At 40.0% G+C, this 132,865-nt stretch overlaps 3 protein-coding genes across 3 annotated transcripts; 2 read left to right on the top strand and 1 right to left on the bottom strand.

Annotated features, from left to right (window-relative positions):
- Window positions 1-34,883: 34,883 nt before the first annotated feature.
- Window positions 34,884-46,576, top strand: LOC109070041 (gamma-aminobutyric acid receptor subunit rho-1-like). Its single transcript, XM_019086642.2, has 10 exons — window positions 34,884-35,373; window positions 36,607-36,657; window positions 36,928-37,034; window positions 37,737-37,804; window positions 38,292-38,515; window positions 39,526-39,608; window positions 39,798-39,938; window positions 45,329-45,481; window positions 45,788-45,984; window positions 46,095-46,576. The coding sequence occupies exons 1-10, from the start codon at window positions 35,258-35,260 to the stop codon at window positions 46,389-46,391; spliced, it is 1,437 nt and encodes a 478-aa protein (XP_018942187.2). The 5' UTR covers window positions 34,884-35,257; the 3' UTR covers window positions 46,392-46,576.
- A 19,416-nt stretch (window positions 46,577-65,992) lies between these two features.
- LOC109109680 (sprouty-related, EVH1 domain-containing protein 1-like) lies at window positions 65,993-104,823 on the bottom strand. Its single transcript, XM_042742997.1, has 6 exons — window positions 104,685-104,823; window positions 92,393-92,573; window positions 90,680-90,848; window positions 88,496-88,545; window positions 79,563-79,706; window positions 65,993-68,235 (listed from the first exon to the last, which is right to left on the bottom strand). Exons 1-6 carry the CDS (start codon window positions 104,711-104,713, stop codon window positions 67,654-67,656), a joined length of 1,155 nt encoding a protein of 384 aa, XP_042598931.1. The 5' UTR covers window positions 104,714-104,823; the 3' UTR covers window positions 65,993-67,653.
- A 4,787-nt stretch (window positions 104,824-109,610) lies between these two features.
- LOC122140142 (E3 SUMO-protein ligase ZBED1-like) lies at window positions 109,611-110,771 on the top strand. Its single transcript, XM_042742068.1, has 2 exons — window positions 109,611-109,743; window positions 109,878-110,771. Exon 2 carries the CDS (start codon window positions 109,911-109,913, stop codon window positions 110,769-110,771), a length of 861 nt encoding a protein of 286 aa, XP_042598002.1. The 5' UTR covers window positions 109,611-109,743; window positions 109,878-109,910.
- Window positions 110,772-132,865: the final 22,094 nt, after the last annotated feature.

Below are 132,865 nucleotides of genomic sequence, written 5' to 3'. Positions count from 1 at the left end.
GTCAGGTGACAAATGAACAAAATTGAGTACATTTGTATTTAAATTGTAATTACGACATCAGGTGCATTCAAATTTTTTTTTTTTATTGGAACAATATGGCGACCTTTACTGCATAAAACCTAACTTAAAAAAAAAAAATCTACAAAATGATGAATAAAGTCAAGTCAGGTCAAGTCTGCTTTATTGTCAATTCTTCCACTTGTACAGTACATACATACAGTGAATTGAAATTGCGTTACTCTCAGACCCCCGGTGCATACAGATAACACGAACACTAGAACATTAAATACAGATAAAATATAAAATACAACTATACAAATAAGGTAATGTAAAAAAAGATAAGTAAAGCAGCACAAGACACATGGCAGATAGAGTGCAAACCAGTGAAGTAAACAAACAGTGCCGATATAATGATTGTAGTGCAAAAGAGCTTATTCAGTCTGATTAAAGTGAAAAAAATCTCAGAGAGCAGTTCTTTATTCAAATTGACAGAAGAGGTAGTTGAATGAGGTCAGTTAACTGCTGAATGAGGTAGTGAGCAGACCAATGCTGCACAAAGTGTCTGGTGCAGATCACAGTGTGTTAGTGGGAGGGGGGGACTGAGGTCCAGAGTTCAGTGTTGCATGGGGAAAAGTGGGGGAGGGGGGGAATAAGGTCGGGTGGGAGTTCAGCTTCCTGACAGCCAGATGAATTAAAACTGTCCTTCAGTATGTTGGTCCTGGCCTGGAGACTTCGCAGTCTCCTCCCTGATGGCAGCAGACGGAAACGGAAACGGAAACGGAAGCGGAAGGGGCGTGGCCTGCTGTCGACCCTGTGCTAACCGCTTGTTTGTTTGTGATTAGCTTTTATTTACTAAAATAGTATCTTGAATGGCATCTTAAGTAGAATTTTAAAATAGCATTTTGCCATGGATATTACCGTCATGAAAATCGTTTTACTATGGATACTACTCTGCTTATCGGCATTTGGAATTGGGGATTGTTTATCAGGCCGCCAAGACTATCTCACCTACACCCGTGAGCACCTGTTCTCTCTGCGGGCATTCGGTGTAGTTCCACCAACTCTTCCTGTCGACTGTATGGAAATCCGTCGGCCTGCCGAATGGCCAGAGAGGAGGAAGAAAGCAAAGAAAAAGCGAGGCTCAAGAGGAGGTGTGAGGCACCGACTTTGGAGACGCGGTAATAGATTCCCATTGCCTGTCATTACTTTGACTAACGTTCGATCGGTAAGCAACAAACTTGATGAACTGGCATTGAGAGCGGAACATGATTGTGAAGTTTAGACAGAGCAACCTTGTGTGTTTGACGGAATCATGGCTTAAAGACTATCATGATACTCCAACCCTGCCTGGGTACACCACCATAAGAGAAGACAGAAATGAGCGTAGCTCACGCAAGCCAATCGGAGGAGGGCTGTGTTTATTTGTTGACAATTGCTGGGCTACACAATATTGCGTTCGGGAGCAAGTGTGCACAACAGACTGTATTGACTGTAACTTTCCGACCATTCTACCTCCCGCGAGAGTTCGGTCAAATTACTATTATTCTTGTGTATGTGCCCGGACCGAATGACGCAGCAGCGGGTGAAAAAATAACAGAGAGCTATAATGATGCACTCGCCCGCTCCGCAGATCAGCCTGTCTTGGTCCTCGAGGATTTCAACTTATGTAACTTGTCTACACATCTGCCCACTGTTCATCAATATGTTGACTGTACCACATGGTTAAACCAGACCCTTGACCGCTGCTATGGAAATATCCCTGAGGCATATAAAGCAGTGTGTAGACCACCCCTAGGCAAATCCGATCATAATGTAATTCATTTATTGCCTAAATATAAAGCTATGCTCAAAAGGACAAAACCAGTTATCAAGCAGATACAGACGTGGTCTGGAACAAATAAAGATCAACTCAGGGACTGTTTTGACAACACAAACTGGGACACCTTCTTCGAATCCTGCCAGGATGGGAATGAACTTACGGACACTTTAACAACATATATTAAGTTTTGTGAGGACTGTGTGTCTGAAACAAAGACTATTAGAATATTCCCAAATAACAAACCCTGGGTTTCCAAACAATTAAAAACCTGCCTTAATGAAAGAAAGATTGCCTTCTGTTCAGGCAACATGGAATTAGTTCAGGAAAAAAGGAAACAATTAAGGGGGGATATCCTAAAGGCAAAAACTGAATATAAAAACACAATAGAGAGAAATTTTTTTAGTGGGAATATAAAACAGGCTTGGGAGGACTTAAATATTTTAATGGGAAAAAGTTGCAATAAAAGCAACAGTTCTGTAGCTTGCAGTCAAAGTCTTGTAGATGAAATGAACACGTTCTTCTGCAGGTTTGATACTGTGGATGATAAGGATGAGTGTGATGACATCTGTAAAAATCTTCCCATAAGTTCACCTATATTTATCACAGAAGACGCTGTTGCTAAAAGCCTCACTAAATTAAAGCCGAATAAGGCCACCGGCCCAGATGGCCTAAAAGCCCGCCTACTTAAAGACTGTGCCTCACAATTAAAAGGTGTTTTCACAAGGCTTTTTAACTTTCTTCTAGTTGCAGGGGTACCCACATCTTGGAAATTTTCTTTCATAAGGCCGATACCTAAAAAGCCTAGTGCAAGTAAGCCTGAAGATTTTCGACCCATAGCTATCACCTCCATATTATGTAAAACAATGGAGAGAGTCCTGGTAGATCTCTTGACCTCCCAAGTAACCAGTGTGATAGATCCGCTGCAGTTAGCTTATAGAAGTAACAGAGGGACAGATGATGCAGTGCTGGTCCTTTTAGACTTTATTTCAAAACAGCTTGCACTCCCTAAAGTGTATCCTAGAATTTTATTTATAGATTTTAGTGCAGCATTTAATTCTATGAAGTTACATATTCTCCTGCAAAGACTAGCTAATATTAATATAGATAACAGCTTGATTCTCTGGATCAGAGATTTTCTCTCCTGTCATACTCAGAGGGTAAGTATAAATGGCCTTTTGTCTGGAGTGCATACCATTACTACAGGTTGCCCACAAGGCAGCGTTCTTTCACCTATGCTTTTTTCCTTATTTACAAATTATTTTAATATAAACAATAGAACTTTTAAACTGATAAAATACGCAGATGATATGGCCTTAGTAGGACTCTTACAAAAATGAACCCCTTGGATGAAGCCTCTTATCTTGCACAGGTAAAGGCCCTTGAAGCATGGTGCAAAGGTAGCGAGCTAGAAATTAATGGGGCAAAGACAAACAAGCTACTTTTTTGCAAAAAACAAGACATAATAACAGAGCCAGTTTTACTTAATGGTCAAGTAGCTGAAACTGTGGAAACTTTTAAATATCTAGGTACGGTTCTTGATAACCACCTGAGTTTTACTGATAATACAGAATTTATCTTTAAGAAATGCTCACAACGACTCAGTCTTCTTAGACGACTGAATAGCCTGGGGGTCAGTGCTCAGATTATCGAGCTTGTGTATATCACACATATTGAAAGTGTTTTAACTTTCCATCTCTCTGCTTGGTTTGACCATTTAAACTGCAAGCTTAAGAAAAAGCTCAACAGGATAGTGTCAATGGCTAGTAAAATAGTAGGAAAACCACAAAAAACCACTGTCCCAAATATACATTGACAGAACGAGGAAGAAAGCTATGAAAATCACTGTAGATAGTACTCACCCCCTCTCTAGCGAGTTTGAGCTTCTGAAGTCTGGGAGGCGCCTCAGAGTGCCTCTGGCTAAAAGTACTTATAAAAAATATTTTATTCCAAATGCCATTAGTATTCTTAACCAAACAAAGTAACAACAAACAAATGAGCTGCTGTTTTAATGTATTTAAGTATATTATTCTTAATATGATATTTTGCACTGTATCTTTCTTTATTTTTATTGTTATTTTTATTTTGAGTTATCTAGGAATATTTCTTCATTATGCTTGAGATATTGTCTGTATGTTTATTTGTTCTGTATGTTGCGGTGAGCCAAAGAAAAATTTCCACCCCGGTGGACAATAAAGATTTATTCTATTCTATTCTATTCTATTAGACTGAAGAAGCTGTGTGACGGGTGGGTGGGATCATATGCGATGCAAAGGGCTTTACGGGTGAGGCGGGTTCCGTAAATGTCCTGGGAGGAGGGGAAGGAGACACCAAAGATCTTCTCAGCTGCTCTCACTATGCGTTGAAGTGACTTCCGGCAGGACGTGTTGCAGGCGCCATACCACACAGTGATGCAGCTTGTCAGAATGCTCTCGATGATGCCCATGATGGGGGCCGAGGCTCTGACTCTTCTCAGTTTGCGGAGGAAGTAGAGACGCTGTTGTGATTTCTTGGCCAGTGCTGCAGTGTTGTCGGTCCAGGAGAGGTCCTCTGTGATGTGCACACCCAGGAACTTGGTGCTGCTCACTCTCTCCTGAAGTCAACAACAATCTCCTTCGTCTTCTCCATGTTCAGAGAGAGATTGTTGTCACTGCACCACCCGGCCAGGCGGCTCACTTCGCTACTGTAGTTTGTCTCATCTCTGTTGCTAATGAGACCCACCACAGTCGTGTCATCCGCAAACTTAATGAAGAGGTTGGAGTTGTGTGACGGTGTGCAGACGTGGGTCAGCAGAGTGAAGAGGAGGGGGCTCAGCACACACCCTTGGGGGGCCCCCAGTGTTTAGTGTGATGGTGCTGGATGTGTTGCTGCCGACACGTACTGCCTGAGGTCTTCCAGTCAGAAAGTCCAACAGCCAGTTGCACAGCGAAGTGTTGAGCCCCAGCTCGACCAGTTTGTGAATGAGCTGTTGAGGGATGATTGTGTTGAATGTTGAACTGAAATCTATGAACAGCATTCTGACATATGAGTGTTTTTTTTCCTCTAGATGTGTGAGTGCTGAGTGGAGGGTAGTGGCGATGGTGTCATCGGTCAATCGGTTGGACCAATATGCAAACTGGAAGGGGTCCAAGGAGGGGGGGGGGCAGACTTGATGTGGTGCATGACTAGCTGTTCAAAGCACTTCATGAGATTAAGGGTAAGTGCAACTGGACGGTAGTCATTGAAGCAGGATGGAGACGGCTTCTTCGGGACTGGAATGATGGTGGTAGCTTTGAAGCATGTGGGGACAACAGCCTGACTAAGTGAGATGTTGAAAATGTCTGTGAAGACATCAGTGAGTTCTGCTGCACAGTCCCTCAGTACACGCCCAGGAATGTTGTCAGGACCCGGAGCTTTGCGTGCATTTATCCTGCTGAGGGATCTCCTCACGCTGTCTGGGGACAGCGTCTTCACCTGGTCGCCGGGAGGAGGTGGGGTCTTTTGTGCAGTGGAGCTGTTTTGTGCCTCAAAGCGAGCGAAGAAGGCGTTCAGCTCGTTCAGCAGAGAGATGTTGCTGTCACAGGTCCGCTGTGGGGGCTTGTAGTCCATAATAGTCTGTATCCCCTGCCACAGGCTCCAAGTGTCTCAACCCCCTCTCAAACTATTGTCTATCCTCCTGGAGTACTGTCTTTTAGCCTGTCTAAAGCCAATGTATAGGTTGGCCATAGCTGTCCTCAGGCCCACCTCATCTCCAGCTCTGAATACAGCATTCCGCATCTTCAGGAGTCTGTAGACCTCCCCTGTCATCCACGGCTTCTGGTTGGCCCAAACAGTGATGGTCTTTGTGATTGTTACATCATCAATACACTTGGTAATGTAGGCAGTGACAGCCTCTGAGTACTCCTGGAGGTCTGTGGTGTTATTGTATGTGGCAGCCTGCTTAAACAAATTCCAGTCAGTGGTGTCAAAACAGTCTTGAAGAGTTTTGTCTCAGGTTTGACAGTCTTGTGAACAAATGTTTTGTATGTGTTTTATGACCTTATTTCAGTGACTTCAAAATTGTAGTTTTTTACCAACCACGCATAAATGTTGTTCCTCTTCAGGAACTCGAGCTGCGTCGAAACGCTTTGGGGAACGCGCTTAGCGTGAGCGACTCTGAATATCGTGTGTAATCTGTCTCATGGAAGAGTGTGACGTCACGGGCGGGGTGACGTAAGCGACCAGGAAGCTATAAAGGCACATGCCGCACAGCTGGCATCAGCTTCGCGTCTTTCAGCAAGCGCTCTGTGTGTGCATGTCATTCTGTCTTGTCAGTCTTATTTATTGTTGTTTGTCACTATTAGCTCCTCAAAGAGTAAGCAATAGTCAAAGAGCAAAGTTAAGATGAGACATCTGAAAGGCGAATCCAGATCAGCGTTTCAGATTGTGTGTTCCTCCCTGCCCTCGCTACAATCACGAGTGGGGATACACACAGTCTGTGCGCGATCTGCCTGGGATCGAAGCACGCTGACTCAGCTCTTGAGGGAGCCGTCTGCCTGCACTGTGTACGGCCAGTGCGGACGCTTCGATCCCGGAGGGCTTTCCTCGAGAGGGGGTCTTCGCCAGCGTTCCTCGCGGTGTTGGTCCCGCTTTCGCCGAGGCGGAGCGGCGCCTGCATTCGCTGGGTTCGCAGATAGATCTGCTGGAGGGAATGGAGACGGGCGCTTCCCTATCTCCTACCTCACCCGCCAGATCTGCCTGATCTCTGGGTTCGGAAGCCCGCGCTGCGGTCCTTCCACCTGAGTAACGGCCGCGACGCACCGCCTTTCTTTCTCCGAGGAGATTGACACGGAGGGCGTTGATGAGCTCGCAGTTACACAAACATCAGCTGCATAAACCTCAGTTGCACAAACATCCATTTCACAAGCATCAGTTTCACAAGCATATTATGCCAAAACATTATAACGAGCAGCATTAATGAGGAGCGCAGCTCGCGCAGTCAGCTCGCGGGAAAAATAAGGGGGCTGACTGTGCTTCTCGCATATCTGGGGACGGGCTGGAAACGGCTTTTCCTATCTCCACCCGTGTTCCCTAGATCTAGAGTTCGTTCTCGAGGCTCGGAAGCCCGCGCTGCGGTTCCTTCACCTCTGACCATGAACTCGCAGCTGCAGCTATTTATCTCCGAGGAGATTAATATTGTTTGTGTGACTAAGCGGCTCGCGCGCTGCCGAGGCAACGCGTGTATGACATCACTTTCAGTTTTGATGTGAATCTTACCAGACCGTATTTACTAGTCTGATTGTTTGGCTCCATTTAATATTGAGGAATTAAATGAGGCATTTATCTGACTGAAAGAAGTTAGATATATAATTTTTTGATTCTTGATCTGAATCTTACCACGCCAGACCATGTATACTTGTCTGGTTGTTTAGCTGCATTTAATTCTGAGGAATTAAATTCAGTGTTTACCTGACTATGAAAAGTCCGATATATCACTTTCGATATGAATTGTATCACAATTCAGACCGTGTATACTTGTCTGATTGTGTGACTGCATTAAATTCTGAGGAATATAATGATATTTATCTCACTTTGAGAAGATATATATACTGGAGGGGCTGCTGGGCGGGAGCAGCCCTCTCGGTGTACCGTCTCCTCATTTAAGGAGGCGCAAAATCAGAGTGTTGCCGCCCGCGCTCCCCCGCGTCTGGACCGGTGGCTGAAGCAACGCTCTGGGCCAGGGTTTCCCCAACCTAAGCCGGATCTGAGGGCCGTGCTTCAGGCTGGGAGGCCCTCGGCTAAGAAGTCCTGACACATCGGTCACAACTGCAGAGGGCGGCCCCTACTGGGGTAGAGTGGTGTTTACACGCATTAGACGGTGCCCGTCTCTCCTCAGTGCCCTCGGGAAATCGATCTGCCAACCCTGCCAGAGCTCCAGGGCGCAGCGGTTTCCAGCGAGCGCTGCTCTCAGTTTCTTCCGTCCCTCGAGCGTAGCGGTGCTGAGAGGCTCGCAACCCCTTCGGGGGTCTCTAAAATAGTTAGATCGGCTGCTGGGAATGGTGTTTACTTCAGGCGCCGATTTAGCTGCCACAGTTACACCAGAGGTCCGTCTCGAGAGACTGATTCCCTTAGTAGATCATTTAGCAGCATTTGAATGACTGCCAAATGTATCTCAATGGGGCCTGCATATGGCAATAAGGCTATTGCATTCAGTTCGGCTCTTACCACAGAAATTCAACGGGGTTATTCCGATGTTGGTCGGACCCCGAGCAGGCTCTGGTTACGGAACAAAAAGTGAATACCCTATTAGGGAAGGAGGCCATCGAGGTGGTCTCTCCTCAAGACAGGGAATCCGGGGGTTTTACAGCCGGTATTTCACAAGTTCCAAGGAAGGATGAGGGGGTTGCGTCCGATCATAGATCTACGTCAGTTAAATCGCTCAGTTATGAGGCTGAAGTTCAAACTGCTTATTCTAGAGCATGTTGTACCACAAATCAGGTCTGAGGACTGGTTTGTTACGACAGATCTCATAGACGCATACTTCCATGTCTACATCCTTCCACAATACAGGAAGTTTCGGAGGTTCGCTTTCGGGGGGGGGCGAAGCGTACCAATATTGAGTACTTCCGTCCAGCCTTGCACTCTCACCCCAGCACATTTACGAAGTGCGTGGATGCTGCTCAAATGGCTCCACTGCGACTGCGGGGCATCCGCATACTAAATTATATCAACGATTGGTTGATTTTAGCTCAATCAGAGCAGATGGCGGTTCGACATCGAGATGTCGTTTTCGCCCACATGGGGGAGCTGGGTTTGAGACCGAACGCCAAGAAGAGTGTACTTTCTCCAGTTTAGAGAACCACCTATCTAGGCGTAGTATGGGATTCGACAGCGATGCAGGCACGATTGTCCCCTGCTCGTATCGAGTCGATCCTCATCTCAGTCGAGAGAGCCAAAGAAGGCCAGTCACTCACTGTCAAACAATTTCAGAGATTGTTGGGTCTGATGGCAAGTGCGTCCAACGTGATACCTCTTGGCCTGCTGTACATGAGCCCCCTACAGTGGTGGCTCAAGACCAAGGGAGTTTCCCCAAGGGGCAATCCACTTCGAACTATCAAGGTCACGCGGCGCTGCCTCCGTGCCTTAGACATGTGGAAGAAACCTTGTTTCTTGAATCAGGGAACCTGGTCGCCGTGTAACACTAGCGACGGATGCATCCCTCACTGGTTGGGGTGCGGTCATGAGTGGCCACCCTGCCCGCGGTCTGTGGAGCGGTCGCCATTCTACATGGCATATCAGTTGTCTAGAGATGCTAGCTGTGCATCAAGCATTAAAATATTCCTCCCAGACCTGAGAGGTCATCATGTGTTGGTGCGCACCGACAACACAGCAGTGGTCTCTTATATCAACCAGCAGGGAGGTCTGCGTTTGTGCCCCTTGTACAAGCTGGCACACCAGATCCTTCTGTGGTCCCAGGACAAAACTCCTCTAGCTCAGAGCAGTATATTTTCCTGGGAGGTTGAATGTTGGAGCAGACATACTGTCGAGACAGGGGCCGAGGCCCGGGGAATGGAGGCTTCACCCTGAGGTGGTGAAGCAGATATGGAGAGTTTTTGGGACCTCTTTGCGACTCGAGACATCGCAATGTCCCCTCTGGTTCTCTCTAGTTCATCCAGCTCCTCTTGGACTGGACCCTATGGTACAGACCTGGCCGAGGCTTCGTCTGTACACCTTTCCCCTATCGCTCTGCTCCCGGGAGTTCTGGCGAGAGTACGCTGGGATGGGGTTCGGCTGTTATTAGTAGCCCCATTCTGGCCGGGCCGAGTATGGTTCTCAGATCTGGTCTCGCTCCTCGACGGCTCTCCTTGGGAGATACCGATCAGGACAGACCTACACTCACAGGCGCAGGACACGATATTTCACCCCTCGCCTGGACTTGTGGAAACTGTGGGTGTGGCCCCTGAGGGGGCACAGCTCATAGCATCCGGTCTCTCAACCGAGGTTGTTGAGACCCTCCTCCAATCCAGAGCTCCCTCAACGAGGAAACTGTACGCCCTGAGGTGGAAACTCTTCACCTCATGGTGCAGAGCATACCAGCTTGACCCAGCTAACTGCCCAGTTGGTACAGTTCTGGAGTTTCTACAAGCCAGGTTCTCTGCAGGGTTGACCCACTCCACCGTAAAGGTTTACGTGGCGGTCATTGCGGCCTACCATGTCCCTCTCGGTGGACAATCAGTGGGAAGACACCCCCCCTACTGATACATTTCCTCCACGGTGCGCTGAGGCTGAGGCCTCCAGTACGGTCCCGTGTCCCCCCTGGGACTTGGTTGTGGTGTTGGAGGCTCTGTAAAGCTCCATGCGAACCGATACAAGATATATCAGATAGACATCTGACCTGTTGGCTATTACCTCTCTGAGGAGAGTTGGAGATCTTCAGGCCCTCTCAGTGGCCCCTACTCATTTCACTTTGCGCCCGGCATGGCCAAAGCACTTCTATACCCTCGAGCGGGTTGTGTTCCTAAGTTCCCTCTGTCACACCACAACCAATAGTACTGCAGGCCTTCTGCCCTCCTCCCTTCCGGGAGTCAGACCAGAAGAAGCTAATTGTATGTATCCAGCTCGAGCGCTGGACACATACGTCCACAGAGCTGCCCTGTGGAGAAAAAACAGACCAATTGCTCATATGCTATGGTCCCCCAAGAGGGGTTCTCCTGCATCTAAGCAGACTCTTAGTCGTTGGATAGTCGAGGCTATCAACGTATCCTATGAGTCCTCTGGTCCTCCCCCGTTGTTGGGAGCCAAGGCTCACTCCACACGGGGTATGGCGGCCTCCAAGGCCTTCTTAGCAGGTGTATCCATGCTGGACATCTGCGACGCTGCGGGGTGGTCCACGCCCTCTACAGTTGCAAGATTTATGGCTTAGACATGCTAGTTACTCCAGGCGCTTCTGTCCTCTCGTCCTAAGCTGTGCTCTTCGGATACACACTAGGCAGGGGTTTGGTAGTCTGGCAGCGTTGGTACTCGTTCCCCAAAGCGTTTCGACGCAGCTCGAGTTCCTGAAGAGGAACGTCTCTAGGTTACGTATGTAACCCTGGTTCCTCGAGGGAACGAGACGCTGCGTCTCGGAGCCATACCCCCGGCACCCCTGCCGGCGCTTGCTGGTACTCGAAGCTGATGCCAGCTGTGCGGCATTTGCCTTTATAGCTTCCTGGTCGCTTACGTCACCCCGCCCGTGACGTCACACTCTTCCATGAGACAGATTACACACACGATATTCAGAGTCGCTCACGCTAAGCGCGTTCCCCAAAGCGTTTCGACGCAGCGTCTCGTTCCCTCGAGGAACTAGGGTTACATACGTAACCTAGAGACGTTTTCTCAAAAACACAATCATCTACATACATGCTATTTACGTATTATTGTAGCCCAGTTTGTACTAATTACAGTGTTATTAGACTTTAGCCATGTATCTATTTATAAGCAACTGAAAACAGCACAAAAGTCAGGGGATGTCAAAACTTCTCCAGGCCCCCAAAACCCCCTAGACCTCAGAGGGTTAATAGGAAGGCCTTGATAGGTGACCTAAATGGAAACTGGATGGTGTAGGGAATAATACATTGCATGCAATGGTCTGTGTTTATTGAAGACTGGGCCTAAGAGGGACAGCAATAAACGTGAAACAGATGTGGTTTAGAAATCGCATGGAAAGTTCCACGGATACCGATTTGAGAGGGAACAAGGTGTGAGGGAACTCAAAGGTCAGAACAGGTGGGCGAAAGTCCTGCTTTGCACTGATTTTTTTGAGGGAGATTTTCAGTGAAAAAGCAAGAAGCACCGCAGGTCACTCAAGGAAGAGTGTAATGTTTTGTTGTGTGTGTGTGAAACTGTGTCCGTATGGATGTCTGTGTGAGTGATGATGAATGTTTGAATAAATAAATAAATTCCGTATTGGGTGGGCAAAAGCTGTGCACCGTTCCTGGACCATCACTTAAGTGTGACCTGGTAGAACTGGACGCAGCTAGTGCCGCACCCGAGAGGGATGAATGGATGATGAGCTAGAGCCCTGCACTGGCCTCAAATCTAGGCCCGAGCCCGGCCCTGGCCCGAGACGCTCAGGCCCTAGCCAGACCCGTGTCCGACAGCTCATCAGAATAATCAGCCCGAGTCCAACATTTTTTTTTTTTTATTACACAGCGGCAGCCTGCCCCATTTGTAGCCATTAAAATAGGTAAGTTTTGATAGTTATGTTTCTTTTCATTTCTTTATTAAGTTAATTTAGACAAATGTTTGGAGCATTTTTATTTAAATGATGATTAAGCAACTGAGCCGACAGCGAGTAAAACATGTTTGATCAATTTAGCCTCTCAAATCAATGCTAATACTTTACTTGGCTACAATAAAAATCCATAGATATAAAAACACTTCAAGCATATCACACAGACAGTTAGTTTAATAAATGTTTATTTATTAAACCACAGTGAGTAAAACAACATTTTTGTAATACTGAGGCAGGCTCAGGCTGCTCGCAACAGCACTCGCAAATGAAATGAGCAATAGCCTACAATCTAAACAAATTAAATTAAAAACAAACATGCAGGTTATCTCACCTCAAAAATGCACCACAGAACATGGCCATTATCTTTTCCATTAGTTTCCAACAGTTAAACGAAAATAAAGTCCAATCAAACGAAAAGTTAGAACAGTCTCTTACAGAGCATCATGGAGAAAAAGAATAGCATCCACAGTTGAAGGTTTTAACCCAGTCCTCCTCTCTTCTATCACTCTTCCCGCTGCGCTGAAGACACATTCGCTGCTGCTGCTGCTGGCGGGACACTAAACACAGAGCGAGCCAGTCTTGACAGTTGCGGTAGCAGGGTCTCGTGCTGTTTCCACCAGAGCAGCACATCTCGTCCATCACCTTCCATGTTGTGATTGAGGCGCATGTATTGCTGTACTTCATCGTCCTCCTCGTCCTGCTCCACAATATTTTCCCACTCTTCCTCAAACTCCGCCAGCGTGCTCTTCTTTGCTGCGTGGCCCGCAGCAACAGGTGCAGACACAGAAATGCTTGCCGCTGCATGAATCATCATTATTTACGTTTTAAGTTGGCCATCTGCGATTTTTCTCTTAATATTCTCCATTATTTGCACATGAGGTGAATCATGGGTCGAGCTGGCGGAAAACCTTCAGTGGCGTGCGTGCGTGAGACTGTCATGTCAGTCATATATCAGTGTAATTTTCAGATTATGAAAGTTATGAGGTTATGAGATGTCTTTCTATGTTTGTTTTTCTATCGTCAACGTCAACTTCTCATTTTTTTTTTTTTTATTAAATGTCTTACAAAAATATAAAAAGAAGGATAACCCAAAAAAGGCCCGAAGCCCGGCCCTAGGGGCGTAAATAAGTCGGGGCCCGTCGGGCTTGGGCTGAAATGCAGGGCTTTATGATGAGGCTTGAAAAAAAAAGGACAATTAATGAATGATTATACCTTAAATAAAAGGAAAATAGAATGAAAGAATAAACACCCTGTCTGTATAAAGGATGTAGAAAGAGTGAATGTGTTTAGGAGAATAGTATCAATAAAATTTGAATCAAGATCTTTTATAGGCTTTTGCATTTGGGATGTCTGCGTGAAAGAGAAGGAGAAAATTCTCAGAGACCAGTGCAGTAGAAGTGAGAGCAAGGCCTTATGTTGATACATTAAAAATAATTACATGTGCAAAATAATAAAGAGAATTAATAAATAAAAAAAAAAATATTTTTAGAAATGTTTATATACTGAGTCATAGTAAAATAGAGTTGAGACTATCAATTAATATAAAAAGTGTAAATGCATCAGACAGAATAAAAAAACTAAATTCAAAGAGTCTTGTCATGAAATAAAGAATAAAATTAGGAGAAATTGGTTAAAGTAGTAACTAATATATATATATATATATATATATATATATATATATATATATATATATATATATATATATATATATATATATATATATATACAGTTGATTGTTGATGGTAATATTATAGGAAAAAGTATGGCAGCCACTCCAGTGGAAATAATAGGATTAAAATATCCACTGTGTAAAGAGCTAATAAACAAGATCTCAAACAAATGGCAGAAAAGAACAAAAAAATATGATGACAAAATGGCCAAAGGAAGGGACATTTGATGTAGCATTGTGTGAGGAAATGGAAACTCTGATAAAAAAAAACTATAAAACTAAAAGCATCAGTAAGAAAAGAGAAAAAAGAGAAGCAAACAGGGAAAAAGAGGAAGGTGAGGACATGTTGAAGAGTTTAAAACAGACCAGGAAAATACTGAAGGGGCAGACAAAGACAACAAGAAAAAAGAAAAGTTATTTTCTGAGTCACCTCTATATTTGCTATTAGAGGGAGAGTTCCCAGTCCTCAAGGGAACAGTGGAAGTAACAGGAGAACTGGAGATGGAAGGGCATATAGAGATGGATGGTGGAAAGGAACCAGCTGTGAAAACACAGAGGTAATAGAGAAAGAAAGATGAACGATATTTACAGATGGATTGTTATAGACTGGCACGTACAGCATTAGAAAAAAATGAAAGCAAACCAGGAAGATAAAACCAGGAACAAGTAATTATTAAGTAAAAAAAAAAAAGAAAAGAAAAAAAAAATAAATCAAAACAAAAAAAACAAGCTATGGAAGAAGAAATAGAAGAGAAAATTAAAGAATCAGGAAAAAAGATACAAGAGGTAAATAAGTTGGAGGGAGGAAAGTGTAAGTTGTTCTACAGTAGTGAGGATGAGAATCAAGCAGATGAGTTATTTGATAACGGAAAATGGGAACAGGGCAGAGAAAAGGGGACACTCAGACCACTGGCTGCACAACTCCCAATTTTAATCAAGTGTGAGCAGGGCCCCTGGGCTTCACAGGACCTCGAGGGGCTGGTCAATCGCCTTCCAGATATTCATGAGGGGCCTGGAAAGTGGACCAGGGTGTTTGAGGAAGAAACTATGGGCAAACTTTTGGCTGTGGGAGACATTAAAGCTTTGCTGGCTAAAATTGTAGGAGGGGCAAAGGTGGATGAAATTCTTCAAACAACTACTCTAGACAGAGCAGTGAACTCTCATAATATGGATGGAACTGTTTTTGATGCATTCTGTCCAGCAGTGTGGCAGGCACTGCGTGCGGAGTACCCGATCAGACTGGACCCTAAATCATTGAAGGGACAAGAGTTGGGAGACACAGAAAATCCAATCACATATGTCCAGAGACAGCTAAAAAGGTGGAAGCAAGAAACTGAAGGGGATCCAGAAAGAGACCCATTAATGGCAACATTGTTTAGACATGCTGTGATTGATGCTATGCCGCCAGCTGTAAAGAGCAGGCTGGAGGATGTGGTCAGTTTAAATTCTAAAACACACAAAGAGTTTTGTGACCATGTGTCTCATGCAGTGGAACAATACAGAAAAAATGAACAAAAGCTAAAATCCCAAGAGAAAGAGCTACAGCGTAAACTAACTCAATTACATCTTGAAGAACTAACAAAGAAAAATAAGAAAAAGATTCAAGCTTCAATAAAGAAAGAAGAAGCAAAACAACTGACAATGATGTCTCCAGTAAGTGCTCCACAACCAACTATTCAGCCAAGCCCACTTACAGCAGTCCCTCCAAACGCACACCCGATCCCTGTGCCTATAATTAATGTTTATACTCAACAGCCAGGACCAATGGGATGGAGAAAAAACCCATACAGCAAGGCCAGAGAGGAAGAGGCAAGCCTTATACTGGTCCTCCAGGTGTGTGCTGGGCCCATGGACAGAATAAAAATGACTGTCCCACCTATCCATGGCAACAGTACCCTCAGGGTGGAATGGGGAGAGCTTGCAACAGCCTAACCGAGGTACAGTACAGGGCCCAGTAAACCCTTGGGGAGGTCCCAATCCAGGTTATTGGGGGTGCCCAGAGAATCCTACAGGGGAGAGTCAGCTTCCAATTTTAACAACTAAAGCTGATCAAGAGCCTATTATGCAAATTAAAATAGAAGGAAAAGCCACACCCATGATGATAGACACAAGCGCTATTTATACCTGTTTAAATTTAAAATATGCCTCACATCTCCCCTTGTCTGGAAAATTTGCAAAGACAATAGGATTCTCTGGAAAAATGCAATTAATTCCAATAACAGCTCCAGTGTGTCTACAAACAAAAAATCAAAGTATAACGATGCCCATTCTGGTATCAAATCAGACTCCTATCAATTTGTTAGGAAGAGATGCAATATGTAAATTAGGGCTACAAATTTGGTGTTCTCCAGAAGGAATATGTATTGATGCAATAGGAACAGAAACACAAATAAGAGTTGCAAATGAGAGAACACTATGCTGTAAAGACAGGGCAGTTGAGAGAGATCATGAAACAAGCATGATAACAACATTTGCGCAATCCATTAAAATGGAACACAGATGCATTACTAGCATTTGAAACAATAAAAAAAGAACTTCAACAGGCCCCTGCCCTCGGAACGGCAGAATATGATAAAATGTTTAGTCTATATGTGGCAAATAGAGCTGATGGTTATGCATCAGCTGTACTGATGCAAGATACTTGTAGTGGGAGGAAAAAAACAGCCTATAGCATATTACAGCACAAAGTTAGACAATGTAGCCCAGGTATACCCACCATGTTACCAACAAGGCTTAGCAGCAGTATATTATGCTTATGAAAAAGCATCCACAATAACTATGGGGTACCCAGTAACTATATATACTCATCACAAAATTGTGGAATTAATAAAACAAGGGAAATTTGTCCTGACACAAGCTCGAATTCTAGCCTATTCCTCACTACTCACATATCCAGATGTTACCATTAAGCTATGCCATACAGTTAATCCAGCTGAATTAATTCCTTTGGCTTTTCAAGGAAAACCTCATCATTGTGTGAATGAGTCATTGGCATTTACTAGATTACGACCAGATCTTGAATCAACACCTATCCCTAAAGCAGAAGTCACTTACTTCGTATATGTTTCTAGCTTTAGAGACCATGAAGGAAATCATACAGGATATTCAGTAGTGAAGAGAAACAAAAAATAATTTGAACCTGTGATATCACAACACTGTGTACAGCCTTGCTCTGCTCAATTAGCAGAATTAAAAGCTCTTACAACTGCATGTCAGTTAGCGAAAGGACAAACTTCTAACATTTTCACAGATTCAGCATATGCTCATGGTATATGTGGAAACAAAGAGGTTTCAAAAAAAGTAATGGGACTCCCATCCAACATAGTGAACAAATAGGGCAATTAATTTCGGCTATGATGCTACCAAAAAGATTAGCAATAATCAAATGTCAGGCACACAAGGAGGGAAATGATTATGTCATTAAGGGAAACAATGCAGTGGATTTAGAAGCTAAAAAAGCTTCAGGGTGTCAGATAGCAGTATTAGCAACTGTAGTACTAATAGAACCTCAACCTCAATTGGATGATATTATTTGAATTCAACAACAAGCAGGCCCCTATGAACAATCAATGTGGCACCAAAGGGGGGTTAAAAAAGACTCACAAGAGATCTGTTGTACACACGAAGGAAACATTGTTGCACCTGTTGCGCAAGGGGGTAAGTGGTAAGAAAAATTAAACAGCAAGGATATTGGTCTCCTTATTTATATGCAATGGTGGATGAATTTTTGTCCACATGTGAAGTTTGTGCCAAATACAATGTGAGGAAAGGGATAGTGACACCAATAGGCCATATTCCAGTACCTGAAGGGCCCTTTAAACATTTTGTAATGGATTATGTGGAAATGATAAAGCGAGTACAAGGCAAATAATACATGCTTGTTATCATAGACCAATTTAGCAGATGGGTGGAGGCAGTACCATCACCAGATCTGGGAGCAGGAACAGTAATTAAATTTCTAACAAGAGAAGTAATTCCTAGATTTGGAATACCATCAGAAATAAGGTCAGATAATGGGTCTACATCAACAAAAAAAAATAAAAAACAAACAATGAAACAACTAACAACAAAACACACAAAGGGGGTGTCGAAAAATGTAATGGAATTATCAAGGCCAAAATAAAAAAAATATGTGAGAGTACGTGACCAAATGTATCAGGCCTAAACAAAATATGTGAGAGTACTAAACTTAATTGGATTGATGCATTATCCAAACTAATAGAAACACACACTTAACACCACATGAAAAGGTTACGGGTCGACCAATGCCTGTGCAATATTGTAGAGGTCCCTACAAAGGACTACCTCTAGAGCAATTACAAATGGAACTTCGCTTGTATATGAAGAAATAGAGACTGCATGTCCAGTTGTTCCAGGGGACCACATATATCTGAGAGTATTCCGGAGAAAATGGAATGAGCCCAGGAGAGAAGGACCCTACAAAGTGGTGAGAGCTACTCCAACAGCAGTCCAAGTGGAGGGAAGCATGACCTGGTACCATCTAAACCATTGTACTAGAGTTCCCACGGGACAGACAGGAAGAAAAGAAAACAGACAACCAGACGATGAAGGAGAAAGTAACGAGGAAAAACCAGAGACACATGATGAAGTGCAAACTGACGAGAGCACAAAAAAGATCCACAAGGAGCTTCTTTCCTCCTTTCAGACGAACAGGAGGGGAAAGAGAATAAGTCTGACAACATATCTAAAACCATCCTATGACTAATGCATCTAATAATGCAAACCCAAGCTCAACCAATAGAAATCAACCTGACTTCCTTTCAATTTACTTTTCAACCTTTGAACAAAAGTGATAATTATATCAGCTCAACAGAACCAATGATAATCAAAAATCGTAGAAACACTGATTATGATATTCAAGGTGATGAAGATATTAGTCAAAATGATGCATTATGGGATACAGCCCAAAATAATGAGTGGTATAAATGGGCAGCCTTTACTGCTAGAGAAACAGGAAAAGAAAATTGCTTGCTGTGCTCCAAATCTCCATTAAACAAAGTAATATCCATACCAAATCCATATGACTACCAAAAATGTGCCAAATTTGGGAGAAACTTTTGTCATTTAACAGATTTTACCAGACCATATTGTTTTGCTGAATGTCTATGATTTTTGGGAAATCCTAAATTAACAGATTATTTTTTTAGACCACTCTGGGGATCTTGGTGTCAGTATTCAGATGTCAGCCAAAATATAAAAATTTAAAAACGGAAAGTAGAGATTCCAAAATGGTATAGCATAGATTATAAACAAGGATAAGAGTGTTTCCATAAACCAAAAGGAACACAAGATGTGGGCAAATCTAAAAGAAATTGTTCTATTATTTGGTATATAGATAAGAAAAATTCTTAAAATTTAATAAGTAAAATAGCACCTGAAGAATGTGAAAATCAAACTATTGCATCACCTTCAACAGAAATGTATGAAGACCAATCATTAATAATAGTAGATTTCTTTTGGATCTGTGGAGGTGAGATATTACTGCATTCTTTACTAGTAGGATGGAAAGGTATATGTGTAAGAGTACGATTACTTCAAGAAGTTAACATGGCACAATGGGGAACAGAACAAAGCACAAGGAAGACAACAAAATTAAAAGAGGTTACGAGCCAGACCCCAATGTATATTTAGACTCAGTTGGACAACCGAGAGGAATTCCTAATGAATTCAAGGCAAGAGATGAAATAAAAGCAGGTTTTGAGTCAATATTTGTTTAATTATACTGATGATGCGTTAACCTTGTTAGGAGACCAAGTGCATGCAACAAGTAGAATGACATGGCAAAACAGACAGGCTCTTAATTGGCTCTTGGCAGACAAGGGAGGAGTCTGTGTTATGTTTGGAGATCAATATTGTACTTTTATACCAAATAATACTGCCCCTGGGGGAGCTTTTAGTGAAGTTATGACTAAAATTAAAAAAATAAGAGCTGAAGTTACAGCAAATGCTGGAAGAGACAAACGAATTTGGGATTGGATTGATTTGAAATTTGGAGCATGGAGAGCATGGTTTGCTAAACTGGGAGTGTTTTTGGGAGTTGCCATATTAGTAGGAGGATTATTATTTTGCTGTGTATTACCTTTATTTAGAACATTAATCGTCAACGCTACTGCTAAGCAAATGGAAGTGATAAAAGTCCCAAATAATCAACAAAAGATCACAGAAAGGAGCCTGGAGGAATATTATGAAGGATGGCTAAACAAACTAAACTTAAATAAGCAAACTTTTGATGATAGTTCTAGTGAATCTAACGAGGACAATGAAGAGGTCTAAAGATGAACCATACCCTGGGTGTAAGTTCTAGCCTAACTTCTGCCCAAGGGTGGCCCTCTAGGATGCGTAAGGTATCTGGGCTGAAGATCAACTTTTATAATCTTGTGATATTCAATGTGTTATGTTTTATATGTATTTTTATAACTTTCATAGATAACTGTGACAACCACAGGCAAGTGCTGAACCAATTGCATGCTCGTGCTTATAACATTGTTTTCTATTAAAAAGGGGTTAAGGGAGGCTGGATCCTTTACTCCCTCCTAGTCAAGTGTGGAAGGAGATGTTTGGTCCTGTTGCTCCCTCCAGTGTGGAATTCCATTATCTAGTCAATGGTGATAATACAGTGTGACTTATTTAGCCACTAGGTAGTGTTAACTAATAAGCCTGAATTATGTAGTAGCACTCGGGATAAAAATAAGCAAATGTGAGTCTTACTAAGTCTCAAAGGGGGGGATGTAGAAGATTTTTATTAATAAGGTTTTTTATTAATCAAGTATAATCAAGGTGAATCTATATATATATATATATATATATATATATATATATATATATATATATATATATATATATATATATATATATATACACAGCTATTTTTCCATTAATAATAATCATATAATAATGCCTAGCAGACCTAGACAGACCCTCAGATGAGAAACATCTGAAAAGACCTACAAATGGGCCTTTTTTTACCATAATAAGTCTAGGGGGCCCCTTCTCTCTAGGGAGGAATCAAATTGTAAGCATAAGGAAAACTACATGAAATATTTGGAATGCCCTGTATACACTGTATACAGTAGGTGGCCAACCAAAATGAGCTTTTTGCCGCCGCAGCGTCTGCAAAGTGCATTTGCAGCTTTTGAGAGCTGAGTGGCGCTTTAACCACAAGTTATCAAACCATCGCATCAAAGCACATTTTAGCAAATAGCCGTCAGCTTTGCCTCACCGATGTGTTACATTTGATGGCTGCAGTCGGGGAAAATGAAAGAAAAACACTGTAGTTAAAATATTGAATATTCACAGATGAAAGTTTAGTACTTATGAAGTTATGTGCATTTCATCAGCCGTTAGATCATTTTAAAACGTCAAATAGCCTTCAATTTACAGGTTATAACTGCATCTGTCTCGGTTGTAGACTTGTGAATATTATTTTTTAATGTGGATCCCGCACTGTAACCGAAAAGAAAAATGCGCTCTATTATTATTCATATTCAAGTGTTTGTGCAAAAATTATTAATGCGCATGCATGACAGGGAGGCGCCCTCTCGATCACTTGAATTTTTTTCTGATTATGAAATAACTTAAAATTAGGGTGCCTCACATACACTAGAAATATATCTACAGAAAGCTTGAAATGTCTACTTTTAAATGAACCAATTCAAAACGAAAGCAAATACTCCCTGATTATGCGCACCCTGTGGAGATGAGAGTCAGCACCGTGAATTTCATCTTGCAGCCAACAAGAAAACATTTGTTTATTAATAAATAATAAAAATATCTACTTTTCCACAATTATTAGGCTACTTCTGCCTGTGCTTTGTGGCAAACTTAATGCATGTGCTTGAGCGCGGAATAGCTCATTATGGATTATAGATGTTAATTTAATATAAACATGCGATTAGTTGAATAATGACTTAAATGAACGACTAGGCTACTAGTAACTAGAAAAATGTTACGTGGGGGGCACACCTATTAAATGCCCTCTAAATCCCTGTTAAAGTTAAACAAATACATTAAGAACAAATGTTTTTGTCTCTTTGGCAGATACACGTCTCTTTTGGCAGTTTCTTTCAGTCTCTCTCGCCTCATCTGTCCTGAGAAAAATATTATATATTATATTGTAATGTATGTAATACTCTGTATGCAGTTGCAAAAATGACAAAAGCCAAACCAAACGAGGCATTTGTCCTACTTTGCCTAAACCTGCTCTGCAAGTTTGAAACCCTCATGAGACACTGTCCATTTAAAGAGCAAGAGATTAACACCTTTATTTCAACCCCCACAAGCTATACAATACTACCCCAAAAAACCGCAAACCCCTCCAGCTGAACTGCATACGTTCTGTTTTTTGGCTGCAAGGAACGGTGTGTTGTCATGTTACTGGGTTGAAATTGCTGCCTGCACTCACAGCAGCGGTACTCTTTTTATTCATTATTTTCTCGCAGCCCATATTATTATTTTCACCAGACCATAATAATAACAAATTCGCAATTGATAATTAATCATTCTTTTTGTGAAAAACATTGTTATTTGTGAACGTAGGCGTTTGAGGAAGGCTTTGACCCAAGCGGAATCCTCTGCCAGCTGCTCCTGCTTCACAGCGAACGCGACTCACACTAACTGCACCAAAGTCTGTGCATGTTCAAAGTCTGCAAGTTTTGATTTTACAAAATCAGTTTGGGCGAATGCAACTTATTGATCATGAGCCCAGCATTTAGCAAGGCAGGAAAACATTCAGTCTACGGCAGAAGGAAGACGTATTTCATTGTAAGTTAATGCTGTTAAATAGAGAGTAAAAAAATAAAAAAAATTAAAAAAAAACCAAGTGTAGCCTATTCTTAAACTTGGACCTCATTATATTGAAGTACAAATCCAAACACCAGAAGCAACCTACACTCTATAAGTGTTCTTTCATTGAAAATTATAAATTTTTATTCATTCACAGGATATATGGTTGAAATAATATTTTAGTTCAAAACTTTATGTGCCATTGTTTAAAAAAAATGCTTTATTGATTAACATTTCATAGACCTTCAGTTGTTATGCTTTAAAATTCCATGCCATTTGTAATTTCACAGTATTTTCACCTCCTAAATTACTACCCTTGTAAAGTCACAATTCTATAATGGTAAAATTTACTCAGGCCGATGGGATTTTTTTGTATGAATTTATTTATTTATTTATTTTTAATTGTAAATAAATGGGTGAAGCAAAACAAATATGATTATTTCTGATAACTTTTTAACTTCAGACAGATATAGGCATACATTATTCTACATTACAAATATTTGGATCGTTCCTTATTCTGTCCCTTATTTTCTATAAGAATAAACACTTGTTTTCTACAAGAATAAACACTATTTTCTTAAAGAATAAAAGAGAAGGAATCACAATTAGCCCTTATTTTCCATTTCTGAAGTTAATTGGCAACCATAATGATGATGTAATTATCTTTTGACTCCCCTGACAGTGGCACCTTCCTCAAAAAGGAGGAGATATGGAGCGATTTCTAGATTTAAAAAAGAAAAAAGTGGGTGCTTGGTTTCCGAAATGGAAGACGAATACAGCTCGTTATCACACTGTAAAAATTATATGATGAAAAGTCATGATAACATTTTTAAGTAAGGCTACTTTAATTCATAGAAATAATTTAAGCATTTTAGAGCTTTTTAAATACTAGATTCAACTTGAATCTCAATACTATTAAACTTTATTTTTTAATAGTATTTAATAGTACTGATTTTTTAATACTATTAAACTGACTTTAAAATCTCAAGGAGTATATAAGTTGAAACGGGTGAAATGTCACAGTGCATGTTAAATAGCCTTAATGAACTTGTATCTTGTATAGTATCCGAAGACCTTGTGTTACCATGAAACTAACAATATAATTTTTTTTTTTTTTTTTTTTTTTGTAAATGAACAATTCATGTATAAAATGGGACAGCAACCTTTATATCTAACATTTTTAAATCGTCCACAGATGAGCAACGCTGGAGGCAGGTTCTGCGGCAGAGCGCACATAGTGAATATGCATGCACAATTTTTAGGGGGGAGGAGGCTTTTTTGTTTCTTAAAGTAATTTTCAGATGCAATGGGAAAAAAAAAAGATTAAAACATACACGAAACTTGTAAATAGTAAACAACATAGCCTAGATTAGGCCAAGACTCTGTTGCTAAGTATACTATAATGTAAATTTGTTAACCCACAGTAACACATTTTAACTGATTAATTGCCTATTTTCGTTTGCTGCATGTTTTTTAAAAAAAGTTTTTGAGAGGAAAAAAATATATAAGTCATGTATAAGTCGCATTTTATTACATTCAGAAATAATAACAGCAGGCCTAATAATGTTATAATGTGCCAGCAGGATATTTTTAGTTCCCCACACTTTACAACAAATCCTTTAAATTTAACTATCAGAACAGAACAAGAATTACAAATATATAATTCTAATGGATAAATGTAATTGCAGTATATAATAATAATAATAATAATAATAATAATAATATAGGCTTAGCTATAAAAATAAAATAAAATAATAATAATTTAAAGCGAAATATAAGGTAAGGTTGGACTTACCTCTTTCATTCGGGACAAATCCAAACGTTTCCATATTTGGGATGTGGCCCATTTGAAGCTTAACTATTATTCATTAGGTAAAATAGGCTTTGTAGTTCACGCGTGTTTCAGTATAGATGGAAAAAAATCATAATTAGCAAAAATATGCCAAAGTGGACCGCTGCTCACGCCGAATGGCACGGTGAACAGCTGCTGTTTCCAATGAATATGAGGCACCAGTGCGATCAAACAGCTGAAACAGATATTACTCATCATTCAAGGCATAATTCAAAACTGCAAAGTGTTTGCCATTTGAAAAATCAAGAATAATAGCAGAGTTAATAAGAATTATTTCTAAATGGTGAAACATTTAGCTTTTAATTCACGTGTGTAACACATGCATGTCTTCAAATGAAGGATGCCAGATAAAAATCCAAAAGGAGTAGGTTTTAATGATCACAAGGACGAAGAACAAACACATACATACATACATACATACATAACTTAACTTAACTTAACTTAACTTAACTTAACTTAACACTATGATACTTTAAGAACCGACAAACTTGAACTAAACAGACCGGGTTTATAAGCACAAGGGAAGTAATCAGAAGAACAGAAACAGGTGGGGAGTAATCAATTAACTACACAAAAAAAGGAACATGACCAAACAAGGAAAACTCAAAAGGAACAGGAGAACAGAAGTCCATGACTGTGACAGCGTGTGTGTGTGAGTGTATATATATATATATGTATATATATACATATATATAATATATATATATATATATATATATATATATATATATATATATATATATATATATATATATATATACATATATATACTGTTAAATAACAAAATATAATGCATAAGAGCCTTTGTGTAAAGGTCTTTCTTTTAATTTTTAATGCATAGACTGTAGCCTAAGACTATCCCACATCTTGAAATTTACTCACTGTAAATTTTCTTATGATTTTTAAGGATGTTACAATGTTATTTTATAATGTTATTGGTGGTTTACTTTGTCCTTTCATCTCCATTTACAAACCAGTTTGCAATCTGTCCCTTTGCGCCACCTGGCGGCAGTTTCGCGAATGATTGCAACGTGGCTGACTTGCAGTTAATGCCACGGCCCTGCGGCAGCGGTACATGCGGCGGTAATACCCTTCTGGTTGTCCACCTACTGTATAAGGAGATACCACCTAACATTTGGGAGATCTCCTTGCAAGGAACTCTCGGCTTTATTCTCCTTGAAATAAAGTATTTTCTTCTGGAAACAAAACCCCAGACTGAGTGTGATTTTTCAGATCAGCGCCAGATGACACTACACCCTCCCTGGGCATACTTGAGGATCTGGAGCCCTCCCTGGGCTTAACAAGGAATCAGGAGCCCTCCCTGGGCTTAACTGGGGGTCAGGAGTCCTCCCTGGACTAAACGGGGAATCAGGAGCCCTCCCTGGGCTAAACGGGTAATCAGGAGCCCTCCATGGGCTAAATGGGGAATCAGGAGCCCACCCTGGGCTTAACGGGGGATCTGGAGCCCTCCATAGGCTATACTGGGGCACAGGAGCCCTCCCTGGGCTATACTCGGGAACAGGGGCCCACCCTGGGCTGAACTCGGAATCAGGAGCCCTCCCTAGGCTCAACTCGGGATCAGGAGCCCTACCTGGGCTTAACGGGGGATCTGGAGCCCTCCCTGGGCTATACTCGGGAACAGGGGCCCATCCTGGGTTTAACTCGGGAACAGGGGCCCATCCTGGGTTTAACTCGGGAACAGGAGCCCATCCTGGGCTTAACTCGGGAACTGGACCGACACTGAAGTGAACTCTGGGCCGACACCCTTCTCCTCATCCCTAGTTTCCTTTTCTGGATCGGGGGGAAAAGGTGTGAATTCACAAATTCTAAAAATTCAATTCTGGGTGTAGAAATAGGCTTGGTGCAGGGGAAAGAAACAGGCAGGAAACACTCACTCTCTCAATCTATCAGGGCTCCAAGTCATCCTCTAACACTCCAACAGCATTTCCTCAGGGATAGACGATGTAACCAGGTCACACACCTGGTAAGACACTCCGTTGAGCTTAGGCTCTGAGGCAATATATTGTTCAGGTGTCAACACTGGTTCTAGCATCACAGCAGACTCAAGGTCAGTGTCTGCGGTGAGCCCAGGCATTTATTCCCCTGGGGGATGATTTCCGCTGCGTGGACTGTGGTGTTGTGATCCTCTCCATCTCACCAAGGAGGATCTGCAATGAAACAGGATCCAGTCCAGGTACTCCGTGAATGTCCCGCCAGAGTTATCTCTGGGCAGACGTGCTTTTATTCGTGGAATCAAACCTGCCCAGAAAAACATGCAGAGGCTGGTGTCGTTGACAAGATGTTGAAGCTCCAAAAACCACCTACATATCTTAAGAGTCTGTTCTTCTGTCAGCAAAATTTTGAAACATGGATGAAAAATAAATAGGATAAAAGGGCAGCAGTCCATTTGTTATGAGGGAACAACTAAAGGCGAGCGTAGTGAATCCAAGGGTAGTTTATTGCAGAACGCCCTTGGCAACAAGAGAACAGACTTGGCATAACAGAACCATGAACTAACCGACAGAGGTTAAAGGAACAAAGCAAAAAAATGAACAAACTCAACAAGAATTTAATAACCAGACTTAAGGGCATAAGACAGAGGTTAAAGGAACAAAGCTAAACAATGGACAATGGCAACAAGAGAGCTGTATACCAAACGAAATGGTTCCCATGAGACAATCCAACAAAATTAAAAAAAAACATCCCATGAGACAATCCAACCAATGTGAAACAAGACACATGACTAAAACAACCAATTACAACATGACACATTGAACAAAGGAACCAATAATGCTTCTAAGGAGTTATTCACCATTAAACAAGAGGAAGAAGAAGGAACCAATGGCTGGATCACATGAGGGCAACGGAAACACATGACATGACAGAAACCAAGTCTATCCCTGCATTCCATTTGGAAGGGCTCATCCCTATGCCCTAATCCTTTAAAAGGGTTAACCCTCCGGAGTGAGAACTCCGAAGGTTTGAAGGGTGTAGGGGACCTAACAACTGTTTCTTGAAGCGCCCTTCTGCATCATCATTACGTGCCCACACGGAGGTGCCATCATCATGCAAAGATTCTGCGCAAAGGATCATGGGAGCCCGAAGTGTCCATCAGTTGTACCCTTCAAAATCCTTAATTACAAAGGGCCCTATGAAGTGGCCAGTTTTGAGCACTTCAGTTTGTAATCAACCCTACATGGATACTGTGATCTTAACACATGGAATGGAAATGTGAAAAACTTAAACAATCAAAAAACACAAAGAATGGAAAAGGGGAGAACATAAACAGAAACAAGGGAATTCAAAACCAAAACAGAACATATACAGTACGTGACATAAATGTGCAGGAGGGACAAGGTCAAAATGGGACAAAACAGAACCATGATACAGTACCTAGTAAGACATAAATGTGACATTACACCCCACTCCTCCAAGGCGGTACCAGATCCGGGTCCCATGGCGGAGCGGGCAGCATGGGGAGCCATGGCCAAGCTGGCAGTTCAGGATGGGGAGCCATGGCCAAGCTGGCAGTTCAGGAGGCCCATAGCCCCCCCCCCACCCAAAAGACATTATTTTTGGGGAAATTTTGCCCCCTGAGGCCCTCAATGGGCCTGATGGGGGACCAGCGAGCCTCCTTGGGCTGGACATGGGAACTGGAGAACATGCTGTAGCGGACTCATGGGCTCGAGCTGACACTGATCGGACTAATGTAATAGCTGGGTCCACAACCTTGGCTCCCAGGTCTGCACAGTTAGATGCCCACTTACGTACAGGGCTAGATGCCACTTCTACGAGCTCGATTTCCCCAGAATAGAGCAGCGGAGGTCAACACATCCATTAAGCGGTTTTGTGGAGGTTACTCTGAAGGTGCGAGGTGAACACTGGTTCTAGCCACAGATTATGACTTATCTATAACTTCTTCCACTTCAAACTTATAAATAACTTCTTCCAACTCAAAATTTTTAAACCGTTTAAATAGGGGAAGTCGTGGCCTAGTGGTTAGAGAGTTTGACTCCTAACCCTAGGATTGTTGCTTTAGGATTGAGCCTCGGGCCGGCAATACCAAGACTGAGGTGCCCTTGAGCAAGGGCATGTAACCATGCAGCCATCAGCTACAGTATCCCATCAGACAGTGCACTATAGATCCCCTGAGGAACAGTTCCACTCATTCTCTACTATAGGAGAGGAAGTGAAGAAGTGTATAAACTTGTTAAATCATCTAAACCAACAACATGTATGTTAGACCCTATTCCATCTAAGCTCCTAAAAGAGGTTGCTTCCAGAAGTCATAGATCCTCTTACTGACTATTGAATTAAGGATTCCTCATTGTTTCTTAGGGTATGTCCCCAAAACCTTCAAACTGGCTGTTATTAAGAATCTCATCAAAAAACCACAACTTGACACCAAAGAACTAGTTAATTATAGACCGATCTCGAATCTCCCTTTTCTTTCCAAGATACTAAAAAAAAGTTAGTATCCTCAGAATTATATTCCTTCTTAGAGAAAAAATGGCATCTGTGAGGATTTCCAGTCAGGATTTTTTAGACCGGAATTGAAAATATCTTACATTTGCATCATAGTACTGAGACCTGCTCTCCTTAGAGTTCTACAAATGACCTGGTCTTATCATCTGATCGTGGTTTGTATCTCTCTATAAGTGCTATTGGATCTTAGTGCTGCGTTCGACACTATTGACCCCACTATTATTTTGCATAGACTAGAACACTTTGTTGGCATTAATGGACAGTGCATTAGCATGGTTTAAATCGTACTTTATATGACCGCCATCAATTCGTAGCAGTGAATGAAGAGGTATCATATCGATCAAAAGTGCAGTATGGGGAGTACCGCAAGGCTCAGTTCACTAGGACCGGTACTCTTCACGCTTTACATGTTACCCTTGGGGCAAATGCATATCATGAGGAAACACGGTGTTAGCTTTCACTGTTATGCTGATGATACTCAGCTCTATATTTTCTTCGTGGCCCCGGCGAAACATACCAATTTGAAAAACTAACGGAATGCATAGTCGATATAAAAAACTGGATGACAAGTAATTTTCTTACTGCTAAATTCTGAAAAAAAAACAGAGGTGTTTCCTTAAATCATTATAGGGTCTAAAATGACCTAGAACGCTGTCTAAGCCTTGATGGCTTGCTCTGTCAATTCTTCGTCATCAGTTAGGAACCTAGGTGTGCTATTTGATAGCAACCTTTCCTTAGAAAGCCACGTTTCTAGCATTTTGTAAAACTGCAAAAAATTTTGTCCATCTCAAAAATATATCTACTTACTGCCTATGCTCTCAATGTCAAATGCCTGAAATGTGGTACAATACTCCATGCGTTTTATGACCTCAAGGTTAGACACTATTGTAATGCCCTATTGGGTGGTTGTTCTGCACGCTTAGTAAACAAACTCCAGTTAGTCCAAAATGCAGCAGCTAGAGTTCTTACTAGAACCAGGAAGTACGATCATATTAGCCCTTTCCTGTCAACACTGCACTGGCTCCCTATCAAACATCGTATAGATTTTAAAATCTTGCTTATTACTTATAAAGCCCTGAATGGTTTTTAGCACCTCAGTATTTGAAAACTAACGAACTCTTGTTACATTATAGTCCTCCACGTCCGCTCCTGTTCTCAAAACTCTGGTAATTTGATAATACCTAGAATATCAAAGGTCAAACTGCGAGCGGCAGATCCTTCTCCTATTTAGCGCCCAAACTCTGGAATAATCTACCTAACATTGGTCGCACCTTTCCTTAGAAAGCAACACTCTTGCATTTTTAAATCTATTTTTCCATCTAAAGACCCATCTCTTTAACCTAGCTCTACACAAATAGACATACTAATACACTTCTAATATCCAAATCCATTAAATTGGATTTTGTTCTGCACGGCTTAGCATTAATTAGGTAAACCGAACCAGGCACACTTCCCATAACACCCGATGTACTTGGCTACCTATCAAACATAGATAGAATGGTCATCTACTTATTACTTATATTAGTCCTGTTTCGCTCTCTCCAGACTTATTCCTTTGAACCAATCTTGTCACCGTATTGTCCACCACGTCCGCTCCTGTATCCCCTAGAAAGGACCTCTACAGCCCTGAAAGACAGCGGAGACATCCATGGCAGAGATGGTGGATCAGCACCTAGAAAGGACCTCTACAGCCCTGAAAGACAGCGGAGACCAGGACTAGAGCCCCAGATACAGATCCCCTTTAAAGACCTTGTCTCCGCGACCACCGGGACAAGACCACAGGAAACAGATGATTCTTCTGCACAATCTGACTTTGCTGCAGCCTGGAATTGAACTGCTGGTTTCGTCTGGTCAGAGGAGAACTGGCCCCCCAACTGAGCCTGGTTTCTCCCAAGATTTTTTTCTCCATTCTCTCACTGATGGAGTTTTGGTTCCTTGCCGCTGTCGCCTCTGGCTTGCTTAGTTGGGGACACTTCATTTACAGCAATATCGTTGACTTGATTGCAAATTATTGCACAGATACTATTTAAACTGAACTGAGCTGCATGATGACATCACTGAATTCAATGATGACCTGCCTTTAACTGTCATTTTGCATTATTGACACTGTTTTCCTAATTAATGTTTTTCAGTTGCTTTGACGCAATCTTTTTTGTTTAAAGCGCTATATAAATAAAGATGACTTGACCGAACCCCAAACTGCTCCCCAGGCGCCGCAGCATAAATGGCTGCCAACTGCTCCGGGCGTGTGTTCACGGTGTGTGTGTGTTCACTTTTGATGGGTTTAAATGCAGAGCACGAATTCTGAGTATGGGTTAATATTGCTGTATGTCACTTCACTTCAAATAGAGGATGAGATTAATCATCTCAACCAGGGTGAATTCACATGCTGGATAACTGTAACAAATGGTATTCTCATCCAGCCCCAACTGAAACACGGCACCGAGAGTGGCATCGGGTGAGCTCCCCCGATGCGAGAGCTTTATAAACTCCTCGACATACCTCTCCAAAGGACGGTTGCCCTGTCAAAGGTCCCATAGGCACTCCTCAGCCCAGTTAGTGTTGCTCGGTTCAGTCATCTCATTTATGGTCTTGCTTTTTGGCACAATGTGGGTTAGATGAGGCACACAGCAAAGGGTTAATCCAAAGGTGAGACTTTAAATAACAATCCAAGAGTTTAACACTGATAAACATAGGAATAAAACACCACAAAATAACTTTAAAGCAAGACAGGGGAACTGAGGAAAACACTGGGTATAAAAACACCGGGGGCAGCTGTGGCCTAATGGTTAGAGAATTGGACTTGTAACCAGAAGGTCGCAGGTTCGAGTCTCGGTGCTGACAGGAGTTGTAGGTAGGTGGGTGGGGGGTTAATATCTCTTCCACCCTCAATACTCATGGCTGAAGTGCCCTTGAGCAAGGCACTAAACCCCCAGTTGCTCCCCGGGCACTGAATATAGCTGCCCACTGCTCCGGGTGTGTGTTCACGGTGTGTTCACTTCTCACTGCTGTGTGTGTGCACTTGGATGGGTTAAATGCAGAGCACCAATTCCGAGTATGGGTTACCATACTTAACAAATGTCACAACATTTTTCACATGGAACCTGATTAAGGAGAACTGAAACAGGTGGAGAACTAAATCAAAACAAGTGAACAGAAAAGACTAACTAGGGACCAATGGAAAACTGGGTCAAGGCAGGATCAACAGAAATGCAGGGAATTCAAAACCAAAACAGAACATGTACGTGACATAAATGTGACATTATGAAACAAGCATGCATCACTGAAAAGCAACCTTGCTTTGATATGAGATATTATTAAGTGTTCCCTTGGACAAAACCAGCTCCTTTTCTTCAACAAAACATTTTTATCCATTTTATAGCATATGAATTATTGAACTCTTCTCTGAGGACACATTTTAGCTGTAGTGAGAAGACAATAAGTGTCATATATTTTATATAATAATGATCAAATTAAATTGGAGGGGATAATTGTGTTAAATACATTATATTATTAATCCCTTATCATATTTACAATTGAAAATATTTACATTTTTAAACCTAATAGCAGTTACTGAACATGTTTTGTCCCATGTCTCAAGAATCAGTGACTGTCTAAAACACACACTGAAGGTTTGGCTTTGAGGATCATTGATCAGAAAATGAGGAAGTCTGAGCTGGCGCTGTGATCGTATCTCCATTCCTCAATTTCTGGTCAAGTTGGGTTTATTTGTATAGCGCTATAACCACCATCCACTACAGAGGCACATAGCTATATACTGTATGTGAAAATCAGGAGGGGCCTACCATTTTACACTAATCTTAGTGTATCTCCCAGTGCATTGTCACAGACTACAAAGACTGAATTTTACGTTTTTATACCTTTTATAAATTATATAGAGTTTTAGACACGAAAGAGAATGACTTGATTGAAAACCAGTACAGTACTTCACATCTATACCCACAGATTGTTTACAGAATAATGAGAATTAATACAACAAAGAAAGGATGGTAACTAGGAATCTTCAGAGTTCAGTGTGTTCCAGTAAATGTTTGCATTTCCAAATACAGTTCCATTGATGATGAGTGGAAAAAGAAACCCCTACACAAAAAATAGCAATAAGTCCTTAAAGTGCTCTTCAGGTAATCCCAACAAAAAAAGGCCCAGAGAGTCAAGTCTTTGTACTCAGGATATATGATAATCCACAAGGCAATATGCCGCAGACAATCCATTGAGAAGAGTCTTCTTGGCATCCGTGAAAGTAGAGCCTTTGCAACTCATGTAGATTCAACACCAGATACAAAGTAATATTTAAAAAAGTCCATCTACAAAAAACACAAACCTGCATTAGAAAGCCCACACTTAAAGTATGCAGATCAAGTAAAAAAAAAAAAAAAATCAAGATCAAGCAGATCAAATGCAAATGAGATCATGAGGAGAAACAAAACTTGCAAGACTGAACAGGAAACAGCATTTCTCAATCAGGACTCCAATAAAATTTGCAGAGGTGCGAGGGTAATACCATGCTTCCCTCTTCCAAACAAATCTAACTTATATGCCTTGTCCAAATACCCACACTTGCGATCTTTGCACTTGATCACTTGACTACTTATATGACGTATTTCCTGTATTTGGCCCAAGTTTTCAAGTGAGGATGAAGACCACAAGTGTGTGTACAACTTTTCATTACCTGATGGGACGCACTTTAATTTCTGGTGCTTCTAATTAAGTGATAAATAGCAGTTGCAAATGATGTACAGATATAGGCTATTCACCTTTGCACCAACAAAATGTGTAGCACTTTGTTTTACTACCAAATTATATGTAATATCTAATTATTATTAATATTTAACTTACATTGGAAAGGTTTCTGTGACCTATCGCAATCTTGGCAAAAAAGTCTCGCGATTTATTTCCACAACATGATGCATGGTACAATAAACCAAGAATACAATACTGTACCAGAACACAATACAATATAGATATAATATACATTAAGGGCATTGGCTTTGCTTTTTTTTAGTTAAGACACTTATAGTCTTTAATCACTTACTCCCTCTAAACCTTCCAAAACATCAATTCAGTCAACATGAGTTTGTTTGTACTCTCCTACCTGGTTAAATTACTTGGGGTTTAAGCTTTCCATCGTCCCCTAGTGGAGAGTAGGAAAAAAAAATAGTAACAGCTAGCCCTGTTACAGTGCTTTTCACAATATCACTTCAAAGCAGCTTTACAGATTATAGCTGACACAGATATTGTGGTATGTACTAATAATGTATGTGAAAAATAATTACTTATTTTGTGGTGTAAATCCATAATCCTTTTTTGGTGCTTTAGTCACCCAGTGAACAAAACAAAGGCAACTCGGACACACACACACACACACAAAAATCAATTTTGGTGTTATACAGGAGGCACCAGCCGACACTAGATAATTAATCATTAAGTAACGTCAGTCACTTGGCAAAGACTGTGATTGTGCTCATCAGATATATATATATATAGTAGGAGCATCAAAACATCCGACTGGATCCCGAAGGATCTGGGGACAGAATCCCACAGGTGAGAAAGAAAACAAAAAGACTAACATTACTGTAGATGCCACTGGTTTCTTCATTTAGTGATACTGTTATAAAATTTTGCTCAGCTCATGAAATGGATTTGTTGAGGAAGAGGAGCGCCACGAGTTTGCCACTCGGTTGACTAAATGGTTAAAGGGTTAAATGTACTGTAAGCGTCTACTCAGTGACTCTTCCCTTACTTTTCTCTGTGATGTTTAGGATTATCACCTGCTTTTTCATTTCATAATTCCACAGCAACTGCTCTGCCATTATTTTCTTCTGCCTGCCATGCATCAGTCCTTGCAATTACTAGAAGTAAATTACAGCTACATATTTACCTAGATATTTGGGATTGTAGTAGTGATGTTCAGTTTAATGACAAAAATATGCTTCCTTCCTTTTATCAGAAAACCAGTAAAATGTGTGTTTTACTGGAGACACACAGTCTCTGTGGAGGGAATGTCTCAGCTGTGTTTTCAGAGGCTCAAGTGTCTCTCTCATCAGCAGCATCTGTGTGTCTGTCTGTCTGTCTGTCTGTCTGCGCAGCATCCTCACGAATGACCTCAGCAGAGAAATGCAGAGCACAGTATCATTAGGAGAATTGGTTTGGGGCGGCGCTTCATGAGCAGAGCGCATCCACCACTGGAGGGATCAAATCTGTGCCATCTGACGCTCAAGGATTTATGGGTTTAGTCAAAATTGCTTTTCCCAGTGTGGAGATTAAGCTGTGTGTGATGTTAACAGGACAGACGTCCGTGTCTGCTCAGGCTGCATCACTAAAGAAAGGATTGAGGCTCGTTCCGGCTGCAGAGCGTCGAGGATGTGAACACTGAACAGGGATATGAGCACCATGCAGCTGGAGACTGTGTTTGTGTTCATCTGCATCTGTCTGGTGGGCGCTGCCGGAAGATCGGCCCACAAAAGAGGTCACAGACCGGAGCCCTACAAGCAAAGCAGGTAATAATCCTGTTGTGAATGTGGCCTGTTGAGTGCAAAGGAATGAAATCAGCTCTGATATGAAATAGAGTTGTACTTTCTTCCATCAAGAAACAGTGCATAGAACATAGAAAACAGATAAGTCTCAAAATGAGGATGTTTTGTTGTCTGTTTAAATCTGATGATCTTCTGTCTGCCTGCTTGTTTAATGCAGGATTTCATATCAGTGTTTAAAGCTTCACTTTCACTCTTGTGAGTCTTACTCTTCTCACGTGTCCAGAAGGCACTAGAAGGGCATCATCCCTTAAATGTTGGTAATCAGACAGCATATGCTGTTTTCCTGGGAGTTTCTTATCAGCGACCCTTGTCAAGTTCAGTGGCTGTAAACCTTTTAAATCGGTTTGATACCAAAGCTTCAAGCAGTTTCTATTAAAACATCCTCATCTCAGTCAAATGTATCTCACTTTACACACACTCCTAAAAATAACGGTTCCAAAAGGGGGTTTTGCAGAGATGCCATATATATGCCATATTTTTAGTCCCCCTCCTTTTGTGCAAGGGAAGGTTTCCATGGATGTTTATGGACCCATCGATGCCAATGACCAAACTTTATTTGTAAGAGTGTATGATCTCCCTGTGTCCGGATCCGGCATGTGATTGTCATGATGTCAGACGAGTGTTGTGTCGTGGCAGTGGTGGAGACACACTGCTGGTTTGTTCTGGAGAACAGAGGATTTCTGCTGAGCGGATTATTAACCAGCTGCCTGTGAGCAGCTACAACCAGCAACATCACATCAAACATCTCTTCACGCTCACGGCTTCTCAGCTGTCATCTGCACATAATGATGAGCATGGTGTGTTGGATCTGAGTTGAAGACAAAAGATGCTTTGAAACAGCTCAGATGTATGTGTTGCACAGTCAGGAAATATGCTGTACAACCCAAGCTGGAAAAGATCAAAAAGTACAGATATCTGCTGCATTAAAGCAAACACTGAAGAAACGGCCTCACAAATGTACAATAACACAGATGAAGTGCATCACTCGTCAAACATCCCTGTCTGTTTGTGTGCTCGGTTGTTAAATATTTTGTCAAATGTGAGCAATACAAGTGCAGTACAATCAGCTCCATTGAAAAGCTGCGATCATGTTTACATGCACTCCACCGAATCAGTGCAGAAATGCAGGAGAAAGGTGTGCAGATCCTGTTGATTGCTGATATGACCGAATTTCATTTCATTCTCTTTATCTTGTAGATTAAGGAGAGAAACGACACGAGTGGATGGAGGAAACCACAAGTCTGGCAGGTACAACATAATTCAATTTGGATCTTTATCTCACAGTCTTTTGTTAGTATTTCTATTAAAAGACTTTATGGTTTTATGGTGTAAATGGGATTTAATTTTTTTTCTTTTTTTTTATTATTTTTTTTGCAGCTGAGAAGAAAAGAAATTTAACTTATAAGATCATAATCTATAATTGCCATACTCTGTTGGATGTATCTTTTGAAGCGTCTCTTTGAGTCAATTGATTACACAGAGCTTTGTCTAATAGTTCTACTCTTATTGTCATTGTAGCCCAATCTTCAGAAGAAGTCCAGATATGACAAAGTCTCCTATGACCAAATCTGAGCAGCTGTTGAGGATAGATGACCATGATTTTACAATGAGACCAGCATTTGGAGGTGAGCATGAGCCACACATAACATCCAGAGATCTGCAGTGATTGCATGGACTTGTGTAGTTTATGGTTTGACGGATAACACACTGCAGACGTTTGATGCAAAACAGAATGTTTGGCTTGCCATTATCTTCTGTATTTATGGATGCTTTTAGTTGCTTAGTTCATGTTATGCTGTCCAACTCTACCTAAAACAATAGACACACATTTATGCATTTGTCAGGCTCTTTAGTTCAAAGGTATGCATTTTTATCAGGAATCAAAGCCACCGTGATGCTGCATGTTAAAAACACCCTCTTAATCCAGCTTCACAAGGCATTTCTATTGCAGAGAAGAGCATGAGTTTCTTTATGACGGAGGCATCATAACTGACCGTTGATAACATTACAACACTCTTTTCATGAGCTCTTCGGCTTTGGCTTGTCGTGTGCGTGTAGGAAAAGAAAAAACAGAGCCGGGTGACCAGATGTGAGATGGTCGTGACCCACTTGTGTTTGAGCGCTTGTGTCACAGACGATAGTGAGCCTGAGCTAAAATAGGACACAGATACTGCAGCGTTAAATCCCGTCTGCACACAGAAAGAGAGTGCTGCGATACTGCAACATCTCATGATAATGATATATGCTTTCATTTTAATGAATAAAAATATAACCAACACAAGTGAGGAGCGAAAACACAATTTTTGCTTTTGACTGTCCACAAACAGGACCTCCGATTCCAGTAGGTGTGGATGTCCAAGTTGAAAGCCTCGACACCATCTCTGAGGCGGACATGGTGAGCGCTTGTTTAAGAGCATACTATTATTATTGTTATTGTGAGTCCTTTGTCAATCCTTTGAATCGACAGACATATTCACCGAAAGGAATCGGCTCATTCACTACATCGCTATCACTGTGTGTTGATTTCTACAGTTTAAAATAACAAGGATTGATATGGTTTTATGAAATGGAGTAGTAGTAAAAATACTGTTACTGTCTGTCACTGGTCAAATAAAATTCTTGGGATTGTAACTACCGTATATTTTGGGACTCTTATTTTTACTAAAGAAAATAGTAGCTAATGTAATCAAATCAGTTGCGAGTCATGTTTAAAGTCTTATTTCCTACAGCACTCTGTTGTTTAGTGGTTATTAATCATTAAATGTAACACTGATGTCATAATGCTTTGCGTCATGGCTCACCTGTGGTAAACAACCTCAAGTGACTCTAACATCTGCTGCTTTAACTCTCCTCGGTTTTTACCATCTGGTGTTTCTCCTCAGGATTTTACCATGACCCTGTATTTGAGACATTACTGGAAAGACGAGCGTTTGTCCTTCCCCAGCACCAATAATCAAAGCATGACGTTCGACAGCCGGCTGGTGAAGAAGATCTGGGTGCCAGACATGTTCTTCGTTCATTCCAAAAGATCTTTCATCCACGACACGACAACAGACAACTTGATGCTACGAGTGTATCCCGATGGAAACGTCCTCTACAGTCTGAGGTGAACGCTTTCATTTCAGTCTGACTCAAACAGTCACAGATGTTTATGGTCTCAGTCAATGAAGAGACTCTCTAATCATCTCATTCCTTCTCACCCAATGCGCTCTTACCAAAAGTTACCACAAAAGCAGTCATAAGGTAAAAATTTTTGAAATTGAGATTTATACATCAATAAAAGTTGAATAAATAAGCTTTGCATTGATGTATGGTTTGTTAGGAGGACAATATTTGTCTAATATTTGAAAATCTGGAATCTGAGGGTGCAAAAAAATCTAAATATTGAGAAAATCACCTTTAAAGTTGTTCAAATTAAGTTCTTAGCAATGCATATTACTAATCAAAAATTAAGTTTTGAATATATTTACGGTAGGAAATTTACAAAATATCTTCATGGAACATGATCTTTACTTAATATCCTAATGATTTTTGGCATAAAAGAAAAATGGATAATTGATAATTGCAATGTATTGTTGTCTATTGCTACAAATATACCTGTGCTACTTATGACTGCTTCTGTGCTCCAGGGACACATATAGTCTGAGCAGGGCCTACAATTAACACTCGGCAAGCACCAAATGAGGGTAACAGCTGCCGTTGGCCAGTTTAAGAAACAGTGTTACTCATTAGGCCGGTAAATTTTTTATATTAATTCTAACAATGTCTGAAACTGCAGACTGCACTGTAATTCTGTAAATATGTAATCTGATTTGCTGTGTGATTCATAGTAAAGCCCTGTAGTGTTTTCACACGAGCTGCTTGTGATAACAGTGTTTCAGTGTCACGTTCGCAGTAAATGCAAACACTGTGAGTCTGAAAATTTAACACAGTCTTCCAGAAAAAATTGCAATTAGATGTATTTCCCCAATTGTTCTGTCTGTTTTTTTTTTTTATGAAATAATGCACATACAGTTTCATGATCAGTAAAAAATATATATATGTATGGCTGCCACATTTTCTGTCAGCATGCCACTGGACGATGTGGTGAATCATCTGACTGTTGTGTTGTTGTAGAGTGACCGTCACTGCCATGTGTAACATGGACCTGAGTCGATTTCCTCTGGACACACAGACGTGCTCACTGGAGATCGAGAGCTGTACGTACACAAGCACAGCACAGATATATCCATGTTGCCTTCTCTGACATCCATGTGCATATGGTTATGTTGAACTGAAGAAATAAGATGCATGTGGGGCAAATATGCAGAGGCCAAACCTTTTTTCTACCAAAGACGGTGATTTGAACTAGCGGCAGCTGATGTGATGATGAGGTGTTGTTATTTCAGATGCGTACACTGATGACGACCTTATGCTTTACTGGAAGAAGGGCAACGAGTCGCTGAACACCGATGACAAGATTTCTCTGTCCCAGTTTCTCATCCAAAAGTTCCACACCACAACTAAGCTTGCGTTCTACAGCAGCACAGGTAATGCTTCAGTGCTCTCAGATGCTCGTCTGAAATGTTTGTGGAATATTTAGCGCAGATCCTTTAGTGTGACAAACAGGTTTCAGAGTGAAGCGCCACCAAATCCTGTGAAATAGTTGCAGTGACTCTGGACATGTGTCCTAAAGCACAGATGTTCTTGGTTTTCATCACTGGACAAAGCTCATCTGCAGTGTGAATTGCTTCTGCTCTTGTTCTGCCTGAATACTGAGGTTTGCTGGGAAATGCCCTGGTGATTCTGCTGTTCAGGTGAAGGTTGTTGGTCTGAAAGTCACTGTGATGGTGTCACTCATTTCACTGACCGACACAGACCCAGAGATTCAGGCCACCGGAGAGCGAGAGGACTGACTGAAGATGGGCTCGGGATCATCTACAGCTGGAGCCTGGAGCAGGAGCTGAGCATCTGGCCTCAGTTCATATTAGTCGAATGCACACTGCTGTCACAGAAGGGTTTTTCATTCTTTAAAAGGGTCATATGATGTTGCTAAAAAGAACATTATTTTGTGTATTTGGTGTAGTGAAATTGGTTTATGCGGTTTAAGTTTTAAAAAACACATTATTTTCCACACACTATACATTATTGTTGCTCCTCTATGCCCCGCCTTCTGAAATGCTTCGATTTTACAAAGCTCATCATTCTGAAAAGCGAGGTGTGCTCTAATTGTCCAGCTATCCAGTGCATTGTGATTGGCTGAATACCTCGAGCGTTTGACGGAAATGTCACGGCCCTTACTATACTGTGATGCCATGTGTCCCGGAGAGCCAAGACAAAAACATTAAAACCCATTGTAAATGAGACATTTGTTGCATCCAGTAGGGACATAATTACGGATTATAATGACAATACCAGCGGTTCTCAATTCCAGTCCTCGTGCCCCCCAGCTCTGCATATTTTGCACATCTCTCTTTGTTTACACACCTGATTCAAGTAAACAGTTCATTAGAAGTGAGCTCTGTGCATGAACTGTGTTCCCTGACATGTTCCCTACACAATGTTCATTGCTCCCTACTCCCTGAGCAGGGGAAATCTGTTGAAGTTTACTTCACTTCGGAACATTCATTCACGGATTTGCGCTGCACAACGTCTTCACACACGGACAAGTGTGGCATCATACACCTCTGTAAATAAATACAATTTAAATTCATGTTGCGCACACTTCAATGCACTTTGAATGGAACATATACATTTGCTTCAAACTGGAATCATGGCAGAATATCCAGTGATGTCCACTTCACAGGGCACTTACGTTTGAATAGAACAAACGTCTGAAACATAAGAGAAACATACAAAATGTGCAGAGCAGGGGGCGCGAGAACTGGAAATAAAAACATCTGACTTATACTGTCTTTTTACACATTGCTTTGCTTAGCCGTGTAAACATAAAACCCTGTCTGCATTTGTGATTGGAGAAACAACAAACAAGAAGCGCTACTCTACACTGCTCAAAACTCGCATTTGTATCATTAGTGGCAAATCCTTTACATATGTAAACGTACTTACAGTCTGTGAGTCAGAACAGCCAGCATTGTAGTATACTCTCCCAGGATAAGGAAGAAGAAGAAGAATTTTTATTTATATAGTGCCTTTCCATAGCTCAAAGTCACTTTACATAGTGCTAAACAAAACATTTGCACACCCATATACACAATACAAACACATAAGGCAACATAAAGCCACATTATCCAAAATACATATTAAAAAGATACGTTTTTAGCTGAATGTAGACAAAGATAATTTCGGAGCATTTACACTAAATGACCTACCACCAACAGCGGACAGCCGAAAGCGAGAAATGGACAAAATATCAAGATCAGATGATCTGAGAGACCAGGCAGGAGAATAGCAGTACAGTAGGTCAGAAAGATATGGTGGCGCAAGTCCATTTGATGCCTTAAACATTAGAAATAATATCTTAAAGTGAATACATGATGCCACAGGTAGCCAGTGAAGATCATGCAGTAGAGGAGTAATTTGAGCAGAACTCCTGGTGGAGGTGAGAACTCTTGCTGCATGAGTTTTGAACATACTGTAACCTTGCAATATGTTTTTTAGGCAGACAAAGAAATAGAACATTGCAATAATCCAGACGTGATGCGATTAATGCATGAATTAAGATATCAGCATCAGCTAGAGTTAGAGAAGTTCGAAGACGTGCAATATTACGAAGATGGAAAAAAAGAGGTTTTAACAACAGAAGAAATATGAGAGGCAAAAGATAGAGATGAGTCAAATAAGACACCAAGATTACGGAGAGATAAAGCAGGTTTAACATGAACCCCGTCAATTTCAAAGGACAGGTCAATCCTTTTGACTGAAGTAGCAAAGCCAATCATCAATATTTCAGGTTTGGTTTTATTTAGTTGAAGGTAATTCAAGGACATCCAATGCTTGATATCCCTGATGCATGCAGTAAGTGAGTCAGGCAGTGATGAAATTGAAGTCCATGCATGCATATGATGTCACCAAGTGGATATATATAAATGATAAACAGAAGTGGACCAAGAACTGAAACTTTGAGGAACACCCTGTGAAACTGGAGCAGTGGCAGATTTATACCCTGTATGGTGATATAATATTTTCTATCACTGATATAGGAAATGAGCCAGGAAAGAGCTGAACCAGTGATACCGATATCAGAAAGGTGAGAGATTAGTATTTCATTGCAGACAGTGTCAAATGCAGAGCATAGATCAAGAAGAATCAAGAGGTTTATTAACCCAGAATCCATGGACATAAGAATGTCATTAACCACACGAAGAAGAGCAGTTTCAGTGCTATGTGATGAACGAAATACTGACTGAAAAGGTTCAAAAAGGCCATTAGCATTTAATTAAGATCTCAAATGTGAAGCCACAACTTTTTCAAGAATTTAACTTAAGAATGGTAAATTTGAGATTGGCCTATAATTGTTCATATCTTGATGGTCAACAACTGTTTATTTAAGTAATCCGATCAACCCAACAATAATTAAACATTTTAGAAAAATGGCAGATGCTATACTACAGTTAATCATATGTGTTATGAAAGGTTCCAACCTCAGGAACACACATCTTAATCAAAAAACAGTAGGTGTAGGATCAATCTGGCAGGATGTAGAATTTGACTTCACAATTAGATCACTTATGTCAGCAGAAGTAGTGAGAGTAAAAAGCACACATTAAGTGAACATTCAGCCGAGTCAGCTGACATTAAGTGAACATTTGAGTCAGTTGTATGAGGGGTGTCTTTGGAAATGGATTCAGTGATAGTCTTCAATTTATCTGAAAAGTAATGAGAAAAGTTATTCAAAAGCACCTCAGAGCCAGAAATAACTTCTTGTGGAGGGTTAGTGAGTTTGTTGACCATAGCAAACAGAGATTTGGAAACAAATAGGCAAGACATAGGAAACAGTCCTCCATAAAATGTGCTGCACACTGCTAATATTTGGGTTAAACTGTTCTGGAACATGAACAAATGTTGTAAATACAACTTAACCACTGATTTCTAGTTGTGTCCTCTTTTGGAAGGCCAAACAAAGTAGTTTTGCTTTCACAAGGAAACACACATCGACTCCACTACATGGCAGCGGCGGCAACAGAGAGAATAAAAGTTACATTTGGGCGGTGTTATGCAAATCTTTCCACATGTGGGGGCGCGTTTAACAGGCCATTTTAGGAGGCCGTGGTTGACTCTTAACTTTTGAGACTTTAGTCTTTGCAACATTACAGATTTTCTTTATGTACCAAGAGCTTGTAACACTGCAAAGAGAAAGAAAAAATTTAAACTGCATCATATGACCCCTTTAACTAGTTTAACTTAAAAAAAATTGCTGTTAATTTTCTGGTAACTTTACAATACGGGTGCACAAATATGCATTAATTCATGCTTAACTTTAGTTGCTAGAAAAATCACGAGTTAAAATGTGACCCTGGACCACAAACCAGTCATAAGGGTAAATTTTTTTTTTTAAATAATCAGGTGGAGGGATGCCGGAAGAACAGTCGCTGGGATGAGTGCTGCTTATACAGGCTTGTAATGATGATTGACAGGACTGAATGATAAAGCTCCTGTGTTTGGACCTTCAAGTTGTTTCATACTGTGCAAATTTGGCACTGCAATGCTCCAGAGCAGGGTTTCATAACCTGGGTAAAAAATGGTGTTCACACGCTTCTAAACTACACATGTTACACATACCTGGGGTTAAAGTGTGGTTTAAAACAATGATAACCCGGGGTTAAGCACAGCATGAAAAGCCCTAGAGAATTTTTTTTCTGGATTCTGGATCCCAAAACAACTTCAACTCTGAACCTGTTGGTGAGAAAAAAGAATCACACCAGCATTCAACTTCTGTCTTTGAAACAGCTTGGAGTTTCTCTGAGTGTTCTTCTGCCTGTACATTTCTGATGAACTCTTCTTCAGTTGTGTCCATTTCATCCTCTTAGTTGTATGGTAGCAATTCTTTACTAATTCTAGTATTTTCTTTCTGGCTCTTGTTATGATGAACTTCTCAGGTATATAAAATACTGCTAAATATGCATGACTTCTATAGCACTGCTTTTGTTGGTACACATATCACTGTACATTTCATGGTTGTTTTCAGTGGTCTTCAATATCACATGTGCTGTTATTTTCCTGTTAGCTGTGGTCTTTAACGTGACCAGCGCTCCAGGAGACGCCAGACACACCAGATCCTGAATTTGTCAGGACTTTTCTGTACTTATTTATATACTTGTTTGTTAAACTTTTATATATAAACATCAGTGCATTATGGCCGTATAATACACTCTGAACTTGCTCATGTTATATTGCTTTATCGAGGTTCTAGCAGTCTAGATCAGTGCTCTGTTCCAAAGGCTAACCAAGATGAAACATCATAAGGAAATGATGTGAAGTATTTATCTTTATATTTATCATTTTATTCACTCAGATGATGTCAATGCATTATGGCAGAAGCATCCACTTCTGCTTCTGTGTTAAGCTCTACTCCCAGTTAAACACACTTGAACCAGCTAGTCAAGGGGAGCAGGACTGGACTGTCTTCTCCACAAAGGATATGTTCAGTACTGGTAGAACTCGCCTCTGTGATTTCCTTATCTTCCCAAACTGTGTTTTTTCTTTATCTAAACTCTCTAATATCAGATGTTTCTGTAAACTGCTGTTGGTGAATCGCTGGCTGATATCCACACAGCAACGCTGCTCATGATTGAAGGCTCAGATCAGCTGACTCTATGTGGTTAAGTGAGTGACATGTGGAATTAGTGCTCTGCATTTATCCGATCCTAAGTGCACACACACAGCAGTGAACACACACACACACACACTGTGAACACACACACACTGTGAACACACACAAGGTGGGCTGTGCACATTAATCCAGATTTGTGTTTTCCAGGCTGGTACAATCGTCTCTACATACACTTCACTCTTCGTCGTCATGTCTTCTTCTTCCTGCTACAAACGTATTTCCCGGCCACGCTGATGGTCATGCTGTCCTGGGTGTCGTTCTGGATCGACCGCAGAGCCGTGCCGGCGAGAGTTCCTCTCGGTAGGATAAAACCGCTCCACATGGACATGATCAAATATAATTAAACATGTACAAATTATGTAAGTGAGTAATTATTCAGTGTATTTTCAGTTTGAAAGGAACAAGCAATGCTGGGATCATGGGTTTGATTCCCAGGGAACGCATGAACGTAATTAAATGTATACTTTAAATGCAATTTAAATTGATCTGAATAAATGTTTAATTTGGACAAAACCCCTCTTAAAAAAATCAGGTCGTGTTCTGTTTGTTCAGCTGTAATAGTCCTCAAAGTCATGTCCATGCACTGAATGCTGCATTCACTCACAGGCATCACGACAGTTCTCACGATGTCCACCATCATCACCGGGGTCAATGCCGCCATGCCCAGAGTCTCCTACATCAAAGCGGTGGACATTTACCTGTGGGTCAGCTTCGTCTTCGTCTTCCTCTCTGTCATCGAGTATGCAGCCGTCAATTACCTGACCACCGTACAGGAGCGCCGAGAGAGGAAGCTCAGGAATCAAGTAAGACCATTGTTTGCTTGTCTCTAATGCTGGTAAATTAAGATGATGAGAAGAGAGTGATGCCGCTGTATCATCTCTGTCTGCCCTGTGTTTATGGCTTGACCTTGCAGTTGCCTTGCACGTGTGGAATAGCAAACCCAGACGGGGACATGATGATGACCACATGCTTCAGCGACGTGGATCCCAGCACAGCAGGGATGTATGGGATGCCTGAGAACGGCGCGAGGCAGGAGCGGATCCTGGCCCAGCTGACCCTCGCCGACAGCCAGAGGACGAGTCGCATGAAGACCCCCCGGGGATACGTCAACGTCTGGATAGACACTCACGCCATAGACAAGTACTCGCGAGTGATCTTTCCCGCCGCGTACACGCTCTTCAACATCATCTACTGGTCCATCTACTGCTAACACCACGGCGGATCTGAGAGAACCAGAACCACTGGGTCTCTCTGCCTTCTTGATACAGGATCTTGAACTCCTCATATTTTTAAGTGTTGCATGTTTTTATTATTTAACAAAAGCAACTACTTGAGCTGAAATATGTGTTTGAATAATCTGTTATTCCTCACGAATAAAAACAAGAAGCCAGAGGACTGATCCGAGAAAAGCTGCCCATTTAGAGACCACACACGACTCCATTTCTCCTTCAAGAATGAGTAAACATTAGTTATTTTAATGCATGTATTTTTTCAGGGACTTCAATCAGTGAAATTCTTTTAATTGTTATTTGCAAAATGGTGTGCTTTTTGGGTTTGTCAGTTTGTGTGTGAATGTACAGCAGTGGTTCTTCACTTGTCTTACACAAAACAACTACGCAACACATAAAAAAAGTTTCCTTACACTTCATGGACATACAGTAACTTTACATGCGGTATGTGAGGATGAAGTCCTCCACTGGTGTTCACATGAACCTTTCTGCACAATATTGGTATTTTCTTTCGATATGTTGAAGGAAAAAACTTTCTAAACAACATCTAGACTATATTTACTAAATTAACTACCTTGATAAATGGTTTTATAATGTAATTTCTCATGTTTAATATTACAAACTGTGCTGTTTTAAGAAAATACATGTTAGGTATGATTAAAAAAGCCATAGTTTATTTTTATGTTTATTTTTATTCAACAGAGGGAAAAACAGACAATGCATGTTGCATGATTTGGCATTGTGCATTACTCATCTGAACATATGGATGATTTTAACTCTTTTAATCCTTCTGAAATAGACGTGACATTTGTTTTTTCTGTTCTTTGGTCTAGTAATCTCTGGTAATCTACACCAGCCTGCTAATGGATCATGCCATTTGTGACATGAACGCTGGGCTCGGAAAAACCTGCATGATGAGCCTCCTGTCCGTTCATCAGACTCTCTCTGGACTGTATGAGTGTTATGAGCTAGCAGATATCCATTACTTGTCCCTACTGAAAAATCCAGCATAAACCAGCATGGATTCCAAGCTGGTTAGTGCTGGTCCAGGCTGGTTTATGCTGATATAGTGCTGTTTTATACTGGTATAGTGCTGGTGTAGCTGGTAGACCAGCATATCCATGCTGTTCTCAAGCAAAATGAAGCTGGTGATGCTGGTTCACCAGCATGGGCTTTATAGGGTTGAGTGTCAGCTGCCCAGCTGTCTGTATGCAAGTAGTGTTTTGGGACATACATAGTTTTTGCTTGCATATTTCTCTATTTAACAATGGTGTAACGGAAAAACAATATGAGTAAAACATATGATTTATTGAAATATATGATGACTTTGTAATTTCTTTTGCTGCATCCAGTTGTCAGTCACTTATTTTAAAAAGTACACATAGTAAAAGGTATGTCAGTGCAGTCAAGACCATGAAATATTATTGAAAATAATGATAGCGTGCACTTTCAGCAATTGCTGAAACCCAACTAAAGGGAACACTAATCACCAAAATGGTAAGAAACTTTAGCAACCTTTGTGCATGTACGATATTAAAGAAATAAAGCCAAAATTGTTTGCAATAAGTGAATATGGTAATTCTGTGTCTTCAGCTTTGTAGCTGTAAAAAGTCGTTGTGTTTCTGCTCACCTCTTCACTTTTATTTTTTCCAGCAAGGGACCAGCAACCAGCATCCCTGTCTGGTCCCAGACAAAACATGCAAAACATACCTTATGCTGGTGACCAGCAATGCTGTATTTTTTTAGCAGGGGTGTCATGTCTCTCATGATCATATTTCCTGACTTATCCCATGGTTTACATCATTGTTGTAGAGTTTTATACATAGCAAAAAACCATAAAGAATGTTCCCCCCTATCTTTTTAAAACCAAATGGTTTCATATCTAATTTTAGTCTGTAATTTTTCATCACATTATTAGACAGAATTTGTGCTCTGCATTTAACCCATCCAAAGTGCACACACACCGTGAACACACACCCGGAGCAGTTGTGGGTTCAGTGCCTTGCTCAAGGACACCTCAGTTGTGGTATTGCCGGCCCGAGACTCGAACCCACAACCTTAGGGTTAGGAGTCAAACTCTCTAACTAGGCCACGATTTCCCCTTTTTTAAAGTAACTAGTAAAGTAACACATTACTTTTTCATTTACAAGAAAATATCTGTGTTACCTTTTCAAATAAGTAACGCCAGTTACTTTGTTTTCCATGTATTGTCTGACAGTTCTCTTTTTGCCATATTGAGAGATATCGGGATTAAGTGCAGAGGCGTTGTGTTCGTTGTGTAAACATGATCTCACTGTAGTTCTAGACTAAATGTCAACATGCATTTACTCATGTCACTTGTATAAAAACAGATTCAGTATTCCTCAAAATCAATAAAAACAGTAAAAAATAAATAAATAAATGCAAACTCAAAATATGACACAAACCAGCAATATTTAATTAAATCAAACCAGCAATAATTTAAAAAACAATATTTAATTGTGTTAACACAAATATGCTTTATGTATTTAATCCCATTTTATTAACCAACGTCTTTGCTACTGACCTTGATCCAACTGATCCAGTGATTCAATTCAACCATACAAATAAGCAAAAATGACCTTAGATAAACATAACGTGTGTGTGTGTGTGTGTGTTTTATTATTATTATTTATTCATTTTTATTGCTGATCGACAATGTTGAGCTTTCTTTCCTTCAGCCCGAGGCTCATTCATTTCACATTTGGTGTTAAGGGGCTTTTACATTTGACATTAAACTGGAAAAAAATAATGTCCAGTGTTTAAAGGCAAGTACGTACGATCATGTGTTGGGGGAATCCCTGACGGAGTGAAGAATGTAAATGCAGATGAGTACATGGGGGATCAGACAGATTATGGTCCTTTAATTACAGTGGGATTTGTTTCTTTAATTGTCTTCAGAATAATTTATTTTGGACTCAATTTACACTGCGTTCCAAATTATTATGCAAGTGATATGTCAATAGGATTTCACTACAATAAAGAGTCAGATTTTTGTTTGTGTTGTTTTTCACATGTTTGGTTTGGTCAATAGTTTGCCAGGTCTTCTTAGGTAAATGGAAACCCTACTTAAAGAGGTTGTTCCAAATTATAAACAAAAATCTGACTCTTTATTGTACCAAAATCCTATTGATATATCACTTGCATAATAATTTGGAACGCAGTGAAATTTCTCTTCTGAATCTAGTACAGGGAATAGCCTTCTGATCCAAGGAATTGGACTAGAAATATTCTCTGCTCCTTTGCACAGAATTCAGTTGGAGTCTGAACTTGTGCATGGAGAACCCTTACCAAAAAGTTATACTTCAAGTTTATTTTATTAAGTATACTTAAGTAAAGTTCAAGTATATTTTTAAGTATACTTTATGTAGCAAGTATACAAATATCCGTGTTTTAGTAGTATACTTGTAAGTGTACTGTTTCAATAATCTTTGGGACTAAATTGGCCCACTTTCTAGTATATAAAAGTATCCTTTTAAGTATACTTTAAGTATAACAGTAGCAAACTTTGAGTACACAACTAGTTTACCTAGTTTGTAGTTTGTACTGCAATTATACTAAAAGTGAACTTAGAGGTATACTGACAGTTTACTAATTAAATACTTTGTACACTTTGAAGTATAGACTCATTAAACTACTAGTTAAGTAGTTTTATACTGCAAGTATACTCATAAGTTTTCTTTAAGTGAACTTTACATCATACTTTAAGTATACTACTATGTCCCTATTTAGGTTTTAATTTGTATATATTTTGTTATATGAATATCTAAACATACAAAACATCCAAAGAAAGAACAGGGTATCTGCTTGTAAACAAAAACATTTTATTCTAGCTTCATGCATTCTTTTTTTAAACACTTTAACGTTGGTAAGTTTCATAAAAAAAATAAAGAAATAACATTTTGAACAAAAAGCATGAATTGGATTCAGAATGATAATCAAAACGTAGATGGAGTCGATCAACACCCCAAAGCTTGACTGTAATTATTACCTCTTCATCGGTCGACATTTTATTCCACAACATTACAGTTTTAATGCTGTTTCATGTCAGATGATCATGTTAGTATCTGTTGTTTCTTTTTCTTCTTCACTTGTGTTTTCTTGGAAATTCTGTACAGATGATGTGTACTTGCGCCCTCTACCGTATAACAATGAAAACACGGATTCTAGGAGCACAAGTATAGTTCAAATATATTTTGACTTTTTGTAAGTATAAGCCAAGTATACTTAAATGTCATTTTAAGTATATTTCTGAGGTGTACATAAATCTCATTTCTGAGAAGTACATAAAAAGTAAACTAAAAGCATACTTTCCTATTTTTAATTTAAAAGTATACTAATAGCACACTTGAATAAACTTCTTTTTCGTAAGGGAAGTTGAGATTGTGTTACGACCTTCGTTACCTGTGGAAGGCGTGGATTTAATTTTAGTAAACAATTTAGCCGGAAACCACGTGTAGCATGCTGTTGTACCTCCTGTTATGAAAACAACTCCAACTCTCCCAGCAAAGACAAATAAAGAAATATTTAACAAAAATAAATAGAATAAAAAAAAAAAAAAAAAATTAAATTAATTAATTTATTACCATAATTTAATCAAAATTAGGAACTGACTATTACTATTATTAACCTTATTTGAATCAAAATTAGGAACTGACAAGAATCAGAATAATAAGTTTAAACGATGCCGAACCTTACCCATACACCAGGTTATTTTTTACTGGCACATTTCAATTCACACTTTCAATTTTTTTTCTTTTAAACCCTAACTTACCCTTCTTTGCTTTTGCCCTTCTTTAAAAACAACCACATAATCTTACACATGAATGTACTTTTCAAAATTAGTTATAAAACAGTCGCTTCTGGCAACAGGGATAGGTAGTATGCTTGGTTAACATCGCGTCAAACATTACAATTTATAAGACTTGTATCATATTTTGCTTCAAAATCACCCGTCGTGTTTGAAACCGTTAGCTTCTGTGCTTCCATGTTGCTTCTTATCACAGTGAGACAGAAAATATTCTTTATAAAAATCTTTATTGAGATACAAGCACTGAACTGCAATTGTGTGTGTATTGTCTTCCACATTTCATCAGTCAAAGTGTCTCTATCTGAATGTTATTCAGCTGTAGTGATATCTGATGCATTTGTCCACATAAGGGATTTCCTGGGTCTCACTTGTGAAACAGACATTAAAGCACGAGTGTTAGGGTTAGGGTTAACCCTGTTCCATAATGCTCACATAGTCTCATTTTGGGTAAAAATAGAAAAATAATACTGAAGTACTTTGTAACGCAGTAACTTGAGTAGTTTTTCATCAAACTACTTTTTTACTGTTACTTGAGTCATGTCATTTTTCAGTACTTTTACTTGTACTCAAGTAAATTATTCCTTTAGTAGCAATACATTTACTTAAGTACAATTTCTTAGTACTTTTTCCACCACTACAATATCAGCGGCCAGATCCAGCAAGATAAGTATTAAAGATTTGGATTCCGCTCTTGCCAGTCTTAGGGCTTCAACAACTGAGAGCAAGGCAGTCTCAGCTGAATGCTCACTTCTGAAACCAGATTGGTTGCTGTCAAGGAGGTTGTTCTGTGTGAGAAAGGTAGAGACTTGGTTGAACAGCTCGTTCAAGTGTCTTTGCAATGAAAGGAAGGAAAACCAGTCTGTAGTTCTCTAAAAGAGATGGGTTTTGGGTGGGTTTCTAAGTAAAGACGTTATGTAACGCTCAGCCCAGCGGGTTTACAGGTTCACAATAGAAGACTTTAAAACAACACAATAAAACCAGGTAAACTCAGTCTGTTAAAAGAACACAGTTATTTTGTCCATACCCTAAAAACAGTCCAAGAATCCCCATTTTGTTGTCGAGTCCCAATGTGAGTGTCCAGCAGTGTATATACAATCCAATTTGAGTGAAATCCAATCCAAAAGCAAGTGTCCAGAAAGGTAAGTCCAATAAAAGTAACTCCACAGTCCGTGTGTGAGTGGAAGCTAGTAATGACCTACTTGTTTGTTTGCCATGCTGCTCTTCTTATAGTGCTCCTGCTTCCTGTCAGGTGACTGATCACCTGACAGGCCAACCATACAGTTCTTAAAGACATACACACACTAAAATGGTTAAGAGGCATAAAATAGACATAAGAAAAATGAAAACCAATTAAAACTCTATAATACATAAAATCACTGTAATAAATAGAGCGGTTAAAACATGTCCCTTGTGTGACAGTGTCACAGTGAAATATGTTCTCTAATCTCATTACTGTTTGTTTATGGGCAGGTTTTGGAGTCAGTCGTGCCATCTCTCATCTACGAGGGAAACACGAGGCTGCGGTCTGAAGTTCGCAGCTCCCCGGCTCAGATTTTGGCGACACACCGCCACGTGAATTAGCACTATTTCTGTGAAAACTGATTACAGAGAACGGTTGAATACACTTAAATTAAAATGTTACTTTTAAATGTATTTTTTTTTCTTTCTAATATGGTTGTTAAACTAGTTTAAATGTATGTAATATTGTGAACTATGCTGTATTCACCCAAATACATTAAATTTGTCTTGTATTTTGTCCATTGGTGTTCTTGCTTAACAATAAATGTACGTCTTTTGATTATTGCTGTTTGCCTCTAGTAATTCTGTATGTGTTTTTCATTTCCAGCCCATTTTAAGCCAGCAATATAATACTTTTTAAACAATAGTTGACTTAAATAAAACAATGCAGCATGGTGGGTAAAAACATTTAACCCAACCAGCTAAGTCAAAGCCAGAATATGTTCAAATTACCCAGCACTGGGTTGCCAAATAACCCAAGTTGGGTTGTTTTTAAGCAAGCAGTTTTTTAGAGTGTAGTTATGAGCAGAACTTATCAGAACTAACACACCTCGCCACACATGCCGTGACGTAACCACACAAACACAAATGAAATGACATTTCCTGCAAAATCTGACCCATCAGCACAAATTATACAATATAATAATCTTCCCCTGTCAAAGTTTTTTAAGCAGTTTTTAATGTATTCGATCAAAATAGATTTTGCTGGGAGATCATGTGACCCTTCAACGGTGGTGCATGCACGGTCCTTCGCTCTGCTCACTCTGTCAAATATTCTACAATCCTGATAGTAAATTGTGAACCACTTTTTACTCCATCATGAATACTTCAACAGTCAAGGACAATCAGAAAAGAGTGATTGAGCAATCGGCAATAAAGAAAAAATTAAAAGATTCCACCATCACTAAAGAGGATCTCGACGGTGCATTTGCTAACGGTATCAAGCTAGCACTTAAAGAGCAGCAAAATACTTTGGATTCGGTTGTGGCCTCGACAGTAAGAGATGCGATAGACTCCGTACTGACCCCGGTATTGTGTGACCTACATATGAACATACTAGCGACCAACAATTCTGTAAAAGAGCTAAAAGCAGAAGTTGAAAAGCTAGTCATTGCGGTGAAACAGACACGTGACTGGGTCGATTCCATTCAAGCAGTTGCACGTGAGGATAGGCGAACAGTCACAAACCTGAGAAAACAGCTAGAACAACTTACCGATAAAGTGACGTACATGGAGGATAGGAGCAGCAGAAATAACATACGACTGGTGGGGTTACCAGTAGGCATGGCCATAACACCTTTCAACAAATAACACCACTATAACAACACACCACTTCATAACAACCAATAATATCCATCATAACACCCCTCCTGCGGTATGCACTGTTCTCCATGTCTCCTCGAAGACTGAAAGAGTAGGAATCACTCAGACTGAGTGCAGTGTAGAGATAAACACTGACCCCTCTTCCTCCTGTTGGTGCAAGCGAGCGGTCAGTCACGTGTGTGTAGGATGACCCGGGCAGAGGTGGAAAGAGTCCAAAAATATTCTACTCAAGTAAAAGTACTATTACATTAATGAAATTTTACTTAAGTACAAGTAAAAGTACCAGTCTAAAAATCTACTCAAGTAAAAGTAAAAAGTAGCTCATTTAAAATTTACTCAGAGTAAAAATTACTTAGTTACATTTTAACAGTGGGAGGGAGGCAAAAATGGGACAGGCCAAGGGTGTCGAACCCAGTTCATGGAGGGCCACAGTTCTGCACAGTTTAGATATAACCTTAAACACACCTGATCCAGATAATCTAATCATTTAGGCTTATTTGAAAACTACATGATATGTGTGCTGAAGCAGGGTTAGAACTAAACTCTGCAGGAACTGAGTTTGACACCCCTGGGATAGGCCTATTAATCTCAAACTAGTTGTTTTTAATTAAAGGAATCAGTTATTTGGAATAATAAGACATTTGGGCTGTTACCAGGCAAATCAGTATCAACAAACTCATCTTTTCAATGCAGACGAAATGTAGAAGCTTCATCTGAAGTGGCATTTAGATGTATTTACACACTGTTTAGTGCAGGACAAGAATGCATTTAACCTGCAGTTAGAAATGCATGAATAATGTTTTGATAAACAAGACATAAAATGTTGAATACTCATTTGAAATAAGTTATATAAGAAATTAGTTATTTAAAAAAATTATTTCGATTGAAGTCATTGCGATTGAACCGAATCATTTAAACGGTTGATTCATTCAGGAACGAAACACTGTCATGTTGCTCAGAGACAAAACTGTGCTATGGTGGCTGTGTTTGGAATTATTTTTTATTGTAGAAATAGACCAAAAACAGGCAATATGGTGTCTAAAACACAAGTCTCTTAATTAACTTGTTTACTGACCTATTGTAAATATATATATATATACTCATGAGAATTTTTGGAGGAAAAGACGGCAATCATTGTGTGATTTAGATTTACTATATGAAATGATATATCATGATTAATCACATCCAAAATAAAAGTTTTGTTTACATAATATATGTGTGTATACTGTGTATATTTATTATGTATATATAAATACACACACTTGCATGTATATATTTAAGAAGAATATGTTATGTTTATATATTAAATATATTTATATAGAATATAAATATATAAATGTATATACATGTAAATATTTTCTAAATATATAATTTATGGTGTGTATTTATATATACCATAATAAATATACCCTGTACACATACATATATTATGTAAAACAAAACTTATTTTGGATGTGATTAATCGTGATTAATCATTTGACAGCCCTAATAGATATATATATATATATATATATATATATATATATATATATATATATATATATATATATATATATATATAAATAAATTTTCTGTCCCTATATCTTCAATTTTGTGATCATTCTAAATGCATTTCTACAGACTGAATCACACAGTGAAAGAACGCACTATAAATGCGCGCGCACATCCGCACAACAATTATGATATTATCGCAGACAATATATATATAATCGCACACTCCGCACCACTGTCTTTTTGGCTAATTTGTGCAAAACCTCTTACTAAAATGTCAAAGCTTCATTTTAACCACCAGTGCAACGATGCAGTTATTTAGCTTACCTCTACATGCTTGGGAAGGGTTGATGTCTCGTTGAGATTTTATAAGCTGCTAGTTTGGTCTCCCTGGGCAAGCACAGCTTACACTGCATAATAAAGCATAAATATGGCCAGGGGTTCACTTCATTTCCTTCGAGCTCAACTTCAGAATATGACGGGGTTTAGTTTTCAGCGGTGTCTGCACCACTAACGCCTGTCTGTCCGTCTGCATCTTTCTTGTGAATTTAGCGCCAGTTTGCTCTCCTGTCCATTATTTACTGCAGGAGTTTCCAGAGAGCGATTTTTTTTTTTTTTTACTCAGTAATTAATGTATTTTAAAATGTAGCGAAGTACAATACTTAAAACAAAATATACTTAAGTAAAAGTAAAATTACAGATTTTAAAAATTACTTTAAAAAGTAGAAGTACACAAAAAAGCTACTCAATTACAGTAACGCGAGTAAATGTAATTCGTTACTTTCGTTAGCCGTCGTGCGTGGCTGTCCACGAGCCCTCTTGATGACGAAAATGACGTAATGCCGGATGTTTTTTGCCTTATTGCAACTCTCTGTTCTGGACTTAAACGAACTGCGTTGCAATGCAATCATTTTCCAAAATGTCATTTATGTGAAAATATATAGTCTGTTAACGCCCATTAATACAGGCCAGAGACACTGAAGATGGACACACAGAGAAAAATACTGTAGCAGGCAGATCACTCACTGTTCATGATGCATGAACTATTGTAAGAAAATCCTCAATATTGATTTGGGGGTTTATATGAATATGTTTCTGAGGGGAGCTGACTGTTTTCTGAAAAGTTTACGTGGTATTTTCTTTTCATCTCGTCTCTGTATAATGTTAGTTCATATTAAAGCAGCGGTTCAGCACAGCAGCTCTGTATCTGGTCTGTATCTGGTGTTCCAGAGGCGCCTCCTGCTGTCAGAGAGTGAATCTGCATCTCATTCAGAGCTTCTGCTGTTTGTTTCCTTCAGGCATCTACAGTCGTGGCCAAAAGTTTTGAGAATTACATAAATATTAGTTTTCAAAAAGTTTGCTGCTAAACTCCTTTTAGATCTTTGTTTCAGTTGTTTCTGTGATGTACTGAAATATAATTACAAGCACTTCATACGTTTCAAATGGCTTTTATCGACAATTACATGACATTTATGCAAAGAGTCAGTATTTGCAGTGTTTTGGCCCTTCTTTTTCAGGACCTCTGCAATTCGACTGGGCATGCTCTCAATCAACTTCTGGGCCAAATCCTGACTGATAGCAACCCATTCTTTCATAATAACTTCTTGGAGTTTGTCAGAATTAGTGGGTTTTTGTTTGCCCACCCGCCTCTTGAGGATTGACCACAAGTTCTCAATGGGATTAAGATCTGGGGAGTTTCCCGGGCCATGGACCCCAAAATTTCAACATTCTGGTCCCCCGAGCCACTTAGTTATCACTTTTGCCCTTATGGCACGGGTGCTCCATCGTGCTGGAAAATGCATTGTGTCTTCACCAAACTGTTGTTGGGTTGTTGGAAGAAGCTTGCTGTTGGAGGGTGTTTTGGTACCATTCTTTATTAATGGCTGTGTTTTTGGGCAGAATTGTGAGTGAGCCCACACTCCCTTGGATGAGAAGCAACCCCACACATGAATGGTGTCAGGACGCTTTACTGTTGGCATGACACAGGACTGATGGTAGCGCTCACCTTTTCTTCTCCGGACAAGCCTTTTTCCAGATGCCCCAAACAATCGGAAAGGGGCTTCATCTGAGAATATGACTTTGCCCCAGTCCTCAGCAGTCCATTCACTATACTTTCTGCAGAAGATCAATCTGTCCCTGATGTTTTTCTTTTGGAGAGAGGTGGCTTCTTTGCAGCCCTTCTTGACACCAGGCCATCTTCCAAAAGTCTTGGCCTCACTGTGCGTGCAGATGCGCTCACACCTGCCTGCTGGCCATTCCTGAGCAAGCTCTGCACTGGTGGCACTCCGATCCCGCAGCCGAATCCTCTTTAGGAGACGATCCTGGCGCTTGCTGGACTTTCTTGGACGCCCTGAAGCCTTCTTTACAAGAATTGAACCTCTTTCCTTGAAGTTCTTGATGAACCTATAAATTGTTGATTTAGGTGCAATCTTAGTAGCCACAATATCCTTGCCTGTGAAGCCATTTTTATGCACCGCAATGATGGCTGCATGCGTTTCTTTGCAGGTCACCATGGTTAACAATGGAAGAACAATGATTTCAAGCATCACCCTCCTTTTAACATGTCAAGTCTGCCATTCTAAACCAATCAGCCTGACATAATGATCTTCAGCCTTGTGCTCGTCAACATTCTCACCTGAGTTAACAAGATGATTACGACTGAAATGGATCTCAGCAGCTCCTTTAATGACAGCAATGAAATGCAGTGGAAAAGGTTTTTTTTGGGATTAAGTTAAGTTTTCATGGCAAAGAAGGACTATGCAATTCATCTGATCACTCTTCATAACATTCTGGAGTATATGCAAATTGCTATTATAAAAACTTAAGCAGCAACTTTTCCAATATTTATGTAATTCTCAAAAATTTTGGCCACGACTGTATTATAATTTCACAAAGCTTGTCAGAACATTCTGTTTTTGCTTCATATTGGGTTATTATTAAATCAAATTATGTGTATGATTATTATTATATAACTAAATGATATGAAATGATATAAATGATATGTATATGAATTATATAACTAAAATTAAATAACTGTAATTACAGATTTATGTTAAATAAAGATGTCAGTCTTTATTTTTATTTTTTATTTTTAGGAAACAAATCAAAGAAAAAAAATAAATTAATTCTACTGTTTCTAATATTCTGTATGTTGCTCAAAAGCAAAATATATTGTGTCCAGCGAGAAAAAAAATATTGAGATTGAGCGGGCTCATCGCGTGTATGACGGAAGAAAAAGTAACTCAGAGCGGCCACATACTCTTTTCTTTCATGTGCTGAGATGGCAAGACAAATTGGCGATCCTGAAGGGTGCACGGCAGGCATACCTGGTGAAATATATGCAGGATAATGTCACGCTGCTGTTTTTTCCTGACTTCAGTCCAGCCACGTCTGCCAGGAGATGGAGCCTCAACCCGGTCCTTGGGAGAATGACAGAACTGGGTCTGCAGCCATTTCTCATCTATCCGGCGATAATTAAACTACAGCACAATGGTGAGCAGATGATGTTCGACTTTTCTCAGAAAGCAGAGGATTTTATCAGCTCACTGCCACAGAAGGCGGCATTTTAACTGCCCAGGAGAGGAGAATAACAAGGTGGACATGGACACTTAAGTTTCTGCTGTGATCTTCTATCCTGCAATCTTGTCTAGTGACTGATAAGCTTTGAAATATTTTTTTTTTTTTTTTGGAGCTAATGGAGAGAAGGTTTGATCACTTGTTCTTGACAATGGGCTTTTTGGGGACAGGTTTTGCGCTGGTGTGAATCAGTCATGTATCTAAATATTTTCCTGTTTTATTTTTCTTAGGCAGACCTATATTCTCGGTAATTTCCGGTCTGTTTTGGTTCTTGTTCAAAGTTGTTTGTCGTTCCTTTTTCTGTGCTACTTTTATTTTATACAACAGACATTAATATCTTTATTTATTTCATTTGAATTTTAAAAGGATTGCACACTTGGATGGTTTGGCATATAGACTTACTTTAAGGAGATCTTATTCTGCGCAGGATTGGATTGCGATTTCCTCTGTGTGTGGTGGAATTGTTGATCGCATTGCAATGCCTTTTTCTGTCAAATCTGTTTGGAATCTGGAATTATCTGACCTTGATTCATCTGTTGACTTGGGAGGGGGTGTGGTCTAACCTCAGTTTGGCCTTTTGGGACTTGGCTCATCGTCTTACATATTTCAAAGTTATTCATGGAGCATGTATAATAACACCGAGTGTGTGGATGATGTCTGTTGTTGTTGTTTTGGTGTTTTGTGACGTTTGTTGTATGTATAAAAAAAAAAAAAAAAATTGATTTGGATAAAAAAAGAAAATCTCCCACACTGCAGATTAACAAATTTATGGCCTGCAAAGAACAATACATAAATATATTTTAATTATAGCTTAAAAGGCTAAGAAAAACAACATTACAATGAAAATCTGATTTGTTAATCTCGTATATTATTTATCTGTGCAGAGCGCTTTAATGTGAAGCAGTAGAGACTGCGACAGTGAGTGCTATCTCTATAAGGAATCTCAGTGGTGGACAGTAACGGAGTAGCTTTACTTCGTTGCTGTACTTAAGTACATTTTTCAAGTATCTGTACTTTACTGGAGTAGTTTTATATTGAATAACTTTTACTTTTACCTTATTAAAATCCAAAGCATAAGATCGTACTTTTTACTTCACTACATGTCTGTCAGACAACAAAGATTAAATAAAATAACTCATGCATCTTCATCTTCCCTGCTGCTGTAACTTTAGCAGTTATACTAAAATGCAATGCATTTAGCCCTATGTGACGTCTCTGTTTTTATATTGTTTGTCAGCACACATAGCCTAAGTTACTATGTATCTAGATCAACTAGCCTAGTAGACAAATAGAAATCTTTATTCATAACCATGCTGAAAATAAGTCAATAATGTTAGCTGATAATTACAAAATATTCAGTTTGAATTATCAGTACAAAATACTGATAATTCAAACACTGAAAACTGAAATATTTAATTTGTTTACCTGTCAATGTGACCATAAACTGACTTCAGAGAACTGTGAACATACAAATATGATGTTAACTTATTTTAAATATTAACTTCCTCAGAGATGTTTCATATAAATACTTCATGTCAAAGAGGTTTGGCTGACAAAAACATTTGAGAATCCCTGTATTACATGAACGAACATTAATAAACATGAAGACAATGACATCACGCAGCCACACTCTGAATCAAGAGTTCCTGAAGGTCACTGGATCTGATGACGCTATGTTTATTTAGTAACTTGCATAATTAGCTGCTTCATACATGGTCTAACTGCTTGATGGTGCTTTCCTCCCAAATTCAGAAGCATGCTTCACAAATCTCTTTCCATGACATTTGTGAATATAATCAAAGCTAAAATCAAAACTGTAATCTGATTATGAGCATTTAACATGTAATACATACTCTGTAGTATAAAACATTTTTGGAATCTGATTCCATATTCTAGTCATCTTTATTTATATAGCGCTTTAAACAAAAAAGATTGCGTCAAAGCAACTGAACAACATTAATTAGGAAAACAGTGTGTCAATAATGCAAAATGACAGTTAAAGCAGGTCATCATTGAATTCAGTGATGTCATCATGCAGCTCAGTTCAGTTTAAATAGTATTTGTGCAATCATTTGCAATCAAGTCAACGATATCGCTGTAAATGAGGTGTCCCCAACTAAGCAAGCCAGAGGTGACAGCGGCAAGTAACAAAAACTCCATCGGTGACAGAATGAAGAAAAAACCTTGGGAGTAACCAAACTCAGTTGGGGGGGCCAGTTCTCCTCTGACCAGACGAAACCAGCAGTTCAATTCCAGGCTGCAGCAAAGTCAGATTGTGCAGAAGAATCATCTGTTTCCTGTGGTCTTGTCCCGGTGGTGTCTGAGACAAGGTCTTTACAGGGGATCTGTCTCTGGGGCTCATCTAGTTGTCCCGGTCTCCGCTGTCTTTCAGGGCTGTAAAGGTCCTTTCTAGGTGCTGATCCACCATCTGGGCTGGATACATACTGGATCCGGGTGACTGCAGTGACCCTCTGACTTGGATACAGACTGGATCTGGTGGCTACGGTGCCCTCGGAATAAGAGAGAAACAGACTAATATTAGCGTAGATGCCATTCTTCTAACGATGTAGCAAGTACATCGGGTGTTATGGGAAGTATTCCTGGTTCCAGTTTACCTAATTAATGCAGCCTAAAAATCCTTTAACGGATTTGGATATTAGAAGTGTATTAGTATGTTATGTGTAAGCCAGGTTAAAGAGATGGGTCTTTAATCTAGATTTAAACTGCAAGAGTGTGTCTGCCTCCCGAACAATGTTAGGTAGGTTATTCCAGAGTTTGGGCGCTAAATAGGAGAAGGATCTGCCGCCCGCAGTTGACTTTGATATTCTAGGTATTATCAAATTGCCAGAGTTTTGAGAACGCAGCGGACGTGGAGGACTATAATGTAACAAGACCTCGTTCAAATACTGAGGTGCTAAACCATTCAGGGCTTTATAAGTAATAAGCAAGATTTTAAAATCTATACGATGTTTGATAGGGAGCCAGTGCAGTGTTGACAGGACCGGGCTAATATGATCATACTTCCTGGTTCTAGTAAGAACTCTAGCTGCTGCATTTTGGACTAACTGGAGTTTGTTTACTAAGCGTGCAGAACAACCACCCAATAGAGCATTACAATAGTCTAACCTTGAGGCCATGAACGCATGGTTTTACAAATGCTAGAAACGTAGCTTTCTAATGAAAGGTTGCAATCAAATAGCACACCTAAGTTCCTAACTGATGACGAAGAATTGACAGAGCAGCCATCAAGTCTTAGACAGCGTTCTAGGTCATTACATGCAGAGCTTTTAGGTCCTATAATTAACACCTCTGTTTTTTCAGAATTTAGCAGTAAGAAATTACTCGTCATCCAGTTTTTTATATCGACTATGCATTCCGTTAGTTTTTCAAATTGGTATGTTTCGCCGGGTCACGAAGAAATATAGAGCTGAGTATCATCAGCATAACAGTAAAAACTAACACCGTGTTTTCCTGATGATATCTCCCAAGGGTAACATGTAAAGCATGAAGAGTAATGGCCCTAGTACTGAGCCTTGCGGTACTCCATACTGCACTTGTGATCAATATGATACCTCTTCATTCACTGCTATGAATTGATGGTGGTCATATAAGAACGATTTAAACCATGCAAATGCACTTCCATTAATGCCAACAAAGTGTTCTAGTCTATGCAAAAGAATAGTGTGGTCAATAGTGTCAAACGCAGCACTAAGATCCAATAGCACTAATAGAGAGATACAACCACGATCAGATGATAAGAGCAGGTCATTTGTAACTCTAAGGAGAGCAGTCTCAGTACTATGATACTGTCTAAATCCTGACTGGAAATCCTCACAGATGCCATTTTTCTCTAAGAAGGAATATAATTGTGAGGATACTACCTTTTCTAGTATCTTTGAAAAAAAAAGAGAGATTCGAGAACGGTCTATAATTAACTATTTCCTTGGGGTCAAGTTGTGGTTTTTTGATGAGAGGCTTAATAACAGCCAGTTTGAAGGATTTTGGGACATACCCTAATAACAATAAGAAATTAAAAATAATAAAAACAAAAACAAATACTTCTGAAAGCACCTCTTTTAGGAGCTTAGATGGAATAGAGTCTAACATACATGTTGTTGGTTTAGATGATTTAACAAGTTTATACAATTCTTCCTCTCCTATAGTAGAGAATGAGTGGAACTGTTCCTCAGGGGATCTATAGTGCACTGTCTGATGTGATACTGTAGCTGACGGCTGCATGGTTACAATTTTATCTCTAATAGTATCGACTTTAGAAGTAAAGTAGTTCATAAAGTCATTACTGCTGTGATGTTGAGAAATGTCAACACTTGTCAACACTTTATTTTTCGTTAATTTAGCCACTGTATTGAATTAATACCTGGGGTTATGTTTGTTTTCTTCTAAAAGAGACGAAAAGTAATCAGATTTAGCAGTTTTTAATGCTTTTCTGTAAGATAGGTTACTTTCCCTCCAAGCAATACAAAATACCTCTAGTTTTGTTTTCCTCCAGCTACGCTCCATTTTCCGGGCTGCTCTCTTTAGGGTGCGAGTGTGCTCATTACACCACGGTGTCAGACTGTTTTCCTTAACCTTCCTTAAGCGTAAAGGAGCAACTGTATTTAAAATGCTAGAAAAGAGAGAGTCCATAGTTTCTGTTACATCATCAAGTTGTTCTGAGGTTTTGGATATGCTAAGGAATTGGGATACATCTTTTGTGGTAGAAGTGATGGTTCTACCATACTTGTAACAAGAAGTGGAATTTACAGTTTTAGCTATATGAAGTTTGCACAAAACTAAATAATGATCTGAGATATCATCGCTTGGCTGCATAATTTCAACACCATCAACATCAATTCCATGTAACAGTATTAAATCTAGAGTATGATTACGACAATGAGTAGGTCCTGAGATGTGTTGTCTAACCCCAATAGTGTTCAGAATGTCTATAAATGCTGATCCCAATGCATCTTTTTCATTATCAACATGGATATTAAAATCACCAACAATTAAAACTTTATCTGCAGCCAGCACTAACTCGGATGTAAAATCAGCAAACTCTTTAATAAAGTCTGTATGGTGCCCTGGTGGCCTGTATACAGTAGCCAGTACAAACATCACAGGGGATTTATCATTAACATTTGTTTCTCTGGATAATGTTATATTAAGCACCAATACTTCAAACGAGTTATACTTGAAGCCTGCCCTCTGAGAAATCCTGAAAACATTGTTATAAATTGAAGCAACACCCCCCCCCCCTTACCTTTTGGATGTGGCTCATGTTTATAACAGTAATCTTGGGGTGTAGACTCATTTAAAATAATGTAATCATCAGGTTTTAGCCAGGTTTCTGTCAAACAGAGTGCATCTAGATTATGATCAGTGATCATATTATTTACAAAAGTGCTTTCGTAGATAGGGACCTGATATTCAATAAGCCAAGCTTTATCATTTGTTTATCCGTATTGCATCTGTTTTTTATTTGTTGAACCTCAATTAAATTGTTACTTTTAAATTGGTTTGGACGTTTTTTGTTATTTCTAGCCCGGGGAACAGACACAGTCTCTGATATCTAGGTGAAAGAGTCTCTATGTGCTGAGAATTAACTGACTTCTGTGACTTGAGCCGGCTAGCAGACGGTCGGTTTAGCCAGTCTGTCTGCTTCCTGACCTGGGCCCCAGTTAGTTAAGTACAAACTCTAAGACTATGTGCCATATTTCTAGGCACCACCCCAGGAGGGATGAAGACCATCTCTTTTCAACAGGTCAGGTCTGCCCCAAAAGCTTGTCCAATTGTCTATTCTACATGTAATCACACACACACAGACACACACATAGCACACAAGAATGCAAGCACACACACATATGGCACACACACACACACACACACACACACACACACACACACATAAGCGCACACACACACATACAAGAACACACACACACAAAACACACACACACACACACACACACACACACACACACACACACACACACACACACATACACACACACACATACACAAGAAAACATTGGACCCTTCCTGTCAGAGCAAGCCACCCAACTTCTTGTCCAAGCTCTTGTTCTCTCCAGACTGGACTATTGCAATGCTCTCCTGGCGGGCCTTCCTGCATGTACTATCAAGCCTCTACAACTGATCCAGAATGCAGCAGTGAGGGTTGTCTTCAATGAGCCAAAAACAGCTCATGTTACTCCTCCCCTCATCAGGTTACACTGGCTACCAGTAGCCGCTCGCATCAAATTCAAGGTACTGATGCTTGCCTACAAGACGACCACTGGCACGGCACCAACATACCTAAACTCATTAGTTCAATCTTATGTGCCCTCCAGAAGTTTGCGCTCTGCAAGTGAATGACGCCTTGTGGTGCCATCCCAAAGAGGTTCAAAATCACTCTCACAGACCTTTTCCTGGACTGCTCCCAGCTGGTGGAATGACCTCCCGATCTCAATTCGAACAGCTGAGTCTTTACTCATTTTGAAAAAACATCTAAAGACTCTTATTTTCGCCTGCACTTAACCAACTAATACTAGTACTTACCTTTTGTTTTTCTTGTTTATCATATTCTTAAAAAAAAAAAAACCCTGGCTACGTGTTCTGTACTAGACTAACTGAGACTTGTCATAGCACTTGTATACCGTTGTTTTTCTTTTGTTGGTCTGATTGTTTCTATTGTTCTCATTTGTAAGTCGCTTTGGATAAAAGCGTCTGCTAAATGATTAAATGTAAATGTAAACACAAAACAAACACACACACAGCACACAAGAACACACACAGCACAAGAAAACACACATACACACACACACACACACACACACACACACACAGCACTAATTTAATTTCTCTTTTTATTTTCATGGTAATGTTAACTGATGTAATAAGTGTATGCTGTAACATAAAAACAGTTCTGTATGCATATTTACACTGTATATTTATGAAAGTAACAAGCTACTGTACATCTGTATACAGAAAATACATCTGACATGAGTTATTGAACTATAAATATTACATAATATATTTAGTATTTTCAAACCATGATAGAAATAGCTAGACATAGATATAAAGCGGCAGAAGCAGATGTGAGGCACTTCTTCAGATGGAGGAGAATGAAGCCGATGGCACTAAAACTAAACGAGTTCACAGGCTCAGAAACACCGCTGTACTGCAGAACACCAGCACACGACTACACCACGAAAGAGCCAACACTGGAGAAGCGTTCCATACTTCCAGGAATAGAGAAGAACACCAATAAAATTAAACAATAGCAGCACCTGATTAAACTGGTAGTCACATGAACACAACGTGACACGCGGAAGCGTTGCATAATCCTCGAGGAGCCGCAGAAATCAGCCGTTCTCCACAGACGCCAGCGATCACCAGAAGAAGCAACACAAAAGAGCGGCGAGGGTTAAACTATACTGGAGAACTAGATCACGGTTAACAGTCATCCGATTAAATCTTGCGATGCGGTTAGTGATTGTTTGTAGCAGCTTCATAAGACGCACTATTTACTATTCGTCATTCTGTGATACAAAACTAGAGAGAATCTCCATTAAAACCTAAGACGTCTTTTCCGTCGTCTCCACTCCTTTTCAATGTGAAACAATATTAAGATGTGACCTGTGTACATGATGAAAATCAAACCACGATACATACCGTCACAGCGGGAATAGTGTTGATATGTACAGCCGGAGGTCTGAGAGCCGAGCGTCTCATGGAAATACTTGCATAGAAAGTAAACCGTTCTTTCCCACAACACTGACAGATCATCTTTGCACAAAACATCTGATTATTAGTCAAAACAAGATTCGGCATCAACATAAACATGCATTTAAAATGAGCACTTATATTGTCCTGTGTTGAATGTCCCTCGGGGTTTTAAACCATCTGCGGTCAAAGTCTGGATCAGAAGGAGCTTCTGTAGACGAAGTGCTTGTGGGATTATAGCAAGTGCCCGCTGGATTGAAAGCATCAGCGCTTTAAGAAATGCTTGTCCTGAACACGATGCAGGAGCAAAACAAGAGCACAAGAGTCTGTACCTTAATGCATTTCTCCGCTAGTACTGATAGTGTCAAAAAGAAAAGGCCACGCTTAATAACTGCAGGAAAATCCCTTTAGTGTACGCCTTTTACACTGTGTCCTAACTACACACAATGCGACATGATAAAAGGTATCTTTTTTAGTTTTTGTCCTAACTAGCCGCGACGATGACACGCAAAATTTGTTTGTAAGACACGCTTCTTATTAGCTGTGGTGTTTGATTGATTCTGTCGTGTCTGGTGTGGATAGCTACATTGCTTGTCACGTGGCGTGTAGTTGGGACACGGTGTTAGAGCTCTGTACAAGACTCGATAGTATACACGCGATGTGCGCCCCAGCGTATGTTTCCGGACACTCCTCCAGACGTCAGGAGCTCCTCCGCCCGTGCTCCACGAGCGACGCTCCACCCGTCTCGGGTCAGTGAAAGCAGCGCCGTCCGGCACCCTCACAGCTCAGCCCGCGGCCTTGTGCTTTCCTCCACAGCAGCGGCAGGCCTCTCCGCAGCGGTGGCAGGCGCGCAGCGGTGGATAGCAGCACATGCAGGGCGCCAGCAGAGACAGCCCCAGCAGCGCCAGCCAGCGCACACAGAACTGCTCCTCGCTGGCGTCGCAGGAGCACGGGTCCGAGAAGTCTCCCTCCGAGTCGGACATGCAGTGGTACAGCATGCTCTCGGCGCACAGCATGCAGCTCAGCCGGTAGATGCACTGCTTGATGGGGTCGGGCGCGTCCTGGCACTGGCCGCGCCGGTTATCCTCGTGGTTGAACATCTCTCTGCAGTAGATGCAGTGCGAGCGCTCTCCGTCCTCTCGCCGCCGCCGGCCCGATGGCTGCTTTGTCTTGACCGAGTCCTTGGCATCCAGCTTGGAGAACGCGGCGGAGGCGTCGGGCTCCTCTCGCTCCGGGTCCTGCTTCCACAGCACCGGCTGCCGGTAGTCCTCGTAGCCTTGGATGAGGACGTCCTTGAGTGGGTTGATGCGGACGATCTCCTCATCGTCCATGTGAAAGCTCACGTGCCACCTGCTGCTGGCGGAAACCTGAGACAGAAACAGACAGCCTGAGAAACCGCAGATGCAGTCAGACTAAAATTTATTCAGACACCTTCAAAATTTCTCACATTATCACCGTTTATTCGCAATAGTTTCAAAAATGGTAATAAAATATGACAAGAACTCAGTTAAACTGTGTCAGAAAAAAATCATCTTGATAATGTCAGATAACTTTGATTGAAAGGTATATCACAAAACATGGTCAAGTCAAAGTGTCAAATTTTTGGTCCCAAATTTTTATCCGTTTTACTGGTAGCAGGGGCGTGTCTTCGTGGTGGCCCCAGCTGCCCCCCTACCAGATGTCTTGCTGGCTTGTTTTTAGCAAATTTCTAACTGCATCTGGCAGGGGCGGATCCTGGCATGTGCAGCTAGGGCCGCTTTCTTCTCCTCTCCTCTCCTCTCACTTAATTTTAGGCAGTTTCTATGGCGTGATATATGACAAATATTAAGCGCGCATAATGTTATGTGATCCGTGTAATGCACGAAGACGAATCTCCACTCACAAGTGGATTTCCATCACTCACACAAAACTGGACATTTGCTTTTAAATATACATTGTTCTTTTATGAATGGTCTCTGCTCTCGCTCAGATATTGTGTGTACACGCTCAAACGTGTTCGCATCACTGAAGACCAGAAGAGGTTTTTTTTTCTAATTCAGGTAAGGAGTAGGCTTTTCTCACTAAATGAAAGCAAGCTGATTATAGTCATTTCTCTCTAGTTAGTTATTTTATTAAAAGCCTACTTATTTTAGTTAAGTGCTTAAATTGTAAATATGCATTTATTCAATTATTTTATTTAGTGCATTTGTATTTTGTTGTTTTTGTAAAAAGTTTTGCAATAAAAGGTTCCAGAAACAATCACTGAGGGTGCTTCTGAAATTAGTGAGGGTGCTCTAGTCTAGTCTAAACACTACATCGTTTTTGAAGAAATAAAGCTAATCAAATCTACAATTGTAGAGTGAGTCTTGTACTTTTCTTCTTGAGTTGAATTTTTATTTAAATATTGAACCTCTTCAACAATTTTTTTTTTTAAAGCGCTATATAAATAAAGGTGACTTGGTTGAGCACCTGCTATTCAATTCTGGTGCACGGTTATTCTACAACATCTTAGATTTATATTTTGCTTCCGGCTTTGCTACTGTTCGGATGTTCTTGCTAACTACTCCACGCTTTCATCTCTGTTTATGTACTTTTCTCAGATTTTTCTAAGATTCTATCTACAGCAGATCAGCACAGTGCTCAAACAACACATTTTTGGCATAAACACTAAAACTAAGAAATTTTTTGGGACAGGAATAATTCCACGAAAAAGGAGACTCCTTGCCTCCCACTGCCAGCAGCTTCATTTCGGAGATGGGAAAAACGGCTGCCTACATTCAAAACAGGCGAGAAAGAAAATGCCTCCTGTTGAATATACTTGCTGCATGAACTGCCATAATTTTCTACAAAGAATTGTGGTTTTTTGAAACAAAGTTACTTGCTGGACTTTTTTAAAACAGGAGGAACACACAGTAGATAACTGATCGCCACAACAATCTATACCAAAAAAAGAGAAACAAACCAAAACTCATGAATCTCAACAGTTTATACGAAGTGAAGAGCAACAAGCCAAAACTGATCGCCACACTTATCGATGGCACAAACAGGGAGCGAGACCCAAAGGCACTCGAGACGTCAAATTGTCACGAGTTTCTCATATTGCTGCGGTAGCATCCTGCACCCCAGATTTGGCTATGAAAAGGCATGCAAACACTGGTATTCTACCACCCCCTACACATCTTGAGAACAGATTTGAAGCATTAATGAATGTGGGTAAGGAATCCCCAAGTGTGATTAAACATGGATCAGATCAGCCAGCAGCAAACATCGCTACTAACAGGCGCTCAAGGTCGAGCAGACAGCGGCATTCAGCTCAGAGCGCAGCCGAGCCCAGGACTCTGATAGTGGGCAACTCCATTATCAGAAACATTAGTAGCAGGACTATAGCTACATGCTGCTTTCATCAAGCAACTGTCTCTGATGTGAACAAGGAACTTCGGAACATTCTGATGAAGCACAAGACTGCAAATCGAATCATCATCCATGTGGGAAAGAATGATATTCGGAAAGAGCAGTCAGAATTCCTAAACCCTCTGGAGTCGATTAACGCGGATACACGTTTTGTGTCATATTCTCCTGATAAGACCAAAAGAACTTAAATTACACTTTCAGTTTTGATCGTACAGATAAGAACAATACATCAATCGAATCTGTAAAGGGTTTACTTTTATTTGTATACACACATAATAACAACAAAACTTTGTGCATTTATAAAATAAACAAACAGAGTGCGCTGTCTGCCGCCTTAGTTCTGCGTGATCTTCATTTAGAAACGCGTTATTAAAATGAACTGTAACTCAGCAAATACTCAACACAGAGACATGAGAGATATATCTCTAGAAAGCTTGACATGTCTACTTTTAAACTTATTACCGAAAACAAATATTCTGTGATAAAGTAATCCATATGAAAACGTGATGTCCAGTCTTTCACGTCTCCCTTCATTATATCCAATGCGACCACGTGCCCAGCGTGCTATTGATATTATAATGGTCCACGTGAAGCTCGCGGCGGGTAACTGCCCTCATCAGAGCAAACAAAGCAGCCAGACTGTACTTCACGTTTTTTAAACATGAGTAAGTCTTTTTTATTATTAATGTACTTGTATTAGTTTTCATATAACTTGTAGACATTTTACTAGTTAGACTTTTTCCAAAATATGATTCCTGACTAAATGTATAATCAAGTGAAACATTATGAAGTTTCATTTTCATCACCTCAATGTTTCATGATGCCAGGAAGGTTTTTTTTTTTTTTTTTTTTTTACGTATAACATAGACAGCAATACAATATAAAAGTAATATGAGGTATGTGCCAGGTATGTGATGTTCATTTATATATTTCAACATGACACAATACCAGTCAAAACTTTTGACCAGTAAGATTTTTTTATGTTTTTATAAAGAATTCTCTTCTGCTGACCAAGCCTACATTTATTTGACCCAAAATACAGAAAGTTGCATTTGCTAAAGCAGTAATATTGTGAAATATTTTTACTATTTTAAATAACTGCTTTCTATTTGAATATATTTTCAAATTTAATGTATTCCTGTGATTATAGCTAAATTTTCAGCATCATTACTCCAGTCTTACTTCAAGTGTAACAATATACACTATACCATTCAAAAGCTTGGAGTCAGTATATATAGAAATTAAAACTTTTATTTAGCACACAAGTGATGATAAATACAATAATCATGTTACAAACTATGATGTTCTTTCAATTAATAAAAAAATATAAATAATAATAATAATAATAATAATAGTTTTTTTTTAGTAGCAAATCAGAATATTAGAATGATTTCTGAAGGATTGTGTGACTGGAGTAATGATGCGAAAATTCAGCTTTGAAAGTTAGCTTTGATTGTTCCTAATAAATTGTTTAACTGCACTTGCAAGTGAATCTCAAGTTATTTTGTGGGATAATTAAATATATTCTAAATAAACTACAAACATAAAAATATATACATTTATTTTGTCCTCACATTCTTTCTTGTAACTCTTCCCTCTCAGTCACACACCTGGGTGAAAGGCTCATTATGCAGCTCATTATGCGGGGCTTTGTCTTCTCATGTGTGACCACTCCCAGCAAGGGGAACTAACATGTTTTCATGGTTGCTTGGGCTGAACACAAGGCTTTGACAAACTTGCAGTATAAAAGGAGTGAACTTCACTGACAATTTAAATCATTTCTGGGGCCATAGACAACTGTTTAAACCAGATGGCCTTCACCCAAACAAACTTGGTGCAAGAGTGCTAAAGGACAATATCTACTTATCCCTCCATCACCCTGTCTAAATGACTACCGTCCCATAGCGCTCACTCCAATCATGATGAAGTGCTTTGAGAGGTTAGTCATGCACAACATCAAAACCAGCCTCCCCAACACACTCGTTCCGCTCCAGTTTGCATACCGTCCCACTCTTCAGACGATGAATTTCCTCCACCCTCCACCTGGCTCTTACCCACCTAGAAAATAAAGACTCCTATGTCAGAATGCTGTTCATCGACTTAAGCTCAGCATTCAACACAATAATCTCACAACAGCTCATTAATAAACTAAACCTGCTGGGCCTTAACAGTTCCCTCTGTAATTGGATCCTGGACTTTCTAACTGGAAGACCTCAGTCAGTTTGTGTCAGCCACATCACCTCGAGCACTACCACACTGAGCACAGGTGCCCCACAAGGCTGTGTGCTCAGCCCACTGCTCTTCACGCTGCTGACCCACGACTGCACTGCCAAGTTCAGCTCCAACCACATCATAAAGTTTGCAGATGACACAATGGTGGTAGGTCTCATCAGCAACAGCGATGAACCGCACTACAGAGAGGAAGTGGCACAGCTGGCTGAATGGTGTGGCACTAACAACCTACAACCCCCTCAATGTGGGGAAGACAAAGGAGGCTGTGATGGACTTCAGAAGAAACCCTGCTGACCACCCCCCACTGACCATTGACAGCTCGACTGTGGAGAGAGTCAGCAGCACTAAATTCCTGGGGGTGCACATCACAGAAGATCTCACCTGGACCACCAACACCATGTCACTCTCAAAGAAGGCACAACAGCGGCTACACTTTCTCCGCCAGCTGAAAAGAGCAAGTCTCCCTCCACCCATCCTCACCACATTCTACAGAAGAAACATTGAGAGCGTGCTGACCAGCTGCATCACTGCCTGGTATGGGAACTGTAGTGCAGCAGACCGCAAGACCTTCCAGCGGACAGTGAACACAGCTGCAAAAATCATCGGTGGCCTTCTCCCCTCCATCCTGGACATTTTCGAACTTCTTTTTGAGTGGCATTCACTACACAGAGCCATAGATCACTGACAACCTACGCGACATCACGTTCGAAATCAAATGCAAGTCATCTGCGATTATGTACGCGATATTGCCTAACTGTCAGTGAACTACGGCTTTGTGTAGTGAATGCTGCTCAATCTGAAAGCAGGTGATGGAGATTTAATACTAATCACTGGACCGGCTTTACTGATTAAATGTGCATGACAATCGAATGCGCTTAATTGCACAGCCCTACTATACACAGCTACACAAACTTTCTTTTCAAACCTTAAAAAATAGTAACTTAAATAACATTTGCACACTTTTTGCTACTGTTGAGAGACTAACAAACCCCCAGGTCAGATTCCCAGTGAATTGTTCTCCGACAGCAAATGCAATGAGTTTGCTTCCTTCATTTCTCAGAAGAACAATAATAGCAGGAAGGCGATTAGCACATCCTCAAGTTATGCAGAGGTCAGACAGATTCAACCGCAGTTTCAAAAAGAAGTTACTATGTCTGTTTTTGAAGCAATTGATAGCAAAATTCTGGAAGAAATAGTACAGCAACCTTAAATCGTCAACCTGCTATCTTGACACACTTCCACCATATTTTAGAAGCAGATCTCTTAGAAGTTGTGAACGCCTCACTTCTTTCTGGGACTTTTCCAAACTCCCTGAAATCTGCAGTTGTTAAGCCCCTCCCGCCCGAAAAAGAGCAATCTTGATAAAACCATACTGAGCAATTATAGAGGCAAGATTATTGAAAAGGCAGTTTTTAATTCAAATGGGTACCTGGACAATTTTCAATCTGGTTTCCGACAGCATCACAGCACAGAAACAGCGCTCATTAAAATAATAAATGCTATTCACTTAAATTCTGATTCTGGCAAAATATCAGTGCTGGTACTACTAGATCTCATTGCTGCATTTGACACTGTCAATCATAACATACTTCTACAGAGACTGGATCACTAGGTCAGGCTTTCTGGGATGGTTCTCAATTGGTTCAGGTCATACTTAGAAGGGAGAGGTTATTATGTGAGTATAGGAGAGCACAAGTCTAAGTGGACGTCCATGGCATGCGGAGTCCCACAAGGTTAAATTCTTGCACCGCTCTTGTTTAGCCTGTATATGCTCCCACCAAGTCAAATAATGAGAAAGAATCAAATTGCCCATCACAGCTATGCTGATGATAACCACATTTACCTAGCCTTATCTCCAAATGACTACAGCCCCATTGACTCCCTCTGCCAATGCATTGATGAAATTAACAGTTGGATGTGCCAGAACTTTCTTCAGTTAAACAAGGAAAAAACTGAAGTCATTGCATTTGGAAACAAAGATGAAGTTCTCAAGGTGAATGCATACCTTGAAGGCCCCGGTATACTTCAAACGAAGTTCGTTTTCTTTCTTCGCTTCAGGGCAAAAAGAAGTTCGAAAAGGCTGAGCGACGGTATACTGTTTTCGAACATTCCAATACCCCCGTGCTGCTGGAGGCGGGGTGAAGATTAATGTAAACATAACTTGTGAAGCTCGCGCGTATCCCCTAAACACAACAACGATGAAGTGTAGGCAATCTAGGTGTGAGATGGGCACCAATGGTCAGAATATTGATAATGATTAGCAGCAGTTCAGAGTCAAGTATCATGTTTGCAATACAAAAGAATCATACTATTCCCATCTATAATCAGTCCTTTAGTTACTTTATTTTATTAGTGTTCTCTGAAAAATTTAGCATGATGTGAAAAAAAAATATTGGAGCCAGTCTGTTACTTGATTTTATTAGTGTTCATTTATTTTATTTAACTGGATCAATTGTTATACCTTTTTATATTTAATGTGGTATGATGATTTACTTTTGATAAAAACAAAGGTTTATTATTGTATATTCGTTTGGCATTTCATTTATTGTATACCCTTTAAATTTGCTTATTGAAAGAAAAACAGCAGCAGCAGCAGCAGTATGATGGAACATTTATTTGAAACATGTATTTGGTACCTGCTACCTTATATCTTTACTCTTTCCTTTAATTCTTTTCATGGTTTTGGAAAACTTGTCTCGGATGTTTCTCTACGTCACTTTTTGCATAACTCCGGGTCATCGACAACAAGCTTCGTTGCAATTTCTTTCTAGGAATTAATGTTTTCTCTGAATCTTTAAAGTCTCTCCATGAGCGATCGTACAGGTGCGAATATATCTGTGCCAGCTCAGCTATTCGACCCTCCAGTGTATTCATGTAGTGACTAGGCCGGAGATATTGTTCTATACTGCCTGACCTCCATTGAATGAGAAACGAACCGGGAAAAAAAAATTGCACGTCAAAGAAGGTGGAGTTTCAGAACACACCCCCCGATTGCGTAACTGCCACGGACCAATGGAAGCTTAAAGGTGTTCAGGAGCCAAACGAACTCCCCCAGAAAATTTGCTTTGGTCAGCTGTTTCGAACTGCCGAAACAAACTGAAAATGAACTTCGTTTCAGCCTGATATTGTTCGAAATTACATCATATCAGTTCGTTCTTCGATTTCGTTTGAAGTTTATCAGGGCCTTAACTCTACAACAAACAACAAAAAATCAAGTCAAGAATCTTGGTGTGATTCTGGAGACAGACCTTAGTTTCAGTAGTCTTGTCAAAGAAAACAGCCTATCATCATCTCAAAAACATTGCAAGAATTAGATGTTTTGTTTCCAGTGAAGACTTGGAGAAACTTGATTATTATTGTAATGGTCTCCTCACCGGCCTTCACACGAAGACCATTAGACATCTGCAACTCATCCAGAATGCTGCTGCCAGAATTCTGACTAGAACCAGAAAATCTGAGCATAGCACACCAGTCCTCAGATCCTTACACTGGCTTCCAGTTATGTTTAGGATTGATTTTAAAGGGGTCATATGACGTTGCTAAAAAGAACATTATTTTGTGTATTTGGTGTAATGCAATGTGTTTATGTGGTTTAAGGTTCAAAAAACACATTATTTTTCATAAAATGTACATTATTTTTGCTCCTCTATGCCCCGCCTTTCTGAAACGCATCGATTTTTACAAAGCTCATCATTCTAAAAAAGTTAGGTATATGCTGATTGGCCAGCTATCCAGTGCGTTGTAATTGGCTGAATACCTCGAGCGCGTGACAGAAATTTTATGCCCCTTACCACACTGTGGTGCCATCTCCCAGCACGATGAGACAAAACCAATAAAACCTATTACAAATTAGGCATTTGCTGGATTTGCTGGTAGAGCATTGCTTTAGCAGCGCGAAAGGTTGTGGGTTTAATTCTCGGGGAACACACCTACTGGTAAAAAAATAAATAAAAATGTATAGCCTGAATGTACTGTAAGTCGCTTTGGATAATAGCGTCTGCTAAATGCATAAATGTAAATAATCAAACTATTCTAATGCAAACTTTCATGGGAAAGTTCTTTTAAATAAAGACTGAAAGAGTTGTTATATCTTAAAGGTCACATATCTTAAACCTTTCTGGAGTTTTATTTTAGGATTTGATGTCCTTAAGAATATATATTTGTGGTATAAGTACCAAAAACCATCTCAACATATTTTACAGCTCCTTTATCAGGAGCTCTGCTGAGAACAGGTCGATTTTGGCCTGTCTAATCAATATTCATGAGCCTTTCTTCTGATTGGCCTGATGTTTTCTGAGTGACGCACTGCCACGAATGTCAAAAATGCTCGCGTTTGCAGCACACACTTCTTATCAGAAAAGCTTCAATAAAGTATTGTCTTTTGTTGTTATGGACGCGTCTACAGATTTCTTGCCATATGTTTCTTGCATCTCATGACTAAAACGCCTATGAAATAATTAGGGATGCACCGATACTGGTATCGGTATCTGGCCCAATACTGAGCTCCTGTACTCGTACTCATTAAAATGCCCCGATACCAAACGCCGATACCACACAGCATGTGATAAGTGCCATATTCAGACAAAGAAACATCGACAACAGAACAACAGACAGCAGAATTGAGTTATTAGAGATTAACGTTGTCTACGTAGGATACTTATGCAATGAATATAATGTTAAGAATTCAGTATTAACGCCTGTATAGCTGACGTGCACAAGCTGATAAAGCACCGTGAGTGGATTGAGCGCGCAGTGGCGGAGATGTGCGAGCTTGTCGAGTGAATATACATTTCATCACTGGAAAGTTTATAGTTCGGTCGGATATTTCAAAAACAGGTAAGTAAAACAATGCCCAAGTTACTTAACAGTAGGGAGGGAGAGAGAGAGAAGAGAAAAGAGAGAGAGAGCGAGAGAGAGAGAGAGATAGAGAGAGAGAGAGGGAAGAGAGAACGCTCGCACATTTCTGTTGTGTGATCTTTGATGTTCACTCACTTAGCACACACATTTGGATTAAAACTAAACCATAAAACAGACAATTTATATGGGCATTCACTATAAACATTTATTTTCAACAGGCACACATGACTTTCTGGCCAAAGTGAATCTAGTAGCCTATGTGTAATGCGCTAGGCAGTACATTACTACTGTCCCTCTCGTTCTGCAACAGTACAAATACATGCACGTGTTGCGCGTGTTTTTCTTGCTTGAGTGTTTCTGCATTATATGAGTGGCTTTGGAATATAAATCGCAGCACGTTTCAGATTTAAAAAAAAAAAGACAACTTATATTTGTGAAAAATATCACAGGAGATCTATAATGAGTGGTTCCCTGCATTATTACAGCAAAGTGCGTCATTACAGTACTAAGTTGCTGCAATGGAGCAGCTCTAATGCTATTAAATTACAGATGATGAACCATAGGGCAAATAAAAAGAACAAAGAAAGTAACAAAAACTTGTAAAACATATTTTGATGGGCATAATTAAGTAGAGTCAAACCAAAAATTATTCAGAGACCAGATATAATTTTTTTTTTTACAAGTAGGTGCAGGACACTATAGTTCATTTATGTAAATGAGGATAGCAAAATAAAGTAAACTGTGACAAATTCTACCAAAAAATTCTTCAAACAGTCGACCAGTAAAACTGATACAAATTTGGGACCAAAAATTATTCAGACCAAGTCTGGGGAAAAAAACTGAAGTTCAGGTTTGCATGAACCTGGATGACAGCATGCCCAGGAGACTACAGACAGTCATTAAGGCTAAGGGTTGCCCGACTAAGTACTGATAGTTGTGTAAATACTGTCATACTAACAGCTGTCTGAATAACTTTTGGTTGATTGTAATCCATTACATACCTTTCTATCAAAGTTATCTAACATTATCAAGATTTTTTTTTTCTGACACAGTTTAACTATGAGTTCTTGTCATATTTTATTACCATCTTCTAAACTATAGAGAATAAACTGTGATAATATGAAATGTTGAAGGTGTCTGAATAAATTTTGGCTTGACTGTATCTATTTAACAAATTAAGTTAATCAGCTAACATTATACATACTCTTTTGGTTTCAGTACCCAATATTTTAAAAATTTACAAATGCAATAAAAATATCGGCATCGGTACTCGGCATCGGCAAGTACCAAAAATAAAAGTATCGGTATCGGGCGAGTACTGAAAAAAGTGGAATCAGTGCATTCCCTAAAAATAATGTCTGTGTGCATGTGGGTAAAACAACAAACTGACGATTTATATATAATCATTTGTAATTGTATTTACATTGTTGGGATTAATTGTGACTGGAACAATAATGTAGCTGTAAAAATAGTTGCCTGCTGAAACTGAAATGTATACATCTTCATCATGACTAGATAGACACGCTGAGTTAGTCTTTATTATACACGTTAGATGTCATCCACAGTAACAATCCTGTCAGATCGTCCATCCTTTGAGTGAGTGTGTAATGTTACAGGTCGGCCGATCTGGTTTCGTGGTTAAAGTTAACCTTTCGACATGTTTCCATGTTGTTGTCGCTCAGCAATGTTATGGACGCGGTGTTGTCTGGGGGTTTGGCAAAAGCAGAGTGGGACGGTGGGTGGTGACTGAAGGCAGTGACTGTGTAGTTCTGACATCAACTTTTTAGGGAAGTCACAACGTTTCGTGAAAAATCACAGCTACTTTATGCAGGCTGTGTGCATTTTACTGTGGACTGACTGTTTTGAAACTTATATGGAAGTTAAATAGCCCCTAGACCTCAGTTATCGTGAAAAAAGCCAGGAAATTTCAGTTTTGACAATATGGGACCTTTAATGATGGCGATGCTGAAGCCATGTGACCGTGGTGTAGTTTGATTATAGACTACATTTTATAGACTACATATACATACTTATTTTCTGGGTTTTTGTGGAGGAAATATAAGTGATGTAAAATTACAGCCTACAAAATACACTGCAGCACTGTATTTGACTCCATTTTGGACATGAAATGAACTTCCAGCACATTGATTATGAATACAGAAACTGATAGATGATGTGGTCTGATGTGTGAGTGTGGGTGTGTTGTGTGCTGTACCTGTGGTGGCAGGAACCACTGACTGGCAGTAAGAGACTCATTGAAGGGCTGAGCTTGAACATAAGAGCTGTGGAAGGGTTCAGTAAACACGACACCATGAGAACAGAAGACGTCCCTCACCGGAGTACCAACAGACACCGTCTCCTGTCAATCACAGCAAACTCACGCATTAGCAAGATGAGTAGAAGAGTTTGTTTCTTCACTGGAGGAAGTGTTATTATGGATTATAGACTCTATGTATTTTAGTTAAAAACATCTTAATGCTGGATGTGTTTCAGCTTTTGTCTTCTCCAGATGTTAACTGATGGACTGGAGTGCTGTCTATTACTTGTGGATTATTGTGATGTTTTTATCAGCTGTTTGGACTCTCATTCTGACGGCACCCATTCACTGCAGAGCATCCATTGCTGAGACACTGATGCAGTGCTACATTTCTACAAACCTGATGAAGAAACAAACTCATCCTGATCTGGGATGAACTGAGGGTGAACACATTTTAATTTTTGGCTGAACTATTCCTTTAACACTTTCAGTAAAATAAAAAATAAAATCATGAAGCTCAGTCACAATTACAGATGATCAACAGCAATATATTAATTTAAAGCAGCTTTGACAAGCTCATATTAACGGAGAGACAAACGGAGTGTTCGCAGTTTGAATTTTCTGCTTGACCTGGATCTGCTGTATGACAAATGAATCTTTCAAAGATACACGTGTACATCAACACTGAAATCTAAAACCTTGAGGTTAAAAAGCTCTTGGGCATTAAATGCATCATCTGCTGAAATACATCTGAGCCAGTGTGAGTGGATCAGCATGAGCAGAGCCTGCTGCAACACACCAGCAGAGGGAGCTCTGAACCACGTGTCACTTGACGCCTCTGACCGCAGGGATCACTGATGATCACACGAGCCACACCAGAACCTCCACATGAACCGGCCCATCACAGCATGATCTGACAGCATCCCCCTTCACCTGTGTGACACCTCTCTCACACACACACATCAGCACACCGCCGCCTGTGCCACAGCATGTGACGCGCTCACATTACAAGAAACAGAAAATATCACACTGACAAGTAACACTGAGTGTGTGTGTGTGTTTGTGTGTGTGTGTGCTCATAGTCACATGAGAGGAAGCGTATGTCCAGGTCTGTGTTTATATCTCTTTGCTCCAGTAATCCTGCAGTAGCAGTGAATGAAGAGGTATCATAACGATCACAAGTGCAGTATGGAGTACCTCAAGGCTCAGTACTAGGACCGTTACTCTTCATCTTTTACATGTTACCCTTGGGAAATATCATCAGGAAACACGGTGTTAGCTTTCACTGTTATGCTGATGATACTCAGTTCTATGTTTCTTCGTGGCCCGGCGAAACATACCAATTTGAAAAAATAACAGAATGCATAGTCGATATAAAAAACTAGATGCTGAGTGATTTCTTACTGCTAAATTCTGAAAAAAAAGAGGTTTTAATTATAGGACCTAAAAGCTCAGCATGTAATAACCTAGAACGCTGTCTAAGACTTGATGTCTGCTCTGTCAATTCTTCGTCATCAGTTAGGAACCTAGGTGTGCTATTTGATAGCAATCTTTCCTTAGAAAGCCACATTCCTAGCATTTGTAAAACTGCATTTTTCCATCTCAAAAATTTTCTAAATTACGCCCTATGCTCTCAATGTCAAATGCAGAATGTTAATCCATGCATTTATGACCTCAAGGTTAGACTATTGTAATGCTTTATTGGGTGGTTGTTCTGCACGCTTAGTAAACAAACAGCAGCTAGAGTTCTTACTAGAACCAGGAAGTATGATCATATTAGCCCGGTTCTGTCAACACTGCACTGGCTACCTATCAAACATTATATAGATTTTAAAATCCTGCTTATTACTTATAAAGCCCTGAATGGTTTAGCACCTCAGTATTTGAACGAGCTCTTGTTACATTATAGTCCTCCACGTCCGCTCCGTTCTCAAAACTCTGGCAATTTGATAATACCTAGAATATCAAAGTCAACTGCGGGTGGCAGTTTCTTCTCCTATTTAGCGCCCAAACTCTGGAAAAAAAATAACCTACCTAACATTGTTCGGGAGGCAGACAACACTCTTGCACAGTTTAAAAATTAGATTCTGAAAGACCGTCATTTTTACATCTCTTTGTGTTGTGTGTGTTTGCAGAACCTGGCTTACACATAACACGTACTAATACACTTCTTCAATATCCAAATCCGTTTTAAAGGATTTTTAGGCTGCATTAATTAGGAAACCGGGTAACCGGGAACACTTCCCATAACACCCGATTTTTAGCAATTGCTACATCGTTAGACGAAACGTGGCATCTACGCTCATATTAGTCTGTTTCTCTCTTATTCCGAGGGTCACCGTAGCCACCCAGATCCAGTCTGTATCCAAGTCAGAGGGTCACTGCAGTCACCCGGATCCAGTATGTATCCAGCCCAGATGGTGGATCAGCACCTAGAACGGACCTCTACAGCCCTGAAAGACAGCAGAGACCAGGACTAGAGTCCCCAGAGACAGATCCCCTGTAAAGACCTTGTCTCAGACTGACCACCGGGACAAGACCACAGGAAACAGATGATTCTTCTGCACAATCTGACTTTGCTGCAGCCTGGAATTGAACTGCTGGTTTCGTCTGGTCAGAGGAGAACTTTTGGTTCACTGAATTCAATTATGAACTGCCTTTAACTGTCATTTTGCATTATTGACACTGTTTTCCTAATTAATGTTGTTCAGTTGCTTTGACGCAATCTTTTTGTTTAAAGCGCTATATAAATAAAGGTGACTTGACTTGACAAAACACACACACACACACACACACACACACACACACACACACTGACACACATTTACACGTGCACTCACAGACACTCACTCAAACTCACACGAACTCCCTCACACACACTCATACTTTGCACACACACAAACAAAACACACACACTCATACTCGCAAAACTCACACACACACACTCATACTCGCACACACACACAAAACATTCTCTCATACTCGCGCACACTTGCACTCGCGCACACACTGACACTCTCACACTCTCACACACTCGCACTCACTTACTCTCACTTGCGCACTCACAGTCTAACGCACATGCATTCACACATACTCACTCACTCACTCACACTCATGCGCCTCACAAACACATGTTGATTTTGATGCAGATGTAGCTGTTTCAATTAAAGTATTTTTATGCCAAGGTTTGGACATTGCATAAAAAAATGCTGTACGAAAGTGAAGATGCACATAAATCTTTAAATGCATGTAAAGAATGTGTGCGCTCAAACATTCTCTTTCATCTGATAAGAAAACGTACAAATAAACTATGATGGAAACACATTTACACAATAAACTCCTTGATGCCATGTGACTCAAAGTCACATGACTTTGTCTAACAGATCATGTGACTGGATAACTGGACTGTTTCCCCGTTTGCAGAAACTTAAAATATATCTGATAGTTCAGCTAAAACATCTTTCAGAAAAACTTTTTCAGTAGACAAAAACTCCAGAAAACAGTTCTGAATGTTGTGTGTTGTGAAAATTGTGACCTTTATCCAGTGCGTGACTATAAAGACTGCAAGTCTGTCCCTCACAGCCATGCTTTCATCTGTTAAATTCAATATGGCGTCTAACCTGACTTATGTCTGTTGTAACACTTATTTCGTTTACTGCACATACTGACCGCACACACACACACACACACACAGTGCACTCCATCTGAAGAGAGAAAAGCAGATCTGCTCTCTGTGTGTTCTGATGAATCTGGGTCTGACATACACATACACAGAGCAGAACTCCCAGCATGCCCTGCGGCGGACAGCTGCTCTACTGTAACTCAGAAGCAGAACGTTGCTCACCTGCTGCTCTGACAGAAACACACGTGACTGACTGTGGCTCTGAATCACCATGGAGAGACGCGCGCCGCAACAGGCGTGTGATTGGGCCGATCATGGATGATCTACATGGCAAAGGACACGCATTTTTAGCTCTTAATCTGTGAATGAATCAAACACGACGCTGCAGGAGACAGACGAGAGGCAGAGCAGCGCTTCCTGAGACTCCTGAACCACAGCACCTCTGCAGCATTACATAAGTTTCATTTGTATATTATTACATTTTCATTAATATTTTGATTAGCTTTTATTTTATATATTGTAATATAGTTGTTTTTTGCCATTTTTATCAGTTTTGCGCTATTTAAATATTACTTTTCAGGTTTATTTTATATTTATTGATTTCCTGTTAGTAAATTTCAGTAATTCAACTTATTTCAGTTGGTTGCCAAGGGAACCTTTCTAATTTTTGTTTAGCTTATGTTTTAAATATTTATATATTATTGTATAGCTTCATTTTAATTAACAAAACTGTTTTTAATAGCTTTAGTTCACAATAACCTGAAGCTGTGCTCCAATTTTCAACACATAACTAACAGGACCAGAGAGAGACACATGTGTGATCATGAGTCCAGTCATACAGAGGAATCATGGTTATCTGTGGCTGAGACACACTCATCGTCTGTGTGTGTGTGTGTGTGTGTGTGTGAGTGTGACTCTGCATGCGTGTGAGAGACTCTGCATGTGCCAATGTGTGTGTGTGTGTCTGTGCGTGTGTGTGGGCGCGTGTGAGCTACTGTGTGCGTGTGTGAGTGTGACTGCGTGTGTGTGACTGTGTTAGAGTGTGTGACTGCGTGTGAGTGTTCGTGCTTGTGACTGTGTGTGTGTGAGTCTCTGCGTGTGCCTGTGTTTATGTGAGAGTGTGTGACTGCGTGTGTGTCTCTACATGTGCATGTGACTGTGTGTGTGACTCTGCGTATCTGTGTGACTGCGTGTGCGTGAGAGTGTAATCGCGTGTGACTGTGTGTGTGTGACTCTGCGTGTGCGTCTCTGCATGTGTGTGTAACTGCGTGTGAGTGTTTGTGCGTGTGTGTGTGTATGAGACTCTGCATGTGAGTCTCTGCGTGTGCGTGACTGTATGTGCGTGTGTGACTCTGCATGTTTGTGCGACTGTGTATGTGTGAGTGTGACTGCGTGTGCGTGTCTGTGTGTGTGAGTCTCTGCGTTTGCCAGCGTTTATGTGAGAGAGCGTGTGACTGTGTGTGTGTGTGTGTGTGTGAGTCTCTACATGTGCATGTGACTGTGTGTGACTGCGTGAGTCTCTGCGTGTGCCTTTGTGAGTGTGTGATCGCGTGTGCGTGTGACTGTGTGTGTGCGTCTCTGCATGTGCATGTGACTGTGTATGTGTCTGTAATTCTGCATGTGTTTGTGCATGTGACTGTGTGTGTGTTTGACTCTGCGTGTGCATGTTTGTGTGTGTGACTGTGTACCTGCGTGCGTGACTCTGCGTATAGAGACTGTGTCTGTTCCCCGAACTAGAAAATACAAAAAATGTCCAAACCAATTTAAAAGTAACAATTTAATTGATGTTAAACAAATAAAAAACAGATGCAATACAGATAAACAAATGATAAAGCTTGGCTTATTGAATATCAGGTCCCTTTCTACGAAACCACTTTTTGTAAATGATATGATCACTGATCATAACCTAGATGTGCTCTGATTGACAGAAACCTGGCTAAAACAAGATGATTACATTATTTTAAATGAGTCTTCACCCCAGGATTACTGTTATAAACATGAGCCACATCCAAAAGGTAAAGGGGGGAGGTGTTGCTTCAATTTATAACAATGTTTTCAAGATTTCTCAGAGGGCAGGCTTCAAGTATAACTCGTTTGAAGTATTGGTGCTTCATATAACATTATCCAAAGAAACAAATGTTAATGATAAATCCCCTGTGATGTTTGTACTGGCTACTGTATACAGGCCGCCAGGGCACCATACAGACTTTATTAAAGAGTTTGCTGATTTTACATCCGAGTTAGTGCTGGCTGCAGATAAAGTTTTAATTGTTGGTGATTTTAATATCCATGTTGATAATGAAAAATATACATTGGGATCAGAATTTATAGACATTCTGAACTCTATTGGGGTTAGACAACACGTCTCAGGACCTACTCATTGTCGAAATCATACTCTAGATTTAATACTGTCGCATGGAATTGATGTTGATGGTGTTGAAATTATGCAACCAAGTGATGATATCTCAGATCATTATTTAGTTTTGTGCAAACTTAATATAGCTAGAACTGTAAATTCTACTTCTTGTTACAAGTATGGTAGAACCATCACTTCTACCACAAAAGACTGCTTTGTAAGTAATCTTCCTGATGTATCCCAATTCCTTAGCATATCCAAAAAATCTCAGAACAACTTGATGATGTAACAGAAACTATGGACTCTCTCTTTTCTAGCATTTTAAATACAGTTGCTCCTTTATGCTTAAGGAAGATTGAGGAAAATAGTCTGACACCATGGTGTAATGAGCACACTCACACCCTAAAGAGAGCAGCCTGGAAAACGGAGCGCAGCTGGAGGAAAACAAAACTAGAGGTGTTTCGTATTGCTTGGAGGGAAAGTAACCTATCTTACAGAAAAGCATTAAAAAACTGCTAAATCTGATTACTTTTCGTCTCTTTTAGAAGAAAACAAACATAACCCCAGGTATTTATTCAATACAGTGGCTAAATTAACGAAAAATAAACCATCAACAGGTGTTGACATTTCCCAACATCACAGCAGTAATAACTTTATTAACTACTTTACTTCTAAGATCGATATTATTAGAGATAAAATTGTAACCATGCAGCCGTTAGCTACAGTATCACATCAGACTATTATTAATTCCTTATTGTTATTAGGATATGTCCCCAAAACCTTCAAACTGGCTGTTATTAAAAGCCTCTCATCAAAAAACCACACAGACCCCCAAAGAACTAGTTAATTACAGACCGATCTCGAATCTCCCTTTTCTTTCCAAGATACTAGAAAAGGTAGTATCCTCGCAATTATATTCCTTCTTAGAGAAAAATGGCATCTGTGAGGATTTCCAGTCAGGATTTAGACCGTATCATAGTACTGAGACTGCTCTCCTTAGAGTTACAAATGACCTGCTCTTATCATCTGATCGTGGTTGTATCTCTCTATTAGTGCTATTGGATCTTAGTGCTGCGTTCGACACTATTGACGACAACATTCTTTTGCATAGACTAGAACACTTTGTTGGCATTACCAGGAAGTGCATTAGCATGGTTTAAATCGTACTTATATGACCGCCATCAATTCGTAGCAGTGAATGAAGAGGTATCATATCGATCACAAGTGCAGTATGGAGTACCTCAAGGCTCAGTACTAGGGCCGTTACTCTTCACGCTTTACATGTTACCCTTGGGAGATATCATCAGGAAACATGGTGTTAGCTTTTCACTGTTATGCTGATGCTTCTCAGCTCTATATTTCTTTGCAGCCTGGTGAAACATACCAATTTGACGGATTGCATAGTCAATATAAAAAACTGGATGACGAGTAATTTCTTACTGCTAAATTCTATAAAAAAAAAAAAAGAGGTGTTAATTATAGGACCTAAATTACTGCATGTAATAACCTAGAGCAATGTTAGGTAGGTTATTCCAGAGTTAGTAATGTTCAATGTGAAGCTTACACTGCGATGTACCTGAGAGAAAACCATCTGATCTTCACCAGGAAGAAAAAAGTGTTTTAAAGTTTGCTCTTTTCCAGAACATCACAGTTATATATGACATGAGAATAAGGCCTGAAGTTTGGAAGAACATTTTAAGGAAAATATAACTATATTTTCATAATGACTTTTTTTTTTCTTCTCAAACCTTGTGGTATAAAAACACTCCTGGCCAAATGCCCCCAGAGGGCATCACTTCCCACTTTGATAATTACTGTAGTTGCCATGTTCTGAACATCACAGCCTTTCTTCTCCTCCAGATGTAATCTATTCTAAGTGGTTGAATAAAAATATTTGGACTTTATATTTAAAAATTACCTCAACTTAGCACCAGCAGGCTTGTTAGCTAGACAGTTAGCATCAGCTAACAATATTTACTTATTTTCATCTGTCTACTCAACTAGTTAATAAAAATGTATATTGTTGCTAAACAATATAAAAACAGCCTCAAACAGACATCAGATGATTTTCAGTTAATGATTTTTTTGATTTCCAATCCTAAAATCGACATTAGTAACTTACTGTTAGCAGCATCAGTCGCGCACGCACGTGCGCTCACAAGATCTCCCGGTTCTTACTTGTGAATTCAGTTCACTGGAGACTCGCACTAAACGGTTCATTTGAATCAGTGAGTTTTCGACTCGAGAACAGCTGTAAAAGGATCATTCTAATTTGGGAATGAATCGTTTGGTGCGATTTGCGATCTGATTTAAAAGGTTCATTGAAAAGACTCAGTTTGTTCATGCATCAGACACCGCTTCTGCATGTCGGAGCACATGATATATTATAAGGAGTAACGATATGTTTTATGAAATGTAGTGAAGTAAAAAGTACGATCTTATGCTTTTGAATGTAGTGAAGTAAAAGTAAAAGTTACTCAAAATAAAACTACTCCAGTAAAGTACAGATACTTGAAAAATGAACTTAAGTACAGTAACGAAGTAAAGCTACTCTGTTACTGTCCACCACTGGTGTGTGTGTGTGTGACTCTGCATGTGCATGACTGTGTGTGTGTGTGTGTCTGTGTGTGTGTGTGTGTGTGTGTGAGGGCCAGTGTGTGAGTCTCTGCGTGACTGTATGTGTGTGTTTATGCATGACTGTGTATGTGTGAGTATGTGTGTGTGAGTTTACTCACCCTGCGCATGCATGTTTGTGTGTGTGTGTGTGTGTGTGACTCTGCGTGTGTGTGTAAGTGTGTGACTCGGCATGTGCATGTTTGTGTGTGACTGTGTGATAGTGTGTGACTCTGCGTGCATGTGACTTTATGTGTGTGTGTGTGAGTGTGTGACTCTGCGTGTGTGTGTGTCCCTCACCTGTGATGAAGGCTCTTCAGGAGCGTCTGTGTCACTGTACGGTGCGCCTCCTGCAGGTGAACATTACACATTCAGATCAAACAGCATCAGCTGTACTGTTAAAAGCATTTCTAGCACTCAAGGCCGTGTGTGGTTTACCACGGTAAGAACTCCCTGAAGAGTGGTAAAATCACTGTGAGAGGCATTAAACAGCTGCAGCACTGTGATGTCAGACAGGGCCTTCAGCACGACTCAGATCACACACTGATTAATCTGCAGGGCCAGCAGCTGTTTGTCTTTAATTAGCAGCATCAGCTGATTAGATTTCTGTTTGGCCCATGAGTGTTGAGATCAGGACTTTTATTTTGATAGCACTGAACCAGAGCGCGAGGACACACAAGACATTCCCAAGGTGCTTCTCAATTCCTCGTTTCCTCTGCTCACGTCTTAGCTCCACTACCTTAGGATATGAAGGAAGGATGCAAGGAAAGGAAATGAGGATGAAGGAATCAAAGGATGAACATGGGATATTCTTGACCCCTCAAGCGTCACTTAAAAGTGTCATCAGCAGCGCTAAAGGGATCTGCCCTTAGTTAAGTTTGTTATTTAAGGCATTCATAAAAATATTAATAAAGCAAGATACCCTGTTGAAATATGTGACATGTATGGTTTATTTAAAATGCAAAAGTAAAATATAAATGTAAATTAATATGACAGATGTGAAGGGGGAGGAGAATGTATAACGTGCGTCACAGTTAGTCGATAAAACACTTCCGCAAAGCACACAGCTCATGAATCCTCAGGAAGCCTCCTCGCGGTGCAATCAGAGAACTGAGATGCTGAGCTCCATGGGTTTCCGGGTCACAGGATGGAGGAGCGAGGCAACGAGGAGGGATATTGAGAAGCACCCCCACTCAGCTCAATGAGCAGTGCACTGATGAACTGATGCTTAGTGTTCACTTCCCTTCAGTCACCTTCTCAACAAATTCTGTGATTGTGTAAAATACCATTACAGAATTAAGAAGTTCCTATTTGAAGTTTAAATCTTTTTATCTCACAGATTTTTTTTAATCAAAGTCATTTTTTTTTCACATTCATGCATTTTTCAAATAACATTTTGTACAATTATGTGAGTAAATATTATGATAACTGTAGACATTGTTATGCGTGTGTTATTTACTTTGATATCATGTAGTCCTATAACAGCCTCTCTGCTCTGTAATATGAGGGGTTCGTGCAGTACATTTTTGACCTCATCTGGACATTTTTAGGTTCCTATGAGGAAACAAGTGTGTGTTTGTGTCTGTGCGTGAGTAAGTGTGTGTGTGAGTGAGTGAGTTCGTGTGTTGTGTGTGTGTGAGTGCGTGTGTGTGTGTGAGTGTGTGTGTGTGTGTGTGCGTGAGTGCGCGTGTGTTGTGTGAGTGTGTGTGTGTGAGTGTGTGAGTGTGTGAGTGTGTTGTGTGCGTGTGTTGTGAGTGTGTGGTTTGTGCGTGTTGTGTGTGTGTGTGTGTGTGTGTGTGTGTGAGTTGTGTGTGAGTGTGTGTGTGTGTAGTGACGCGTCCAGCAGTGCTGTGTCCTGGTTGCCACAGTAACAGGCTCCTGAGAGCCGGAAGGCTGTAGTCTGGAGTCATGCAGCAGGAATACTGAAGAAGCTGCTCGTTACACAACACACGCTGGAAAATTCCACTTCAGCAAACGAGCGCTGACATCATGACGAGCGGTGACATCATCACGTGGAGCTGAGCACGTATGTGAACTACAGACAGTGACCTGGACACACGTGTGTGTGTGTGTGTGTGTGTGTGTGTGTGTGTGTGTGTGTGTGTGTGTAAGTGAAATGCACAGACTTTCTCCAACGCCGGGGTCTGATTCAAAAACAAAAACTCAATATGCAATGAATTTGGTTCATAATGGATGAATTTGACAACATTAACATGCTATTTTCCTGTTTATCACAGCAGAGCTGCTTTGAATCATTTTATATATATATTTACTCAAGAAATATTCTAAACGGTGACTTCAACTTCCACCAAAGTCATTTTCTGGTAAGATATCTGTACTTTTACCTAGCGGTGGATGAAGTAACTGAAAGTCACACTTGAGTAACATTAAATGAGTTTTACATGTTTAAAACAGCTCGTGGGTGAGGTGTGATAGTGTGTGTCTGCGTCTCAAACGCTCAGAACTGACTGCTGGGACGCTCACCTTGTTTGATGTCCTCCAGGGCTCTCCGGATCCCGCGGTCGAAGGCCCTGGCGTCCGCTGGGCTCTGGAAGGTCAGGCCCAACTTCTTGCTGCCGATCCTCCAGTGATGGAAGATGGGATTGACCTTATTATACTCCAGATCCCTCCTGATGACGCAGTCCAGCAGCACCTGGAGACCAGAGCGAGGTTCACGTCTGACGCTCATCAAAACAACACATTCACAGCATGAGCCACTGAAAACCTCCTCACCTGAAATATATATATATTTAATGGGATGGGACGGGTTCATTCATAAACTCCTAGATAGCTACAATATTACCAGAAGCTCCTGGATGGCTAATGTCAAAATCGTAATTGCAGAATGTGCAAAATGCAAGATTTCATGTTAAATATTTTTTAACAGGTTTTTTTTAACCATGGTTTTCGGTTAGGGTTAGCACATTAGAGTATTTTTTTAAGAAAAAAAAAAAAAAAACCCAAAATAAAATAAAAAAAAACACTCTAGAAAAACATGGACTATCATATGTCTACTTCAAATTTCTTTTTAGAGAAGTCTTATTTTTAGTGCTATAAACACATTTATTAGCGCTCAAAAAAAAATTAAAGTATCCATATTCATACCTCAAGCAAAAAATCCACATATTCAACAAAAAACAAATATAAATCACAGAAGCTAAAGGAAATTCCTTATATGGACAAAGATTGATAATTCTTTAAATTGTTAAGACTAAGTCAAGTTGGTTTCAGCAGACTGTTAAAATCAATAATGCCACTTTAAACAAACGATCTGCTCGAGGTACCACTGTGGCATCTACATGTCCACTAGCAGTCATCAGAGTACTAGTGACTGTCTGCTTAATATCTGCTCACACTCGATGGACAATCTACTGACTGCAAGTCGCTCTGTAAGTATGTCAACTTATTCCACTTACCCTAACTTAAGAGTCTACTAATGCTCTAATTAGAGTTAGTTAACAAGTTACTAGATATACGTACTATTCAATTCAGCTTTCCATTCACCTTAAAGAGCCCGTAAATCAGGACTTCAATCCATGACTTTGTAGCTTCCAGGCAAGTCACAGCCAAAACTGCCTGAGCGCAAGGGAATTGTAGCTAGATTATTAAATTTATTGCAACGTTATATTGTCACCGTGTACCAACAAAAAAAACACTGCATCCGTACAAAATAAAATCCGTAGGGGCTGCCATTTTGTTTCGCGGGCTATGTGATCGTCAGAGCTCGTAACTGGTCGCCCGTACATCGATCTAACCTACCCCGGGGGGTACACCCAAAAAATAGTGCGAGTCCACGGGGGGGAAGTCTCGGGTTTGACTCTGGTTCCAGTGCACTTTCACGGGTAGAAGGTTGGAAAAACACGGGTTACGGGTTGCCTGGAACACAGCATTAGTAGAATGTCTGAAGTGGACTCTCAAGATAATTTGTTAGCCCAACTAATTCAATGTTAATAAGAATGACACTTAAATAACAATGTGAAGTTAAAGTCGACAGTAAAAGGAAACTATGAAGAAAATAAAAGCATCTATCAGCTGATGTTTGAGTTGTGAAATGTGAGCGTGTGGCTCTGCTTCATTCTGCCTGAATGATCTTGGGATTTCCTTAGCAAACACTGCTGAACGCAGTTGCATCATCACTGTGTGCCGAACAAACACTTCCGGTGAGTGTGTGAGGTCATAAGGATGATGTCACATTACCGTTTTGTCTCTGAGCCGCTCTCCGTGGATGAGGAACTGGGCTGCGCTGGAGCCGTCGGCCTCGGTCCGGCTGACCTTGTGTACGGTGACGCAGCTGAGTCCTCCGGAGCCCAGAGGAAGCCAGCCGCCGCTGGAGTCATCACGAGTCATGACCACCGCTCTCACACGCGCAAAACTCTCCCTGCGGCACACAACACCAACACTGCTCATATACCTTTTATTTATATATGTGACCCTGGACCACAAAACCAGTCATAAGGGTCAATTTTTTTGAAATTGAGATTTATGCATCATCTGAATAAATAAACTTTCCACTGATGTATGGTTTGTTAGGACAGGACAATATTTGGAGAAATATTAAGATAATTGCCTTAAAAGTTGTCCAAATGAAGTTCTTAGCAATGCATATTACTAAATGCATATTACTAAATTACATGATTTCTTAGAAAAATTGATAATTGTGAACCATAACAAATAAAATTTATCTATTGTCAAAAATAAAAAAGTACACACTTACTACTTATTACTGCTCCTCACTGAAGGGACACATTTATACATGCACTGCATTCCAAATTATTCTGCAAGTGACACATCAATAGGATTTCGGTACAATAAAGAGTCAGATTTTTGTTTGTGTTGTTTTTCACATCTTTTTAGATAACTGGTATCAATCTCAGACAGGTTTGGTCAGTAGTTTGCCAGGTCTTCTGAGGTAAATGAGGTTGTTCCACATTATTAAGCAGGTCACAGTTCTCATGAAATATGGTGAGGAAGAAAGATCTTTCTGAAGATGAAAAGTATGAAAAAAATGCAATGTCTTGCAAAAGGCATCGAAACAAACAATATTTCACGGAAAGCAAATAGAGATTATTGACCTGTCAAAAGATTTGTGAGTGACTTAGAGCACAACATATCTTTCACATAAAAATATATTAATAAAAAAAGTTCCTCACAACCTCACAAAGAGAAACCTGCACAGTGGCTGTAGAAACACATTTAGACTTGTTTTAAAATAGTTTTATTCCCTTACAAATGCTGCAGTACAATAGATGGTCCAGATAAATGGATTTCTGATAGTTGATGAATGGCCATCCTATTCCAACAAGAGTGAAACATCAGCGAGGAGGCGGTGGGTGATGATTTGGGTTGGAATATTGGTGTAAGGTGTAAGGTCATTTTAGGGTGTCAGAATGACTTCTGGAAGATATGTGGAGTTCATAACTGACCATTTTCTGCTGTGGTATAAAATGAAGAATAGTGCTCTCGGAAATAAAAGGATTTTCATGCAGGATAACACACTATCCCATGCTGCATAAATACCATTGTGCTAAACAGTTTGAAAATGTGTTTCTGCAGCCACTGTGCAGGTTTCTCTTTGTGAGGTTTGACTGAAACACAGCTTTACACACAACTGTGAGTCTACATGGAGAGGATCTTGAGACTCCAGGAGCTTCAAACACCTGTCTGCTGCTCAGCAGTGGATTTTTTACAGCTGGTATTACAATACAGTTCATTTGTTTGACAGAAACTTTCCTTAATAAATCTTTATCTGACCAAGATCTTCTGTGCTCTTTTGACAGTTCAATAATTTCTGTTAGCTTTTCACGAAATATTGTTTGTTTTGATGCCTTTTGCAAGACATTGTTTCATACTTTTCATCTTCAGAAAGATCTTTCTTCCTCACCATATTTCATGAGAACTGTGACTTGTTTAATAATGTGGAACAACCTCTTTAAGTAGGGTTTCCATTTACCTCAAAAGACCTGACAAACTACTGACCAAACCTGTCTGAGATTGATACCAGTTATCTAAAAAGATGAGAAAAACAACACAAACAAAAATCTGACTCTTCATTGTACTGAAATCCTATTGATGTGTCACTTGCAGAATAATTTGGAACGCAGTGTATATAGATACATATACACACACACACACACACCCACACACACACACACATATACATATATATACATACAACGATATATTATATATATATATATATATATATATATATATATATATATATATATATATATATATATATTTACACACACACACCCCCATATATACACACACACACAGTATACATACACTTACACTCAAACCAAAAGTTATTCAGACACCTTCAACAATATATATATATATATTTACACACACACACATACACAGTATACATACACTTACACTCAAACCAAAAGTTATTCAGACACCTTCAACATTTCTCACATTGTCACAGTTTATTCGCTATAGTTTATAAAATGGTAATAAAATATTATTAAATATTACAGTATATGTATATATGTATGTGCATGACCCTGCAGCACAGAAGCAGTCATCAGTAACACAGGTATATTTGTAGCAATAGACAACAATACATTGTATGAGTCACAATTACACATTTCTCTTTTATGCCAAAAATCATTAGAAGATCATGTTCCATGAAGATATTTTGTAAATGTCCTACCGTAAATATATCAAAACTTAATTTTTGATTAGTAATATGCATCGCTAAGAACTTCATTTGAACACCTTTAAAGGCAAGTATCTTAATGACTTGGGTTTACGTGAATACTCAACAAAACAGACAAACAAACAGTTCATGATATGTGAGAGAGTAGGCTACTAACAAAATAATAATCAAATAAAAAAACCAAAAACTCAATATTTATGATCCAAACAAAGATGCTGCATACATAAGCCTTTCAGATGTAAGTTATAGTGAATTATTTCAAAATCTGAAGCAAAGACAGAATGGTCTGACTTTAGCTTTATGAGTTTATGCTACATAAAACATCTGCGCGAAACAAAAACATAGAGCGGGCTGAATGTAAATACAAATTCACTCTCTGACAGCAGGTGGTGATGGCATCATCTATAGGCCCGACTCTACTTCAGAAGTGTGCTCTCTCGATTTCTCTCTCTCCTTACTGTTAAGTAGCTTGTTCATTGGTTTATTCACTCGTTTCTGACATATCCGACCGAACTACAAACTTTCCGGTCTGTGAGAAAGGCGTATATCGCTCTCGACAAGTTCTCAATCCAAACCAAATCCACATCATCAACACAAACACAAACATGAAATGTTTAACATTGACAATATCATAAATGCACACATTAAACACCCATAAACCCTTAATCTCTAACAACTCCATTCTGCTCTCTGTTGTTCTGTGTCGGTGTTTAGTCTGGATATGGCACTGTTCACACGCTGTGTTGTATTGGGGCTTTGTAACGAGTATGAGTACAGGAGCGCCGTATCGGCCGTATACTGATGGAGCATCCCTAATTATGGCCCAAGCCAGTAAGGAGCAGGGCCCTATTGATTTCCTAAGGATTTTTTTTTTTTTTTGGACTATCCGGGACTTTAATGCATACTCCTCAGAGAAAAATTATACTATGCACACCAAACTTTGTCTACTTGATGCAAATACATTGAGGAACTTAAATTGTGGATGAATTTTGGATAGCTTGAACGGTTTTGCCGTGATGATTTATTAAAATAACAGTAAAAAAGGAAACAGTATTTGCCTCTGTGTGAGGAAGGGGAGTGGGTGAGTGTGTGTGTGTTGACACGGTGTGTTGAGTGTGGGGCTGGGTGACAGAGAGAGAGAGAGAGAAAGAGAGAGAGAGAGAGAGAGAGAGAGAGAGAGAGAGAGAGAGAGAGAGAGAGAGAGAGAGAGAGAGAGAGAGAGAGAGAGAGAGAGTAGAGAGAGAGAGTAGAGAGAGAGAGAGAGAGAGAGAGAGAGAGAGAGAGAGAGAGAGAGAGAGAGAGAGAGGAGAGAGAGAGAGAGAGAGAGAGGGGAGAGAGAGAGAGAGAGAGAGAGAGAGAGAGAGAGAGAGAGAGAGAGAGAGAGAGAGAGACTAAAACAATAAAAACACAATAAAATTATTAAAAATGCTTTTTCACCGCGTGCATAATAATTAGGCACACTGATATTCTGATGAGTGAGGGGTGGGTGAGAGAGCGAGAGAGAGAGATTTTAAATGCTATATAATTAGAAAAATACAGAAAAATTATTGTTCATCTTAACTAATATAGTTAAATAATATAGTCTTTAACATTAGTACAAGCCAAGTATGAACAACATATTTTTACTGCATTTATTTAAGTAAAAAATTGTTTATGTTAATTCATGGTACAGTTACTGATGTACATTAACTATAAATTTTAATTAATAATGTAGTAATCCATTTTGAACATAATATTAACTAGGGCTGGGCGATAAAACGATAATGATATGTATCGCTATAGACATGTAATCGATATCAATAAAAAATGCATTCGATAAAACGTTAAACTTTCTTCTTTTTTTTTTTTTTTTTTTTTTTTTTTTTTTTTTTTTTTTTTTTTTTTTTTTTTTTTTTTTTTTTTTTTTTTGTTTTTTTTTTTTTTTTTTTTTTTTTTTTTTTTTTTTTTTTTTTTTTTTTTTTTTTTTTTTTTTTTTGTTTTTCGTAGGGAGTGACACGCTACCATGTTGCGAAGCAAGTTTGGTTGCATGAACAAAGGCACTCACTCTCTGGTAACCTAGCAACGTAGGGAGTGACACGCTACCAGCCAATCATGTAACAGTTTGATTGCGCCATATCGTTGTCTCGTGTTGGATTCTTCAGTAACAGAACCAGCGTGGAGTGATAAGTGGTAAAGACTTATTTGATCGGTGAGTGATGCAGATAAGATGACTGACTGCTGCGCCAATTCTGACAGGCGCATGTTACTGAGAGAACAAGCAGAGAGAGAGAGAGAGAGAGAGAGAGAGAGAGAGAGAGATGTATGTGTATGTAAATATAAATAGTGTAGTGTGTTCCACAGTTATTATCAAGTGTTCACTAGATGGATTGCCTGAGGGAAGAAACTGTTCCTGTGTCTGGTCGTTCTGGTGCTCAGTCTTCTGTAGCGTCGACCAGATGGCAACAGTTCAAACAGGGAGTGTGCTGGATGTGAGGGGTCCAGAGTGATTTTGCCAGCCTTTTTGCTCACTCTGGATAAGTACAGTTCTTGAATAGAAGGGAGGGTTGTACTGATGATTCTCTCAGCAGTCCGGACTACCCTCTGTAGTCTTCTGAGGTCAGATTTAGAAGCTGAACTGAACCAGACAGTTACTGAAGTGCTGAGGATGGATTCAATGATGGTGGAGTAGAACTGTTTCAGCAGCTCTTGTGGCAGGTTAAACTTCCTCAGCTGGAGAAGGAAGTACAACCTCTGCTGGGCCTCTTTTTCACAATGGAGTCAATATGAATGTCCCACTTCAGGTCCTGAGAGATGGTGGTTCCCAGGAATCTGAATGACTCCACTGCAGTCACAGTTCTTTTCATGATGGTGAGTGGGGGGAGAGCAGGGGGGTTTCTCCTGAAGTCCACGATCATCTCCACTGTTTTGAGCGTGTTAAGCGCCAGGTTGTTGAGAGTACACCAGACTGCCAGCTCATTAACCTCCTGTCTGTAAGCAGACTCGTCACTGTCCTGAATGAGACCGATGAGTGTGGTGTCATCTGCAAACTTCAGGAGCTTGACAGAGGGATCATTAGATGTGCAGTCATTGGTGTACAGAGAGAAGAGCAGTGGGGAGAGAACACAGCCCTGGGGAGCTCCAGTGCTGATTGTACGGGTGCTGGATGTGTATTTTCCCAGCCTCACTAGCTGTTGCCTGTCTGTCAGGAAGCTGTTGATCCAGTGACAGACGGAGGTGGGCACACAGAGCTGAGTTAGTTCGGGCAGGAGGAGGTTTGGGATGATCGTGTTAAAGGCTGAGCTGAAGTCCACAAACAGGATCCTCACATAAGTCCTCGGTCTGTCTAGGTGTTGCAGAACATAATGCAGTCCAATGTTTACTGCATCGTCCACAGACCTGTTTGCTCTGTAGGCAAACTGAAAAGGACCTGTAAGGGTCCAATAATGTCCTTCAGGTGGGCCAGCACCAGTTTTTCAAATGACTTCATGACCACAGACGTTAGAGCCACAGGCCTGTAGTCATTTAGTCCTGTAATTTTAGATTTTTTTGAGATGGGGATGATGGTGGAGCGTCTGAAGCATGAAGGGACTTTGCACAGCTCCAGTGATCTGTTGAAGATCTGTGTAAAGATGGGGGCCAGCTGGTCAGCACAGGATTTCAGACAGACTGATGCTTTTTTCCTTTTCTGCTTCCGGTAGACCTGGCGCACCGCATCCTCGCTTATCTGTATTGCAGGTGTGGGGGAGAGGGGGGATGCAGGAGGTGTGAATGGTGAGGGCGGTTGTTTGGAGAGGTGTTCAGGGCGGGTGATGGGTGTTCTTTCAAACCTGCTGTAAAACTCGTTCAGGTCGTCTGCCAGTCGTTGATTCTCCACAGTGCTGGGGGGTGGTGTCTTGTAATTGGTGATCTCTTTCAGACTTTTCCAGACTGATGCTGAGTCGTTGGAAGTGAACTGAGTCCTTATTTTTTCAGAATAATTCCTCTTTGCCACTCTGATCTCCTTTTCCAGTGTGTATGTAGCCTATTTATACAGGACATTGTCCCCCTTCCTGTAAGCATATTCTTTGGCCTGACAGAGCTGTCTGAGTTTTGCAGTGAACCACGGGTTGTCACTGTTGTAAGTTAGATGAGTCCTGGTACAGATATCCTCACAGAAACTAATATAGGATGTTACAGTCTCTGTAAACTTAGTTCATCCAGATCGGTGGCAGCAGCTTCAAAAACACTCCAATCAATCATTTCAAAACAAGATTGTAATCCTGCTCTGCTTCATTAGTCCATCTTTATACAATCATAACTACAGTGTTCACACCAAACGCGAATAGAGCGTCTGGCGCGAATAAGATGGACCAGGCAGTGATCTGACAGTCCCAGAGCTGCTCGTGGAACAGAGTGATATGCATCCTTTATTGTGGTGTAACAGTGATCCAATAAATTACTGTCTCTGGTGGGACATGTGATGTGCTGTCTGTATTTTGGCAGTTCACGGGAGAGATTTGCGTTATTAAAGTCCCCAAGAATGATTAAAACAGAGTCCGGGTGTTGTTGTTCTGTCTCTGTGATCTGATCAGTGAGTTTCTGTAAAGCAAGGCTCACGTGCACTTGCGGAGGAATGTAAACACTCACCAGAATGAACGAGTGAAACTCCCGCAGCGAATAGAACGGCTTGTAGTTAATGAAGAGTGTTTCGAGATCTGAGCAGCACATCTTATTTAACACTGTAACATCTGTACACCACCGTTCATTGATGTAAAAGCATGTCCCGCCACCGCGCGATTTCCCCGTTGATTCTGTGTCGTGGTCCGCTCTGAACAGCTGAAAGCCTGGCAAACTAACAAAAACACAAAAACAACTGCAGAGCACATCACGGAGGCAGCCATCCTGTATCGGCGCCAACGGTTTTTTCTTGATGTGAGGGCAACTGGACGATACTCATTCAGACCAGAGGGGTTATTGTTCTTAGGCACAGGGATGATGACAGATTTTTTAAAGGAGGTGGGAACCACCGATGTAGCAAGAGACTCATTAAAGATTGATGTAAACAAACCAGTGAGTTGATCAGTGCAGGACCTCAAAATACGGCCAGAAATCCCATCAGGACCTACTGCTTTCCTGACGTTCACTCGCTTTAGGGCCCTCCGAACATCGTCCTCAGACACGGCGATTACATGATTGTCAATGATACAATGCTGTCTCTTTTTCTTAGTCTGTTGCGAATCCCAGCGCATTTCCCGCGGTGTTTCTTGATCCGTCGCCTCGGGTGGCTATTCAGGTGGCCATTGTGAATCTCAGATGGCCACGATGGGTTGGAGGATAAAGTTTACTGAAACGGTGTCCAATGTCCAAAAGTGTTCCTTTGTCGTAAGTGATCAGTGCAGACGCCATGTGTAAAAAAAAGTAAATAAAAATACAATATAAGCGGAGCAACCTGGACGGTGTCCGAACTCGGCGGCACCATCTTGGAAAATAAATAAATAAATAAATAAAATATATATATATATATAAATTTCTATAAATGTTATATAAATGATGTTCATGTTAACTTATATAATGTTAAAACCTAAAACCTTATTGAAAAGTGTTACAAGAATTTTATATACAGTGGGGCTCGAAAGTTTGGGTACCCATTGCAGAATCTGTGAAAATATGAATAATTAAAAAAAAAATAAGAGAGATCATACTAAATGCATGTTATTTTTTATTTAATACTGTCCTGAGTAAGATCTTGTACATAAAAGTTGTTTACATTTAATCCACAAGACAAAAAAATTGCTGAAATTATTAAAATAACCCCATTCAAAAGTTTGTGAACCCTTGGTTCTTAATACTGTGTGTGGTTCAGTTCCCTGACCTGATGATCCACGACTGTCTTTCTGTTTTGTGATGGTTGTGCATGAGTCCCTTGTTTGTTCTGAACAGTTAAACTGAGCTCTGTTCTTCAGAAAAACCTCCAGCTCCTGCAGATTCTTCAGTTTTCCAGCATCTTTGCATATTTTAACCCTTTCCAGCAGTGACTGTATGATTTTGAGATACATCTTTTCACACTGAGGACAATTGAGGCACTCAAACACAACTATTACAAAAGGTTCAAACATTCACTGATGCTCCTTAAGGAAACAAGATGCATTAAGAGCTGGGGGGTGAAAACTTTAATGTTTATGATGACTCACTGATTGACTTCATGACAATCAACTTACAGAAAGTGTCATCCCTAGAGAGAGAGAGTGTGTGTGAGTGTGTGTGTGTGTGAATGGACACGCGGATTCTTTATGAATGGAGGCGGGTCACGTGACCGACTCGTCTCTCCCGCGCTGTCAGCGAGCGGCGCTTCAGAAGCGATCATTATCACAGAAACCCGTGGCGGAGCAGCGAAGCTCAGTCAGCTCTCGCGTTTCGGACATTTTTATGAATGAGGTTGTGATGATTGAGAAAACATGGCGCTCTGAGGCTGCGTGTCAAACCCGCGAACATCCCGCCTAGATAGTGTTCACTAGGGTTTGAGACACGGCCTGACACTGCGCTAATCTGAGTAAAGAACACTACTGAGCACAAACACACCGAGACCTGCCAAACCTCTGCTGGGTTTACTACACACCTCTGTTACATCACTTACACATCACAATCATCATCAAAATAAAAAAACCAAAAGATATATACATCAAACGCCACATCAAACAAGACATATAACACACACATATAACACACACATATGGAGTCAATATAATATCACATATATACGCAAAAAAATAAAGTTTTGCAAAAGAAAAATAAAGTTTTGCAAACAAAAATTCAAGTATTGAGGAAAATAATTTTGCTTTTTGCAAACAAAAATAAAGAATTGCAAAACATAAATGATACCGCGCGAAAGCAATGATTTTGCAATACATATTTTCCATGATCATATCTACAATTTTATTTGCAACACTGATTTTATTTTGCGCGTCAGTCTAGTTTGAGCTTGCGCTGCAGTTTTTCCTGTGCGCTTCATTTTTCTGCGCGTCTCGCTTTGTGGCGCTGTTTTGACGTGGGGGTGGAGTCAAGGGGCAGGGGCGTGTACAACATGCCTCCCTGGAAGTGACGTCATCGGCCCCAGACGCAGCTCACTGATCCAGGTACTGTCATGATGAGCAGATGCATGCGAGTGGATCGCTTCCTTTTATTCACTAGCATTAAAACATGCATGGTTTCGTTTTATTAACTTTATTAACAAATGTATATGTGTATTAGCAGCGTTTGCTCAAGTTAAAATAGTTGTTACCATGCACATCTGATGTTTATTTCTCTCGATGTGCGCTCTTTTTTTTACTGGCATAAAGTTGGCTTGACGTTGAACGTTCGATATTCGCAAATCTAGGGACCGTCTCTAAAGTTACATGCGAAACTACTATACACTTCTCTAACGTCAATAGCATGCAAGAAGAATGACTAACATTCATGAAAACAACTGTTAACTGTTCATCCAGGTGTCAACTATAATGCACACCTTTTAATATTTTTTGATAATTATTAAAATAAACTGTAAATCATATGTAAAATATTGCTACTTTTCATTACACTTTTCATTAAAGTGCACTTTAGAGGATGAATTTAACAATAACCCTATAATAATAAATACTAGAATTATAAATGAATAATTCGCTAGTTTCATTTGTAAATGAAAACACTAATTTAACAAAGAACGTTAATTAGGTAAGCAATACACGAATTAAAAGGTGAAATAAGCATAACAATAAATATAAAAATATAGCCCTATTTAATATAATATTATTATCAATTATTATATACGGTTAGCCTATATGAATAAATGAATGATGCATTTATATAGCGTTTTATGATGTATTGTTGTACACCCAATTCGCTGTACGATCATGTGGGGGGTCTCTCCTCAACCACCAGCAGTGTGCAGCATCCACTTGGATATATTATATATATATAATGATAAAAATAATAAAAGCCTTATATGCACATATATTACATAAAAAGACACGATCAACGGACTGTGGGATGGATAAAAATATTTGATCAATCTCTGATAATCTCAGGTTGCTATGGTCACGCGGGTTTGTTTATGCATTAAACTCGTGGCAAAATTAAACCAAAAAGATTCGAGCTTCATTTTTTTTTATCTTACAATGACAGTCATTTATTAATTTATGCCAGGAGTTATGTAAATGAAAAACGAAGTCGAGATCGATATAAAACTTGACACGTATAAAAATTGAATGATGTACGTTATAGTTTATGAAGTGAATTGCATAATTTTACATTAAAACTAGCAGTAACTCTGAACTAATGTGAACAAAGAACGCTTCTGTGCGCTGGCGTCCTCCCACAGGTTAGATCTTAAACACTGTTAATACACATGCAGTTAACCCAAATGAAACAATACACATTTAATGCTATAAAAGTGTGTGACTGGCATAAAGTTGGCTTGACGTTGGACATTCGATATTCGCAAATCTAGGCAACGTCTCTAAAGTTACATGCGAAACTACTATACACTTCTCTAACGTCAATAGCATGCAAGGAGAATGACTAACAGTCATGCAAACAACTGTTAACTGTTCATCCAGGTGTCAACTATAATGCACACCATTCATATTTTTCATAATTATTAAAATAAACTGTAAATCAAATGTAAAATATTGCTAATTTTCATTACCGAATGCACTTAAATACAAATTTAAAGCTCAATAGCATTTGAACAGAATGACTCACTTTCATAAAACATACTGTAAAGTGTTCATCTTCGTGTCAACTATAATGCACACAGTTCATATTTTTCATAATTATTCAAATAAACTGTAAATCATATGTAAAATATTGCTATTTTTCATTGAGCTTTTGAGCTTTAAATTAGTGTTTACGTCCATTTGGTAATGAAAAGTAGCAATATTTTACATATGAGTTACAGTTTATTTTAATAATTATCAAAAAATATAAAAGGTGTGCATTATAGTTGACACCTGGATGAACAGTTAACAGTTGTTTTCATGACTATTAGTCATTCTCCTTGCATGCTATTGACGTTAGAGAAGTGTATAGTAGTTTCGCATGTAACTTTAGACACGGTCCCTAGATTTGCGAATATCGAACGTCCAACGTCAAGCCAACTTTATGCCAGTAAAATAGCGCACATCGAGAGAAATAAACAACAGATGTGCATGGTAACAACTTCTTTAACTTGCGCAAACGCTGCTAATACACATATACATTTGTTAATAAAGTTAATAAAACGAAACCATGCATGTTTTAATGCTAGTGAATAAAAGGAAGCGATCCACTCGCATTACATCTGCTCATCATGACAGTACCTGGATCAGTGAGCTGCATCTCGGGCCGATGACGTCACTTCCAGGGAGGCATGTTGTACGCCCCTGCCCCTTGACTCCACCCCCACGTCAAAACCAGCGTCACAAAGCGAGACGCGCAGAAAAAATGAAGCGCACAGGAAAAACTGCAGCGCAAGCTCAAACTAGACCGACACGCAAAATAAAATCAGTGTTGCAAATAAAATTGTAGATATGACCATGGAAAATATGTATTGCAAAATCATTGCTTTCGCGCGGTATCATTTATGTTTTGCAATTCTTTACTTTTGTTTGCAAAAAGCAAAATTATTTTCCTCAATACTTTAATTTTTGTTTGCAAAACTTTATTTTACTTTGCAAAACTTTATTTTTTTGCGTATATATGTGATATTATATTGACTCCATACAAGACATATAACACACACAATCAGACATCTGAGGATAAATAAGACACATCCAGGCACATGCCACACTATTCTGTGTTGTTTATTCGCTCACGCGCGCGTTTGTGTGTGTGTGCGCGCGCACTTACTCGCTGTTTGTGTTTGATTCCTCGCTCATGTTTTTTCACGGGGATCTAAATGCTCTAAACCTGCTCGAGCTCGCACTCGCGGCGGGGAAATAAAAGCGTAGATTTCTCCATGTTCCCGGTGAGAGCAGCACGAGAGAGACCGTTACCGTTCCTGAACACCGGGACTCAGAACGGGAAGGGTGTGTGGAAGCGGTGACAGCAGCACTTCCATCCACCTGAGAGATAAATCACATCCAGCGGCGCCTTCTTCATCCTGAGCCCACAGAAAACCCCCAAATCCCAGCGAGAGCGAGTTTGGAAAACCCACAGGACACGATCCGGAGAGCGCTCCACACGGCAGGACTCAGCGATGAAACGAAGACCCAGCTGCTGTACGCTTCCTCAAAGTCTTCAAATGGGACAGAATGCGTGACCAGAACGTGGCGAACGATGGGAATTCTTCCTGGGAAGTTTGGGGGATCTGCTTTACGCGAACTCCATTTTCAGCGCAGGCGAATCACGTCGGAAAATTGGGCGGAAGAGTGGATGGCCTGAGCGCATGACGCAGATCCCTCCGCCGCTCATTCCATCCAGCCGGCCCTCATCCTTCCTCACCCGCGGAACGCGGAGCTTGACGCGACGCGACGCGTTCACCTGAGCGGCGTTCTCAGGAGAGTTTGGGAAACCTCCCTGGAGCACAAAACCAGTCATAAGGGTCAGTTTTTTGAAATTGAGATTTATACGTCATCTTTAAGATGTACAAATAAGCCTTGCATTGATGCTTGGTTTGTTAGAATAGGAAAACTATCTGAAAATCTGGATTCTGAGGGTGCAAAAAATCTAAATATTGAGAAAATCGCCTTTAAAGTTGTCCAAATGAAGTTCTTAGCGATGCATTATTAATCAAAAATTATTTACACTAAAATATCTTCATGGAACATGATCTTTACTTAATATCCTAATGATTTTTGTCATAAAAGAAAGATGTAAAATTTTGACCCATACAATGTATTGTTGTCTATTGCTACAAATATACCTGTGCTACTGATGACTGCTTTTGTGCTGCAGGGACACAGATGATAAAAGCAACTTGTCTTTTAATAAAGACCCCCAACGTCCTAAAGATTCAGATTCACACAGACAGTGTTGGGGAGTAGTTTCATGTAGCAGAATTATGTAGTTTAATTACGAGATAAATGTAATTGTAATCAGTTACAGTTACTGAGAAAAAAATTAATTAAATTACAGTTAATTAAATTAAATTAACACAAAAATGTTAGTGATTTCAAAAGGGGATACATCTGAATATTTTCACACACACACACACACACACACACACACACACACACACACACACACACACACACACACACACACACAGATTTGATTGATTTATTTCATAAATTGACTGCTCTAAAATATGAGACAGCAATGTTTCAGGAGTTTAGGACACATGCTTATTCAATAACTGTTTTATTTCCCATTTGGGTTCACGTATATGCTTTATTACTGGGTTACCTCCAAACATTGATTTCATAGCTATTAAACTACATCTTATAATTTTAAATCTGCATTTAACGTCAGAACAATCTCTAAGTGAAAAGAAAGTCTGATTCTGTGGTGGCTGTGCTTTAAAATGAAATGATTATAATCTAAATTCAAGTGATGAAGGATTGTGAAAGTCTGTAATAAGTGTTGAGTTCTGTAAGGTTACCCCGGCCTGCTTCACATGTAGCTGCTTGGTTAGAAATTAAGAAAAGTAATCAAAATGTACTCAGTTACACTACTTTAATAAAGTAATTTAAATAGTAATAGTTATAGTAGTCAATATTAAATTACTTTAAATCTGTAACCTCTTACATTTCCAAAGTAACCTTCCCAACACTGCAGACCCACAAAGAAAAACGTTCATAAACAGTGATCTCAGATGATACGGTGTAAGCAATGACCTGCGTGGTGTGTTTAACTCTTATTATCAGTTTGAGTCCAAGCCGAATATGAATCAAATAAGGATCTGAGTTGTAAAACTGAAGTGGTTAGTCATACAGTGGTCGGTTATGTAAGAGTTTCTCCAAATAGAAAGAGCTTAATTTTTCTGGGTTGTCATAGTGACAGTATGTTGTTTAAGAAGCTTCTTTGTGTTTCTCTGTAGTTCAGATGGCAGTGCACACATCTCGTCTCAAGACTAGTCATCTTCACAGCAGGCTTTTATTCCACTTTATGATTCTTAAAGGGATAGTTCAGGAAAATGATGACGCAATGATCAGTTTTGGCTGAATCGTCCCTTTAAATCACGCATGTGGATATGGATGTAGTGTGTCTGAATGAGCCGGCTCGCACACACACCAAGTGGACTCCTCTGAGACTGGTCAGATGGAAATCCCCAAACGCCCATCTGAGCTCCACACACACGTCACAACATCTGCCACTGACCAGCTCTGGACTCTTCATTTCTGCAGCATTTCCTGAGATGCACTTGGCAGATCATACTTGAACGCTTCGATTGTCTGCGTGTCATTTTCGGTAAAATCAACGCTATAAATACCACCACCAGGTTTGGTACTGAAACCAGACTTTGTGACATTACGAACAGACAGACACAAACAGGGGAGAGCAAATGTTCTATTTATTATAACGCTGCCTTTATTAAAATAAAGCAGTTCCTCATGTGGTCTTCACAGTTCAGATCTAAAGAAGCAGATATGGCTTTTCGGCGTGTCAGATGTGATTGCTCCTCAAGCACACACGTGACAACAGAAGGCTCTTTCTTGCACACCTGCAGTACTGTTTTGAGGAGTTTGCGAGGAATGGATTTGTTGGGATTTGTCTGTGAACATGTGAAGTGGGGAAATTAAAGTTTTTAAGGTTTCTCATGGTTTATGCAAAAAGGTGAGCTGGTGAAGACTAGTTTATTCACTTTTTGTGCTTTAGACATGTAAAACAATCACGTTTCACATTATTATTGGGTGCTTTAATAATATAAAACAAATGACCATCTCGTCAGGTGATATAATCAATGAAATCAAACGTGTGCTTTTGTGTCTCTTGACCTCAAAGCTGATGTCACACATGCACAGGGCTCGTAGTGCACTACATCTCTGAAGTGCACGAGGATGAATGATTGAAGTGCTCAGGTGACTCCAGAGGAAGTGAAAGGAGTACGGCGAAGCTGTGATTGGGTGTCTGATCTATTGAAGCCTCGTGGAGAGATGATGAATGTGATGAATGTGACTCGAGGAGGCCTGAGAAGCTCATGCAGATGTGAGTGGAGTCGAAGCATGACGGCGAGGTGTAGAGGAGAAGAATGCCTCTGATTCAGGCCTTTCATGTCTGCAGGCCCCTGCGTGTCCAATAGTGTGTGTGTGTGTGTGTTTGTGTGTGTGTGTGTGTGTGTAAAGGCGAAGCGGTTCAACATGCTGAATGGAGCTTTTGTTCTGGGCCAGCTGTGGCTTTTTTACATTCTGCAGTGCTGCAGATGGAAGTGAAGCGGCCTGCATGAGACGAGCATTGAGATGAGCTCCCTCCTCCTCCTCCTCCTCCTCCTCCTGCCATGATCCGAGCTTCACTCCTCATCAGATGTGTTCATCATGAAGAGGACTAGTCACTTCAGCGAAACGCTTCTGTTATTATGAACCCTGAATACTGCAATCCAATATTCATTTACACGTGCATTGCATTTCTTCTGTTCAGAACCAGAGATGCTACCGCGGCCATGTCACCGAGTATAGCTGCAGGTCTAAATCATACCTCAAGAGAAAGCTGACATCTATGTCGGAGCATTTTTAGCAAATGTTTAGTAAATATTCAGTATTTACCAGTTCATAAGACATGAGATGGAAATAAAAATGTTCACATTTATAGGGTTGGGCGATGTCCCTTAAATTGGCAGTTGACGATGTTTACAGTAAAACATTGGGATGGACGACGATATCGTGGTCGGGGGGGGGGGGGGGATATTTTTTAATTTTTTCATTATTATATAATTATTATTCGTTATTTTACTTTATTTATTTTATTTCTCAACTAATGACTCATCCACGCTTTCCAATAGGTTGCACATTAGGGGAAAAAGTAGCGTCCTTCCACTTAAAGAGTTGATACAATGGCGTTGGTATTGGTTGCTAAAAAGGGTACTACTTCACCTATATGGCAATTTTTTGGATTTAGACCTGATGAGAGTGGGCAGCCAAGGGACCTGTCTGAAGTTGTGTGAAAGATCTGCTCATGTGTGATCCGTGCAAAAGATGGGCAGACGACCAATCTTCATGACCACTTGCGTGTTCGCCATCCAGCAGAATATGCCACCTTGCCTGCACGTGCTGGACCTAGCAAAAAAAAAGCTAGCCAGGGTCAGCAGACGATAACTGGGGATTTTGCAAAAGGCACTAAATATAAAACCGACAGTGACAGATGGAGGCAGTTGACAGATGCGGTAACTCGCTTCCTGGCCAAAGAAATGGTTTCGTTCAATACAGTGGAGAAGTCGTCGTTCAAGGCCATGCTGCAAACCTTTACTAAACAGTATGAGCTGCCAGGTCGGAAATATTTCTCAAAGACGGCTATCCCAAACCTTTTCAACGAGGTTAGAAGTAATATCACGAAAGAGCTGGGTGATGTAGAATATTCGGCCCTGACAACGGACATGTGGTCCAGCTGCAATATGATGCCCTACATGTCAGTGACAGTGCATTATGTAAATAAAGAGTGGACACTGCAGTCCAAATGCTTACAAACTTGTTTCATGCCCGAAAGCCATACAGCAGATAACTTGGAGGAAGCACTGCGCGAGGCAATTAATGACTGGAAACTACAGGAGAAACAAATTGCCTGTATAACTACCGACAATGGGGCGAATATTGTTGCAGCCATCCGGCAGTTGAAATGGCCATGGTTAAGTTGCTTTGGACACAACTTGAACCGGGCCATAAACAACTCGCTTGCACAACAGAGGGCCAGCACAGACTGAGCTTTCGGGGTTTGCCGGGCAGTCAACACTGCGTTTTCACACAGCTGGCTAAGGTGACGTGAGCTGCAGAAAGCATAAGTGAAAATAATACTCCCTGGGCACTCACTGATCACGGTAATTTTTAAAACAGTTATCTAACAACAAACAAATTATTTAAAAACTATTAAAAAAAAGAATGTAAAAAAAATTACATTATTGTTTAAATTATTTAATATGTATTTCATTATTTACTGTGTCTTTACTGACAGGACTGTGCAACACGATGGGTCTCAAAACAGCAAATGGTGGAGAGAATGCTGGAGCAGGAGCAAGCCATCAAACGTGTGTTTGCCCAAGACAAAAGCCGCCGCCCACTCCCCCAGCTGACATGGCAAGACATAAGTGTTCTGGAATCTGTGAACAACGCGCTGAAGCCAGTAGCGGACTTCACAGACATTCTCTCTGGAGAAAATTACGTAACGGGTTCACTGCTGCCCATGTTGGCCCATTTAGAAGGTGTGCTGGAGGAATCAGGTAATGATTCCAAACTGACAGCCGACCTGAAGCGTGTCATCCTGGAGCAGATGGAAGGCAGATATGGTGATGACACCATCCAGAGGATGATGCGTAAAGCAACACTGCTTGACCCAAGGTACCGAGGGGACCATATGAAACCTCCCAAACTTCATTCTACAAAATCTGAAATAATGGAAGAGATTGTGAGAGAGATTGCTCTGTCGCTTCCAAGTTCAACACCAGGTCCCTTACATGCTGGAGAAGATGGAGAGGAACCGCCACTGTGCCTAAGAAATAAAAGTCTTTGGGCAGCCTTCTTGCGAAGAGAGCAGCCACCGAACACACCAACCACAGCAGCTCCAGCCACGCTCACTGATGAGCAAAAGGTCGAGTCAGAAATGACCACTTACCTGCAGGAAATGGCCATCGATGGGGAAGAGGACCCACTGACTTGGTGGAAAACTAACGAAAAAAGGTTTCCGTTCATGGCCAGATTAGCACGGAACTATCTGTGCATATGTGCTACCAGTACTCCATCAGAGCGGGTCTTCAGCACAGCGGGGAGTGTAGTTACTCCAATTCGCAGCTTATTAAAACCAGACAAAGTGAACATGTTGGTATTTCTGGCCAGAAACATCGAAATTTAAACATGGTCTATGTATGTAAATCCCGCATTTCGGTCTGAGTGTTGTTCCCGTTTTCTTGTTCTTTGTTGTTCTTCTGTGTTTTAATAAATTTGTGTTATCTGAATTACCTTCATTCTTTCATTTGATTTGACATTATGGCCAAGGAAAATTGTCTTTAAAGGTATTTATTAACCAGACAAAAGTTAATTGACGTTCGCTGAATTCTGGGTTTAAACTGCCGCTTCAGTGCAGTAAAGCCACACATCTATGTAACAAATGAGCACGATCTCCCGAGACACTACAATAGGATACTAATAATTCATTAATATGGCCTGTTTTCTTGTACAAAATTAAAAATTTAAAATAAATGTACAGTGTTTAACATGTAAAAAAAGACAAGATTCTAACAATGTCAAGATCAAATGCCTCACACCGTATTTTCACATACTAACACACGTCACGTCTCTGGCATAGACTACAGTGAGTATTTAAAATAGCATATATGCATTAGTAATATTCTCAATTTAATTTACAGAGCAATTCCTGCAAAGATTTTAGATAAACTATAGTCTATAGAAGAGACTAGGATTAGTGTGTGTATTTTTTACAGTCTATGGTGTCGACTCGCAGCGGGGCGGGGGCGTGGCATCACGATGGTGTCTCTCCATCGTGATGTCAGTCAGCCATCACGATGGACGATGATATCGTCCATCGGCACAACCCTACACATTTGTAATATGTATATAAACATTTGCATCGTGCAGTACACGACATATGCATGTGCACAAGGTATTACTGAATACTAGTGAGAATATAGTCAGATACAAACATTCATTTTTGTCAGTCCCAATAAATCCAATCCAGGCTCTGACTCTGATGCGATTTCCTTTCTCTTTGGAGTGTTACAAGCAGTTTGTGAATAGATAAGATCCCTAAAGTTGCAAAGACTAAAGTCTCAAACCCAAAGAGATATTCTTTTTACATTTTCATATGTATATGATTTGCCACTGATGATTCAAACGTGAATTTTGAGCAGTGTAGAGTAGCGCTTGTTGTTTGTTGTTTCTCCGATCATTAATGCAGACATGTTAAAGTCATTATAATCAGTAATTATGTCCCCACTGGATGCTACAGATGCCTTTGCGTTTTTAATGGGTTTTATTGGTTTTGTCTCGTCGCACCAGGACACGCATCACAGTATGTTGAGGGGCGTAACATTTTCGTCACACGCTTGAGGTATTCAGCCAATCACAACACACTGGATTGCTGGCCAATCAGAGCACACCTCGCTTTTCAGAGCGATGAGCTTTGTAATAATCGACGCGTTTCAGAAGGTGGGGCATAGATGAGAAACAATAATGTACATTATGTGGAAAATAAAGTGTTTTTTGAACCTTAAACCACATAAACATTTCATTACACCAAATACACAAAATAATGTTCTTTTTAGCAGCATCATATGACCCCTTTAAAATAATATTTGAGATGGTGTGTTAGTTCAGTTATCCAATCGCATGATCTGCTGAGGTCACATGAGTTTTTTTTGATGTGCACTGGGAAATTTAATCGGCAGTCCATTGTAGTTTATTTGCATGTCTTATTATCAAACTAAAAATCATCAAACTCAATGGAGTGCATACAGTTTTAGATTTTTAGTACAAAAGGTTAAGCATTTTTAGAATCTTGGCATTTCCATCCAGCTTGTAATTTTAATGCAGTACACAATAACAGATGGATGAAACATGCTGTTTTTTTTAATTATATTTATGTATTTCGAACAAAACGTACGTGAATGTGTAGTGCATCAGACAGCATGTTCAGAACCAAAGATTTTTGAAAGAAAGTTTTTCATTAGATTTTTTTTTTACCTTGATGACATATATAAAAGGAAAGCTGCCATATGTCAGAAGAGCATTTTCCCTCTCCACTGACCATTTCATAATAATAAAACTTATTAACTTAGTTTAGTTAGTTCAGTGTGCAAGGTAATGTTGAATCTGATTGAGAAGACTGTCATATTCAAGTGCTTACATGCTTAATTTTCCTCATAGATCAGATTATTTTATATCTACAGCATGAATGAGTTCTGTTTTCACCCGTGTATGTGTGTGTGTGTGTATCATAGCACATGATCACTTCAGACTCCAGCTTTGTAAAGGGAATTCTGTCCCGTCTGTGAGTTTACAGGCCTCTTTGAATAAGGCTGGAATCATGATAAAGTTAACTTCTCCTTCTTTTCTTCTTCTTCTTCTTCTTCTTCTTTATGGCGGTACGCAAACAGAAAGAGCATCACTGCCACCTCTCTCGCTAATGGTCCAGTGACACTCATCCTACACCAGCCTTCATCACACACAACCACAAAAAACAAAGTAACATCACATTTATAAACTTGACGATATCAGCAGGAATTTTTATTTATTCTCTGGATCACGTGACTCATTTGACCTCAGAAAACTGAATGATCTGGAACTGAACACTTGTTAGTGAAGGATCTATGGGCTCGATGAAGCTGAGGTTCAGTTTGATGTTTGGACAGCCAGAAATGAAGCCCTGGAGATATTCTCAGTCAACACACATAATCAGCTGAGAATGGGAAACAAATCCCACAATGCTAATCTGATGCTCCACATGAAATCAGCGCTCTGGAGACACATTTGAGACATTTGGCAGTGTATCACGCCACCTACTGGATGAACAATATTAGTAATTATACTAATAACCTATACAGTTGTTTGGTCCCCTACACCTTTCAACCCTTTGAAGCTCTTACTCCGGAGAGTAAACCCTTTGAAGGGATTAGGGCATAGGGATGAGCCCTTCCGAATGGAACGTAGGGGGAGTACCAGCCCTAGTCCCTAGTTTCTGGGTAAAGTTCCATCGGTGGAAACGTGGCTTTAGTGACTTTATAATATAATAAAATATAATATAATATAATATAATATAATATAATATAATATAATAATATTTATATCATATATTAATGATAGTTAAGAGTTTTTATGTTTGTTTGTTTGTTTTGTTTTATCCAGTAAAAGCTCTTTTAGTGTACAGTCAGGTCCATATATATTTGGACACAGGCACAATTTTTTATTTTAGCTGCTAACCAAAACATATTCAAGTTATGTTAATAGTAACAGTATACAGTTCAAGTTACACACTCTGCACTTTATTTTGAGGGCATTCTCATCAAAATTGGAGGGAATGTTAATGAATTACAGCTCTTTAATATGTACCTCTTCCCTCTTTTAAGGGACCAAAAGTAATTGGACAGTTGACTCAAAAGCTGTTTCATAGACAGATATGGGCTATTCTTTCATTATTTCTACATCAGTTAAGCAGGTACAAGGTCTGGAGTTGATTCTAAGTGTGCTATTTGTATTTGGAAGCTGTTGTTGTGAAGCACATCATGCGGTCAAAGGAGCTTTCCATACAAAACCCTTTCACAACATCCAGCCAAGAGAAGAACACCCTCCACCCTCCAAGGCAAACGTGTCAAAGTCTACAATCAAGAGAAGACTTCACCAGAGCGAACACAGAGGCTTCACCACAATCTGCAAACAAGACCTGATTAGACTTTGACAAAAAACATCTAAAAAAGCCAGAGCACTTCTGGAAAAGCATTCTTTGGATGGCTGAAATTAAGATCAAGCTGTACCAGAATGATGAGAAGAAAGAAGTCTGGAGAAGGCTTGGAGCAGCTCATGATCAAAGCACACAACATCATCTGTGAAACATGGAGCAGTGTGATGCATGAGCATGTCTTCAGTGACACTGGGTTACCGGTGTTTAGTGATGATGAGACAGAAGCAGCCGGATGAACTCTGAAGTGTATAGAGATATACTCTCTGCTCAGATTCAGTCAAATGCAGCAAAGCTGATTGAGCGGCGCTTCATAGTACAACTGAACAATGACCCAAAACATACAGGAAAAGCAACCCAGCAGTTTTTGAAGGTAAAAAGTGGATTATTCTGTGATGGCCGAGTCAATCTCCTGATCTCAACCTGCATTTCACTCGCTGAAGACAAAACTAAAGGCAGAAAGAGCCACAGACAAACAACAACTGAAGTCAGCTGCAGTGAAGACCTGGCAGAGCATCACAAAGAAGAAACCCAGTCTCTGCTGATGTCCATGACCTCCAGACGTAAGGCAGTCATCGCCTGCAAAGGATTCTCAACAAAATATAAAAAATTAACATTTTCTTTATGATTATATTTGTTTGTCCAATTACATTTAAGCCCCTGAAAATGGGGGGACTGTGTATAAAAATGGTTGTAATTCCTAAGCTTTTTATGTTATATTTTTGTTCAAATTAAAGCTTAAAATCTGCACCTCAATTTAATCTTGATTGTTTTATTTTAAATTCTGTTTTGGTGGCATACAGAGTCAAAATTATGAAGTTGTGTCAGTGTCCAAATATATATGGACCTGACTGTAATTGTAGAAGCGTCCAGCTTCAGCTGCTGCTTCTGGTGTCAGATCTTGAGTGATTTTGATCAAGTAAAGGTCAGAATAACTGCAGTAAAATCTCCAGATGAACTCTTACTGGACTGAAGCAGCTCAGCTTTACTTGATTCTCCATCAATCATGTTTTAGAGTCTCAAATCTGATCATCAGGATCTTTTGAGGAGCGTTTGTTTCCAGAAGCTTTACTTTCACTGTTCCTCAGCGGAGGAATGATCTTCACAAGCCTCCAGAACATCTCACATCTTCTGAGGAGCCTTTATTTCTTCATCTCTCAATCATCACTGAAACTAAGGTCTAAGTCTGAGACAAGGTCTTTACAGGGGATCTGTCTCTGTGGCTCATCTAGTTGTCCTGGTCTCTGCTGTCTTTCAGGGCTGTAGAGGTCCTTTCTAGGTACTGATCCACCATCTGGTCTGGATACGTACTGGATCCGGGTGACTGCAGTGACCCTCTGATCTGGATACAGACTGGAACTGGTGGCTACGATGACCTCGGAATAAGAGAGAAACAGAATAATATTAGCGTAGATGCCATTCTTCTAATGATGTAGCAAGTACATCGGGTGTTATGGGAAGTGTTCCCGGTTCTGGTTTACCTAATTAATGCAGCCTAAAAATCCTTTAAAGGATTTGAATATTAGAAATGTGTTAGTGTGTTACGTGTAAACCAGGATAAAGAGATGGGTCTTTAATCTAGATTTAAATTGACAGAGTGTGTCTGGATCCCAAACAATGATAGGTAGGTTATTCCAGAAGGACTGTAATGTAATAGGAGCTTGTTCAAATACTGAGGTGCTAAACCATTCAGGGCTTTATAAGTAATAAGCAAGATTTTAAAATCTATACGATGTTTGATAGGGAGCCAGTGCAGTGTTGACAGGACCGGGCTAATATGATCATACTTCCTGGTTCTAGTAAGAACTCTAGCTGCTGCATTTTGGACTAACTGGAGTTTGTTTACTAAGCGTGCAAAACAACCACCCAAAAGACCATTACAATAGTCTAACCATGAGCTCATAAATGCATGGATTAACATTTCTGCATTTGACATTGAGAGCATAGGTCGTAATTTAGATATATTTTTGAGATGGAAAAATGCAGTTCTACAAATGCTAAAAACACGGCTTTCAAAGTAAAAATTGCTATCAAATAGCACACCTAGGTTCCTAACTGATGACAAAGAATTGACAGAGCAGCCATTGAGTCTTAGACAGTGTTCTAGATTATTACATGCAGAGTTTTTAGGTCCTATAATTAACACCTCTGTTTTTTCAGAATTTAGCAGTAAGAAATTATAATTATAATAATAATTATAATAATCAATAACCAGTCTGTATCGCTGTTATCTCAACTTTATTAACACTCTCAACTACATGATCGCTCTCTCAACTCTCGCGTTCACTCTCCTCTGTTCTCGCGATATCACTATGCTACATCCTTCCCTTTGTTAGTATTAGAGAACTTATACCATCAAATAACAAACTATTTTTGTTTTAATCACCTTGTTACTGTTACTCTGAACACAATATACTACTCTATTGTTTCAATCCAGACTGACTAAACAGTCAACAAACATACTCAACATTTACATAATCATGTCCTTGAAACGAGCAGGTTTCTTAATCACTCCTCCACTACGGGTAGTCAAAGGCTTGCTACCTGTGTCTGGTACTGTAACAGAAGAACTCTGTGGCTCTTTTGAGGAATCTGACTTGACCACTGTCTCTTGAGTTGCTTGATCACTTTGTATTTCTGCAGGCTCTGGTATGTTAATCTCCAGCTGAACAGGAACATGACGAATGTGCTTCAGATTTCTCACAATCCTAGAGCCATCCTCTACATTGACCATTTCAAAGGAATTGTCCTATGTGTGCCTCAACAGTAAATAGCGAGTATCTTTATACTTAGAGGCCAGTTTGCCATCTTCCATAGTCGCCACATATACAACATCTCCTAACTTAAAGTTGTGTTCTTTTGGCTCATCTTGTCATGTCTGCGTACTGCTTTATTTTCTTATTGTAACTTATATGACGACTTTCAATGTCTTTTTTTTCTCTTTTGTCTGTTATTTGCAACTTTGTACGCATGTTTTGTCCAAACATCAGATAACCTGGTGTCTCACCCAATGCTCTATGTGGTGTGGATCGATAGGCAAGAAGAATCTTTGAGAGATCTTCTCTCCAATTCCTTCCCTCACTTTTAGCTGCTTTGAAGGCTTTCTTCAAGTAACAATGAAATCTTTATATTTTACCATTACTTTTGGGGTAGTAAGGTGAGGCCTTAATGTGCTTAACTCCACTAGTTTTCAGAAATGCTTCAAAGACTTTACCAATAAACTGCTTCCCGTTAACAGTCCCGTATACCCAAACCGGGCAAATATTCTCATAATTTCTTTGGTAACGGTCAGCAATGACTACTGCTTCAGGATATGATGTGTAGTAGTCTATAACAGTGAGTATATTCACATTCTGAATAGGACCCACCAAATCAACACCTATCTTGGTCCATGGTCTGGTTGGTAGTTTCAAATGGATGCAGTGGTTGATCTTAATGCAAGGGATGATTCAGAACACACACATTACAGTTTTTGACCATTCTTTTAACATCCATGTCCATATTAGGCCTATAGAATTTGCTTCTCAAAAATTACACCTTTTTGTGTCCCGTGTGCAATTTTCAAAGCTTGCTGAACCAGCGTGGAAGGAAGAACAATCCTGTGTCCCAGCAGTAAAAGACCATCATGGGTTGACAACTCATCTGAGCAGCATTTGTATGGATGTAGGCTTTCAGGAATTGTAGCTGGCCACTCTCCTGTCTCCACTATGGAAATCAGCTGTGTCAAGGTAGTATCTTCCATTGTTGTTCTTTTAAGTTCCTCAAGAGTCAAGGCTTGAACATCCATAATATTTACAGACAACACTCAATCCATATACGTGTCCACGTAACTGTTGTCCTCAGTTTCTGGTAAAGGAAGTCTAGAAAGTGAGTCAGCAACATTGTCTCTACCTGCAATGTGTTCAGTCTTGTCTTTGACTTCTCTGGATTGAGCATATAAATGAGAGGTCGATGATCAGTTTGAAGAGTAAATCTGACTCCCCACAAATACGCTCTGAAGTCTTCCACTGCCCATAGGCACCCTATGGCTTCCCGTTCTATCTGAGAGTAACGCCTTTCCATGGGTGTCAGAGAGCGGCTCACATATGCTACAGGTTTCTTAGCTCCATCTTCTTGTGTCTGTAGCAAAACTGCTCCAAATCCGACTGGACTTGCATCACTAATCACAACTGTTGGAGTGCTTATGTTGAAGTATGCTAGGCATGGCTCACTAGTTAATTCTTTTTTTTTTTAGTCTTTTAAATGCATTTTCTGCTTCAGATGACCACTGCCACTTTTGTCCTTGACTGGTCAGTTTTTTGAGAGACTCAGACAGATTTGCGTAATTGGGAACAAACTTCATCAAGAATCCACAAGTGCCTAAGAATGAACATAACTGTGCAACATTTTTGGGTCTGGGAGCATTACAAACTGCTTCAACCTTTCATAGATCTGGTTTTATTCCGTCTTTATTCAAGGTCAGTCCTTTTTCTTGGAATCTTTGAAAAACATTTCTCAGTCTTTGCTCCAGCTCATTTTCATTTTCAGCAAACACGACCACATCATCCATGTAGCACACCACACCTGGCATCCTACATAACATGGAGTCCATGGCTTTCTGGTATGCTTCAGGAGCACTGGACAATCCGAATGGAACCTTCCTAAAATGGTAGCATCCTTGGTGCGTAATGAATGTGGTCATTTGTCTGGATTCAGGTGCCAGATCAACTTGCCAGAAACCCTTATGGGCATCCAGTTTTGCAAACATCTTTGCTCCCTGCATGGCTTGCAGTATACTGTCTATTGTTGGTACTAGGTGTCTTTCTCTTACCACAGCTTTATTCACTTCTCTTAGATCTACACAAAAAAGTCTTACTTCTTTAGTGTCTTTTTTTGGAATGAGAAGAATGCTTGACACCCATTCAGATCATTTGTGCACTTCCTCTATGATGCCATCTTCAAGCATCAAGCCTCTACCATCAGGTAGGGTACTCTCCTTAAAGCTTGAGCTACAGGTGTGACTTTTTTATTCACTGATATTTTATGGCTGTAACGTTTGATTTGTCCCAGTCATTTAAACAAAGTGTGATATTCAACCTCAAATTTCAAAAATCTTTCTGGCAAATTTTCAATTGCAGCAACCTGGTCAGTGGTATTCAGAATCTTTAAGTCAAAGCATGACCGTCTTCCTAACAGTGGCTCAACACTTCCTATGATTACAAAAATGTCATCGTTCGTTACATTATCCTTCCATTGGAAATGTGCTTCAAAAAAATCCCACACAGTGGAGAGGATGCATCTGTGCATAGGCAAATAGTTTTTTCTTTGTTTGTTTGCAAACAATCTATGATACAGTTCTTCTCCAGTGAAATTTCTTCCACTTCCTGTATCTATGACCATCTTCAGCCTCTGTCCATTAACTTTTATGGTCTCTTTTCCTTCTGGATCAATTGAATACACAAATTCATCAGAATTGTCATTTACAGCTCTTACTGGTTTGTTTTTGTGATCTGACTTGTCTTTGGCCTTGTATTTTTCATTTTTATATTCCTGTGAGTTATTTTTCTTTCTGCAAACACGCTCATAATGACTGTTTTTTCTGCAGTACAGGCAAGTTGCTGATTTTGCCCCACAGTCATCTGCTTTATGTGCTGTCAGTCCACATCTTAACACACTGCTGGCATCTCGCGGTTTCACTTTTGCGTTGGGAGCTTTTGTACACAGTATATCAGTGAAAGCTAACAACGTGTTTCCTGATGATATCTCCCAAGGGTAACATGTAAAGTGTGAAGAGTAACGGCCCTAGTACTGAGCCTTGAGGTACTCCATACTGCACTTGTGATCTAAATGATACCTCTTCATTCACTGCTACGAATTGATGGCAGTTTGATAAGTAAGATTTGAACCATGCTAATGCACTTCCATTAATGCCAACAAAGTTTTCTAGTCTATGCAAAATAATTTTTTGGTCAATATTGTCGAACGCTGCGCTAAGATCCAGTAGCACTAATAGAGAGATACAACCATGATCAGATGATAAAAGCAGGTCATTTGTAACTCTAATGAGAGTCTATGTACATATATATATATTCTGTGCTCTGCAACCCCCGACAGATCTTTCAATTAATATTATCACTTAATATGTTTAAAGGGATAGTTCACATAAAATGTTTATAAACACAAATTTTATTTATTACAAATTCACATTCTCTCATGATTTTGGTTCATCCATTGAAATCCATAATAAAAATCTTAAGGCATATAACACCAAATGAATGGAAAGGTTTAACCCAAGTCTTCTGAAGAGACTCGATCTCTTCACTGGTTCTTTAGTGTCAAAGCAAACACGATTGAGCTGCTGTTTGCAATTACTCAGTGTGCTCCATGTGTTGACACATGAATAAAGCTTGAATTAAATCTGTTTATCATATGAAGTGATTTTACTTCTTCAGAAGACCTGGAGTAGACCTTTTATAATGTATTATGAACTTTTTGGATCTTGACAGATGTTGATTTTCAATGAATGGACAGAAAAAAAAATAGGTTGATGCAGTCCCACGCACACAAATCTGTATTACATTTAGTATTTTCTCTTTTCTTCATTGTGATTGGCAGATTAAGAATAAATCAGTGAGTGACGGATATTATTAATATAATTAAAAAAAAAATCTAATTTTATTGGTTTGAACCAAAAATCATGTGATGTCCCCTCCAATGGACACTGTGTCTGAAGGGTTGGGTTTGTTCTTCAAATGAAAGAACACTGTCTGAAAATGAAGCTGAGTAACTGATGGAGGGGCTTTCATCTGTGAGTGACTGTTGAATCTTTGAAGAGTGTGAGTCTCCTGGTCCTGTAGTCATTAGGGATCTCAGTTAGATGGTTCATGTGGAGTGTGTGATGGTATATCACTGCCATCTAGTGGATGAGCAGAGAGCTGCAGTTTTTAAAGAAGGAGTCTCTTCTGGTTGTGAAAAGTCATTCTGCTGCTGACAGCCTGGCCTCAGAGTTAAGCGTGTGATGAAGAATAGGAGATTTCTGCACCACAGGATCAGATCTGGACATCACGGCATCCGAGAGACTCTTAATGATCACTGTGATGAATGAAGAAATTGCAGACAGCAGCACAGTCAGGTGACCGAGGACTGATGCCTGGTAGATAGTGAGACGAAGCAGCACCAAATGTCTTCCTGCCTCTGCGTTTGACTGAGAGAGTTGGTGAAAGGGCTACAAGGTTCTGCAGAAAATAATGATATTGTTCTTGCACAGTAGAGAGAGACAGACTGCAGAGCAAAGGAAAACAAAAAGCACTCCATATAAAACATGCTTCAAAATAAAGCTTTCAAAAGGCCACAGAAGAACCAGTTTTGGTTTCCCAAAGAACCTCTCTGTAATCAGTTCTTAGGCAAGACAAGTTTATTTATATAGCACATTTCGTACACAATGGTAATATGCTTTACATAAAATACTTTTCTCAATTTATATTAATAACATTTCCCAGGCAGTTGGTAATTCACTCATTCACTTATATGCAGATGATACAATCCTTTATGCCACAGGTCCCTACCCTGATGCTGTTCAAGCTACCCTGCAAGATAGCTTTTACCAACTACAGCAGTCTTTAACTCAACTCAAACTCACTCTCAATACCTCCAAAACAAAAATAATGTGGTTTTACCGTAAGGGTACTACGCCTCCTCCTGCTCTTAACATCACCACCTGCAAGGGGGCTTTTCTAGAACAAGTCACTGCATATAACTACTAGGGCATCTGGTTGGAAACTTCACTTTCTTTCTCTATTCACATATCAAAGCTGCAATCAAAGGTCAAAGCCAAGCTTGGTTTCCTTTACAGAAACCGCTCTTCCCTCACCACCTCTGCCAAACTTACTCTCATTCAAATGACCATTCTACCCATGTTAGACTATGGAGACACTATATACAGGGTTGCCTGCAAGTCCACTCTATCAAAACTTGATGCTCTTTATTATTCTGCTATCAGGTTTGCCACAAATGCACCCTTCAATACACACCACTGTGCTCTATATTCATCTGTTAACTGGCCCTCCCTTCACAATCGCTGTAAAATTCACTGGTTCACCTTCATTTACAAGACACTTCTCGGCCCCTCACCTCCTTACTTAGGTCACCTGCTGCAGTCAAAGCCCGTCACATATAACACTCGGTCCTCACTTCATCTTCAACTAACCAATTCTGCGTTTGGTCTTACATCTTTTCAATCTGCTGCCGCTTGCGACTGGAAGGCTCTGCAAAATATTCTCAAACTGGATAAACTAATTCCAATTTCATCCTTCAAAACTAGTATATCATACTTGTTCACGGACATATGCAGTTGCTTCACTACATATTTATTTAGTTTTATTTTCTTAACAGCAAATAGATTGATGATGATGTTTGATGTTTTAAATTGTATTTATGTAAATGCTAACCTGTATGTATTTCTAGTGTTCTGTATTTATTTTAGCCCTATTTCCATTTCCCTAAGTGGTTATTCCACTTGCCAGGCCGCCATTGTAAATAAGAACCTGTTCTTAATGACTTGCCTGTAAAAATAAAGGTTAAAAAAGAAAGAAAGTAAAATAATCATGGAAAAAAGTCACAAAAATAAAACAAGGAATTAAAGAAAAAAACTTTGAAATTGATTTAAAAATTGATTAAAGTGCATTTCGGGCTGCACAAAATACAGTGTAATACATAAAATACAGTACGCAATCAGTTCGGACATCGCACAGTGCTTATTCAATAAAACCACAGCTAAACAGATGAGTTTTGAGTCTAGATTTAAATGTGACTAATGTTTTAGCACATCTGATCTCTTCTGGAAGCTGATTCCAACTGTGGGCAGCATAATAACTAAAAGCAGACTCCCCTTGTTTTGTGTGAACCCTTGGTATTTCTAACTGACTCAATCCTAATGATCTGAGTGGTCTGTTAGGTTTATATTCAGTGAACATATCTGCAATATATTTTGGTCCTAGGTTATTGAGTGATTTATAAACGAGTAAAAGTACTTTAAAATCAATCCTAAATGTAACTGGAAGCCAGTGTAAGGACCTGAGGACTGGTGTGATATGCTCAGATTTTCTGGTTCTAGTCAGAATCCTGGCAGCAGTGTTCTGGATGAGCTGCAGCTGTCTAATGGTCTTCTTGTGAAGGCCGGTGAGGAGACCATTACAATAGTCCACCCTGCTGCTGATAAAGGCATGAACAAGTTTCTCCAAGTCTTGACTGGAAACAAAACATCTAATTCTTGCGATGTTTTTGAGATGATAGTATGCTGAATTAGTTACTGCTTTGACATGACTACTGAAACTAAGGTCTGTCTCCAGAATCACACCAAGATTCCTGACTTGATTTTTAGTTGTTAGACCCCTAGAGTCAAGGTATGCATTCACCTTGAAAACTTTGAAATCTTTGTTTCCAAATGCAATAACTTCAGTTTTTCCTTGTTTAACTGAAGAATGTTCTGGCACATCCAACTGTTAATTTCATCAATACATTGGCAGAGGGAGTCAATGGGGCTGTAGTCATTTTGCGATAAGGCTAGGTAAATCTGTGTATCATCAGCATAGCTGTAATGGGCAATTTGGTTCTTTCTCATTATTTGACTTAGTGGGAGCATATACAGGCTAAACAAGAGCGGTGCAAGAATTGAGCCTTGTGGGACTCCGCATGTCATGGACGTCCACTTAGACTCATGCTCTCCTAGACTCACATAATAACCTCTCCCTTCTAAGTATGACCTGAACCATTTGAGTACCATCCCAGAAAGCCTGACCCAGTTTTCCAGTCTCTCTAGTAGTATGTTATGATCGACAGTGGCAAAATATCAGTGCTGGTATTGCTAGATCTCAGTGCTGTGTTTGACAGAATCAGAATTTAAGCGAATATCATTTATTATCTTAATGAGTGCTGTCTCTGTGCTGTGATGCAGTCTGAAACCAGATTGAAAATTGTCCAGGTATCCATTTGAGTTTAAGTATTTGTTCAGCTGATTAAAAACTACCTTGTCTATAATTTTGTCCATAAAAGGAAGATTTGATATTGGTCTATAATTGCTCAAAATGGTGTTATCAAGATTGCTTTTTTTCAGAAGGGGCTTAACAACTGCAGTTTTCAGGGAGTTTGGAAAAGTCTCAGAAAGAAGTGAGGTGTTCACCACTTCTAAGAGATCTGCTTCTAGACAGTTAAGCACACTTTTGAAAAGAACCATGTTTAGTGTGAAGAAATAGCCTAAAGACCCCCCCCCCCCACACACACACACACTATAAAGGTCTCTGGAATTCTTCTTTGGAAAACTTGAGCCCTTAATTTAGCAGGCTTGAGCTTGCTGTCATGAAAGCCAGTGTCGCCTAACAAAGCTGAAGGGGAAAGACTCATGGTGAGCTGTGCTTCAGTCTGTGAACACACTCAGGATTCTGGACGAGCTGAGCTTGCGTCATCACATTCACTCCTGTACAGTAGAGTACAGTCTCACAGAGATAAACATCTGCATCCCAAAGCTGAAAAACAGTGCTGCACTCTTTTTGGTATATTTATGTTTTAATTATATAATATATTATATAGTATATGATATGCATGTGTTGAGTATCGTCATTATAGAGTATATTATTAAACTTAACAGTCCCCATCTGACCACCACCATATTTCAGTAATACAGAAAATAGAATACTCATTATATTCATTTAATTCATATTTGTGTTTGCGATATTTTAATTTTTAACTCTTGGAGTGATGAACAAGTATATTACTAGTTCCAACATATAGAATACTAAAGCAAGACTTCATTATAAGATTTCTTAGCAAAACTAATTGTTTAAACAAAGAGTCTTCAGCTGGAGGGAGAAGTCTCCAGGTGTATTATGAAGAGGAATGACCTATGAAATATGATAAAAACAGTGCCATCTGCTGGCTGCATGAAAACAGTGCACTGTGGGCAAAATTAACCATTTATACATATTACTATACCTGTATTTTACCAGAAAATCTTGTTTTTTTTTTCCTTTATTTTTTTTTTCTTCAGCTTGGCCAAAATGGTAGCATAAAGCATTCATAGCATCCATAAACATGATAACATGATGAAGTTTATACTTACCAAGCACTGTACTCATTTGACTCATATCTACAACCCGAAACTAGACTGTAATACAGGTCTGACTGAAATGAAGTTTATGTTGTGAGGTATAAATGCAGCACATCAGTGAATGCTTTAAGAAGGCTCAATGATGAGTAATTCACCCAAACCTGTAATGAATTTCACTGTCATGTGTCTGTAAGGATCAATCAGCAGAACTAAAAACAGCAAAAACTTTCTTTATAGCAGCTATAGTAAAACATGATTATAAAATAGAAACTCAATCTGACTCTCAACTGAATTATTGATATTTGGTTCAATTCAATTCAAGTTTATTTGTATAGCGCTTTTCATTATACAAATCATTGTAAAGCAGCTTTACAGAAAATGTTAAAGTTTCTACATTATATTTAGGAGAAGGTTATTAGTGGTGACTATGACAGAAATGTACAGTAAGAATCATGCCATTAGTTATAAATTACTCATAATCAAACAGACGGTGAGCACTATTAACTGATTATATGTTGCTATTAAACTTTGCAATTAAGCAAAATGATTTAAAATATCATCAAATACTATTTCTAAATATTTTTATAGTTACAGTAGTTATAGTATCAATTTGATTGTCAAATAGTTTTTTTTTTTTTTTTTTTTGAAAGGACAGGACAGGAGCAGACAGGAAGGGAAGTGGCAGGAATAGGATTGGATTGAAACACAAATTAGGATTCAAACTAGTGTCGTCCGAAGAAGAACCTTAAAATGCATCTGAAAAGTGACCCTGAGGCTTCACTGTGATCCACTTCAGAGAGAGTTCAATACAAGCGGTTTAGACTTGTAAAAGTCTTACTTTGTGTTAGTTAGGGTTAGTAAAAAAACAAAGAAAGAAAGATAAAATAAAGTGTAAAATCTATACCCTTTATGGAGCCTGAATATGGTAGGTCTGACTGAAAAGATTTTATTTCATTCATTTTTTTATTAGATACATATATGAACACATACAGTATATGAGAAAGACACAGTGTGACCTGAGTTTGAATCATGACTTATTTCTGATCCTGTTCGCTGTCCAATCTACAGAAATACCAAAACTAAATGTTTGAAAAGAAGAAAGAATGGAACTGCTCTATACGTCATGATTTTCTTTTGTTTTCAGTGGTTTGATCCTTGCAAACCTGTCCAGCCTGATCCACATCTGCTGCATCCGCTGAACGGTTCTTTGTGGAACAAAATGGTTCTTCAGTGGCATCGCTGTGAAGTTCCTTTCAAGCACCTTTATTTTAAAGAGTGAAGCTTAGTTTTTCTTGCAAGGTGCAACACATAACCCGGGTCAGTCTCTGACTGAGCTCAACTAAACGACCGGTTGTGAAGAACCACTGGCTTTTTCCACGCGATTTCCGCAAACTGGAATGTAACTGGTTTTATTTGAAATACTAAATCAGTCTCAGGTGCAGGAGCGTGACGAAGCGAGCGCTGACCCCAGGAGCCTCATTAAAACTAGTTCAGGGACTGCGACTCCTTTGCAGAATCTCTGTGGCTTTGTGAACTCGAGCTTCACCCAGAAGAGCGCCAGAGGAAAGCTTCTCTTCTGATAAACCCGCACACGTCCCACCGGCCCGCGCCGCGTCTAAACGCACACTTGTCTGAGTGCGGCACTACAAGAGGAGGCGCGTTTGTCCCTGAGCTGTTCGTCTGAGATCTCTGTGCGTTTCTCGTTCCCTCCAGATTCTCCAGACGCCACGCTCAGCTTCACAGGAACACACGCGTGCTATCGGAAGAGGATGAAACAGCCGGGGCGTGTAAAGCAACACATACATGTGGCAGCACATACTGTTCTCTTTCAGGTATTCTTCTGGGTTTTGTCATTTTGGGTTTGATTTTTCCAGGTGTTACACTCAAAGGAAGCTGCCGCGACTAATGGCTTCAAAGAGATCCCATGTTTCTGTAAGTCCCGCCGCTGTCTGGAGGAGCAGAGACCCTGCATATCTTCTCATGATGGAGCCTCTGTGAAGAGCACAACGAGCTGTGACTGACAGTACGAGACGCCCACCGCTGACCAGAGAAGAAGTCTGAAGAAAATCAGTGCACAAATTACATGCTTGATTCTCTGTTCACGGATGGTTTTTGTACAGCTGAAATAACTGGAAGTGAATGAGACTGGAAGTCTCGCACATTCAATTACAAATAGCCACATTAAAAATAAGGTGAGTATAACGCTGCACAGACACGTATGTTGTTTAATAAGGACAAAGCGGCCTAATGGTGCAGTTCATGTGTTGTGGGCTGATAGGTTGGATGTGCCCTCAATGTGCACTTTTCCTTTCCATACCCAACATTACATCAGTAAAGCTGAAGATAAAGACTACAGAGTAACCCAATCCTAACCCTTCCTTAAAAACAAACACAACAAAACATCAGTGATCTTCTGTATGAATCATGTTCCCAACTGAGAGCGTCCCTTGATGTCCCCAAACTATCACTGAGTAAACACACACATAAACACACACACAGAGCGGGAAAGTCAACAATCCCAGCATCCATCAGTTCTTCAGCCCTTGAGGAAGACTGAAGCGCTTCTCTTCTGGTGTTTTGAATGTTCTGGATCATCTTGAGAGTTTCAGTGCAGATCTTGTAAGGTCTCACAGTATGAGGTGAGGTTAGAAACATGGCGGCTGACCTTTGACCCCTGCTCATCCAGTCCCAGACTCACAGCATGAACTCCAAGAGTCCTTCCAGACGAAAGTGTGCAGCTTCAGATCTGCAGTGTTTCACCTGCAACAACCTAACTAACTAGAATATGAAAAAACTATGATCAAAAAAAATTACACATTTACATTTAGACATTTAGCAGACGCTTTTATCCAAAGCCACTTACAGATGAGGACAATCGAAGCAATAAAAATCAACAAAAGAGCTATAATATACTATAACAGTGCTATAACAAGTCTCAGTTATCTTAACACAGTACACGTAGCAAGGTTTTTTTTATAATTATATAATAAATAGAAATAAATCAGAATAGAAAAAGAATAGAGCAAGCTAGTGTTAGAGGCCTTTTTTGCTTTTGTTAATTGTATAATGAATAAAAAGAAAGAAAAATAGATATAATACAAAAAGATACAAACAGTATTCTCTATCTATCTATATCACATTAATAATTTTAAACCTTGTTGGAACATTATAAAGATCATGGAAATATTAATTAAAATTATGCTTTATTTGAAAGACATCCTTGTGTACTGTACATTTGTGTGCCAAACAGTTTTGGTACTGTGTGAAATGTGAGGCTAAAGCACAATGAGTTTATTAGATGTCAGACTACAGTGCATGTGTAAAGAAAGCAGTATAACACATTAAACGCTCTTCAGGCAAATGGTTATAATGAACACGAGGGTGTGTGATCCTCGAGGAGTCCTCTGGATGGCGCTGTCTGTCTGCGCTTCAGTCCACAGCATCGCCTCATTAGAGTCCAGAGCCCCTCACACACACACACACACACACACACACACACACACACACACACACACACACACACACACACACACACACACACACACACACACACACACACACACACACACACATGTCAACAGTAATGCAGCCTGCATGCAACAAACACGGATCAGTCTTGCTGCAGGCCAGACTCCTCACACCTCACATGACAATCACGGGCTCACAGCACATGATACTGCATGTATTTTACATGGTTTATACATAGTTTAAAATTATTCAGACACCAGATATAGTTTTTTATATATATATTTTTAATAGTGGGTGCAGTTCATTTATGTAAGTGAGGATAGCAAAATAAAGTAAATATATTATACCCCAAAAATTCTTCATACAGTGGACTACCTTTAAAAAATCTGGGACAAAATTATTCAGACCATGTTTTGCTTAATTGTTTTTTCTTTAATTTCTAATGCGATCTTTTTACACCACAGACTGATCATAATTAAGCATTGCTTGGTAATTAGTTGACCAAAATTGGTATTATATAATTGTGTTCTTAAATATTCAGCCGAATTCATTACATACCGTTCTATTTATTACACACCAGTTATCCTTCATTATCAAGATGAATTTGTTCTGACGCAGTTTAACTCTGAGTTCTTATCACCATTTTCTAAACTATAGCGAATAAACTGTGATAATGTGAGAAATGTTGAAGGTGTGTGAGTAATTTTTGATTTGACTGTACTTGCAGCGGGTGGACTATCTGCGTTCAGAGTAAAGTGTTTATGTCTGGTAATGAGCGTACAGTCACAGGTAATGTCGCTGTCTCTCAATGTTCCACGATGAGCCTCTATTCGACTCGTGGCCTTTTCTGTACCTGTCCTGCCGGAGCAGGTGGACACGGCGCTTTGTTTTCACATCATTAATCATTCCTGAAGCCGCACTTGAGCCTGTAATGATACCCTCCGCACAATTGCCTTTCTTTGCACGGCTGCCAAATTGGAGGTGAACGGCCGTAGCCAGACAGTGCTCCCTCGTCCCCCGACTGTCTCATCATTTAGCTATTTATCCATCTCAGCCTCGTCCTCCACCGCTCTCGCCGCTTTCCCAGGAGGCCGCTGTGCGGTTCTGCGGTCTTGGGGGAGTCGCGGGATCAGATTCGCTGCTCAGGGTTTTTGCCTTTGATTGTGTGCCTATAAGTTTGGGATTAAAGACAAATTTCCCACAGGGGTGTGCTGGATTTGCTGCTGCCGTTTAACTGTTTAACCCGGCTTACTGTGGTAGGAGGGGTGAGCCGGTCGACGTGTCCTCCGAGACCTGGGTGGGTTGAACCGGAGCCGGTCGGCGTCAATAAGAGCAGGTCGCGTAGGCTATCGGATCAACACCCCCCTGAATCTGTACAAACAGAGCGTCTCCCTCGAGAGCGGCATGATACAGTCACACCTCAAGATCACGGGGTGGTGAATGGTTTCCTTCAGTAATGCCATTAAAAAGTAGGTTACACTTTATTTCAAAAGGCATTTTGCTACTTTGCAGCAACACATTAACTAACTTTTATTAGAGTATTAGTGGACTGTTAGGTTAGTAGTATAAGTTGACATGTACTTGTTAAATGACTTATAGTCAGTAGAATATCCATCAAAATAAAGTGTGAGCAGATATTAAGCAGACAGTCACTAGTACTCTAATGACTGCTAGTGTACACGTAGATGCACAGTTACTAACCCACCTTATTCCTAAACGCAGAAGTAAGCCTATGGGCGAGACTTCCGGTTCATTAGCCGCTTTAGGGAAATAACGAGAAGCATAACAACGTGCAGTTAACTCTAAAACTGTTATTTGTTAATATGTTAAAAATATTATGGGAAGATTTGCAATATCAAGCAGCAAAACTTGCGGTTTTGTACACCTAAAAATAGCTGGATGTGGATGAGGCCGGAAGCAAGACCCAAACAATTTTTAAAAGGCTGTGCTCATTTTTACAGGAAGAATAAGGTGGACAGTCAGCAGAATGTCAGAAGTGGACTCATAATAAAGTGCTACCAAAACGTTTGCAACTTTCTGCAGCACACGCATGAATATAGAGCGCGGTGTCTAGAACTTAAAACCACACAACAAAATGTCTGTTTCTTCCTTCCCAGGTCTCTGGAGGGTAAGACACAACAGCGAGGCCTCAACTTTACAGAAGACAATAAGCAGACTTCATTAACCCAGTTGAGGGTAATGAAGCAAACGATGCGTCTGGCTTTGGAAAAGCGGTTTAGCGGCGGGAAGGCGTGCGAGGGACCCTGTACCGGTGGGCTGAGCGAGGCTTTCAGAATCAGCAGGTGCATCTCTGTTCTGTCAAACACAGTCCGAGCAGATTACACAGATCTGAGGGAGTTCATCCGCCCGCGGCCGCTGCCTCCCGCTCCATAAACACCAGCCTCAGGTGTGTTACTGGAGAGCGGCCAGAGCTTTGATCGCGGCTCCACCTGCTCTCCAGGACACGGACCCTTAGCTGCACACATGCGTGTCATTACTGGCATAACGACAGGTGCAGACGAACACACTCAATGCTATAATACATGAATACTAGACAGAAGAAGAGCAGCCTTTCATCAAGGACAGACGTGGATCTCCTGGGATTCTCCGAATATACGGCACAACGCTATTGATCTTTAATTAAAGCTGCTCTTAACTGCAGCTGAGTGGACGAGAGTTAATTCATGGACTAGTGATAATATTTGTGCTCTGCATGAGGAGGTACATAAAAAGTTATCTATTGTCTGAGCAGTTTATCAGCGCAGTGATGGCGGAGCGTTCTGTGCCATGCCTGGGACTTATGAGCAATAACTCAACGTTATGGGTCAATTTAAAACGGGCCCAGCGCGCTGATTCTCAGATGTCCTTAGCTGCTGAACGATGCTGCCGCTGGTTTACTGGAGGTCTGTCTGGATCGGACTCTCACCGTCTGAATACGACACACACACACACACATTCCTCCGGGGACGGCGAGGAAGGGCAGAGGGTGTCTAGATTCTGTGATTTCACCCTTTCTAGTCTTATTGATTTCTTCACAGGATGCAGCTATTAACATTGAGCGTGTTCCAGAGCAGCTTGCGGCAGGTATCCAGGCGCTCGGAGTGTGTGAGCACTGTGCTTTCATAATTAAGGTCAGCTGGGATGCATTAAAGCATTTGAGGTGTTAAAATTGGCGCTCCTCAGAGAGCGAGTTGGCATCGCTCTTGTCGTAAATTAGGCACGCTGGAAACGAGGCTGCTTTGAGCAATGGGCTCAATGTCTTCAACAGTCTCAGGTTCTGATGACCTCACAAAACACTCCTGCAGCACTGGCCACTTTAACCGTTAGGAAAACAATGCATGCATGTTATTAAGTGATGAGTGTTATTTAACCAGTAGAACTACAGACACACCAGTCAGGTGACACACAAAGCAACCAATGAGAGGAGAGAAAGACAATTCAACTTCATGCTAAGAAAGCTTAACAAAGAAAAAAAAACATGTGATAACCATTGTTGAAAGAATTATAAAAATACAACATAAATACATCAACTTTACCTCTACTAGATGGAGCTGTAGTTTCATGAGAAATGAAACACAAAGCCTTGTCTATTTGGTTTTACTTTTGCAAAAGCATTTCATTCAGAGTCAAAGTGCCACTCTTGATAATTCATCTACTACAGCATGGTCTCAAAAAGACGCAGCACTTTAATGAGTTTCCCAGTGTTATATTAATGGCATCAGTTTATGTAGGATGCTGGACGTGAGGGTTGTGCTCTGTATCTCTGCAGTTTTTACAGCCATTTTAGATAAACAGTGAAATCATTGGAACGCAGTGAAGACGTCAGTCAGATATATGGTAATGGCTGGAATGTCTTGTTTTTAACACCAGTATTTATTTGAACATTATGTTAAATTGTCCTCATAAAGCTTTACTTGGCAGCTCCATCTTTCTGCTCTCCATCTATGAAGCTCTAAAGTGGACCAGCGGGAGAACAGTCCAACATGGC

Source organism: Cyprinus carpio, chromosome B17 (genome assembly GCF_018340385.1).
Source record: "Cyprinus carpio isolate SPL01 chromosome B17, ASM1834038v1, whole genome shotgun sequence".
In the NCBI taxonomy this organism is placed as follows: domain Eukaryota; kingdom Metazoa; phylum Chordata; class Actinopteri; order Cypriniformes; family Cyprinidae; genus Cyprinus; species Cyprinus carpio.
This window is presented reverse-complemented; position numbering and strand designations above follow the sequence as displayed.

Coding starts and splice junctions, on each gene's coding strand:
- LOC122140142 (XM_042742068.1), top strand. CDS start 109,911: ATGGTGGAGAGAATGCTGGAGCAGGAGCAAGCCATCAAACGTGTGTTT.
- LOC109109680 (XM_042742997.1), bottom strand. CDS start 104,713: ATGAGCGAGGAATCAAACACAAACAGCGA. Junction 92,574..104,684: donor GAATCAAACACAAACAGCGA/GTAAGTGCGCGC, acceptor TGTGTGCCGCAG/GGAGAGTTTTGCGCGTGTGA. Junction 79,707..88,495: donor CTGAAGAGCCTTCATCACAG/GTGAGGGACACA, acceptor TGTGATTGACAG/GAGACGGTGTCTGTTGGTAC.
- LOC109070041 (XM_019086642.2), top strand. CDS start 35,258: ATGAGCACCATGCAGCTGGAGACTGTGTTTGTGTTCATCTGCATCTGT. Junction 36,658..36,927: donor GGAAACCACAAGTCTGGCAG/GTACAACATAAT, acceptor TTGTCATTGTAG/CCCAATCTTCAGAAGAAGTC. Junction 37,805..38,291: donor CCATCTCTGAGGCGGACATG/GTGAGCGCTTGT, acceptor GTTTCTCCTCAG/GATTTTACCATGACCCTGTA.